The 116,540-nt window shown below is 32.7% G+C and overlaps 8 protein-coding genes and 13 long non-coding RNA genes across 27 annotated transcripts in view; 13 read left to right on the forward strand and 8 right to left on the reverse strand.

The window, feature by feature from the left end:
• LOC123888874 overlaps window positions 1-29 on the forward strand; it is a 704-nt gene extending 675 nt beyond the window's left edge. Inside the window, exon 2 of the long non-coding RNA XR_006802335.1 lies at window positions 1-29. This exon is cut by the window's left edge and continues 303 nt beyond it. This is a non-coding gene — a long non-coding RNA (uncharacterized LOC123888874).
• Window positions 30-9,621: 9,592 nt separating this feature from the next.
• On the reverse strand, window positions 9,622-11,926 carry LOC123888875. The gene is made up of 2 exons (XR_006802336.1): window positions 10,006-11,926; window positions 9,622-9,908 (listed from the first exon to the last, which is right to left on the reverse strand). It is a non-coding gene; the product is annotated as an uncharacterized LOC123888875 (long non-coding RNA).
• Window positions 11,927-12,301: 375 nt separating this feature from the next.
• LOC123888876 lies at window positions 12,302-13,001 on the forward strand. Its single transcript, XR_006802337.1, has 2 exons — window positions 12,302-12,571; window positions 12,679-13,001. It is a non-coding gene; the product is annotated as an uncharacterized LOC123888876 (long non-coding RNA).
• A 5,209-nt stretch (window positions 13,002-18,210) lies between these two features.
• LOC123888877 lies at window positions 18,211-18,845 on the forward strand. Its single transcript, XR_006802338.1, has 2 exons — window positions 18,211-18,417; window positions 18,520-18,845. It is a non-coding gene; the product is annotated as an uncharacterized LOC123888877 (long non-coding RNA).
• Window positions 18,846-19,460: 615 nt separating this feature from the next.
• On the reverse strand, window positions 19,461-24,973 carry LOC123888878. Its single transcript, XM_045938044.1, has 9 exons — window positions 24,885-24,973; window positions 23,397-23,729; window positions 22,514-22,547; window positions 22,104-22,334; window positions 21,818-21,907; window positions 20,840-20,905; window positions 20,660-20,751; window positions 20,527-20,574; window positions 19,461-19,972 (listed from the first exon to the last, which is right to left on the reverse strand). Exons 2-9 carry the CDS (start codon window positions 23,723-23,725, stop codon window positions 19,861-19,863), a joined length of 1,002 nt encoding a protein of 333 aa, XP_045794000.1. The 5' UTR covers window positions 23,726-23,729; window positions 24,885-24,973; the 3' UTR covers window positions 19,461-19,860.
• Window positions 24,974-27,060: 2,087 nt separating this feature from the next.
• On the reverse strand, window positions 27,061-29,280 carry LOC123888880 (glutaredoxin-C2-like). Its single transcript, XM_045938045.1, has 4 exons — window positions 29,084-29,280; window positions 28,915-29,003; window positions 27,421-27,519; window positions 27,061-27,306 (listed from the first exon to the last, which is right to left on the reverse strand). Exons 1-4 carry the CDS (start codon window positions 29,137-29,139, stop codon window positions 27,227-27,229), a joined length of 324 nt encoding a protein of 107 aa, XP_045794001.1. The 5' UTR covers window positions 29,140-29,280; the 3' UTR covers window positions 27,061-27,226.
• Window positions 29,281-33,205: 3,925 nt separating this feature from the next.
• LOC123888884 lies at window positions 33,206-33,708 on the forward strand. The gene is made up of 2 exons (XR_006802342.1): window positions 33,206-33,337; window positions 33,427-33,708. It is a non-coding gene; the product is annotated as an uncharacterized LOC123888884 (long non-coding RNA).
• Window positions 33,709-33,998: 290 nt separating this feature from the next.
• On the reverse strand, window positions 33,999-34,462 carry LOC123888883. Its single transcript, XR_006802341.1, has 2 exons — window positions 34,414-34,462; window positions 33,999-34,287 (listed from the first exon to the last, which is right to left on the reverse strand). It is a non-coding gene; the product is annotated as an uncharacterized LOC123888883 (long non-coding RNA).
• Window positions 34,463-34,516: 54 nt separating this feature from the next.
• Window positions 34,517-34,963, forward strand: LOC123888885. Its single transcript, XR_006802343.1, has 2 exons — window positions 34,517-34,609; window positions 34,748-34,963. It is a non-coding gene; the product is annotated as an uncharacterized LOC123888885 (long non-coding RNA).
• Window positions 34,964-40,582: 5,619 nt separating this feature from the next.
• On the forward strand, window positions 40,583-41,093 carry LOC123888882. Its single transcript, XR_006802340.1, has 2 exons — window positions 40,583-40,722; window positions 40,812-41,093. It is a non-coding gene; the product is annotated as an uncharacterized LOC123888882 (long non-coding RNA).
• A 289-nt stretch (window positions 41,094-41,382) lies between these two features.
• LOC123888881 (peptide deformylase 1B, chloroplastic) lies at window positions 41,383-49,130 on the reverse strand. Of its 2 annotated transcripts, XR_006802339.1 has the most exons (8): window positions 48,883-49,130; window positions 48,674-48,812; window positions 46,654-46,846; window positions 45,060-45,170; window positions 43,170-43,232; window positions 42,014-42,123; window positions 41,798-41,925; window positions 41,383-41,671 (listed from the first exon to the last, which is right to left on the reverse strand). XR_006802339.1 is itself a non-coding variant. In XM_045938046.1 (7 exons), the coding sequence occupies exons 1-6, from the start codon at window positions 49,058-49,060 to the stop codon at window positions 42,022-42,024; spliced, it is 786 nt and encodes a 261-aa protein (XP_045794002.1). In that variant the 5' UTR covers window positions 49,061-49,130; the 3' UTR covers window positions 41,383-41,925; window positions 42,014-42,021. The 2 variants fall into 2 exon arrangements, 1 of the variants encoding a protein (XP_045794002.1); XM_045938046.1 differs by having other exon boundaries at window positions 41,383-41,925.
• Window positions 49,131-50,246: 1,116 nt separating this feature from the next.
• LOC123888886 lies at window positions 50,247-51,346 on the forward strand. Its single transcript, XR_006802344.1, has 2 exons — window positions 50,247-50,886; window positions 50,999-51,346. It is a non-coding gene; the product is annotated as an uncharacterized LOC123888886 (long non-coding RNA).
• Window positions 51,347-54,866: 3,520 nt separating this feature from the next.
• On the forward strand, window positions 54,867-56,600 carry LOC123892061 (protein FAR1-RELATED SEQUENCE 5-like). Its single transcript, XM_045941909.1, has 3 exons — window positions 54,867-55,176; window positions 55,460-56,520; window positions 56,583-56,600. The coding sequence occupies exons 2-3, from the start codon at window positions 55,462-55,464 to the stop codon at window positions 56,598-56,600; spliced, it is 1,077 nt and encodes a 358-aa protein (XP_045797865.1). The 5' UTR covers window positions 54,867-55,176; window positions 55,460-55,461.
• Window positions 56,588-58,356, forward strand: LOC123888888. The gene is made up of 2 exons (XM_045938049.1): window positions 56,588-57,309; window positions 57,390-58,356. The coding sequence occupies exons 1-2, from the start codon at window positions 56,650-56,652 to the stop codon at window positions 58,347-58,349; spliced, it is 1,620 nt and encodes a 539-aa protein (XP_045794005.1). The 5' UTR covers window positions 56,588-56,649; the 3' UTR covers window positions 58,350-58,356.
• A 186-nt stretch (window positions 58,357-58,542) lies between these two features.
• Window positions 58,543-61,559, reverse strand: LOC123888887 (protein MAIN-LIKE 1-like). Its single transcript, XM_045938048.1, has 4 exons — window positions 61,239-61,559; window positions 60,330-60,808; window positions 59,529-60,245; window positions 58,543-59,449 (listed from the first exon to the last, which is right to left on the reverse strand). The coding sequence occupies exons 2-4, from the start codon at window positions 60,804-60,806 to the stop codon at window positions 58,670-58,672; spliced, it is 1,974 nt and encodes a 657-aa protein (XP_045794004.1). The 5' UTR covers window positions 60,807-60,808; window positions 61,239-61,559; the 3' UTR covers window positions 58,543-58,669.
• Window positions 61,560-62,068: 509 nt separating this feature from the next.
• On the forward strand, window positions 62,069-62,878 carry LOC123888889. Its single transcript, XR_006802345.1, has 2 exons — window positions 62,069-62,453; window positions 62,558-62,878. It is a non-coding gene; the product is annotated as an uncharacterized LOC123888889 (long non-coding RNA).
• A 6,693-nt stretch (window positions 62,879-69,571) lies between these two features.
• On the forward strand, window positions 69,572-72,336 carry LOC123888890 (E3 ubiquitin-protein ligase rnf168-like). 2 transcript variants are annotated; one of them, XM_045938051.1, is made up of 6 exons: window positions 69,572-70,306; window positions 70,774-70,838; window positions 70,913-71,064; window positions 71,225-71,274; window positions 71,394-71,468; window positions 71,693-72,336. In XM_045938051.1, exons 1-6 carry the CDS (start codon window positions 70,062-70,064, stop codon window positions 72,228-72,230), a joined length of 1,125 nt encoding a protein of 374 aa, XP_045794007.1. In that variant the 5' UTR covers window positions 69,572-70,061; the 3' UTR covers window positions 72,231-72,336. The 2 variants fall into 2 exon arrangements, with proteins under 2 accessions (XP_045794007.1, XP_045794006.1); XM_045938050.1 differs by having other exon boundaries at window positions 69,577-70,306; window positions 70,765-70,838.
• An 8,335-nt stretch (window positions 72,337-80,671) lies between these two features.
• On the forward strand, window positions 80,672-81,343 carry LOC123888892. The gene is made up of 2 exons (XR_006802346.1): window positions 80,672-80,942; window positions 81,035-81,343. It is a non-coding gene; the product is annotated as an uncharacterized LOC123888892 (long non-coding RNA).
• A 3,029-nt stretch (window positions 81,344-84,372) lies between these two features.
• Window positions 84,373-85,629, forward strand: LOC123888893. Its single transcript, XR_006802347.1, has 2 exons — window positions 84,373-85,296; window positions 85,393-85,629. It is a non-coding gene; the product is annotated as an uncharacterized LOC123888893 (long non-coding RNA).
• Window positions 85,630-85,974: 345 nt separating this feature from the next.
• Window positions 85,975-86,788, reverse strand: LOC123888894. The gene is made up of 2 exons (XR_006802348.1): window positions 86,648-86,788; window positions 85,975-86,545 (listed from the first exon to the last, which is right to left on the reverse strand). It is a non-coding gene; the product is annotated as an uncharacterized LOC123888894 (long non-coding RNA).
• A 7,866-nt stretch (window positions 86,789-94,654) lies between these two features.
• Window positions 94,655-110,858, reverse strand: LOC123888895 (GPI inositol-deacylase). Of its 5 annotated transcripts, none has more exons than XM_045938056.1 (19): window positions 110,636-110,858; window positions 109,868-110,386; window positions 108,123-108,356; window positions 107,286-107,479; window positions 107,021-107,192; window positions 106,435-106,572; window positions 106,207-106,351; window positions 105,692-105,837; window positions 100,363-100,539; window positions 100,091-100,201; window positions 99,463-99,582; window positions 98,895-99,051; window positions 97,992-98,155; window positions 97,816-97,902; window positions 96,918-97,246; window positions 96,598-96,679; window positions 96,351-96,490; window positions 95,864-96,134; window positions 94,655-95,305 (listed from the first exon to the last, which is right to left on the reverse strand). In XM_045938056.1, exons 2-19 carry the CDS (start codon window positions 110,156-110,158, stop codon window positions 94,973-94,975), a joined length of 3,291 nt encoding a protein of 1,096 aa, XP_045794012.1. In that variant the 5' UTR covers window positions 110,159-110,386; window positions 110,636-110,858; the 3' UTR covers window positions 94,655-94,972. The 5 variants fall into 5 exon arrangements, with proteins under 5 accessions (XP_045794012.1, XP_045794011.1, XP_045794008.1 ...); XM_045938055.1 differs by having other exon boundaries at window positions 95,864-96,137; window positions 110,636-110,815; XM_045938052.1 differs by having other exon boundaries at window positions 95,864-96,137; window positions 105,692-105,846; window positions 110,636-110,801.
• Window positions 110,859-116,540: the final 5,682 nt, after the last annotated feature.

The raw sequence follows: 116,540 nt of genomic DNA on the forward strand, positions 1-116,540 counted from the left end.
AAAAATATTATCTACATTTTCTTCTTCTATATCTTAATTTTGATATATCACAATGGTCTTCATATCCAATTTTCTTTCTTTCTTTTTTTTTTTGTTTTTTTTTTCAAGTAACTTAGTGACTAGAAAATCCACTTTAAAAGTGAATAAGTGGAGTGTCCCGGGTTCGAACACGGACTCCTACACATTTAGTGTGATGTCCCTACCACTGAGCTAAGCTAACGGGGACATCCAATTTTCTTTCTTTCTATATATATATATATATATATATATATATATATATATATATATATATATATATATATATATATATATATGAAAATATGGATTTATTGTGTTTATGTATTATTTTTTTTAGTTTTCACCGTAGTTTAAACTGGTTCGGGGATCAGTTCTGATATCAAGTGGTTCTAGCCCCCTCCCAATCACAGTTGCGGTGAATCGAACCGTGGTCATCGATCCCTACCAAATTCACCACCGAAGCAATTACTAACGATGGGTTGTTTTATGTTTATATGTTGAGTTTGTTCATTTTAAAATTCATTTTAATAATAAGATTTCACTTCAAATAAATGCATAAGAATTATTTTCTATATCTCTTTAAGTTTGTATTCATTGATAATTTATGAGATTTGAGATTTCTTTTGTAAATAATTAATTAAGATCAAGGTGGTTTAGGGGTAAAAAATTTGGAACTTTTTAATGTGGCTTTGCTTAGCAAATGGAAATGGAGGGGTATTAATGAAAAAGATGCACTATGGTATGATTTGTTGCAGCATAGATATGTGTACCGGGCCATGGACCAGGGTGTGATTTGTTAAGGCCCAATACGAAAAAGTCCAATGGGAGCATCTAAAGGAGAAGTGTGAAAACAACCATGAAAAACACATGATAAGCGTGATCCACCATGACTTGGAAAGGAAGGAAGAAACTTGGAGAAGAAGGAAGAAGCTTGGAGAAGAAGGAAGAAGCTTGGAGAAGAAGGAAAGTAACCGCCCACTACCCATGAATTCCTCTCCAAGCAAGGCGGTTATCAAGCAACAAGAGGGAGATGTTTTGCCTATAAATAGGATCTTCTTCAAGAGAACAGGATAAGACTTTTCACTGATTCTACATAGACTCACTCTCATCATGAGAAACCACCATATTTTCATTCTTGTAAAGAGATTCAATTTCTTCTCTGACATACTTGTATCAGTTATCAATCTTGAATAATACAAACCCCTATGTTCTGATCGAATTCTGACTTATAAAACTCCCAGGGTTGTTGGGATTGAACTGAGTGTAATCACACCATTTGATCAATAATACAAACCCCCTTGTTTTATTACCAGAACATTTTGGCGCCCACCGTGGGGCTGCGGTAAAATCATTTGATCCCAGCCTATCACAGCAACTAGACGAAAAATCAAACATCTTCACATGGCTGGAGAGCATGGAAACAACGATAATTCTAGCGTTAACACCTTGCAAGCCGCCGTCGTAGAAATTCGGCGTTTGCAGACTCACATTGCGGCCATCAAGGCTTAAAGGGCAGATGAGAAAGAAGCAGAAGTTACAACTTGACATCTCTTTTGGATATATCTCTATGTTATTATTATTATTATTATTATTATTATTATTATTATTATTATTATTATTATTATTATTATTATTATTATTATTATTATTATAGTTTTGATCCGGAGGATTTTGTTTGGCTCCACTCATCAATAAAGAAAGAAGCGTGTATACGGAGAATCGCATCGCGTCCTCGTCTTTGCATCGCCATGCATCTGTTATCACACCATCCAAGAACCGCCACGCCGCCACTAACACATTGTTTTCTTTACGGCAACTCTGCTCTCAATCCAGGCGGAAACAATGAAGTCGCCATCACCGCCGTTATATTCGTTAAGAAATCGCCTCCGACGTCAGTTGTGGAGAAATTGTCATCGCCGCGGTCGGTTATGGAGGAATCGCCATCTCACCGTCGGTCGTTCTGTTCATCTCGATCAGGTGTTAACGTTCTTTTCTTGCAACTTACCATTTAATCATATAGTTCTCACTCCTTCTGTTTTGATAATATGTTATTTGTACTTATAATTAACACAAAATGCTTCTTAGTTATTCAAGGAAATTGTTAGAGCACCACAAAAATAAACTGCATAGCAACATGAGATCATGTTGCATTCTATTAGTAGGGTACTGGATAAGTTGAAACAATGAAACTATTAAGCGTTGAACTCATATCATCCCTTCCTGCATTGTCCCATTTATTTGCCATGCAACTTGATCAATGTGATGAACAAATTGATGTAATTAGTGATAGTAATGTACCAATAGAAAATGAAACTAAGGACAATATTTGGAGTGGGACATTATACTGTATTGATATAGCGATTATATGCTTCTGATGCTAGAACCTCAAACTACCAAAAGTTCTATGATGTTTGGTGTTTAATCTTTTAATTTCTCGATAGTATAGCTGTTGATTATTATAGAGAACATCTGATGCATGATACTGTGATAGTTTTATTTCCTTTGTACCTAACAAAGTTATCAAGTTGATCATAGCACAGGGTAACGAACAAATGTGGAAAATTGAGATGAAAATTCAGTAATTATCACTCGGCGAGATAGAAGCCGCCAACTAATATTTCAGGTTGAAGCATATTCCGCGATGACTACCGCAATGGAACTCAGTCTCACCACGCCAAAACATAATTGTTTTTCTTGCTAGGCGAGGAGCGCCGCAACAAACCACCCATGGCGGTATCATTTTCGTTTGTTTTATTTTTCATATATTATTATTGTTGAACCTAATGTATCAAAGCTTATTTGCAGCGATCATGATTAAGTTGCGGGCTCTGAACCAAGAATAAATGAAGCCAGCCGGCTCTAGACCAATAAAGGTTAACCGGTGATGGAATAAAGGTCAACCTGATTAAGTTACGGGCTCTGAACCAAAAAAAAAAAAATAATAAAATAAAAAAAAAAAAAAAAAAAAAAATGGTTATCTCAAACTTGAGCTCTGAATCTTTATTAAAGATCAACTCAGATGTGAGCGCTGAACCAAATGTAAGGTTGAAAGGCCTTGGCGTTACCTGTAAATCTTACGAGTTGGGGGCGTCAGAAAAAGAAAATAAAACAAGGTTGAAAGGCCTTGGCGTTACCTGTAAGTCTTACGAGTTGGGTACGTCAGAAAAAGCAAAATTAAACAAGGTTGAAAGGCCTTGGTGTTACCTGTAAGTCTTACGAGTTGGGTACGTCAGAAAAAGAAAATAAAACAAGGTTGAAAGGCCTTGGCGTTACCTGTAAGTCTTACGAGTTGGGTACGTCAGAAAAAGCAAAATTAAACAAGGTTGAAAGGCCTTGGCGTTACCTGTAAGTCTTACGAGTTGGGTACGTCAGAAAAAGCAAAATTAAACAAGGTTGCAAGGCCTTGGCGTTACCTGTAAGTCTTACGAGTTGGGTACGTCAGAAAAAGCAAAATTAAACAAGGTTGAAAGGCCTTGGCGTTACCTGTAAGTCTTACGAGTTGGGTACGTCAGAAAAAGAAAATAAAACAAGGTTGAAAGGCCTTGGCGTTACCTGTAAGTCTTACGAGTTGGGTACGTCAGAAAAAGCAAGGTTGAAAGGCCTTGGCGTTACCTGTAAGTCTTACGAGTTGGGGGCGTCAGAAAAAGCAAAATAAAACAAGGTTGAAAGGCCTTGGCGTCACCTGTAAGTCTTACGAGTTGGGGGCGTCAGAAAAAGCAAAATAAAACAAGGTTGAAAGGCCTTGGCGTCACCTGTAAGTCTTACGAGTTGGGGGCGTCAGAAAAAGCAAAATAAAACAAGGTTGAAAGGCCTTGGCGTCACCTGTAAGTCTTACGAGTTGGGGGCGTCAGAAAAAGCAAAATAAAACAAGGTTGAAAGGTCTTGGCGTCACCCGTAAGTCTTACGAGTTGGGGGCGTCAGAAAAAGCAAAATAAAACAAGGTTGAAAGGCCTTGGCGTCACCTGTAAGTCTTACGAGTTGGGGGCGTCAGAAAAAGAAAAGAAAACAAGGTTGAAAGGCCTTGGCGTTACCTGTAAATCTTACGAGTAGGGGGCGTCAGAAAAAGACAAGTTGAAATGCTTTGGCGCTACCTGTAAATCTTACGAGTAGGGGGTGTCAGGAAAAGATACAGCGAAGAAAGGCGAGATTATTGACGCCGCCAGAAAAAGCTTATACATAACCAAAGCAAGGCGATTCATCACAACGCCAAATCATTTGCAACCGCCAAAAGGCAACAGGTATAAAGTCATTCATAAATGATATATAATTATATTTAAAGTGCTAAAGACATTGCAGGTGCAAAGTTAAAAATTTCAAAGGCGAGATTATTTTCAACACCAAACACAAAGTATAGTGGAAGGGCGACTCCGAACAGCGCCAATTCTGTTTAAATCGCCAAGAAGTTACAAAATAAGGCGTGCAGGCCTGACAGTACAAAAATCAACTACAACAAAGAAGTGGCGAGACAGAAGTACAGACCAACAAAGTTACTAGCCTCAAAGTTTCAATTTGCTTTCAAGAAGACAAGGAGGGACGAATCGCGAAAGATGAAGAGGCGAGATTGGTGACAACGCTAGCTTTAAAATGCAAATACAATGAAAAAAGAGGAAGGGCGACTTTCCAACTTGCTCAAAGTCGCCAAGAAACAATGACAACAATATTCAAAGCCACAAATGGCATACATCAAGATATTCAAAAGTCATAGAAGGGCGTACAAATTATCTAAGAAATATCAACAACAAAAGGAAGGACAAGGCGACAAGCAAACAAATAGTATGAGTCAGCAACAAATGGGCGACATAGAACCACGCCGAGACATAATAATCGCCAAGTTACTTCATTCAAAAGCACTTCGCCTTCTTGAAGCCTCGTGCTTGGGGGGCTGTGTACCGGGCCATGGACCAGGGTGTGATTTGTTAAGGCCCAATACGAAAAAGCCCAATGGGAGCATCTAAAGGAGAAGTGTGAAAACAACCATGAAAAACACATGATAAGCGTGATCCACCATGACTTGGAAAGGAAGGAAGAAACTTGGAGAAGAAGGAAGAAGCATGGAGAAGAAGGAAGAAGCTTGGAGAAGAAGGAAAGTAACCGCCCACTACCCATGAATTCCTCTCCAAGCAAGGCGGTTATCAAGCAACAAGAGGGAGATGTTTTGCCTATAAATAGGATCTTCTTCAAGAGAACAGGATAAGACTTTTCACTGATTCTACATAGACTCACTCTCATCATGAGAAACCACCATATTTTCATTCTTGTAAAGAGATTCAATTTCTTCTCTGACATACTTGTATCAGTTATCAATCTTGAATAATACAAACCCCTATGTTCTGATCGAATTCTGACTTATAAAACTCCCAGGGTTGTTGGGATTGAACTGAGTGTAATCACACCATTTGATCAATAATACAAACCCCCTTGTTTTATTACCAGAACAATATGGTTTTTTGCCTTCTATTTTATTGAACAGGGAAGCAACAACTTATGGATCAAAGGATTCTTTATGGTGGAGGGATGTGATAAGTGTGGGTGACTCCATCATGCCCGGATGGTTCCGTTCGAATACTAGTTGTGTGGTGGGTAACGGTACTGAAATTAGTTTCTGGAATGCCAAGTGGTGCGGAAATATGTCGCTTGGAGAATTATTTCCTAACCTCTTTGCAAAAGAGTTGCGGCAACATTCTTTGATTGCAGATAGGATGATCAACGGCAGTGAGGGACTGTTTTGGCAATGGGATTGGCGTGATGAGTTAACGCAATCTGAAGAACATGATCTTTTTAAGCTAAAAGAATTGTTGTCGGATGTTAGTTTGAATCCAAACAGCGTTGACAGATGGCGCTGGATTATTGGCTCTGCAGGTATGTTCTCGGTTAATTCTTGTTATACCTTTCTGATACAACATGGTGCAGTTGAGACATTTAACCCAAAAATGATGGAGGCTCTCAAAAATCTGTGGAAGAATGATGTGCCATCGAAAGTGAGTGTTTTTGGGTGGAGATTACTATTAGAGAAATTACCAACGCGGGGCGCTTTGGCTTCAAAAGGTATCATTACAAATCCTCATGAATTTACCTGTGTGTTCTGTTTTAGGCATATAGAGAACTGTTCTCATCTTTTCTACGGTTGCAAATTTACCCAAATGGTGTGGAATGCTATTTTCAAATGGATGGGATGTAATTTAACTATTGGTGAGGAAGGGCTGAATCACTTTATTATGTGTGGTGAAATTGTCAAGTCAAAAAAGGGTAGGCACATTCGACATTTGATTTGGTTAACTACTACTTGGTGCATATGGAGATTGAGGAATAATATCATTTTCCGAGGGGAGATGGCGGATATTTCTTTGTTGGTTGACAATATTACGGCGATCTCGTGGATTTGGTTTAGCGGAAGAGCAGGGCGCAAGTCCACCTATTCTTTTTCGGATTGGTGCACTAATCCTATTGTATGTTTACAAAGCATATAATTATTTGTTTTGAATTGTAAGGGTTTGAGTACCCCTTGTACTCCTTTATAATTCAATTTTGCTTATCAAAAAAAAAAAAAAAAAAAATTAAGATCCATATATTAATAGTTTCTATATATAGTGATATTTTATATTAGTATATATATTTGTGGTCAAATCTATCTTTTGAGTAAGATTTAAGAGTAGAAAATCTCCTTACACGTATTGCTTTTGACCAACTAAGATAAGTTTCTATAATTTTGTGAATAAACCATAACAAGAATCATTCCCTAAAATTTTATGCTTGAAAGAGTTAAGAACAGAATAACTATAACAAGAATCATTCCTTAACTAATAACCTATTTGTTTTCGCAACCAACATCAAATTAAACGCACGTCCGCATGAAGCTAGTATTACTCGCTTCATGAAATATCACAGCTAATATAGGTTTGGGACGAAAACGCATAACCAAACATACACTAAGACATGTAAAATACTTTTCTCCGTGCAATTAAAATTTGTTTAATATTGTACTCATATTAAATAAATCCAAGATTACAATTTACAATACTATAGCTAATCTATTAGAATTTCGCATGTTGGTTGCAATAAAGCGGAAATAGATTATCTGCAACTGTTGATTACGATGGAACATTTTGTGAACACAAATGGCATTCAGATACAATGCTTTGTAAACTATCAAAAGTAACTTTTACCATCATAACATCTTGTTGAAACTATATTAGTTGCGACTGCAATTGAGCATATTATATTAATTATCTCATTGAACACAAGTGTGAGAAGGTACAGTGAAGTATGGTTTGTTATTTCCTACTGGATTGAAGAATGATTGTGCAGAGTTGAGAAGCTATTCTGACTCAGATTGTGGAGGAGACACAACAGATAGAAGGAGTACCTCTGGCTATGTGATGTTATTCAATGGTGTTTCAATTGCTTGGTGCACAAAGAAACAACCAGTGACTGCTCTGTCAACATGTGAGGCTGAATATATTGCTGGAACATTTGCTACTTGTCAAATGGTTTGGTTAGATTCAGTGTTAAAAGAATTGAAGTGTGTATTACTTGTATCATATCTCTTACTTGGCCCTCTAGTATTCATTCCTCCATTATTACTTAATTCATTCCCCTCTTTAAGCACAGTTGCAAGAAACAGGTTTCATGCTCAAAGGCTTTCCTTGAGCCTCTGCAACACTGTAATCTCTGTGTGTGTGTGTGTGATGCTTCTTGCTGCGCCAACAAAATCAACTCCTCGTTCATGTTGCGGGACTATCCTTCCTTCAGTCCTTCCTTTTTCTCCAAGTCCTCCCCTCCCTCCCAAACATAGCCTAAGATCGCTTAAAAATTCTAAATGATTTTGAATTCAATTATAATGATTAAATCAAAACGGATAATTTGGTCACTAGTACATCGTTAAATCATCGAGTAAGATAGATGACAACTAAATGAGAATACTCACCGAGTGTAATAGTAAAATGTTCGGCCACCACTGACATGGATTTTAGCAATTAGCGATGCCAAAAGAGAAGAGAATGAAATAACTCGAAAAGCAAGCAAACAAACAGGGTGAATGTCTTTAAGGCATGGTTTCCATGCTTCATCGCCACACAAATTCCTGTCTTGATGGTTTTCTCCTTTGTCAAATGTTAGCTTCCTTGAACTTTCACGCTTCCATATTGTTAGACACGCAAGAACCATAGGCAGCAAAACAGAAACTACGCACACATAGACCCTCCAATTTAACCAATAACTGAGGGTCGTTGTATCTATTGTATCATATCATCCAGTTGCATCCTCCTGAAAGAAAAACAATGTTACTGATCTAACCCGAAGATCAGAAAGGTTGATGGCCGGTCCGTTGAGCAAATCGTCCACACCGAAGGGGGGGTTTGTACCTGCAGGTACTCTGATGCCTAAGTCAGCAAAGAGTAAAAGAGATACAAAGAGAAGATAGAGAAAGAAAGTGAGTAATGATTCAGAATACCTGGCTCTCCTGTCTAGGAGAGCTTATATAGTTGCCCCCAGCGCTGGGCCAAAGGTTGGTCTATTGGGCCGGGATAACCGGCCCAATAGACTCAACTGCCAAGATAGTCCCTGTATCGTAGGGGAGGCCGTTATTCGCCTCTATCTTGGTTGGAGCTGTTCCGCTATTCGCGGGTAAGAATAAGCTCCGTGACTCAAGTGTGGTTGGATGGATGAGCACGTGCTAAACGTGCTGCTTAGCTGTTAAGCTATGGAGGAATGGATCAACATGTGTGGATAGATGAGCACGTGTTTAACGTGCTGCTTATCCGTTATGTCGAGCAGGACACGCCATTGGCTGACGTGTCGGGGAACAAAATAATAAAGTGCAGAATAATAAAAATTCACAGTAGGTTTGTTGGTGTGTCGAATCGTTGCGTGCGCGGGAAACAAAAAAGAGTTTTTACTTAAGTGTAATTTAAATATTTTTGAAGTTCATGACATGTAATATTTTTGGATTCAATAAATTTCTATATTTTCGGTTCAACAATTGATATAGCGAAATTTTAAAAAAATAGTTATGATTTGTTTTGTGATAAATTATAAATAATAATAAAAGAAAAGTTTATTTTCTAGAAATAATATAATTAAACGTAATGTCTTGGATCAAAATTCGGGGCGTTACACTATGGTATCAGAGCAATGATCCTCGGATCCTAGGATCAATTTTTAACGAGATTCCTCTTTTAATTTTGTAAGCATTTTTTTTTTAATTTACTTTTCTGAAGCAAGTCAGCCCAAATTGCATTATCGTGATTCAAAAAACGCCACTTCCACTTGCTAAGCAAAGCCAAAATAAAGAGTTCGAGATTTTTTACTCCTAAACCACCTTTATCCTTGGGTAAATAAATTTGATCTCATTTAACCCAGCATACCTTTCTTTCCTCTGCACCACCACCCCACAAAAAGTTCCTCTGAATTTTCTCAATACTTTTTAGCACACAGCAAGGAGCCCTAAAAAAAGAGAAAAACTAAAGAGGTATACTAGCCAAGACAGAATTGATCAGAGTGATGCGACCACCGAAGGACAAATGACGGCTATGCCAAGAATTCAAATGTTTAGTCATAGCTTCCACAATGATATCTCAAAATTAAGATATAGAACAAGAAAAGATATAGAAGAAGAAAATTTAGATAATATTTTTCATGCTTTATTTCATTTCGCTTACATCATCTTAAAGTACAAAACTAATAAGGTATTTGAAATTAGAAAAGCTAAAAGAAAATTTATTTAATGGGTGATCACATCACCTAAAGAAGAATTCATGGAATATTTTAGTAATACGTTTATAATTAGCCTTCTATACAAAAACCATTACGACACCTCATTCTTACAGGATATTGATGGGAAGCACGGTAGGAACGGACTCGACAATCACCATCAGTTTTACATGGCTTGGCAGCTATAATGTAAAAAGAGAAAAACAATGTTACTAAATGTAATAAAATATAATGTAAGAAATAAAGATGGAAATTTGAAAAGGAGATAAACTGGTTTACCATAAACCTGACTTTGTATTGAAACAAGTAATAGGGAAAGAATGATTATCACAACATTAACAAACTTGAAAATTTTATCCATATTTTCTCCACCTTTTGGATGTATTACATAGAATTGTACTTTATCACGTCTTGATTTATAAAGCTATTGTTCTCCTTACATCAATTAATAAATAGTTTTTATAGTACTTTCAGAGTTGTGAAAAACTTCCATTTTTTGTTTATAATTATTAGCTGTCTCTTAATTAAGTACACCAATGTGTTGCCCCTTTAACAACTTTTGTAAAGAGGTCATGTAAAATATACAAATTTAAATAATTCATATTTTTTAACAAATTTTCTTTAATTAGTTTATAAGCTTTCATGATAGAAAACGAAAAATCACAAATTAAAAATAATATTGTTTGATAAGCAAAACCTTACTTCAAGTAGTAGAGTATCATGCAATATGATCAATTTAGGGATTTTGATTTTTGAAGATGATGAATATGTTTAAGGTTTACCGAAAATAATTTTGATTTGTTTGAGTTAATTAATTTTGACAACAGTGTTTTTTAAATTTTTGGGATTTTGATGAAATTGGTGAAAATGATGAACACATGGTGATGAAGATTATGAATACACAGAAGAAGATGATGAACACATTAAATTTTTATTTTTTTTAGACAATAATTAATTCGAAAACACAAAAGAAAAATATGAATTAGCATATTGTTATAAAAACAATTGATATAGAAATTGAATCATCACAATATTATTAGATCTATGTTATTCCTAGAGTTACGATTTCAAAACTGTGAAATATTTTGGTTGCTGCATGTACTGCAGGCATGTCAAATTGTGAAGAACAAATTAATGTCTTAGTTAGATAACCATAAGAAGTACGATAAGGGCACCATTCACTTCATCAAATGGAAAACCAAAAGCAACTCAAACTAAAAAAATATCATGGAATCGGGAAAACCGAAGGCCACATTGCCACCGGTCACACAAGGACTATATGTGTCACATTCGTTCCAATTCTTCAAATCTCTCTAGAATTATAGAAAATGATGCATCTACTATATGTCAATCATCCCAACATTTGGACTTTATGGCGCTCTCGGAATGATAGGATTTTTTTGGGGAGAATTGTAGAGCTACAAGAGATGGTGGATAGAATTAAGCTTGTTTCTTAAAAATGGCTTTTGGCAAAAAAGATTGGTACACCTTGCTTGTTTTATGAGTGGTGTACGAATCCTTTTGATTGTATAGCTGATAGTTTTGGGTATGGTTTCTTCGGATTGGGTGGAGTACTATTTGTACTTTTTCTTTAGAAATGAATTGAGTACCACTTGTACTTTTTTCCAATTCGTTTTTTAAATATAAATATCATTTGGCCGTTCAAAAAAAATACAGAAGCATTATAGTTATTCTTCAATAAAAAAATGCTCTACTAATATGATAATTATGAATATGATATTTAGGAGGGAGCAACAACAATCTCTCCATCATTGAAGATCGTCTCTTTGAATATGAGAGAGTGGGGTGAAAGTGCTAAACAGCGGCAGTTGAGTTTGTTTCTTCAAAAAGGTGTTTTCGATGTTTGTTTACTTCAAGAAACAAAGAAAGCGATAATTTTCTCATTCACAACCTATGGGGGCACAAAGATGTTAACTGGGTGCTTTCGAAATAATATTGTATTTAGAGGAGATTGAGTTAATTAATGTATCTTCTTTAGTGAACAAAATTATTTACATTTCTTGGTTTTGGCTTTTAGGGCGATTAGGGAATAATGTTAATTTAGCATTTTCTGACTGGTGTAACAATCCTTTAGTCTGTCTAGGGTGATTTTATTTGAATTGTAAGGGATGAGTACCCCTTGTACTCCTTATAATTCAATTTTTTGCTTATAAAAAAAAAAAGGCAGCAAATTAGAAGAAGATAAATTTGGCATCCACAATTAAGAAACACCATAAATTAATTTAGTATTATTAATACCTAAAATATTTGGGTGTTGTATATCCACTGTGTAGAACCACCAATTAATTTTTATGATTATTATATATGGGGTTTAGAGTGTTACATAAAATATTATTCTTATTTTATGATTTTCTCTTTTCAATCATGAAAGGTTATAAGATATTGAAATATTGTTAAAAAAAATTATGAATTATCTTGTACTAAAGGTACTAAAGAGGCAAATTAATGCATTGTCGTACTTTAGAGACATATAATAATTATAAAAGAAAATTGGAACTCTTTTTACTATAAGTACTTAAAATTATTTTTTTTAGGTAAATTAAGAGCATTAAGAGACATCATAAATACTAGTAGACATCAGAAAAACATCTAATAACACTAATTCTATAACTCTTTGCTCATATACAATATATAAAAAAAAGGGAAAAACTATTTAAGTGGTGTAAGAAGAACATAAGCCTTATAAATTGTAAAGTGATAAAATAAAATTCCATCTGATATATTCAAAGAGTGGAAAATATGGATAAAATTTTCAAGTTTGTTTATGTTATGATAATTCTTCTTTCCCTAGTTTTTGTTTCAACGCAAATTCCAAAACTTCCAAGTACTTAGTAAATCAATTTTATCTTCTTTTCAAATTTCCTTCTTTATTACTTCGTACAAAATATTTCATTTCATTTTAATAACATCATTTTTTTTATTACAATACAGTTCCCATTTCATGTATAACGGATCGTGATTGTCCATCATTTCCCAAGGGGCGCATTTCAAATCCTAAAAAACTGAGGTGTCGTAATGGTTTTTGTACATGACAATAATTATAGCTTTATGGATTATATATATGATTGTCACACCCAAAAGAATTAAAACAAAATCACACTACTACTAGAATATTCCACAATTTCTTATTTAGGATTGTGATCACCTATTAAATGAGTTTTCTTTTACCTTTTCTAATTTCACTTACCTTGTTAGTTTTGTACTTTAAGATAATGCAAGATAAATGACATAGACTATGAAAAATATTATCTACAGTTTCTTCTTCTATATCTTAATTTTGATATATCACAATGGTCTTCATATCCAATTTTCTTTCTTTTTTTTTTGTTTTTTTTTTCAAGTAACTTAGTGACTAGAAAATCCACTTTAAAAGTGAATAAGTGGAGTGTCCCTAGTTCGAACACGGACTCCTGCACATATAGTGTGATGTCCCTACCACTGAGCTAAGCTCACGGGGACATCCAATTTTCTTTCTATATATATATATATATATATATCAAAATATGGATTTATTGTGTTTATGTATTATTTTTTTTAGTTTTCACCGTAGTTTAAACTGGTTCGTGGATCAGTTCTGATATCAAGTGGTTCTAGCCCCTCCCAATCACAGTTGCGGTGAATCGAACCGTGGTCATCCCTACCAAATTCACCACCGAAGCAATTACTAACGATGGGTTGTTTTATGTTTATATGTTGAGTTTGTTCATTTTAAAATTCATTTTAATAATAAGATTTCACTTCAAATAAATGCATAAGAATTATTTTCTATAGGTGACTACTTCTCTACCCTCACATAAATTGAGGGTAGTTGCCCTATGCTGATGTGGCACCAATGAAATTCATCCACGTGTATTTAAGTCAAACATAATTAATTTTTTACCATAAATTATTTTGACTACTTTTATTTTCAATTAATTATATTTTAGACTATGTGTAAATATAATTAGAATTAATTTGATCATTGAATGCTTGTTTCTAAACGTTATATATTGATTCTAAAATATCAATGTTATTAGTAAAAAAAAAATCAATGTTATAGGCTCGAAAAAATAAATATATATCAATGTTAGTTTAAATAAAAATAATAAGAGAACAAAAACAACAAAGAAAAAAAACTAATATCTCTAATTTAAATATACAATTCCACTTGTACATTTATTAAATGAAATCAAATAATGCTTCAAAAAAAAATCAAATAATTCATGCTATTTCGGTGTAAATATTCCGTCCGTTTCAAATTACTTGTCGTTTTAGAAAAAAAAATTGTTAGCTATCTAAGTCACTCATGTAAATTCCAAATATTTAGGAGTAGTTGAAACCGTAAAAGATTTATATATTTGGAAAATTAAAGTTTGTTTTTTTAAGTTTTCAAAAAAAAAAAGTTTGTTTTTCAAAAAAATTGGTACATAACATATTAAATTTATTGGAAAGATAAATTGCATGGAAAAAAACAAAATAAGCTTATTGGTGAATTAAAATAAGGGTATAATAGGAAATTAAGTGTAAAAATACACTTTCTTAAAAAAAAAAAATCTAAAACGACAAGTAATTTGAAACAGATAGAGTATATAGTATTTATTTTTTTAATCTCTTTAAATCATTGCATAGATTAACGTTGGTTGACATGATGTCGATCTTAGAAAAAAGAGGGGAAAAAAATTAGGTTAAGTAATTAGGTTTAGGTTTGTGACAATGGTCCGACCTTTCTTTTACTTCAGATGAACTATTTATATTTTTACTTGTGATCAATAGTTAAACCCTAAACCCCAAACAAGTTCAAGAGTTAGTTCGTCTTCTTAAAATAGTCGAACCTTTTCATTTTGATCGGATAAATTTCAGGTAGACCGCACATGTGATCGGGCGAGCTCCCGTGTGTATGTTTTCCGACAATGGTCCGACCTTTCTTTTAGTTCAGATGAACTATTTATATTTTTACTTCTAAACAAGTTCAAGAATTAGTTCGTCTTCCTAAAATAGTTGAACCTTTTCATTTTGATCGGATAAATTTCAGGTAGACCGCACTTGTGATCGATCAAGCTTCTGTGTGATTGTTTTGCGACAATGGTCCACCTTTCTTTTAGTTCAGATGAACTATTTAAATTTTTACTTATGATCAATAGTTAAACCCTAAACCCTAAACAAATTCAAGAGTTAGTTCGTCTTCCTAAAATAGTCGAACCTTGCACTACCAGTCAGAGTCCACCCCAAAAGGCAATTTGATTGATTTTTTAAAATTTCAGGGGGTATTTGCCTATTTCCAAATTTCATGGGGTATTTGACGAATTTTAAAATTTTATGGGGGTATTTGACGGTTTACTCATTGTAACCCATTACTTGGTGCAATTAATTCAATTCATTTGAGTTTTGAATTTTCAATAATATGGTAATAAATATTGAATCATATTCCTTATTAGTCAACAATCATAAATCAAATTCTTCTTAACTCTGTGGCCAATCAAGTGGATCAATTTTCTTGATCACATTCTCCTGATTTCATTTTGTCTTCTCTAAACTATTTTGTTTTCAATTTTTTCCCAATATGGACAACCAAAGAAAACAAAAACAAAATGACGATGAATAGGAATCACATTCTATGACATAACAGGAAAAAATAAGGAAAAAAAAAAAAGAAAAAAATACGCTAAAAAACATAACATCTAAGAAATTGAAAATCACAAGTTTTAGAATCTTGAAGAAATCCGATAGATCGGTGGCGAAGGCTGCAGTAAAGATTGACATCGGATAACACAAAAGCGGAGGAGCCGTAGAATGCTAACATGACGGTGGTGGAGGCTGCGGCAGAGATTGAAAGCATTAAGAAGAAGAAGAAAGTTTTTTGACGATAAGAAGAAAGTTTTTTTTTTTTACGCGAAGAAGAAAGTTGTTTGAGACGTAATACAATTTGAAGAAGAAACAAACAAATCAGAAGTAATTAGGTCCAAAATATAAATTCATAGAATATAATACATAAAATATAATTAAATGAAAATAAAAGTAGTTTAAATAACTTTATAGTAAGAAATTAATTATGTTTGACTTAAATAAATGTGGATAAATTTCATTGGTGCCACATCATCATAGGGCACCTACCCTCAATTTATGTGAGCTTTAATTAGAAAAAACCTTTTCTATATCTCTTTAAGTTTGTATTCATTGATAATTTATGAGATTTGAGATTTCTTTTGTAAATAATTAATTAAGATCCATATATTAATAGTTTCTATATATAGTGATATTTTATATTAGTATATATATTTGTGGTCAAATTAATCTATCTTTTGAGTAAGATTTAAGAGTAGAAAATCTCCTTACACGTATTGCTTTTGACCAACTAAGATAAGTTTTTATAATTTTATGAATAAACCATAACAAGAATCATTCCCTAAAATTTTATGCTTGAAAGAGTTAACAACAGAATAGCTATAACAAGAATCATTCCTTGACTAATAAACTATTTGTTTTGGCAACCAACATCAAATTAAACGCACGTCCGCATGAAACTAGTATTACTTGCTTCATGAAATATCACAGCTAATATAGGTTTGGGACGAAAACGCATAACCAAACATAGACTAAGACATGTAAAATACTTTTCTCCGTGCAATTACAATTTGTTTAATATTGTACTCATATTAAATAAATCCAAGATTACAATACTATAGCTAATCTATTAGAATTTCGCCTGTTGGTTGCAATAAAGCGGAAATAGATTATCTGCAACTGTTGATTACGATGGAACATTTTGTGAACACAAATGGCATTCAGATACAATGCTTTGTAAACTATCATAAGTAACTTTTACCATCATAACATCTTGTTGAAACTATATTAGTTGCGACTGCAATTGAGCATATTATATTAATTATCTCATTGAACACAAGTGTGAGAAGGTACAGTGAAGTATGGTTTGTTGTTTCCTACTGGATTGAAGAATGATTGTGCAGAGTTGAGAAGCTATTCTGACTCAGATTGTGGAGGAGACACAACAGATAGAAGGAGTACCTCTGGCTATGTGATGTTATTCAATGGTGTTTCAATTGCTTGGTGCACAAAGAAACAACCAGTGACTGCTCTGTCAACATGTGAGGCTGAATATATTGCTGGAACATTTGCTACTTGTCAAATGGTTTGGATAGATTCAGTTTTAAAAGAATTGTACTGTGATTTGCAGAAACCTTTGAAGCTTATGATTGCAATAAATCTGCAATTAGTCTTGCTAAAAACTCAATCTCACATGGAAGGAGTAAACATATAGAGACTAGGTTCCATTTCATAAGAGAACAGGTTATGAATGGAAATATTGAAATTGTGTATTGTCCAACAGAAATTCAACTTGTTGATGGTTTTACAAAAGCTGTAAAATTGGACAGGTTTGAGTTTTTGAGGAAGAAACTTGGTCTTGTCGGTGCTTAGCAACTTTGAATTAAGAGGGAGTGATGGATTGTGATAATTCAAAGTTAGTTAAGTAGTTTGTTTGTGTTTTCTAAGGTAGTTAGTTAGTTAGTTAGTTACTAATCTACCAAGTTAGTTAGAAGATAGTTTCATAGGCCATATGTTAGTTACTTGTAGCTTAAGTAACTTCTATAAATACACTTTTGTGTATTACTTGTATCATATCTCTTACTTGGCCCTCTAGTATTCATTCCTCCATTATTACTTAATTCATTCCCTTCTTTAAGCACAATTGCAGGAAACATAGGTTTCATGCTCATAGGCTTGCCTTGAGTCTCTGCAATATGTGTGTGTGTGTGATGCTTCTTGTTGCGCCAACAAAATCAACTCCTCGTTCAAGTTGCGGGACTATCATTCCTTCGGTCCTTCCTTTTTCTCCAAGTCCTCCCCTCCCTCCCAACAATAGCCTAAGATCGTTTAAAAATTCTAAATGATTTTGAATTCAATTATAATGATTAAATCATAACGGAGAATTTGGTCGTTGTATCGTTTGTATCATCCAGTTGCATCCTCCTGAAAGAAAAACAATGTTACTAAATAAAAAACATCATGATAGACCGATCTAAACCGCAAGTAATTTTATATTTAGATCGGTTAAAATTTTGCCTCAAAAACCAATCTAAATTAAGTAATTTTTTTTTGTTACATATGGGTTAAGTAAATTTATTGTTCTTAAAAGTGTGGCAAATTTTTATTTTAGTCCCTAAAAATAAAAATAGATATTTTCATCTTGCTTAATGAAATGCTTTGAGTGTTTGTTTGTCAAACAAAAGTACCTACAGAGTTGTAAAGAGATTTTCTAAATTTTTTATGATTATTATATATGGGGTTTAGAGTGTTACATAAAATATTGTTCTTATTTTATGATTTTCTCTTTCCTAATATGAAAGGTTATAATTAAGATATTGAAATATTGTTAAGAAAAATAATGAATCTTGTACTAAAGGTTCTGAAGAGGCAAATTAATACATTGTGGTACTTTAAAGACATATAATAATTATAAGAAAAAAATTGAACTCTTTTTACAACTCTATAAGTACTTAAAACTATTTAATTAATGTGAGAAGAACATGAGCTTTATAAATTGAAAAGTGATAAAATAAAATTCTATCTAATACATGCAAAGAGTGAAAAATATGAACAAAATTTTCAAGTTTGTTTATGTTATGCTAATCCTTCATTCCCTATTTCTTGTTTCAACACAACAACCATTTATAGGTAATAAACCAATTTTATCGTCTTTTCAAATTTCCTTCTTTACTTTGTACAAAATATTTTATCCCATTTTAATAACATTGTTTTTTTCTCTTATTATTACAGTTCTCATTCCATGTAAAACTGATCGTGATTGTCCAACATCTCCCAAGAAATTGAACATGTCACGTCCTAAAAAACTGAGGTGTCGTGATGGTTTATGTGTATGACGATAATTATAAAGCTCTATCGATTATATGATTGGCAGACCCAAAAGAATTTAAAAAAAAAAAAATCACACTACTAGAATATTCCACAATTTCTTATTTAGTTATTGTGATCACCTATTAAATGAATTTTCTTTTACCTGTTTTAATTTCATATACTTTGTTAGTTTTGTACTTAAGATGATGCAAGTGAAATGACATAAACCATGAAAAATATTATCTATATTTTCTTCTTCTATATGTTATAATTTTGATAAGTGGTATTCATTCATGCATATCCAATTTTCTTTCTAGTTAAGTTGAAAATTAGTTTTCATATTAGTTTTGAGCCTATAATTATATATTTATGTCGTAATATTGATACACGATTTTTGTTCAAAAAAAAAAATATCGATGCACTATTTGTTTTTCTCACTTTCAATTGATATTACTCGTTTGTTTTATGTTTTTCAACATCCTCAGATTCTTTGTTTCCTAATAAATGATATGGAAAATTAAAAGTCACTACAAAATTATAATAAGTTATGTATGAAAATTTAATTAAGATAAGTTTTTATAATTGTGTGAAGAAACCATAACGAGAATCATTTCCTACAATCTAAAGATTTTAATTTAACAGTTGAATTAGTAAAATTTTATGCTTGAAATAGTTAACAACAAATTAAACGCATGTTTGTATGAAGCTAACTTGCTTCATGAAATCACGACCAATAATATAGCTTTGGAACACGAGAATGAAAAAAGAAAACGCATAACCAAACATAGACTAAGACGTGTAAAATACTTTTCTCTGTGCAATTAAGATTTGTTACTATAGCTAATCTATTAGAATTTCGCCCGTTGGTTGCAATAAAGCGGAAATTGATTCTCTGCATCTGTTGATTACAATGGAACATTTTTTCTCAGTGATCACAAGACATTGAGATACAATGCATCAACTTGTAAACTATTTTCTAAATGCCTATTTTCTTTCGTTTCATTTTTCATTGTACATAAGTAACTTTTACCATCATAACTCTTGTTTAAACTATATTAGTTCGACTGTAATTGAGCATATTATCTCAATGGACACAAGCACACACTTATGAGTTATGACTCATAAGCAGATGAGCATTTTGATTATCCGACACCAGACCAGATTTCAACAATTTATAGTTGAGAGAGTGAATTCAGTTTTGGCGCAGGCTAAACCGCATTTGAGTTTGAAGGGATCGAATTTGACTTCAATACTACTTAATCTTTAGCTCTGATAAGAGGATGGGAACCATTTTGACAAGAAATAGTGTTTCGTTTCTAGAATCACCAAAAAGAAGCCATAACATGGAATATGCATTAATGCCATCAACAAGTACCTACAGTTCAAAAGAAAATCGATTAAGCATATTATTCACAGAAATATTGAAAAGTGAGAGGAAAATGAGGGTTTTAGGAAACAGCCATGGTCCTTAAATATGTTGAGCAGTTCGGTACTCAAATGTGTCTTCTGTTAGTTATTTTTTTCCTCGAATATGTTTTCTGTTTGTCAGTTTGGTCCATAAAATTACAAACTAAAAACAAACTCAAGGACAAAATGATTGTTTCAAAAAAAAAAAAAAAACAAACGAACAAAATGATTGCTTACTCTATAATGACGCCGTCTCACACATTTATGGACAAAAATGATTTTTTAGTCTATAATCCAAGATTCCTCGACGCAGAAGCGTGGTTTCGATAGCTAAAGTAATGCCCTCAAAATTGATTCTAAACAAAGTTCTCATTCTGTTTCGTGATTTTTCACTTTAATATTGTACAAAAAATCATCACTAGAATAAAACCTTACATCAAGTGTCGAGTATCATGCAATATGAATTCCGCTTCATCGTTTAATTTGAAAAATTATTTAGTACTGAAGAATAAAATAGCATACCACAAAGGTGCATAAGGCGCTGACAAATCAAGAAATGGGTAAGGCCACCTGTAAGAATGTGAATAGTCAGTCACCATTGTCAGTTAAACTATGTCCGCAAAATTTGACATGAAAATATATGGCATTTGATTACCAAATTGACACGCAAGCATGAATTATCCACTGAAAAATGACGTAAACACCTGTCCATATCACAAAGAAAGACATCCCAGACCAAGGTATTCGCTGAAACGTGTAGGTTAAACATAATTTAACATCGGATTTTTGCAATCATTCCAAATAAGAATTCTGAGAAGTTCATGAAAATATTTACCATGCAATTTAAAGCTGCATCGCTAAGGAGCAAAACTAAATTTACAGTATGCATGTTCACTGTCATCTACACAAGGAGGAGAAAATGATAAGACTAAATCATAGGACAAGTAATAGAAGAAATAAGCGGAGAAATAAAGAAGAGACTGTCATGGAAATAAATTATATTAAGACCAAAATAAAAAATCTACTTTTTATGTTGAAAAATCTTAAATTTACATTGATTATCCCAAAGGCAATATATTCAATGTTACAAGTATGCAGGTCCTGACATTGATTATTGTTAAAATTCGGGCACATTTCATAACTTGTCCCCAAAAAATGGTTAAAGGTGAGGACTGCTTAAGCCCTGTAAGCACTTCAAAGACCCTATTTATAGGCGATAGGAACGAAACCCACCCCCTCAACCGGCATACTAAAGATGGTGTACCACTGCAATTAAGGCAAATGAACTATATCTCAATAACAGAGTGCAGGGTGGCCACGATGAAGGCCAATATTTCAACACTCTCCCTCAAACTTAGACTCAATGGTCCTATAGGGTGGACTATGAGAAAATCCCAACAATGAAATTATATATGGGCCTAACTCATCCTCACAAAATTGGCTTGTAAGGTGAGGGTTGCCCAAGCTATATAAACGCTACACAGGCCATATCTCTAAGCAATGTGGGACTAAATCCACCCTTTCACACCCAACACAAAGGTGTTGGAGGCTGCAATGAAGGCAACCCAAATGCCACAATTAGGCGGAATTTCCAACATATATATTGATCCAAAGACGTAATTTTGATGCCAAAAGAAAACATATTAATTTGAGATTCACAGCAGATGTGCCTTTACGTAGCGTGCAAGAATACATGTATGTCAAATAAAATGCTTAACGTTAATAAACATAAAATGCTAGTATCATAAATAGTAGCACGGAACAAGAGAGTATAACTGTATAAGTATGATTTCCAGTTAAAATTGCTACTCACAAAGTTTAAATCATAATCTCTCAGGGTAAGAAATGGAAAAATCATGATCCAATATACGCAATCCGTAAGCATGACTGCTCCTGCACTAATCTGTTTACAAACACAATGAAACATATTAAAATCAAGGAAAAGTTAGGCAATATTGTAATCATTGCGAACAGATGTTAAATTCTCTAAATTATCAAAAAGGATGTGAAGTTCAGGTATTGAGTTGAACTTGATTAACATGCAAAAGTATCTGAATTTTCATCCAATTTGTGTCTTTCTATTCAATTCTTGTTGATACCTGGAATAAAATTCGAAAAATGTAACTCCAAACGGGTGCAATTTGATTGTTTTGTATGTTACTGTGAGGATCGGCAACGCATTCCGTTCTAGATACATTTGCGGCATCCTGGTGTGGGAGAGGCATATACGGACCTTGCTCTGCATCTATTCTAGCAATATTATCATTAAAGGCGGTGTCTGTTGATTTTTTATACATATAACATCCATACACTGATAACATAGATGCACACTACAAAAAGAAAGTTCAAATTGTGAGACATATGTCAAGATTTCAGAAATTAAAATTCATGTTAACCTTTTCCTGATTACTATATTTTCAAATGTAAAAATCAACACAAAGTCGCAAAATGAGATGTATGAATAGGATTAGTTCAATCAAATGATTCCATGGAAAATCAAGAGACATACCCCAAAATAAATTGTAACCAGAGTGAAGGTCCACCTGAAAGAAATCCAAAGTAACCATAACCAAAAATTCGAAACAAATGGCAAAGAAATGGAAGACATTGAAACGAGTAAGAGAAAAACTAAGAGCATCTTCAATGCTAGAACCAAAATTGAGTTCTTAACATTATTTCATTGGGACCAAAGATGCCACATGAGATTTAAGAACACTTACTTATTATTAGTCTAATGCAGGAACCATATAAGCGTTCTTAAGATACTTTATAGGGTCTCACAGTTGACCCACTTTTTGGCCTACGAACCGTCCCACTATGGGAACTCTTTGTACGTACTTTTGTGATGTCACTCAACTCCAATGCTGGGGAGAAAAAAAGGAGTGTTCTTAATTGTTCTTAAAATTTTAGAACACTTCATCGGAGTTGGTCTAAGGCTCTATTCGGTAGTTAGGCGGGGAGGGGCTACCTTATTTGAGAGTATTATAAAACACATTGAAAGGGTTTGAAGAATTTATTTAAGCCCTCAAAATCCTCCTCCAATGCATATTTTGAGTTCTACCATATTAGGAAACTTTTGTATTATGAAGAAAAATAAACTCCTCGTTCAAGTTCCGGGACTATCCTTCGTTCCTTCCTATTTCACCAAGTCCTCCCCTCCCTCCCAAACTCTCAAACATAACCTAAGACCGCTTAAAAATTCTAAATGGTTTTGAATTCAATTATGATGATTAAATCAAAACAGAGAATTTGGTTACTAGTACATCGTTAAATCATCGAGTAAGAAAACTAGGTACCAAGTCGCCAAATCTATGTAACCATAGTAAGCATGACAAGACCTGCAAGTAAATCAAGTACATAAAGATAGATGACAACAAATAGGAAATACTCACTGAGTGTAATAGTAAAATGTTCGGCCACCACTGACATGAATTTTAGCAATTAGCGATGCCAAAAGAGAAGAGAATGAAATAACTCGAAAAGCTAGCAAACAAGCAGGGTGAATGTCCTTAAGGCATGGTTTCCATGCTTCATCGCCACACAAATTCCTGTCTTGATGGTTTTCTCCTTTGTCAAATGTTAGGTTCCTTGAACTTTCACGCTTCCATATTGTTAGACACGCAAGAACCATAGGCAGCAAAACAGAAACTACACATACATAGACCCTCCAATTTAACCAATAACTGAGGGTCGTCGTATCGGTTGTATCGTCCAGTTGCATCCTCCTGAAAGAAAAACAATGTTACTAAATGAATAAAATCATGATAGAAAACCAATGCCACTAAATTACATAAGTTCTTCCAAAATACATCTTTTGCTGCAACTGAGAAAGTGGCCACCATATAAGTGTTTACAGTACATATTCATAAATCTCCACAAATGTTAACTCAATAATCATGATTTCTATCATGTATGGTTTTTTTTTAATTTTAAGTAAACCACCAAATTAGTCTTTGACTCTGTAAAACATCTTCAAATAGATCGCTGATGTTACAAATATTTCAAAAAGGTTCCTGATTTTGTTAAACTGTCAAATTAGTCCCTATGTTTCCACTTACTATCAATTTAGTCCTTATATTTTTCAACTTACTATCAATTTGGTCCTTAACTTTCAACAAAAAAAATTGATCCTTAAGTTTATCCACTTATTCTCAATTTAGTCCCTAACATATTTTTTAAAGGACCAATATGAGTAAAATTTAAGAGAGTCAGAGACCTTTTTGAAATACTCATAAAGTCACAGACCTATTTGGGAGTGTCTTTTATAGAGTCATGGACCGATTTGCTGGTTTACTCATAGTTTTTTCGGTTGATACTAGTAGGGTTTTAATTTGTAATCCACAACTGTAACTATAGTCTATGAAGCACGCATACAGACATGGATGCCAGACAATGACACGTCCACACCAAGACATAATAATTTAAGAAAATGACATAATTCAGTGTAATTATAAGTGTTGGTGTTGTGTCAGTGTCCGATACCGACGCATATCCTACACCAAAATGCACCTAATCCGAAAAAGTGTCCGTGGTTCATATACTACAACCACAATGTTGTGGTTTCTGCTAAGTTCTAGACACAAAACAGGGCAAAGCTAGCTACAGTACCACGACCAAGTGAAATAAAAAGTGATATTTGCAGAATTTTTTAAAAACCAACAATATAACTCTTATTTCCACTAACAATATACAGAATTTAAAATAAAAAACAACACATTGAAGCATGAGTACAAAAGGAAATAATAAAGCAAATTTGAACATAGCAAAATGTTTAAAAAATAAGTTAAAGTGTATAAAATTAAATTTATTGGCATTTTGATGGAGCAAAATAAGTATTATGAAAATAAAAATGAAGAGATGATTAAAGATTGGTAACATACGCGCGCAGAGGAGAAGAGAAATGTGAGCGATGAAGAAACTGGAAACAACGTGTTGCTTGGAGAAAGAATATTTCTTTTTTGGTTTTTCTGTTTTTAATTACTTCATCTCCTTACTACAATATATGTTGCTTCGACACTTTTACACGTATTAAGAAAAGTAATTAGTGTTGTATGGAAAAAAGAGATTATGAGTTGATTAATAAAATTGTCCTACATTTATGATATGAAAAAAATAAATTGAAAAATAGAAATAAGATAGAGTAATAAATAGTTAAAGGTATAATAGGAAAAATAACATTAAATATTTCATTGGTAATATAAAACGACATATATTGTGGTACAAATTTTTCCCCAAAGTAACATATATTGTGCTACGGAGGGAGTATATTTTATTGGATCGGATATGATTTTTTATATGAGGAATGAAAATAATGATTTAGATGGTTCGATACCCGTAATTGTATTTGGGAGGGGACGAACCACTTGATTCCAGAACTTGTCCCGAACCGCAATAATGATTTATGAAAAATGAAAATGATGATTGATGTCAATTAGCGTTTCCAGGTAGCCTCATTAATTTACACGTAATGTCTTGGATGGAATAAGTGGCACGTGGAATGTAGAAATTTATCTACATGCAATGTCATCTCTTCATACTTCAAACTTCACATGCGGGTCAAGTCGAAAAAAATAAATAGGAATATATGATAGGATTGAGTATGATTTTGGTCATCCTATTTTCACTATAGATTTTAGTTTTGACAAAATATAGATTGATTAGTGTTATTTAATCAGCTGATTGAAATTAGCATGAGTACAAAATATATACGGAAGGTCGGATTAACACACAAAAATTGTGATGTGATATGTTTTGCCAAACACGTTTTATGTTATCAAGTAAACTTATAATAAATTAATCCAATACTAAGTTATAAAATAGTTTATATGTACTAAAATAAAAGACAAGAAAAAAATTTCAATTTTGAACTATTACACTTACAAAAAAAATTGACAAATATTCCTTTAATCTTTTTTATTGCTCCCGAAGGTTCAAATTCTTTGTTTAATACTTTTGTTAATTAGTGTTGGGTGTGTACTTTTTGTAAGAGCCATCAAGATTATTTTGTTTTTGTTTGAGATGATGATTAGCTTGAAAGTAAACTTTCACAAAAAATTGTTGATGAGGTGGAAAGTTATGAATTTTTTTCTTTTGTTTGTGGTTGTTGATTTTGTTTTCATGCTTTGGTGATTACAAGGTGAATATTTTTGTAATTCTTTGTTTCTCATTTTAGTGCACATTTTTTTTCACCATCGTCCACTGGACTGCCTAATCTAGTTTGAGGGTCATCAAATAGTTCTAGCCCCTTCTAATCGCAATTGCGAGAATAAGTGCTCCTCACAATTTTGTTCCAAATTGTCCAAATACACCACACGTCCTAAAAATGTGTTTCTCATAGTCGTTTCTTGTAAAGCTTTATCATAGTTAATCAGTTACAATGAGAAGAACAATTTACAGAAAAGTTGTGGGGATTATAGTTTATCAATAACATAATCCACCCAACTCACCGAACAAATTCAATGTACAGATTTTAAATGCACATAATCAAACATTGGCTGATCAGCTGAATTTTTTTTATGAATTTGTCATCTTTCACACGCACCCTTAATTAGTGTAACCAATCTATTTCGAACTGTTTGATAGATCAGAGAAGCAACCTCTGAACTGTGAAACTATTTTAGAACTAAAAACTAGTATTGAACCAGGATCACATTTCAAACTGTTCTAAACAGGTCGGAACCAAGAACCAGTTTTAAAATTGGATTTAAAACAAGTCAGTCAAGTAACAGAAGCTATTAGGTTTTGGATGAAAAACCAGTTCAGAAATTAAAACCGGTGTACATAGGCATAGAACCGACACAGTTTGAAAGAACTGTTTTCCAGGTAGGTGTTTTTCCGAAACAAACCATGCCCAAACCTTTGGCAAAGTCTGTAAGGATAAATCAGAACTGAAAACTTCAGAAATTGTACTCTAGACTTGATACTTCTTGTTAGCAGCTTACAACCGGTGCTCGAGTATTAAAATCTCTTAATCATTACTGATCAAGTAACATTCTTACTAGCACTAGTTGTCAAAATTCATTTTGGGGTGAATTTAGAGGGAAAGTATATCTGTGATCAATACACAACTTCTCAAACTAAATTATTTAATGAGTTGTAGTTTAAACTTCAAAAGAGAATCATACAATAACAAACGCAAGTTTCAATACTTTGAGTACATCTGCTCTTACTCTAGGGTTTTTATTATACTACTAAACTTTGTAACCACAAATCGAGTTCATCTTTATGCAGATTTCCCGGAAACAGCTCCAGCAGATGTCAGCAGGGGTACCAGCTTACCCTGGCCTTGCAAGTTCATGGTTGCTGCATAGAAGAAGGATCAAGAAAACAATTCAATAAACTATATGAAATGAAACCCAGTGAGGCAATGATTAAGAAACTTGTGTAGATGTAGAAAAAAAAATATCAAAATCTTACAGTCACAGCCACCAATGTGGTTTCCGCCAATAAAAACATTTGGCACAGTCCTCTGACCAGTCCACTCGGCTAATGCTCCTTGGATCTCACTTCCATCAGCTGCATAATGTCAAACCGTTCACGTTATTCACTTAATTTTCACATAGAAATCATGGAAAGAATTACAAAAGCAATAAAATATAGCAGGGTGGAACCATATTAACATAGGGAAATCAAATTACTAGTGAATCCGACACATTTTATGCATAGATTCTAATATTACTAAGTGGAAGTTATAAATTATTTGATTGTTTAGAAAAACAACTTGAGCTATAATATTTTACGAAAAATCAACCTGTGATCCAGCACAGGTAGGTAACTAATGGTCATATTTGCCAAGTTCATTCCACAGACCAATAGTGTCTAAAAATGAACACCATACAAAGCCTTTAAGTAGTAGTTACAAGAAAGAAGAATGACAATGATATCAAATAACTTCAACATCCCTAAACCATATATGATATTTCTAGCAGAATACAATACCAATTTGATAACATCTTGCAGGGAGAAAACAGTAACTTAGTAAAACCTAAAATCCTAATGTTCACAAAATATTCAATTGGGGCTAACTTAGTAAAACCTAAAACCTAAAACCCCACATGATAGATACAGGTGAAATTAAAACAGAACAAAAATATTGTTTGACCATTTCACATTCACAAACTCTAACTAAAGGTGGGGACAAATGTTTGATATTTCATTACAAAAAAGGGTATAAGAAAAATGGATCAGTCAAAGCCACAAGTGTGTCTAGGTGAAAATTGATTTTATAAAAATGATTTTTATGATTTTGATTGATTTAGATTAAAAGTTAATTGAATATAAAAAGATTTATGCTTGAATATATCCACATAAAAGCAAGTTAAACAATAAATTTGAAACTAAAAACAATAGTACTAAAGACTGATCAAACATATCAAAATCAATTATACTTCAAGTCAAAAACAATTCAATCTGATGATAACAGACAAACATATTAAATTAGGTACATCTAGAATACATTTCTATGATGCACAAACACTCATCATACTAGGCATGTCCTGGTGTCGTACTAGGCGAGTTCAAGTGACGAACTAGGTGGATCCCAGTGTCAGACACGCGTAGGCATGCGACACTGACACAACAGAGACTCATTGTTACATTGAATTATGTCATTTTTTTAAAATTACTATCTGTGTCAACACGTAGTATCATAGATCCGATTTATCTCTTACAAAAACATGAAACCAAATAGAACAATACAAGCAGCAACAAATTGACATTCAAAATCATACAGCAGCGAATCAGGTTGCAACAATTCCATAAAACTTATTATTAATCATATAATAAAAAATTCAACAACCCTAAAACTCTAAAAAAAATATATATATATATTAAAAAAAATTCTCAAAAGGGACAAATAAACAAACAAAATTCAATTAAATAAATAAAATTGATGTGAAATTAAATACTCACATTCATTATCAAGTTCAATAGCCTTAAAAGTAGCACCAAGACTAGTGAAGAGATTCTTCACTTGGACACAAAAAGGACAATAGCTTTTGCTGAAAATATAATGAAATAAAACCGATCAATCAGCGTTTTTACAATAAACAAAAGAAAAAATGAATGAAAGTGAATTAACCTGAAAACGACGACGGGATTGGAAGATACGAGTTCCTTTGCCTTAGGTAGTGCCATTTTCTGTTATGCTTTTTTTTTTCTTTAACAATTGAGAAACCCTTCAATCAGATACTACTGCTTTCAAGAGACGTGGCTGGTGAGGCCGTTATTTATAGGGAAAAATATGCGAATTTTTGGGTACGCGTCTCTTTTAAGCCTTTGCTGAGATGGACAATTATGAAATACAGTAGTATTTATCCTGTTGCCTACTAAACATTTTACTTTAATTGATAATAAAATTAAGATTTTATTACACTTTTAATCATAAAATTTTTTCCGTTAAGATTTTTAGTCCATACTTTTCATTTACAAAAAACATATTTAACCATAAAATTAATTCATACTTTAATTGATAATAAAATTAAGATTTTATTACACTTTTAATCATGAAATTTTTTCCGTTAAGATTTTTAGTCCATACTTTTCATTTACAAAAAAACATATTTAACCACAAAATTAATTCATTTATTATCAACACAAAATTAATTCATTTAATATTTGGTAATGTCTTTTTTTTTTGGTAAGATATTTGGTAATGTCTTTGACAAAATATATTAGCCATTTTCCGTGACCAAAAAAAATGGGTTAAATATTTTTTTTGTCCTTATAATTTTCCAGAATTTTCATTTTAATCCTCGAAGATTTTTTTCAAATTTTTTAGTCTTGAAATTTTTTTCAATCAATGATTTTAGTCCCTACTTTTCTATCACATTTTCTATCAAAAACATATTTAATGCCGTTTTCTATCACATTTTTTTCTATTTGGACAACTTTGAGTATAAATGAAGATGAAAAGTATAATCCAACCATATAAATAAATATTAGTATACTACGATTAATCTCATAAAAATAGACTCACGTTTCCGTTTGGTCCGTGCTATTGTTTTTACCACCAATATCTGGCCTACTTAACTATCTAATTTAGTTCGAGCATTAGTTCTGATATCTATTGGTTCCAACCCTCCTAATTATAGTTTTGGGAAATCAAACTGTGTCTTTTATACCAAGTTCAGCGCTAATTAATAAATTTTTTGTGGCTCTAGGCAAAGGTCTAGCTTTCCTCCCCCATGGACAAGGCTTGGATTTCTTGTTTCACCAAATAAGAGGCGAAACAAAAGATTGGTGGGAAGGCGCCAAGGCTAGTTCGGAAGCACAACATCTACGTACCACTTAATTGGGAGACTTTCAAGAAGGCAAATCTTCAGCAAATATTTTTTTTAATGGCTACAAGATTCAGAAGGAAAATAAAATTGGAGTTTAAGCAAGAGGAAATGAATAGTGAAGACCTAGATGAATAAATGGAGACAAATCAGAGTGATCTAATGAAAGCTTGACGACAATTGGTATGTCATTTTAATTTTGAGGACGAAACTTCTTCAAGAGAGTAGAGTGTAACATCCTAACTTTAATTAATAAAACTAATATTATTAGAGGTTTTAATTTGAATTAATTAGATGAAGTTAGCAAGAATTAGCAAGTTAAATTACAAGGAAAGACTTGACAAAAAAAAAAAAAACTAAAGATATAATTGGAATTGAGGATAAGTTAAAGGAATAGTATAGTAATTAAACAGAGATAACAATACTTTGAAAGTCATTTTTTTTCAGCAAAACAACTCTCTCTTCTCCCACCAAACTCAGATTTTCCATCTAATCTTCATCACAAGCCTGGCATGCAACATTTCCATAACCCTAAACCTTAAACTGTTGTTAGAAGGAGAAATTGAAGCATATATAGAAAGAAAAATATGTAGTTGGACACCACACTCTTACCCAAAATCTAAAGGTGTTAGGTTCATGAGTCCTCTCACTTATAACCTCCACTTTTCTAAGCAATGTGAGACTTAACCACTCACACTTGCCACAACAATCTCCCCCTCAAGTGTGAGTCCATCCACTCTAGGATATGCTCCCCATCAAGCGGAAGATTTCTTCATCCTACAGTTGTACCGCCGTTAGCCACACTACTCAACGGGACCCGCCGCCTGACCACCTTTGTCGGGAAGACTTTCGATACAAGGAGTCAGTCGAACTCTTCGTCGAACCATCGACTCTGATACCACTGTTGGGTCATCACCAGGAGACAGCCGGGGGATCATTCACATTGAGTTCAAGAACAACTTCATAAGTGAGTTGGACACCACACTCTTACCAAAAACCTTAAGGTGTTAGGTTTATGGGTCATCTCATTTATAAAGTGTTCAACCTCCACTTTTCTAAACAATGTGGAACTTAACCAGTCACACTTGCCACAATAGGGACTTAGATTAGAAGCCTTGAAGAAAAGAAAAGGAAAGCTTGGAATTCTCACCATCTTTAATTTGTTCATCATTTTAGGTGAGTTTCTATAGGCCCTGATTTTTGTTAGGATATATAGGCTATGAACATGTAGGAGCTGTAGTAATTCCCTTGATATTATTCATGAAAGAGTGTCTTTGGGTTGTATAATGTTTTGAGGTAACGGAATGTTTTGAGGAAATTTAAATTTTTTTGTTAAAATTGTCTTGTTTGACGAGTAATTTGAAATGATAAAATTTATGAAGTATTTTGTCGAAGTACTTAAATTTCTCTTCCAAAAAACAGAAAGAAATTCCAAATGACACCAAAAAGTTAGAATTTTTTTTTTTGAACAAGCTAAATTAGCTCACCTAAATTGACATCAGAGATAGAGAGAATTGAACATGAGACCTTAAGGAGGAGCACGTTCCAAAGTCACAAGCCAATACCATCAGACCAACCCAAGTGGGTCCAAAAAGTTAGAAATTATGAATTCCTTCTTCCCATATATGTATTTCAAAATTTTCAAATTAACCCATGTAATATTTTTTAAAATTGCAAATTGACCTCTAAAGTTTTTCAAAAATTGGTCCTTAAATTTTTGAAAATTGCAAATTATTTCCTATTTTTTAAATTTTGTATTACTCAAAACTTTTCAAGTTTATAAAAGTGACCCAAAATATATTCACAATAAATTTTTTAGTACTCTATCTGAACACACTTTAAAAATGAAAGTAATATAAATATACAATCATTTGAATCGCATAGATTTCCCCTTGATTGTCAGAAATTATCAACAATGAATTTGAGGTCTTGCTTACAACTTAAATTTAATTAGAATGGAAGCTTAATAGTTAATATGTTAAAAATTACCTCAAAAAAAAGTTAATATGTTAAAAATGGACTAGTAATAAGGTGGGAACCGTAGTCGTAGAATTTCCTTTTCAAAAGTTACAAAACAAATAATAGTTTGATGTAATATATCGTACTAATAAAAAAAATTAAAATATATGTATTAAGGTATCAATTGATAAGACATCACGTGCAAACTCGTAATTCCCCACTTATTCACCTAAAGTGTGACAAACTTCAAGCTCTCTGCTGTTATAGTTAGAGTGCTTTATACATTGCCTCCAATCTCGTGTTTCAAGACGGAACAAAACACTTTGACATTAACTACCACAAAGTCAGAGAGAAGCTATAAGGGGGACTCATGAAACTGCTACCTATTTCTCGAGATGATTAGACAATATATATTTTGACAAAGGATCTATATCCTGCATATTTCCATCAATTCATTTCCAAGCTAGGACTCCTGAACATTTTGTGCCTTAGCTTGAGGGGGTGTGAAAAAATATAGGTTATAGTAGTTTAGTTAGTTAGCTACAAGATTATTCTTGTTTTTTTTATTATCCCTTTTTTTATCATGAAATGTTATTATAAAATAATAATGAACATTTGGTAAAAAAAATAAGAATGAATTCTTGTTACTTACCCCCTCCCGTCCTATATATAAGAAAAAATTAATTTTTTAAATTCATTGTAAAATTGATGTATCTAGACAATAATATAGTCTAAATATATCAATTCTACAATGAATATAATAAGTAAAATGTTTCTTATATATAAGACCGGTGGGAGTATAAAATTTATTTGACTGCCTTAATAAAAAAATGCTAAAGGGTCATATTAATGCATTGTTGTACTTAAAAGACATCAAATAATTATTAAAATTTTAGGAAGTCCTTTTACAACTTTTTAAGTGCTAAAACTATTTATTTAATTGATGTAAAGAGAACATGGATTTTATAAATTAAAAGTGATAAAATCATATTCTATTTGATACATGCAAAGGTTGGAAAACATGGCAAAAATTGTCAAATTTGTTTATGTTATGATTATCCTTCTTTCTCTATTTCTTGTTGCGACAAATTCTAAACGTAAGCATTTTATCTCATTTGAAAATTTTCTTTTTTACTTGGCATACAATATTTTATCCCATTAATTTATTTTTCTCCTTTTACATTAGGGAATATTCCATGTGTTTATGATGGTGATTGTCCAATAAAATTGTGCCGATATCCTTTAAAAGCGAAGTGTCTTGGTGGTATTTGTCACTGTCGTTAATTATGAAGCTCCATAGATTATGAGTGGCAGATCCAGAAGAATACATAAACACACTGCTAGCATATTTCATTAGTTGTTATGTAGTTATTGTGATAGCACCCAATAATTTAATTTTCTTTGTTAGTTTTGTACTTTAGGATGATAAAATTGAAATGAAATAAAGCATCAAAGAATATTATCTTAATTTGTGTTCGTCATACTTAATTTTGAGATGTTTTCGATTTTGAAAATCGGTTTAATTAGAAAATTATGCCACCAAATAAATTACTTAAGTGTTATATATGCAATACACTTTGTTTTTGCTGGATTCTATAAGATGTTTTTCTTTTAGACGAAGTGAAACTCACAACTGTGATGTCCCGAGTTCGAACTCAAATAAAGGTTTTCAACCTAACAAATATCGATATTCTCACTTGAACTATAACTTATGAACAAGTTAGATTTAATAGGTGTCTAAGTAAAACTCTGATCTCATTTGTGTCTGCACATAATCAATTTTCATTTGCTTTTGTAAACCATATAATATAATGAAAAGTTTGTTTTCACTTCATGATCTTTAAATAAAACAATGTAAATCACTAGCACTGATTGTAAATAAAATCATCTCCAAATCAACTCACTGGGGCAAAATGTTTAGAAACCAACACAATAAAAATGGAAATGGTCATTGAAGATGAATTCTTCCCTTCAGAGCAATGTGATTAAGTAACGATGGCTGTGATCATAAGAGATGTTCCTGATGACTATGCACTACAGGTGACACCTATAGAAGCAATTAATCCGTCAACCCAGAGAAAACTTGTGTAGCATAAAATAATGATTTAACGATAATCCAATGTCAACAGAAATGAAATAATAAATAAAACCACGGTTAAGAGATGAATGAGACCTTTCGCTTTTCTATCTATAGCTATATATGATACATATCCAACCATATGCAGCATCTGTAGTTTTGTTATATATACTAATGTTTAGTTTTTGTTATCCTACAATATTCATATGTACTAATGTTTAGTTTTTGTTCTTCATTTGTAGCTTGGAAGAAATAATTTTTCACTGCAGATAGAATGCTAATGGATGAAAAGGTCGGTATTCTCAATTACTCTTATCAAATTATTGTCATTTAAATATTTAATTTTTTTTTTATCATAACAATGGTTGTAAGTAAACAATCTTATTTTTCTCATTTATTTACTGATATTGGTTGTTCTTTTGTTATCAAGAACATAGAACCAATGATAATTTTTAAGAGGCTTCATTCCATGTAAGATGACAAAATATATTCCTTTCTCAAATTGTATCTAATAAAGAGTCAACTAATATTATGGAGCAAGAAAGTTGTGGAAGATTTAGAGGATTGAGATATATGATGTTTGAAGAATTTTCCAATAGTTAGATAATAAATTTATAGCATCAATATGTTTGGTGCAAGTGATTCATTTTTTTTTTATAATTTTCATCTATGTTTTGAAGGAATTCACTTTCAATTCTAAATTTTAGTTCATTTAAAAAAAGAAAAGAATGTTATAACCACTATTATAACATGGGTCCATAGTCTTTATAACTAAATGTGAGTATATGTTTATACTCACGTTTTTCCTCTACATTCATAGACGGTTAGATAAATTATGCAAGCATTGTGGTGAAGTTCAAATCTTCTAATTTCAGGGATACTTTAAACTTATATATTCAGACTAAATTATGTAAGCATTGTGTGAATTGTGATAATGATAATGACTTTGACATGATATTTAGCTTGCATTACTTATGACAATGTGACACTTCTAAAAAAAAAATCCTAATACTCATTTGTAACTTCTCCCCTTTCTTATTCTATTTAATTAATGATGATTAAAAGTAATGAATATTGAAAGGTTTAGTTTTTATTCATGGGACCTTTCATTTTCATATTGAGTTTTAATTGCATGTCATATACAATCAGTTTACGTATTTAATTGTAAATTACAATTCTATCATGCATGCATTTACTTGAAAAAAAATTATACCTACAACAAAATAATAATAATTTAGAATTTTAAAATTTTGCATATAATAAAAATATTATAATTTCACACCACTAATAATAATATTAACTTAGGACAACTTTCAAGTTACAAAAACTATCATCTATTTTTAATTTTGTTAAAACATAATTATTTAACAATTGCTTATAATTATTTAAGAGTATTTACGGCCCAAAATAAATATAGAGAGATATTTATAAGAATAATATAACATTTTTAAGCAAATAATAAGATGAGATGTTAAATTCTTCTAAAATAAACTTTCTTTTTCGGGTGTCGGGTCTCGAACCAAGTTCCTCTAGGTTGAAGATTAACTCCTCAACCAAGTGACCTCTCGGGAGACATGCAAAATAAACTTTCTTTACCTGAGCCAAATAACTGAACCTAAATTCAAATATATGAAATCATCATCCAAACTAATATATTGGCAACAAAAAGTATTTAAGGTTTATATATAGGCTAAATTGCAGTTTTGGCCCCCCACGTTTCATAATTGTGCGATTTTGGCCCCCCAAGTTTCAAATGAGCGATTTTGGCCCCCCACGTTTGCCCCCTTTTGCATTTCTTGGTCCCCCTTGACTATTTTGACCAAAAACCTGCTGACATGGAATATTTTTGACACGTGTCTTAATTGTATTGGCCAACCAAAATTATAAGAAAATTTAAGGAAAGGTCACGTGACTCTTTTTATGTTGAGATTAATTTATTTTTTTTTTTACAAATTGTAAAAAACAACAATTAAAAGTCTTAATTTAACAATCAGATGTTAGTGCCTCTGTTGGTAGTCTTAAATCGCAATTTTGGTTAGAAAACTCTAACATCTGATTGCTAAAATTAAGGCTTTTTATTGTTGATTTTTACAAATTTTTTAAAAAAAATAAATAATTAACCCCAACAAAAAAAGAGTCACGTGACCATTCCTTAAATTTTATTTTTTTTAAAAAAAATAATAAATTTTGGTTGGCCAATACAATTAAGACACGTGTCAAAAGTATTCGATGTCAGCAGGTTTTTGGTCAAAATAGTCAGGGGGACCAAGAAATGCAAAAGGGGGCAAACGTGGGGGGCCAAAATCGCTCATTTGAAACTTGGGGGGCCAAAATCGCACAATTATAAAACGTGGGGGGCCAAAACTGCAATTTAACCTTATATATATTATAACAAAAATACACTAAATATTCAAGCAAATATTATTAAATAAGAGACACAAAAACTAAAAATAAATTTGTAGGGTCACAAACTTTACCATAAAAAAGAAAAAACAAACCAAAACAAAAAAAGACTAAGAAAAAAAATGTAAACTAAACAATATTCTAAAAAAATTGGGACTAATAAAGTCGGGATAAAATTTCACCAAATGAATATGTGAGGAGAAACTTCAAAAGACCGAAAGAGAAGTAAGTAGAAAAGCTATTTGGTGCCTTAAATTGCATATAAGGGAGTAAACGGCCGGTTACGTTATTTGATACGTAATTTTCAAAAAAACGAGATCACGTGATAAAAAAAGTATGTATGTACGCATGCCTCCAACTGTTATTGAAAATACAATAACGGAGACATAAAAAAATAAAAAGCAAAGTGACATATGACTGTAAAGTTGTCATTCATATAAAGAAAACCTAAGATTTTATAGGAGCACACAATTAAAATAAAATATGATGTATCCCTTCAAATTTATAAAATATTATAAAAGATCTATTACATTAAAATATAAACAAAACTATGATATAAATAAATAAAATTTAATATTTCTAAACAACTTTTTTTTTTATATACATATACTAATATTAAACATGATCATATTTTAAATTAATTATGTTTTAATTATGTGTGATTAAACTTATCACAATTATTATTTTTCATTTATAAAATTATTTTAGTTATATATTTTAATCGAACCCGTGCAACGCACGGGTTTACCCCTAGTTTGTATAAAAACATCAATGCTACAATGTTAGTACCAAGTCTAATGAATAAGTTTTTTGTGGCTCTAGGCAAAGGTCTAGCTTTCCTCCCCCATGGACCAGGCTTGGATTTCTTGTTTCACCAAATAAGAGGCGCAACAAAAGATTGGTGGGAAGTCGCCAAGGCTAGTTCGGAAGCACAACATCTACGTACCACTTTAATTGGGAGAATTTCAAGAAGGGAATCTTCAGCAAATATTTTTTTTAATGGCTACAAGATTCAGAAGGAAAAAAAATTGGAGTTTAAGCAAGAGGAAATGAATAGTGAAGACGTAGGTGAATAAATGGAGACAAATCAGAGTGATCTAACGAAAGCTTGACGACAATTGGTATGTCATTTTAATTTTGAGGACGAAACTTCTTCAAGAGAGTAGAGTGTAATATCCTAACTTTAATTAATAAAACTAATATTATTAGAGGTTTTAATTTGAATTAATTAGAGGAAGTTAGCAAGAACTAGCAAGTTAAATTACAAGGAAAGACTTGACAAAAAAAGATTAACTAAAGATATAATTGGAATTGAGGACAAGTTAAAGGAATAGTATAGTAATTAAACAGAGATAACAAGACTTTGAAAGTCATTTTTTTTCAGCAAAACAACTCTCTCTTCTCCCACCAAACTCAGATTTTCCATCTAATCTTCATCACAAGCCTGGCATGCAACATTTCCATAACCCTAAACCTTAAACTGTTGTTAGAAGGTGAAATTGAAGCATATATAGAAAGAAGAATATGTAACCACACTCTTACCCAAAATCTTAAGGTGTTAGGTTTATGGGTCCTCTCACTTATAACTTCCACTTTTCTAAGCATTGTGGGACTTAACCACTCACACTTGTCACAACAATCTCCCCCTCAAGTGTGAGTTCATCCACTCTAGGATATGCTCCCCATCAAGTGGAAGCTTTCTTCATCCTACACTTGTACCGCCGTTAGTCACACTACTCAACGGGACCCGTTGCCTGACCACCTTTGTCAGGAAGACTTTCGATATAAGAAGTCAGTCGAACCCTTCATCGAACCATCGGCTCTGATACCACTGTTGGGTCATCACGATGAGGCAGCCGGGGGATCATCCACATTAGGTTCAAGAACAACTTCATAAGTGAGTTGGACACCACACTCTTACCCAAAACCTTAAGGTGTTAGGTTTATGGCTCCTCTCACTTATAAAATGTTCAACCTCCACTTTTTTAAGCAATGTGGAACTTAACCACTCACACTTGCCACAAGAGGGACATAGATTAGAAGCCTTGAAGAAAAGAGAAAAATTGAAGGAAAGCTTGGAATTCTCACCATCTTTAATTTGTTCATCATTTTAGGTGAGTTTCTATACGCCCTGATTTTTGTTAGGATATATAGGCTATGAACATGCACGAGCTGTAGTAATTCCCTTGATATTATTCATGAAAGAGTGTCTTTGGGTGGTATAATATTTTGAGGTAATATAATGTTTTGAGGAAATTTAAATTCTTTTGTTAAAGTTGTCTTGTTTGACGAGTAATTTGAAATTTTTTTAAAATGATAAAATTTTATGAAGTATTTTGTCGAAGTACTTAATTTTCTCTCCCAAAAAAAAAAAGAAAGAAATTCCAAATGACACCAAAAAGTTAGAAATTATTTTTTTGAAGAAACTAAATTAGTCCACCTAAATTGACATCAAAGAGAATTGAACATGAGACCTTAAGGAGGAACACACTCTCAAGTCTCAAGTCAATACCATCACACCAACCCAAGTGGGTCCAAAAAGTTAGAAATTATGAATTCCTTCTTCCCATATATATATTTCAAAATTTTCAAATTAACCCATGTAATATTTTTTTTAAAATTGCAAATTGACCTCTAAAAAATTGCAAATTATTCCCTATTTTTAAAATTTTGTATTACTCAAAACTTTTCAAGTTTATAAAAGTGACCCAAAATATATTCACAATAAATTTTTTAGTACTCTATCTAAACACACTTTAAAAATGAAAGTAATATAAATATACAATCATTTGAATTGCATAGATTTCCCCTTGATTGTCAGAAATTTTCAACAATGAATTTGAGGTCTTGCTTACAACTTAAATTTAATTAGAATGGAAGCTTAATAGTTAATATGTTAAAAATTACCTCAAAAAAAGTTAATATGTTAAAAATGGACTAGTAATAAGGTGGGAACCGTAGTCGTAGAATTTCCTTTTCAAAAGTTACAAAACAAATAATAGTTTGATGTAATATATCATACTAATAAAAAAAATTAAAATATATGTATTAAGATATCTATATTTGGGTCTCATCAGCATAACTCAATTGGTAAGGACATCACGTGCAAACTCGTAATTCCCCACTTATTCACCTAAAGTGTGACAAACTTCAAGCTCTCTGCTGTTATAGTTAGAGTGCTTTATACATTGCCTCCAATCTTGTGTTTCAAGACGGAACAAAACACTTTGACATTAACTACCACAATGTCAGAGAGAAGCTATAAGGGGGACTCATGAAACTGCTACCTATTTCTCGAGATGATTAGACAATATATATTTTGACAAAGGATCTATATCCTGCATATTTCCATCAATTCATTTCCAAGCTAGGACTCCTGAACATTTTGTGCCTTAGCTTGAGGGGGTGTGAAAAAATATAGGTTATAGTAGTTTAGTTAGTTAGCTACAAGATTATTCTTGTTTTTTTTATTATCCCTTTTTTTATCATGAAATGTTATTATAAAATAATAATGAACATTTGGTAAAAAAAAATAAGAATGAATTCTTGTTACTTACCCCCTCCGGTCCTATATATAAGAAAAAATTAATTTTTTAAATTCATTGTAAAATTGATGTATCTAGACAATAATATAGTCTAAATATATCAATTCTACAATGAATATAATAAGTAAAATGTTTCTTATATATAAGACCGGTGGGAGTATAAAATTTATTTGACTGCCTTAATAAAAAAATGCTAAAGGGTCATATTAATGCATTGTTGTACTTAAAAGACATCAAATAATTATTAAAATTTTAGGAAGTCCTTTTACAACTTTTTAAGTGCTAAAACTATTTATTTAATTGATGTAAAGAGAACATGGATTTTATAAATTAAAAGTGATAAAATCATATTCTATTTGATACATGCAAAGGTTGGAAAACATGGCAAAAATTGTCAAATTTGTTTATGTTATGATTATCCTTCTTTCTCTATTTCTTGTTGCGACAAATTCTAAACGTAAGCATTTTATCTCATTTGAAAATTTTCTTTTTTACTTGGCATACAATATTTTATCCCATTAATTTATTTTTCTCCTTTTACATTAGGGAATATTCCATGTGTTTATGATGGTGATTGTCCAATAAAATTGTGCCGATATCCTTTAAAAGCGAAGTGTCTTGGTGGTATTTGTCACTGTCGTTAATTATGAAGCTCCATAGATTATGAGTGGCAGATCCAGAAGAATACATAAACACACTGCTAGCATATTTCATTAGTTGTTATGTAGTTATTGTGATAGCACCCAATAATTTAATTTTCTTTGTTAGTTTTGTACTTTAGGATGATAAAATTGAAATGAAATAAAGCATCAAAGAATATTATCTTAATTTGTGTTCGTCATACTTAATTTTGAGATGTTTTCGATTTTGAAAATCGGTTTAATTAGAAAATTATGCCACCAAATAAATTACTTAAGTGTTATATATGCAATACACTTTGTTTTTGCTGGATTTTATAAGATGTTTTTCTTTTAGATGAAGTGAAACTCACAACTATGATGTCCCGAGTTCAAACTCAAATAAAGGTTTTCAACCTAACAATATCGATATTCTCACTTGAACTATAACTTATGAACAAGTTAGATTTAATAGGTGTCTAAGTAAAACTCTGATCTCATTTGTGTCTGCACATAATCAATTTTCATTTGCTTTTGTAAACCATATAATATAATGAAAAGTTTGTTTTCACTTCATGATCTTTAAATAAAACAATGTAAATCACTAGCACTGATTGTAAATAAAATCATCTCCAAATCAACTCACTGGGGCAAAATGTTTAGAAACCAACACAATAAAAATGGAAATGGTCATTGAAGATGAATTCTTCCCTTCAGAGCAATGTGATTAAGTAACGATGGCTGTGATCATAAGAGATGTTCCTGATGACTATGCACTACAGGTGACACCTATAGAAGCAATTAATCCGTCAACCCAGAGAAAACTTGTGTAGCATAAAATAATGATTTAACGATAATCCAATGTCAACAGAAATGAAATAATAAATAAAACCACGGTTAAGAGATGAATGAGACCTTTCGCTTTTCTATCTATAGCTATATATGATACATATCCAACCATATGCAGCATCTGTTGTGACAATCTATGGTTTTACTAAATGACCTCAAACCAGAATTCTGGTAGTCATGAGCCTTATATTGACCTGTAAAATAAGAAATAAACAGTTCGGAAATCAACATATGTAGTAAGTATCAATCCAAAAGGGAAAAGGGAAATTATCATTACTTTACCTGGAATATTATAATTTCCGAAAAGCAGAAGCAACATTTTTTCTACTGCGACTTTCTATCTTTTCAGGGCTTGGGAGTCCAGTTATTTCCTCATACTTCATTTCAAGGGCCTGTAATAATTTGACCAAAAATTATCAAAAATTGGAGTCTGGTGTCGTCCGTGTAAACAAGATAGATCTTAATTTGTCAGAATAAACCGGTTTGTGTGTGTGTGTGTGTGTGTGTGTGTGTGTGTGTGTGTGTGTGTGTGTTGGGTTTCAGAAACAGAAGGAGGAGATTAAGAGTAGACAAAGAATAGAAGTAGTGTAGCAGAAAATTAGAAGCACGAGAAGTGGATCTTATGTCACTTTAATTATATTTTTCCCTTTTGATATATGGTTTATGTTTTCTCGATATTATTGAATTAATCTGTGTTTGCATCTCTATAAGGCACAGCTAACCTTTAACTAGTTGATTCCTCCATAGATACCAGCGATGAAGAGATAACAAAAGTCAAATAGAAGAGGAAAAACAAACCACTTCTGTTTACAGAAAGTGTACAGAGACATTGACAGAAAGTGAACAGACGGTGGCCGGAAAGTGTACAGACAGTTTCCAGAAAGTGTAGGCTCGGTGGTTAACATGAAGTACTTGATAGCATCAAGTGCTCAATCAAGATTTGAGGATACTGACAGTAGAAAGTAACAGGACATGTTTTCTAAAGGGTTATTTATGGAAGTAGATTTCCCTAGATAGGAGCTCGTGAGTCGTGATACCATGAGAAAAATAGGAAGAAGAATCATTTGCCCCAACAGCATGCTTAATTTATATACATGGAAATTACAATCATAATAGTCAAAAATGCAATTTATGAGGGAGCAATTAAGCTAGCACTACTTAAGATACATTGAACTTGATATACTTGTTATACAATGAATCTAAGGTACTTGGAAAGTGGAGCATAAATATATTTTAATTTCCAGCAAAGATTTTAATATATGCACAAATATCCAAGAAAAGTGATGCTGTTAGAAGAAATGAGAAAATGAAATAAGTGGCATCACTAAGCCTAGCTTTATTTGCTGAAATAAGTGTTTTCCTAAGTCGTCACGATGTATTTCTCATGTCAAGGGGAAATAATCAAGGGAAAGAATGACAAAAGAGTACTTTTTCTAACCTGTAACTGTCCACGAATACTATCAAGAACTTCACCAGTCATTCTCTCAAAGAAAAGGATTCCCTGTAGATACAACCATTAATCCATTATATGGTATATTATATAAGCACATATATAACTGATGAGTATGTTCATAAAAGAAAATTAATGTTCAAAAAATATATAACTAACGTAACCAAAAAATTAATGTTAATATTTTTTTGCCGCAAAAATTAATGTTTATATTATTCACTAGTCAATGTAACCAAAAAGTTAGACATCCACAATGGAGCTCCCTTCATTTGGGGTAAGCACTCAATCTTTCCAAATGTAGTCAAACTCGAGATTCTGCCTAGGATCAGGAGCGGGATAAAAAATTGCAAGGATCCTACGAAGGGAAACATTGTACTTCTATATATTCACAGGCATACATGCAAGGATAAAAAAACGAGTAAATAACCTCTAAATCACAACATTAAACTAAGGCCCCGTTTTTTTTTGGTACAAACTAAGGCCCCGTTTGACCCTACTTATTTTCTACTTTTCTACTTCTCCTTAAAAGAAATAGAGAAGTAGAAAATTGTATTTGGCCCTATTTCTCCTTAAAAGAATTAGAGAAATAAAGTAAAGAAGTAGAAAATAAGGAGAAGTTGGGTCAAACCTATGTTGCACAGGTACTCCGTTTTAGACAGAGTACCGGTACCGGGTACGTACCGGGTACCGGTACGCGTATGGTACTCCCATGGTACGTACCCTCAAAGTACCGAGTTTTTTTGTTTGTTTTTTCTTGTGGGTACACGCGTGGTACTTCCGGGGTACGCGCGTGGTACTCTCAGGGTACACACGTGGTACATATTTCATCAAAAACTATTTTTTTTTTTTGCAACACTTTCCAATCTCATTCTTCTTTTATTTGTTTATTTTTTTAATAAAGATTCATTTTAGTTTAAAATTAGAATCAATTCAGTCTCCTTCCCTTTTTATTTATTTTTAAAAGTAGAGCCGCATAGTCTTACTACTACTCTTAATTTCCTAAACGTGTAAACCACAATACTTTTAAAGTTTGCTATTTTTTATGTTTAATTATTTTTTTAAGAATATAATTTTATTATTTTAAGTATATAACTATATTAAAAAAAATTATACAAGCGTACCCGTACCTTAATTTTTCTAAAAATACCGTACCACGTACCGGTACCGGTACCGGATACCGGTACCGTACCCGCACCTGTGCAACATAGGGTCAAACACAATTTTTTACTTATTTACTACTTTTAAGGAGAAGAAAAAAAGTGGAAAATAGGTAGGGCCAAACGGGGCCTAAGTTAATAATGCGATCCCGGTTCAAACTCACGAGTTTGACCATACCATGCACCTCCAGCAATCCTGGCTGTACCGCAGCATGAAACCATGGTTGTGGATTGTAGAATTGTACAATCCTACACATTGGCTCACGGTCTTGACTACAGTAAGCACGTCAATAATAATTTATTAAATCATTTATTATCTTGGTGTCAAAGGAGAGAGTGCTTATACAAGCCTTTTCTCTCAATAGGACTCTTATTGGTTATCCCACAATGAGAGATATCTGATAAGTTTGAGTTCTTATTGAGTAAAAGAATCCTCATTGGGGGGATGCTGTTACAATGCAAGGTTTGTTTGAGAGCACTTTTTCTCTACTAACAAGTTTACTGAATATCAAAACTAACCGACTGACTCCTAGCTCCTTTACATTTATAGGTTTCAATTACATCCTCATTAATTCCCTCTTCACCATTGGGTGCCTATCATAACACTTGTTATATATAGACAACATACCAAAGGTTCATAAAAAACTCATTTTCTACAAGAATAAATGCTTTATTTTGAGTAAAAAAAAAAAGCTTTACTTTTGCATGTTCAAAAACATACCTGTAGATGGTCAAATTCATGTTGGAATATTCGTGCTGGAAGGCCAGACAAACTGACCGAAAACCATGTTCCCTTCAGATCACGTGCATCAATCTTCACAGATTCTGGTCGCTACACCACACAATAATGAGACTTGTTTGAGTAGGAATGAGATAAAATCATTAAAATACCATCTCCGAATCCGATAGAGTCATGAAATTTTAGAACAAGCAATGTTTCTTTTGTTGGGTACAGTTTAAAATACCAGCAAAAGAAAAAAACTTTAACTACATATATATACAAGTAAAAACTTTGTTATAGATAGCAAACAGAACAAAGTGAAATGACAAATTTGAGCACACACGAGTGTGATTAACAAAATAAATCAAGAAGGAAAATGAAACAGACATATTGCCATCGAACTCATCATGATAACCACTCAACAATAACCAATGCAACAATTCGTTCAGAAAGGAACTCAAATAAATTACATGACATATTTATTGAACCTAAAAGGATGGTTATGCTAAATATTTAGTTCTTGTTGGATGCTACGCTCCATATTTCTGGTTTCGTTTTTGGTAGTTTCTAATTGCCAGAAAGAAGAAACTCTCGCACTTTCCAAAATCCAATTGGTCGGAAGAAACACGATGAGTATTGTTAGATCCAACAGAAAATATCAAACTGAAATAAGACTGATTCGTAATGAAGATGAACTCAGATGATTAATCCTCTAATGCAATATGAATTGGAACAGTAAATGACAATGGATCGAGATGAATCTCCTGGCAAAATGAAGAAAAGTAAATGATACTCCCACAATGAGAGCACCCCCTCTGAGACAGGAAACCATCCCAATACTCAGCCCCCTCACTTCCTTTATAACCGCATTACCTTCTTTCTTAACCTCCAATTACAAGGTGCCACCAGTCCACTTTGTTATAATTTCCCCTCTCCCTTCTAACCGCTTCCCTGTATACTCTCTGCACTTCATCGCGTGCCTATCAAAGTATCAATTATCATGTAACCTTAAAATCTAAGTAGTCAATGGCAGATAGTGGCCGACCCCCTAACCGCTATAGTGATGCAGCGGGTATGTCGAAGTCTAAAGAAATAATAAAATAGTTGCATAAACAAAGAAACAGGGAGGAGAGCATGGTCAGAGAAGAAAGACCGCCGCAACGCAATTTCGACTGCAATGGCTGAGATTTACTTAAGAACTTAGATGTAAGGATTTTCTATAATGGCTAGCAAATACTTCAAGCTTATAGTTGCACCTTACTTTATATATTAAGCAAAACCTAATCACCAATAACTAAGCTTGATATGCATTATTGGGGAACTAAAATTTGAATTTACATGCACCAAATGATCATTAAAGTTTTGTTTGGCAAGACAGAAAGCGTGAGTAGAGGATAGCAAAAGAAGAGACCAAGATTTTTGAAGTTCAGACGAAGATAGGTTGGAAGATTACTATGAAATATGTAAACATAATAGATGGGAAACAGTTCATACTCATACAAAGTTCAAAAGTAGCTATCTCCATATAAACTAGCCTAAAAGGAAAGCTAGATTCAAAATAGTACAGTAAAAGAAAAGAGTTTCATTTTCATACCTTTACATCAGCATTAATGCCGGGAAAAGATAGACAACCCTCATTAAAGAGTGTCCGGTTCTTTGAGTATTTACTAACTCTTGGGTTTACAAGAACAATTTCTTCTCCTTCACCACGTTCACCTACTGGATTGAAAACCATAAGTTGAACATTAATTCCTACTTGGGGTGCTGAGAGACCAATGCCATCAGTTCTGTAGAAAAAGGAAGTCAACCGATAATGTAACATATTAACATTCAGTAAATTGCAAGGACTAGTTAGAAAGTACCCAAGGTATGGATTATTGTTAGTTTCATTCTAAATGTTGTAATACAATACAAGGTATTGATTTCTCTGAAATATCTCTCAAATGTTATTTGAATTACACTATTGATAATATTGATATATAAATCAACCTGGCGTACATAATTGAAAATATATTTCAAGTGTTGTTCCAAATCAACTATTTTTCTGCTTTATTAGTAAAACAGATTTACTGTTTATGCAAGACCACAACACAAGGTGAAAAGACAAACTTTGGGCGTGGGACTATTCTGCAATTGAGTGTGTGTAGGTTTTATATGTTCACCCAAACTATGCTTTGTATTCCCCAAGCAATTTCTACCACCTAAATAAGGTAGCCAATGGCTAATATCCAATATTCAACAACTATAACAAACAAGAACCAACACAATGTATTATCATCGATTCATTATCAGTTCATGCTATCGTGGCATTGACATGAGACAAAAGTACAAAATTTTTAAATATGGTTGATTTTAGTTATAAACAATTCTTGAAAATAATTACTTTTGATATTAGAATAAGGGTGTGTTCAGGAAAAGCAACTTAATCAAGTGTTCATTGAAATGTTGAATATTACCTCTGTCCCTGAATATAAGACCCTCTTGAGAATTTTTTTGGTACCTTTTTATAAGACTGTCTTTCAATTTCCAACCATAATTATTATTTCTTTAATTACATACCTCTAATTATTTTACCTCTTTTTCTAAACTTTACAATAAATACTATGATAAAACATAAACAAATTCTCTCTCTTAAAAGGATCAAAATGTAAAAACAACCTCCACTACCAATAAACTTATTACTACCAACTTTCTTAATTCCCGTGATTTAGTCAACGAGGTCCTATACTTAAGGACGGAGGTAGTAAGGGCTTATGTATCCTATTTGCATATAAACAAATTAATTAAGCACATATGATATACTACCTCTGTCCCTAAATATAGAACCCCGTTGATTAACTCACGAGAATTAAGAAAGTTGATAGCAGTAATACATTCATTGGTAGTGAATGTTATTTTTACAAGTTTTATTGGTAGTATTTATTGTAAGGTGTAAAAAAAGGGGTAAAGGGCCCATTTAGATTTGACTTATTTTTGAGCTTATGAAAATAGCTTATGCAAATAAATATACTTTTATGTTAATTCATAAGTTTTCACTAACAAAAATTGTATCTTTATAAGTTATTTTCTCATAAACTATCTTGAAAAACTTATGATAATACATAAAAGCTTATTTATCTGCATAATTTGTTTTGCATAAGCTCAAAAATAAGTCAATCCAAAAGGACCCAAAATAATTAATGGTATGTAGGTAAAGAAATAATAACTGTGGTTGAAAATTGAAATAGGGTCTTATAAAAAAGGACAATTTTTTTCCAAAAGGATCTTATATTTAGGGAGGGAAGTAGTAAGTGTTTATGTAAAAGGTATTCCTACAACAAAAAAAGTTAAACTGTTTTCATAAGCTATTTTGGCTGAAAACAACATACGAACATATCATAAGTTGTTTCTATAAATTGTCTCAACCAGTCTCAGAAGTGTTTATGCTAGTAAATAAGAGCAAATAAGTCAATTAAGTCCATTCAAGCAGGCCCATGAGCTATACACTATTTGAATAAACTTATCTCAAAGACTCAAACTCAAACACTCTAAAAAATGTTTATGCAATAATATAAACCGAAATAAATTATTAACAAAGCAATCCAAACGAGGCCTAAAAATGAAAAAAATCTTACTTGTACATTACGTCGAACATTTCATGGACAAGTTTCTTCAAATCATCATCAAAGGTTACTATGCGTTTATTCTTTATCCTCAATTTCGGGTCTGGATATTTCAATACTTTAAGAGGCGCCTCAAATTCAAAATCAGCAGCTTCAAAAAAGAAAGAGAGATTAAGGGTTTGATATTTTAGCAAAAGCGAAAGATAGAGTGAAGAACCTACGAGAAGCGATATTGTTTTGTGCTGCTGCTGCTGAAAAATCGGCCTTGGTACGGTTGGTGGAGGAGAGAGTCAGGTGGGAGGCGGAGGAGTGACGGAAACAGCGGGTTGGAATGGCAGCAAGCGCAGAACCGCCGTGATGATGATGAAGAAGAGGGTGACTTGGGAGAAGTGAAGCCATGACCACAGATTAATTGGCAATGAGTAACAAATTTCATTTCAATAAGCTTTTTAGTTTTTATGTTAATGATGATAAGTTTTTTGAGTAAGCTTCTATTTGAAATTGAATTAACTTATTTTTTACCTTATACAAACAACTTACATAATTTTTATGTATTATTATAAGTTTTTCGAGGTACTTTATGATAAAGTAGCTTATAAAAATATAATTTTTACTAGTGTGGATTTATGAAATAGCATAAAACTTAATTTAAATTGACGGATGAAAAATATATTAGGGACCTTTTAGTTGTTTTTAATAGTTTAGTGACTAAGTTGGTGAGAGATTGATAGTTTAGGGACTAAATTGAAGGATGGAAAATATATTAGGGACCTTTTGGTTATTTTTAATAGTTTAGGGACTAAGTTGGTGAGAGAGTGATAGTTTAGGGACTAAATTGACTGATTACTCTTTTATTATTATTGTGAAAAAAAGGTAACTATTTGTAGTACAATTTTTTTATTTATTTCGGGTCTTAATATCTTGAAGTGAAGTTTACTCAGGACTATTTTTCATGTAAATTGAAGGCTTCTATTTTTCACTTTTGTTGCATCATTATTATTCGGGAAGTCTATAAAAAACAGTTGCTCATGTAAATATATGTGTATCTTTAAAACTAATATTTTCTAACTTTATTTATTTTTTAATTCCTTTAATCTTATTGTGATATATGATTTCTTTTTTTATGTGACTTAGGAGAAGAGAATAAAGACTTCTATTTTTCACTTTTGTTGTATCCTTGCTTATTTCAACTCAACTTTTAAAAATACTATGATTGGAGTTTGAATCTCGGATCCTCTATTTTTATTATTATTATTATTATTATTATTATTATTATTATTTGTTATTTTGATAATATTTAGTGTTTTAATTTTTCCACGTTATAATATAAAACAACACATCACACCCGTGCATCGCACGAGTAAGGGTCTAGTAATAAAGTATCAAAAAATATTATATATATTGTCTCCGTCTCTTAATATCAATTCAGACATTTTTTTTTATGGAATATCAATTCAGACATGTTACATTGTCTTTTCTACCTTAATGTCTATTGAAATATCTTTAATAGTTAAGATGAAAACTAGTATTTATGTTTGTTCTAAGCCTATAATTTCTTTTTTTTTGTCATGTATAATTTCATTTTTATGTCATAATATTGATACACTTTTCACAACGGACATGACGTCTACAAACTTGATAATCGGAGTATATGCAAGTACCACCCACTCTTTAACAACGAAGTACCATCATAAACAAACACCAACAATTCATACTCACCACTAACCTATCATCCAGATCTCAGATTCAGAGAGTAACATATGGTTTATAAACTAGCGTGGCTCTTACACAATTATAACTATGTGGTTTAGTGTGTTGCAAATAATATTATTCATGTTTTTTTTTTATTTTTCATTTTCTATCATGAAAGGTTATAAAATAATGAAATTTGGGTAAAAAAAAATAAATAAATATAAACGAATTATTATGATTTAAAGTTTTATGTTACCTCCTTACTAAACGTGCTAAAGGGGTATACTAATGCATTTTTATACTTAAGAGACATTTAGTAATTATTAAAATTTTAGAAAGTCCTTTTACAACTCTATAAGCATAAAAACATTTGATTGATGCAAGGATAACACATGAGCTTTATAAATTGAAAACTGATAAAGTCAAATTCTATTTGATCATTTAAAGGTTGGAAAATATGGCTAAAATTGTCAAGTTTACTGTTTTTATGATTATTCTTCTTTCCCTATTTCTTGTTGCAACAAACCTTGATGGTAAGTATTATCTCCTCTGCAAAAAAAATTCCTTCATATACATAATATATAATATCCCATATTCCCATTTTAGAACATTAATTCCTTTTTAAATTTTCTTTTTACATTACAGTGGGTGGTATATGTGTTCGTGATAAGGATTGTCCAAACCGTCTTTGCCCATATCCTCATCATATGAGGTGTCGTAAAAGTATTTGTATATGTCGTTAATTATCAAGCTTTTATGTAGTTATTGTGATGAACTTAATAAAATTTTCTTTTAGTTTTTAAAATTTCACGAATCTTGTTAGTTTTGTACTTTAAGACGATGCAATTGAAATGAAAGTATCAAAGAATATTATCTACATTTTATCTTGATATTAATTATCCAAGTGCTAATTATGGGAAGAAGTAGTAAGGATATTATTTTATACTAATTAATAAACAATCACTACACATAAAATATTATAATTTATATTAATTTATATGGTCACCTACCTTCTCTATTGCTGAGTAGTCTTGATATTACGCCTAGTGCACACTCCTCTTTGTGGTGACGTGATATTATTAGTCCCGGGCGCGAGATGAGTGATAATTGGTTTAAATTCAATATTAGTTGTTGCATTGGTAACGGTAATAACATTGAGTTTTTGCAATTTAAATGGTACGGAAACCAGACTTTTTGGGATCTTTTTCCTGATTTGTATGCTAAAGAAGCGATCAAGAATGTTAAGGTTTCTGATCGTCTGCGAGGAAATGGTTTAGTGACATTATGGAGGTGGAATTGGTCTGAATCGTTGAGTGTGAACGAAGCTCAGCAGCTTACTAAATTATAAGGTCTGTTCGATGGTTTTTCTCTTTCACAACAATAATCACGATCAGTGGCGCTGAATTCCAGATTTGAATGGATTGTTCACTGTTAAATCCTGTTACACGTATTTATTAGACCTGCGGCAGGTAGAGCTTCAAGATGCTCATGTGCTCGAGGTCATTCAGCGCCTGGAAGTTTGATGTTCCTTCGAAAGTAAATGTTTTCGGTTGGAGGTTATTATTAAATAGATTACCAACTAGAGCAGCTCTTCATCACTGTGGTATTTTGACTAATCATCATGAATTATCATGCGTCTTTTGTTTTCAACAAGCTGAGGACGAAAAACATCTTTTCTTTTCATGTCCTTTTAGTAAGGGAGTATGGAACAAAGTTTTATCTTGGTTAGGGACATCATTACAAACCGGAGTCGGAGGTAGATATCATTTTCTTTTATTTGGTGATTTGTTCAAAATGAAAGACAAATGTCGTGTTCGGTACTTGGTATGGTTGACAACCACTTGGAATATTTGGAATCTTCGCAATAAAGTAATTTTTAAGGGCAATATTCCGGATGTTTCGTCGTTATTGGAGACAATCAAACTTCATTCTTAGTTGTGGTTCATTAGTCGGTATGGGCGTAAGACTTGTACTCATCTTCCTTTTTGGTGTTTAAATTCTATTCTTGTATTCTGAGCACTTAGTTTAGTGCTCTTTGTCGTAAGGGTTTGAGTACCCCTTTGTACTCCTTATAATAAAATTTTGATTATAAAAAAAAAAACACATAAAATATGATATTATATTGCTCCTCTTCTGTTAGATTACATTTTAAATATAAACAGCTTTCTTAAATACACTGTTGATGCATATGAATAAATCATAAAATAAAAAGAATTTAATTTTCAAGAAGTGCAATCAAGGACTCAAGGTAATGGACTAGTCATTGAATTGGCGTATTACCGATATTCAAAGTTTTAACATATCAGATTGTGATTGTCAAAAAAAAAAAAAACATATCAGATTGTGGTTCAACTAGATTCACTATTTTATATTTTTAAATATTCATATATATATGAATAAATAAGTATAATTTATTTTTTCTTCATACAAGTATAATTTATTTAACTTTTTTTTTATAGAGATAATTTATTTAACTTTTTATTGACCCTTTAAAAATTATTATATAAAATAGCATAAAGCACTAAACTTGATTTTGTAACCAAAAAAAAAAAACACTAAACTTAATTTAGCAGACAACACACAGTAAAAATAAAAATAAATTAACATAATTTTTTCCAACAAAAGTAAAAGTACACCCTCTTAAATGTTTGGTTGTTCAATTTTCTACTTTTCAATTAGCGGATTTCTGCAAAAAGTCTCTTAATTCCATCAAATTTATTCTTTAGGCTTAGCACAAGCAAAATCGTGCAATCACTTCTCAAATGTTTTAAAAGATACTCCTCCTTCTTTCTACTTCAACTTTCTTCAATCTCTCATGCTTTCTCGTACTTTTCCAGATCTAAACGATTTTTTTTTTCTTTCTCCTGAAGCATTAAAATAAGTGTTCCACTCTACGGAACCGGATAAATTGCCGATTTCCCCTATTTTTTCGGTTTTCATCCGATTTTCAAGTCTATATTCCGATTCTACTACATGGAAGCTTTTGGGATGAATTGCATCAGGCACATGTCCGGTTCCAAGTTAAACTGATCAAACGGGTTGGTTTGGTCCGGTTTTGAATACCTTAATGCTAATACATTGTCAACACGAGATAGGGTATGTAACTCAACTAGTTTGAATTAAGAGTTAAAAATGTTGAGGAGTTAAAGTCCAGAGTTAATAAGTTTCGGTGAAGGTGAAAAAAATACTAACATTAATGTAGGATTAACTTTGACCATTTCAAAAAAATACATTGTCAACTCAACGTACACATCATAATCAATTATGTATTTGACTTTAAAAGTGGTTATAATAAAAAAGTTAAATAAGTTTTGGTCTTTTAGAAAATTTTTTAGTTTTGTTTTTAGTTCTTTAAATTTTTTTAGGGATTGACGTCGAACTTGGTAGGGAGGACCACGGTTCGATCCCCCGCACATACGATCAGGAAGGGGCTGGAACCACTTGATGCTAGAACTGCCACGAACCAGATTCAACTAGTGGTGAAAAACCAAAAAAAAAAAAAGAATTAATAATGAAGAGGAAATAAACCAAGTGCAAAATAGTGACCGTACAATTTTAGCTTTATTTTAGGATTCAATTTGCCCTCTTACGTTTAAAAAGTTTTAAGTTGGTCCCTTAATTTATTGCGGTCAACATAAGTTCGTCATTTTCGTTAAATTAAATTTTGATTTAATTTCGTCAAACTTTCCGTTAAATTTTAAGTTCATTTCATCTAAAACTTTCATATAGTGCCCTCCTAAATTGTCTGTGTATGCAAATCTGTTAGCCACGTGGACGATTTAAATTGAAATTTGACTAAAAGGACTAAAACTTTTTAAACATAAAGGAACAAATTGAAATATAAAATAAACGTAAAGGATCAAAATCAAGGTGAACTCTTTAAGATAGAACCCACCATCAACGTTTATGTCTGAATTTTTTATTTCGAATTTTCATTTAAGTTAAAGTTTGATCAGATTTTCATTAATTCCTTCATAATTTGAGAATATAATTTTGTAGTATATGTATGGAACTTCTGCTTAGAGTCCGTAGTCTAGTGCTAGTGAAACTAAGTCCAAAACCTATCTTGTTCAAAGTCGTTCTTCGCCTAGTCTAGAGTCCAGAATCTTGACGTTCAGAGTCCTTGAAATTCAGAGTTCAGAATCACTTCTTTGTTATCTCAGAATAACATAATCAACTTTTATTTACTTATTTTCTGCGCACTCAATAAAATGGTTAGTGCACAAAACTGTTATCTTATACTTTGTTACCATCAAAACTCTAAGGATATAATTGCAGCATCAAACTTGTTCTAACAGAGCGAAGCTCTTTCATGGATTGAAAAGCTATAGGATTAGCATCTTGGTTATTGAGCTCAATGCGGAAACAATAGTGAAAGCGGTGAAGACCAGAAATTTTCCCATATCTCAATGGGGTTGTATCGCTCGCAGGTGTGTGATCGATTTCTAGATGCAAACACCAAGTCTTCCATTATCTTATGGGTCAATATAGAAGGGACCAAAGTGGGAAAATTTCTCTTCGCACCCACCCATTTTCTCGCGCACCCCCCAAACTTCCAAAATTGCCCCTGCAATGTTGACTTCGGGGACTACGACTCGAATTTTTTTTGGTTCGGAAAACGTTTTCCGCTCGCTCTTTTTTCGGAAAACGTTTTCCGAACGACTGGGTTTTATACCAGAACGTTACAGCTTTCTCTCATTCACCTAATCACTCCATCTAAAACTCTCACCCAACAAAAATTTTGTTTCCTTCGAATTTTGGCTCAAAATCAAGATTGCAACCTTGCCTAGACGTTTCAATACTCGTGGAGGCTCCAAATCCAGGTAAATTTTAGTTTGAACCGTTGTTTTTTTTGATATCCATGCTATATGTAGACTGTCATTCGTAACCCTTTTCTGACAAAATCGCTCGGAAAACGTTTTCCGAACAAACCTCAAAAACGGTCGGAACGTGTTTTCCGAATGTCTGGGAGTTTGAATTTTCAAATTTGCAGCTACTGTACTATTTTATATGATCATTTTTTATTTCCACATTAATCTAACAATTCATAATGGAATGCCTATTTGTGTTATTCATAATAACAAGATATAAATGTGTTATGTGTAGATATGGATGATGATCACGAGCTTCCAAAAAAGTCGAGGGAGGTTGTACTTGGCTTACGTAAACAAGATCCGGTAGAAGATGCCGAACCCATCAACTGTGCAATTCCAGTCAAATATGAAGCTACTGAGTGTGAAGCACCAGCTATTCACATTGATACAAGTGAGCATTTTGTGCCGGAAGAAACATATAAGGATCGAGATGAGTTGATTAAGTGGGTTAAGGGTCAAGCTGAAAAGTTACATTTTACAGTTGTAACTGTAAGATCGGACCAAGGATTGGTAAGTGGGAAGCCAAGTTTTGTGTTGGGTTGTGAAAGGGGAGGTGCGTACAGACCATCGAACTACAAGGCAAAGAAAAAGGTATCAATCGAAGAGAGGGGATCGAGGAAAATTGGTTGTCCGTTTAGACTCCGTGGTTATTTGCCGAAATCAAAGGAGTGGAATCTTACAATTGTGTCCGGCATTCACAACCATGTGTTGGATAAAGCTTTAGAAGGTCACCTAGTTGCGGGGCGTTTGAAACCCGAAGAGAAGGAGATGGTTGTCGAAATGACCGGAAATCAAATCCCACCTAGAAACATCATGTCTACATTGAAAAAGAGAAATCCAGATAGTGCGACAAGCATCAAGCAATTGTACAATGCCAAGCATAGATTGAAACTTGCAGCTCGGGGGCCAAGGAGTGAAATGCAACAACTTTTGAAATGTTTGGAGGAAAACAACTATTATTTCGAAGTTCGAACAGTTGGTGAGTCTGATACTATTCAAGACCTTTTTTTTGCACATCGTAAATCTATCGAACTGTTCAATACTTTTAGCGATGTTTTGCTTATGGATTCCACATATAAAACCAACCGGTACAAAATGCCATTGTTTGAGATTGTTGGCTGCACATCGACTAATAAGACATTTGGACTTGGTTTTGCTTTTCTAAGTAATGAAAAACATGACAATTTTGTTTGGGCTCTACAACAAGTGCAGCAACTTTTAGTGGACGAAAACAGTGCACCGAAGGTTATTGTGACTGACCGGGATGCCGCATTGATGAGTGCTATTCCCGATGTATTTCCAAATGCAACACCGCTAGTTTGTCGCTTTCATGTTAAGAAAAATGTCTCAGCTAGGTGCAGCGTGCTTTGTAAGATCAAACATGGTGAGGAGGAGAAGCAAGGGGACGTTGTTAAAAACATAATGTCTCAGTTTTACGAAGTGTTGAATTCTCCAACCGAGGAAGCATATTCTGAAGCGGTCATAAAGTTTAGAACCGTATGCGAAAGGTGGCCTAGATTTTATAACTATGTCAAAAAAACGGTTCTAGACACTGATGAAAAGAAAGTTGTGAGCGCGTGGACAAACCGTGTAATGCATTTTGGTAATACTACAACAAACCGAGCTGAGTCATCACATGCTGTGCTAAAAAAATACTTGTTAGATACAAATGGTGATTTTGTCAAGGTTTGGGGAGCAATACATGATATGTTGGTTAACCAACACACTGAGATTCAAGCAACTTTTGGGATCAGTCTGTCGTTACAAGAGCACAGATATGATGATAATCCGATGTACAATTTAGTGGTTTATAAGGTTTCAAGAACTGCATTGGGTTACATTCATGAAGAAGCCAAGAGGGCTGAGGAAGTTGGCATGGATAGCAAAAAGTGTGGTTGTGTGTTACAACGCACCCATGGATTGCCGTGTGCTTGTGTTCTTGCTAAAAAAATTCGCCACAACCGACCTATTAGGCTGGATGAGATTAACAACCATTGGAAGAAGTTGGTTTTCAATGACCGGGAGGATGTTGAACAACAAGTTGATGACTATTCTTGCTTGGCGGAGTGGAACGCTATTCAGGTTCGTCTACAACTAATAAAATTATCAATAAGTATTTATATAATGTGTTAGAATGATAATTACTTATATATTTTTTGTAGGAGCGTTTGAGAACAGTCGATGTCCCCATGAAAATACAAATTAGAGAACAGCTGCGACAGATTGCATTCCCACAGTCTACGTCATTGAAACCTCCGGTTGTGGTTGGAAAGAATAAAGGGGTAAAAAGAAAGGGTGCTTGCGGGGAAAGTTCGATGACTCGGTCTCCTTCCTATTGGGAGCATGTGGAGGTGCAATTTCCGCCTAGCCAATCATCACAAGCAACACCATCGTCTTCCAAACAAAAGGGTGCACGTACCGGTAAAGTTAATCCAATCGAAGATCGACATATTCCATTTCTTGATGCAATGCCATTGTTCATGCATTCGCATATTGAGGATATAGTTGATGTCGATGGTGATGGTTTCTGCGGATTTCGTGTTATTGCTTTGGATACTCGCAACAATCAAGCTGATTATGAGCTAATTAGACTAAACTTGCAAAAGGAGCTAAGTAAGCACAAAGACGAATATTTGACGATATTTGGTTCTATGGAGCGTTATCAATATCTATATGACGCTTTCTTTCCACCGACGAGAAGGTCTAGTCGGCGCATGGCACCTAGAGAAAAGTGGCTAACGTTTCCAGACATGGGGCACATCATTGCCTCATACTTCAACAAGGTAGTAGTGTTGCTGACTAAGAGTGAAAGGTCTGGAGCTAGTGAAACTTTTTTTCCATTGCGAGGCACTCCTCCACAAGACCCGGATTCTAAGATTTTATGTATCGGAGGGGTTCCAGATCATTTTGTATATGTTAAGTTGAAGCAACATTGTCCATTACCTCCGACCTGTAAGACGTGGACTAAGTATTGTACGCAGGAAGCTTCTTCGTGGCAGAGTAGTTTCGTGGATAGACAAGCGGATTTCGTGGCATTGATGGATAATGAAAAAGGCGCTGTTGTTCCGAGACGTAAACTTCAAAAGGGAGACTCTAAAGAATGTCCAATCGATTGCTTGTAGTTTATGTTATTTAGCTTAATTAATGTTTTTTGATTTAGCGCGATTGCGGCGTAGAATGTCACTTTAGGATGTCACTCTAGACTCATTTTGTAAGTGAACACATTTTGAACAAATTTTGTAAAGTAGGTGAACATTGGACATTTTGAACACATTATGTAATATTCGATGTTCGATTTGATTGTCGAAACACATTATGCAAACGAAATTATATATATCAAAGTTAGATGTCCCAAACATATTACAATCCAATCAAAGTGACTTAACACATTACAAAATTTAAAAGTAAACAAATTAAAATTCAAATACACACAAACTAGTTATCACTGAGTATTAAAGCGTCTTGCAGCATCATGTGGGTCAAATCTTCCTCTACCCGGTAGTCTGCGCCTTGATCGGTACAAAAATGCTGGTTCGACAAACCCAAGCACCCTGTTCACAGTTTCATAAATCGGAGTTCCTGGCAATGCCTCATTTGCTTCAAGTGCGCGTCGTAGCTCAGTTCTGACATTGCGGCATATATCGAAAGTATCGGGAACTGACTGCGATTCTTGTTCCTCTATCAGTACCTCTAAGTTTGCTGGTCTAGGTGGTGCTTCCGGGGCAGCGATCGGACGCATAATCGGATGGGAGACTTTGTAGAACCATGATATATAGCCAGGTACATGATCCCATGCTCTCACAACAGTCGGTCCTCTCATTTCTTCGTCAATCATTCTCATCTCAACTTCTTCCATAAACACTCGATCAATCTGCAACAAACTCATCCCAGCTGGAGCACCCGCAGCAGGGTCTCTTGGAATGCCTTGAACATGACCAAATTGTCGCAGCACACGTTCAGGTAAATGTTTTGCCTTCAATGACCCGCACCTCAACCAACCAGAAAACCAGCAAACATCAATCAAGGGTCTCACATGACGGTGACCATCGTATGGACAAAATTCAAAATCAGAAACCTGCATGTTATCCAAAAATTGCCTATACAGGACAGGATCCCTATGTCCTTGTCCAGTGCTGAAGGTGGCATTACGTGGCATCTCCTCTCTGTAGTTCGGATCTCTACGCCACACAGTCATTTTTGGAAAGTGCATCATTATCCATCCCTACAAACAAAAACAATAAAATTAAATTATTTCGAAAAGTATAATTATGAAAATAGATGACAACCAAAATACTAATTACCTGATAAAAGGACAAGTATCCGGCTACTTGCATACCACCGGCCTTGCACGAATCATCCAAATAGTGCTGCAGATATGTTAAAGCAGCCACACCCCAATTCCACTGATTCACATCCGACAAATCCTGAAAGTAGCTCAAATAAACTACGTCGACGTAGAATTGGCTTTTGTTGCTGAAAATGGTAGTGCACACCAAAAACAGCAAAAAAGCCCTAATACACTGCTGCCTCAACACCGTAATTTCATGCATCGGTCGGTTTTCACTCACAGCTTTGTCAATTTCCTCCCATCTTGTAGTGTACACAAATGCTAGATCTCCATAAGTTATATGCGGACCGTGTGTATCAATAAAAAATTCCCAACATTTGGATTCAGGCACTCCAAGATATGTATTCACAAGTTCAACTCCTTCAGCTCTTGATATCTTTCTGTGGTTCAACAGCTTTCCCTCGATCGGTAGATGTAACAGACATTGGACGTCATCCAATGTGATGCCAACCTCACCTATTGGTATGTGAAAGGTGCTAGTCTCCGAATGCCATCTTTCGGCAAATGCAGTGAGAACCCCGTGGTCTATTATGCTGTAATTGGTCCTCGTTAGCGGCTCTAAGCCGGTTGCTTCTATGGCTCTCCAAAACCAGTCCACATTCCGATCCATTTTTGGAAGGTTGATAACCCTCTTCCCGTTGGTAATGGCCCGCATACTTTTCTTCAAAATCTGAAAATTAATACATAAATTTATATCAAGATATAAAAACAAATAATTATTTAATAAATCATATGCAATTAATAATTTATATACCTTTTCATCACCAGGCTCTGCATTCCATATCGGAATTGCCCTATGCTTGTGGTATTCCGTTAATAAGGAAAAATTACTAGGTCCTCCCGGATAGCCATCCTCTGGTTGCAAATTGGGTGCATGTGGTGGTTGATGTGGTGCTTCATGTGGTGGTTGTTGTTGCATTTGTTGTTCCCGTGGTTCTTCATCTTCATCTTCATCGAGCCAGTCTGCATCATCGGCCAAATATTGACCAACATTTACATTCCCATCCTCAGCTGCATCTACGTCAACATCATCAACTTGTTGTCGCCTTGAACGTGATCGTGTCGCACCTGACCCCCCCGCTTCATTATCATGTGTTCCTTGAGACGGAGGTTGTCCTTGTCTACGACGACCTCTTTTAGCAGGAGGATTGCCGGCAGCAGCCTCTCGTCGAGCAGAAGAATGTGCCTGACTCGGTCTACCAAGCCTGCTTCTTCCAATATTGTGTTCCATATCTAAACAAAAATAAAAACAAAACAAAACACCATGATAAATAATTCAACAATATTTGGTTATTTCCAAACTCAAACATATACATTATGCATTCCATTCTAATTCAGTAGTTTTCACGAATTATATATTGCACACAATTTCAAGCATATGCATTACCAATCTTCATTCACACATTTATACAAACACATAGAGTACGAAATCCAAATCTACAACATATATGCTTGAGTTTATGCTACAAGTCAGCCAAACACTTGTCTTAAAAAACGAATGATCAACAATTTAATCACTTAATAACGAATGAATTTTCATATGAACAATGGATAACAACAAAATTTCGATGCAAATGAAACTTGATGAAAATTGGATGAAATTTGTTGAGGAAAATTGGAATTGGATGACAATTAATAAGAATTCGAGATAACAGTAACTTACTAATTGATCAGAGGTTGATGATATTTGTTGATGTAGATGCAATCTATGCGTTCCTTTTCTCCCTTTGCAACCCTAACCTTTCGCAGAAAATGGAAGAAAATAGAAACTGACAAGAGGTCTTAACGTTCTGGTATAAAACCCAGTTGTTCGGAAAACGTTTTCCGAAAAACGATCGAGCGGAAAACGTTTTCCGAAAAAAGAGCGAGCGGAAAACGTTTTCCGAACCAAAAAAAATTCGAGTCGTAGTCCCCGAAGTCAACATTGCAGGGGCAATTTTGGAAGTTTGGGGGGTGCGCGAGAAAATGGGTGGGTGCGAAGAGAAATTTTCCCAAAGTGGCGCATGAGTTAGCAATTGGGCTGGGTTTGAGCCCAACAAAGATTGCTTTTCTAATTTCCCTTTTTGTATTTATAGCCATATCCAAAAAAGATATGGGAGGTGTAACCTAGAGAAATATTATTATTGGAGGTGTAACCTGATTTTGTTTCTAATAATATTTCTCCATGTCAGTTTAAAATAATAAAAATTATAGTGTATAATTGACCTCTCTACAGGTTCACTGTACTCCTACGCCGCGCTGCCTATAGCTGATAAATGAACCCTATCATGAGATATTCATTTTTCATTCCACTCACACAGTGAGACCTCTCTAGACTGTTATTCATGTCATCACCTATATATACATGCATATGCATTTATCCTCGTGGTACACACATTTCACCTATCTCATACACACTCATCTTTAGTTGTTAATAACTTGAGCGTTAAAGTGTTAGCATTCTTCCAGGTACCCTTCCCCATTGCACTTGAGCTTACGACGAGATTCACCAGAGAAACCATCTTATTTTGCCCGTTCAGAGCAAATTGAGACCAAACAAATTCCGAAAAAAATAAAATAAAACCAAACATACATTACTTAAAGGTTATAAAGGGGCATATTAACTCATTGTTGTACTTAAGGGACATTTAATAATTATTAAAATTTTAGAAAGGTTTTTTTACAACTCTATAAGTGATAAAAAAAATTAATTGAAGTAAGGAGAACATGAGCTTTATAAATTAATTAAAAAGTGATAGAATCTACCCAAAAAAAAAAGTGATAGAATCATATTCTATTTGATACATGCAAAAGATGGAAAATATGGTTAAAATTGTCAAGTTTATTTTTTTTATGATCATCATTCTTTCCCCATTTGTTGTTGCAACAAACCTTGATGGTATTTATTTTTATCTCCTTTGCAAATTTTGTTTTTTTACTTCATACACAATATATTATCCCAATTTAGCAAACATTAATTCCTTTTTCTATTTTTCCGCATAGTAATACTTCCATGTGTTGAAGACGATGATTGTCCATACGATGCCCAACTGTGCCCACCTCCTGGTCAAATTATGTGTATTAAAAGTATTTGTTCGTGTCGTAATTCGATCCATTGATTATAAGTGGCAGATCCAAGAGAATACACAAACGAACTGTGAGAATTTTTCATAAGTTGTTATATGGTTATTGTGGTGGCACCCGAATTTAATTTTCTTTAGCTTTTAAAATTTCATGGAACTTGTTGGTTTTGTACTTTAAGATGATACAATTAAAATGAAATAAAGCATCAAATAATATGATCTTTATTTGTCTTGATAATAATCATGCAAGTGCTAATTATCAGAAGAAAGCATTCTACTATATATATATATATATATATATATATATATATATATATATAGAAGACGCGGGTTCGATTCCCGTTATCCACCGTTGCTTATATATTGAATACTATATTATAGTATATTTTTTTATATTTTAAAATTGAATAAAATAGAATCTAATTTTATAATATAGAATAGTGAATTCCAATTTTTCTCCAAAATGTTGCAGAGACGGGATTTGAACCCGTGACTTCAAGGTTATGAGTCTTACGAGCTACCAAGTTGCTCTACCCTGCTATAGAAGAATTGATAATTAATGGAAAACGGAGATTGAATGTGCCCCCACCATATCTGTACAAATAGAATAAACCATTTATACAGAATGGTAAAGGGATCGTCCTCTGATCGCCGATCATCAAAATGAATAAAAAATGGAAGAGAATTTTTTATTCTTACCAACTCGATCTTGTTGCACCGGGCAACAAACCTTCGTGAACCATTTTATATAGGGTCAGATCAAATGACATCAACTAGTTTGACACTAAATGTTACACCTCTCAATAACGTTTCAACCGATATAAATTTTATAAAATTCATCGTTGGATTGAAAGTTTATATCATATAGATCATTTGTGTAAAATTTCAGACAAATCCAAAATCATTTGATATGTTATTACGACACATAAAGATTAACGACATATAAAAAAAGACTCAAACCGTTAATTTTGATGTATCTCAATAACATAAAACATTTTTTTGGACATAAGTTAGACACAAGCAGGCGCGGAACGCGCCTGTCTGGCCCACTACTCTCAATAACATATCAAATGATTTTGGATTTGTCTGAAGTTTTACATAAATGTTCTATTTGATATAAAATTTCAATCCAATGATCTATTTGATATAAAATTTCAATCCAACGGTGGATTTTATAAAATTTATATCAGTTAAAACGTTATTGAGAGGTGTAACATTTGGTGTCAAATTAGATGGTGTCATTTGATCCTGACCCATATATATATATATAGGAGGGATCAAATTACACCGGTGTAACATTTGAGGAATGTTAGTTGAGACTCAATATCGTTTGATATGTTATTGAGACTCGTCAAGATTAACGGTTTATGCGTTTTTATTAAATACCGTTAATCTTGATCATTAATTCTTAATAACATGTGAAATGATTTTAGATTTTTGTAAAATTTAACATAAATGATCTACACGATATAAGCTTTCAATCTAACGGTGGATTTTGTAAAATGTGTATTCGTTAAAGCGTTATTGAGCGGTGTAACATTACTCAAATGTTACACCGGTGTAATTTGATCCCTCCCTATATATATATATATAACAAACAATCACTACACTATCGCCCCTTTAACAACATTTATTCTCAAAAGACTTAAATGCACTTTTGGTCCCCTTAGTTTGATTTTTGTGAACTTTTGATCCCCTATTTTAAAACTTAGCTTTTTGGTCCCCTAGTTTAAAAGTCAACATTTTTTTTAAATAGTAGTACCATAATTGCTATTCAAATAAACTGTTTTGGTGCTAAAGTTGCACATTTCTTAGAAAATACATATGGCTTAGAAAATAGCATCAAAAGGGCCAATTCATATGGCTTACACAATAACATCAAAAAAGGCCAGTTCATATGGTATACACAATAAAAGTAGTTAATAGCATAACTAAAATCTAGTCTTAGGTTGCAGGTGGTGCTTGTGATCCTTGACCAATTTCTGTAGGTCCATTATCCTTCTTTCCATTCTTCCCCTTAGACTTTGGTGCCTTGGGTTCTTTAGTTGAAGTTCCTTCCCCATTTGTCGTCTTTTTAACCTTCTTTTCCTACAAAAATTAAGGTTTAATCTTCTTATAACAATATTTATAAGAAGGGATATACCAGTTAAATCCCATTTCCTACATGCACAAGTTTTCTTTAATAGACTAACACAGTATGTTTCAGTGCCATTTGTTACTCCAAAAATAGCATAATCATCATCAGAATGCCAAGTAGAGGTCCATTTTCCAGCTTCCTTCTTAGTCTCCTCAACCACTTCTTGGATCATCTACATAATACCTGACACAATACTTCGCTTTCGCTTTGCCCTGTTTCTTCTCCATTTCTCAGTGACCAAGACGAACAGGGTAGATGGTGATGAACACAACTAACGAACGAAAATGAAGGTTAAACGATGGTGAAACGATGACGGTTTAGGATTTATGGAGACTAAAAGTTCACAAAAATCAAATTAGGAGACCAAAAGTGCATTTAAACCTTCTCAAAAACGCCGTAGAAAAAAACACTGAGCTCTTAAACAGCGCTCGTGAATAAAAGTGTTGTCTAAGGTACTAACATTACAATATATAAAAAAAATTAAGGGACTAACATTACACAACTTTTTTTTTCCCCCGCAAAAACGCTGTCATATGTTTAATATCAAATAAATTTAAATCTAAAAAATATACATTAGACGTCAGACAACACTTGAAATATAAAACGCTTTCTTAGATACACGGTTGATGCATATAATTCAAACATAAATAAAAAAATTCATTTTCGAGCACTTGTTAATTAAGGTAATTAGAATCGGACCGGTCATTGCACCAGGAAGTTATCGGTTCAAAGCTCAATCAATCATACTAGAGTTCAACCAGATAAGACATTTTATATTTTTTTTTGAAGAAGCTAAATTAGCCCACTCAAATTGGCACCAGAGAGAATCGAACCAAAGACCTCAAGAGGAGCACACTATCAGGTCCCAAGCCAATACCAATGCACCAACCCAAGTGGGTTGACATTTTATATTTTTTAAATAATCATTTATGAATTAATAAGTATAATATAATTTTGCTTTAAAAAATATGTAATTTTTTAAAATATTGTATAGGAACTAAAAATGAAATTAATTATGATATTTTATAGAGGATAAAAACTTATTTAACCTTACTAACAAAAAAAAAACTTTTTTTTAAACTTTTTTTTTTGTGGAAAAGAGATTAATGAACTTGCAACAACCCACCTAATTAAATTACTAGAAATGTTACTGTTATGATAATGGAAAATTGGAGCAAGTTAAAAGGTAAAAATAGTAAGAAAATTGCTTTTTTGACCCCCTATTCTTCTATGTTGACCGTTTTGCCCTTGGGAAAAACCGTTCGGTACATGAAACCCGAACCTATGTGATTTCGTCTCCTATAACCCGAAAACGTATGGGTCAGAGGCTATGAAACATGCGTTCGGTAGTTACGAACCGAACATTGTTTTTTTTAACGTTTCGGTACTTACGAACCGAAAATGCTTCGGTTCGGTCCGCAGTTACCGAAGGGACCCTATATAGCCTAGGTGACAGAAAACTGTACTTTCATAACCACTTTGACATTCAATCGGGATTGTTGCGATCTAGGGCGTTTTTGGGAGGTTTTGAAGGCATCAAGGCAACGATTCATTTGTTACAAAGTGTTTTGACGCAAATGATGAAGGTTTTGGGTTTCTGCTGGTATGTTAGACCATTTCGGTTCGTGCGAACCGAACGTTAGCATGTTCGGTACAATCCTACCGAACGCTAGCGTTTTCGGTACCAACCTACCGAAATTGAGTTTCTCCTGGTTTTGCGCCCTAAGGTAGCAATAAAACACGCTTTCGGTAGTTACGAACCGAAATTTTATCCTTCGATTTGTATGTATCGAACGATACTCAGACCAAAATCGGGGATATTTTGAGATTTTTGGGCTGTTTGGGAGGCACATGGGGGTTTAAAAAGAAATTTTCAAATAGTAATAAGGTATTCATGGGAATATAAGACCCCAATGCACATTACCATCTCATTTATTCTTTTCTTCCATTTACATATTGTGAGCAAACTTTTTCCGTGTGTGTATACGTATATATTTGATTCAGGATCCGTTGATACCAATTAGTTTGACTTTGACACCAAATGTTACACCTCTCAATAACATTTTAATCGATAAAAAAGGAGAACATGAGCTTTATAAATTAAAGTGATAAAATCATATTGAAATATGTAAAGGTTGGAAAATATGGCTAAATCATCAAGTTTGTTTTGTTTATGATTATCCTTCTTTCCCTATTTCTTGTTGCAACAAGTAAGTATTTTTCTTTGCAAATTTTGTTCTTCACTTCATACACAATAGTTTATCCCATTTTAGTAACATTAATTCATTTTTTCTCTTTTTACATTATTTGTGTTCGTGATAAGCATTGTCCAAACCTTTTTTGCCCATATCCTCAACGAATGAGGTGCCGTAAAAGTATATGTGTATGTCGTTAATTATTAAGCTCCATGGATTATGAGTGACAGACTCAAGAGAATACACAAAGTCAGTGCTAGAATATATATTCCAAGAGTTTTAATGTATTGTGATGGCACCCTATAATTTTATTTTCTTATATATATAGCTTTTAAAATTTTGTTGAGTTTTTGGTTTTTACTTTAAAATGATACAATTGAAATGAAATAAAGCATCAAAGAATATTATCTATATTTGCCTTGATAATAATTATACAAGTGATAATTATCTAGAGATGGAAAAAACATATTGTATTATGAACTGGCAGAACTAGATAATTCCTCTGGTGGATCTATTGTAGCTGGTAATGATGATAGATGTAACCTAGAATAAAAAGATGGTTAACCATACAAAATGAATCAGCCGAATATTTAAACTTTTTGAGACTACTATTCACCTCACAAATGTCTTGGCAAAACGAACAAGATAATAACTAATAACTGTGTGTTACACTAGTGATTTTAATTATTTTATAATATGATATGGTATAAGTTGTTGGTTGCTAAGTATGGGGAAAAGGAGGGACCAGTGAGGATGGGAGGGGTCGTGGATTAGTGTGGTGGAAGGATTTGTGGAATATTAGAGAGTGAGGTGAAAGTGTAGATGGTGGTTGGTTTGATAATAACATTCGTAGAGAGGTGGGTAATGAGAAAGTTTCACCTTTTCGGAAAGATAAATGGTTGGAAAGAGTGGCGTTAAATAGTAGATTTTAGAGGTTATATGACCTTGTTTTAGGCAAATGGTGGGAGTGACGATGACTGCTTTTCAACAACAGACTTCTAACAAAACATAATCTACTCAGCCACTCAGGCATGGTATGGGATTATAATTCTTCCACCACACTATTTAGATAGTGTATGTTTTGGTAATTTCATGGGTGTTCCGCCTATATACGACACATTTGTTTAAAAAATTGACGGTGGCATAGGCTAGGGTTGGGACTTGGAATGTTTCCATCCTGTCGTACTTCTCACTATTCTCACTCTCTCTTCTCTCTACTTTCTATTTTTAAATTGTAATATTTATTTTCAAAAAAATAAAACATAAATGTTTTTTATTTTTCAAAAAATAAATAAAAAATTAATAAGCATTAAACCGCTTGATTTTAAGAAACTGTCGTTTCGCCAGTTCTTTCCGATTTGAGCCGATTTTGCCCCTGATTTCAAGGATTTGGATCAACTTCTATGCAACATGGAGTGCAATTTTTATTTTGTGAGTGTGAAGAGAGGAGAGAGAAATAAAAAATAAAATATGATGATGAGAGAGAAAGACGCATAAAAGAAACTGGAGAGAGGACAAAAGTAAAAACAGAACAGATGATCTGAATTCAGTTTTTAATGTCTTTAACATGACCGATTAGATTAGACTGGTGACCCCACTGGTTCTCGGTTTGACCATAACAATTAATTAAATTATAGGCTTAAATGCAGTTTTAACCCCTCGAGGTTTACAATTGCTTGATTTTGGCACCCCGCATTTCAATTGCTTGATTTTAACCATAACGTTTCACAATTGCTCGATTTTAGCCCCAAAATTTCAATTGCTCGATTTTGGCCCCCGAAGTTTACCCCATTTTGCATTTGCTAGCCCCCGTTGACTTTTTTGATTAAAAATTGGTAATGTGAGATTTTAAAATTAAATAAATATTTAAAAACAAATAAAAATGTTTTAAATTTTAAAAAAATGACATTGTTTTTTTTTTAAAAATAAACTATATTTTTTTTATTATATGTAGTTTATAAAATAATTTTGGTATATAAAAAAGTAAAAAATAATTATGAACTATTTTTTAAGAACTTTTTCTTTAAAAAAATAATTATGAAACCTTTTATTAAAAAAACAATTTTTAATACATTTTTATAAAAATAAATATTATTTTAAAACATATTTTTAATTTAAAAACATATTTTATTTATTTTTATTTTTCAAATGTCACATAAGCAATTTTTAGTCAAAAAAGTCAACGGAGGATAGCAAATGCAAAATTGAATAAACTTGGGGGGCCAAAATCGAGCAATTGAAACATGAGGGCTAAAATCGAGCAATTGTGAAACGTAGGGGGTTAAAATCAAGCAATTGAAACGTGGGGGTCAAAACTGCATTTAAGCCTAAATTCTAAATATAAATAATACTACATTCGTTTCAAAATATAAGATCTCTTTGACAAAAACACAAAAATTAAGAAAAAATAGTTTTTGCATTAAATTTGTCAATAATCTACATTCTTTTTACAAAATTATCCTTCAATTATTAAGAGAGAAAATTGATGATATTTTATTTCTCTTCATTTAATTAAGGATATTGTTGTAAAAATTTAGTGAATGCACGTTGAACTTTAAAAACAATCTTATAAAATGGGACAATAAAATTTTATATAAAATTTTCTTATATATTGAAACAGTAGTAAAAAACCAAGTAACCTAATACATCCTTTTTGTCCTGTTTTTCACTTAAAATTTGACACATCGACAAATTTTTCCTTGTCAACTTTTAGCAAATTAACACTAAAAATGGAAATATATAATGTATGGTAAAATTATTTTTTTGACTAATGTATTGTAAAAAATTGTTGATGTGTGTCAAATGGTAAATGTCTCCTACTCCAAGAATAGGAAACCAAAGTGATAATATTACATTTGTATCCTCGAACTATAGCCGTTAAGACAACCATCAAAATAAACGTTATTCAAACTAATTCGACCGTTGGAAAATAAATATATTTCCATTTTTCATTTTTCCTTCTCACTCTTTTTTTCTTCTCCCGTTAACCCTAATTCTCATCTCACACCGCAAAACCAAAACTGAAACAACAACAACAACAACACAAGATCTTAATAGGGTTGTTCGTCGGTGAGAGAAGAACATCAACAAAAATGGTGGAAAGTGAAGAACAAAATCGAAGTCCAGTGATCCGAAAGAAAACGTCGATGGGATCGAATAGCCAAAATGTGATCTCACTTATCAGTCCAAGATTCAAATCTGCTGCTGCTATGGCTGGTTGGGATGAAGAAGCACTTTTACTTGCAACTCTCATTGTTGAAGATACACCTGATAGAGATTCAAAACAGAAGAGGCGTTTTGTTTTGAATTCTAAATCTCCACTCTCCAATTCATCAAGGTAAATAATTGGGATTTTTTTTTTTGTCTTTCATTCTTTCATTTTAATATAACCCATTTGAATTTGAATTTTTTTTTAGGTTAAAGATTGCTTCTTTTTTGAGAATATTCGTTAATTTCATTAGATTTGTTACTGGGTTGATTTTGATCTGAATGCGATTTTTTATTTTTTTTAGATTTATTGTTCCTCATTCAAAAAACCCATTTGAATTTGATATTTATTTTTGTTAAAAATTGGTTCTTTTATGAGAATATTGGTTAATTTCATTAGTTTTGTTATGGAGTTGATTTGAATCTGTTTTTTATTTAAGAATATTTGTTATTTTTTCAAATTATTATCGGTGTTGACGTCTGTGCTGCGTGTCCGGTATGCTGTGTACGTGCTTCATAGTTTGTTACTTAGGTTAGTTACATTAGTTTTGCTATTGGGTTGATTGGAATTTTTTATTTTGTGTTTAGGAAACGCAGAGCTCAGAGGAATCCTCCACAACCAATTATTCTTGATCTCGATGATGAAGAAACTCCCCAAAAGGGTAATTATTATCTTGATTTAGAACTTTCAAAGTGTGTTGTTTTTTAATGATGTGATGCTGTTTTTGATGAACAGATGTTGGTAAAAAGAAGAAAGAAAAGAAAATCTGTGTTACTGAAGAAAGTAAAGTTAAAGAAAAGGAATTGACTCAAAAGGGTATTGATGTCAATTCAACTAGTTCTTCTCTTCCTTGTATGGATAAGCTGAGAGAAGAGCTTTCATGTGCTGTAAGATTCTTGTCATGTTTTAAACTATTTTGCTTCAGTTTCATACTTTTGTTGAGACACCCGACTATGAAGCACCCGACAGTTTGTAAATTAGGTGTGTCCCGTGTCTGTGTTCGTGCTATAGGACACTGATGATTAATTGTTCAATGATCTTATGCAGATTTGTTTAGAGATATGCTTTGAGCCAAGTACCACTCCTTGTGGTCACAGGTATTAAATTCAAACAAAAAATACCTTATTGAAGTTATATATAGTTCTTAATTGAATTTTGTATGTAATTGATTGATAACCATTCATGGTTTTCTTATTGAGATTATTCAATGTTACAGCTTTTGTAGAAAATGTCTGAGATCTGCTGCAGATAAGTGTGGCAAAAAGTGTCCTAAGTGTAGGCAATTGATAAGGTTTGTCTATAGTTTTTATTTTTAACTTTACAATTAGTTATAAAATGTAATGTAAGCAATGTTTTAAATTGGACTTTGTGCTAATTTGCAATCTTATATATGACGAATAATTGTGCACAAGTATGCCCGATGCAGCTGCAATTGCGGTGTCCGTAATTGTGGTTTTGGACTGAAAATTCAAAACATGATTATGCTTATAAGGTGGTTTGTCACATATATTGCAGCAATGGACGATCGTGCACCGTGAACACGGTTCTTTGGAACACAATTCAACTGCTATTTCCTCAAGAAATTGAAGCAAGGAAAGCAGCTGCTGTCACTGAGAATAATAGACAAGCACCAGCGCAGAATCCAATTCCCGAAACAACATTTTACAATAACCAAAGGAATAGAGGTATACAACCATATCCATCAAGTAGGGCTATGAGTTCGAGGAGATATGAAACACCGACAGAGACTGATGAGGATGCTGCATTGGCTAGATTGTTACAAAGAGAAATTGATGGACTGAGCAATCAAAGGGCAATGGCAACAACAAGGGTTTCAAGTGTAAGAGGAAGGACAAGAAGAGGGGTTTCGGCACAAGATGAAGATGCTGCTTTTGCTCTAAGGTTGCAAAGAGAGGAGTTTATGCATGCTTTTAGGGGGAGTAGCAACAACCAGGAGCAATCATCTTCTTCGTCCTCATCATTAGCTAGATCAAATTTGAGGGCAATGGCAACTAGAGCGATGAATATTCGTATTAGAGATCAAAGGATGTAATAATCAAGACATGGGAAATGTAACATTAAATTGTACTAGATGCTGTCATTCTATTTGATTTTTGTGATGATGAATACAGGAATTTTAATAAACATTCTTTTTAATATATCTTGTAAGAGACCGTTCAACGCAATAACTTAATCACAGTACGATAAGTGTGTAGATTGCTGATGTATAATATCAGAGCTAGATTGCCGATATTTATCGGGGAACTAAATTACCAGAGCTAGGTGCTGTTTTTTGCGGTTATTTTTATGGTAAAAATGATAATGCATTTCATTCAAAAACAAAATAACGAATACAAAGGCTAACATCAATGAAAAGATTCAAAGGGATGTTCCTGTCTTGCTAACACGTGAGCGACCTTATTATTTGCCTCCTAAATAACTGAGATTGGTGAAAACGTTCCGGCTTAGCTTACAAAGCTCCCTTGGTAATCTCTAATGCATACACCAATGCCAACCTTATTTAGACTTGTGGAGAAGTATACATCTATGTTACATTTGTATCTTCCAATTTGTGGCTTGGACCATCTAATTGTTGCAGCGGCCGTTTTGGGCCTGACCTGATGTGGTTACACTTCCTACGCATTTTTCCACCCTGTCAACAGATTGATTCCTCGATCACACACAACACTGACAAATTCTTCTTCATTCCTTCATAACTTATTGTTCCTTTGATGCCAAATATTCCATATATATAGCGACACCGAGAATAAAGAAAACTGGTTTACTGTAGCGTTTGAGATGAAGAAAAAGTGCATCTGCAGGAAAAGTGCATCTGCTATAAAGTTTTCGCCAGCAAAAATAGGTTGAATTTGATGCATCAGCCCTCATATTTGCGACACTTGAGTACTGTTGTTCCTACAAAAGAAAAGTGTGCACTATCCTCATGCTCTTCATTACAAATCACATATAGATTGGAACAATTAACACCGTTTTAATTAAGTCGAAATCTTGTTGGAATGCAATTTCTACACAGTCGCCATAAGACATGCATTTTAATTTTAGGTGGAATTCTGGCCTCCAAATAAGGTTCCATTTGTCAGGAACATGGAAATGAGTCATGTCGATATCATTCTCAATTCACTTACGGTACGCGCTCTTGACGGAATACATGTCATTCTTCTCATATCTCCAAAGGTCACCAGAGGTGCTGTTATTTCACTATTATCCTGCAAGATGGCTGCAAATCGTTATGCGAATTTGGTGTACTAAGAACTTCTAGTTATAATTATATGTGAATCTTTTTATGCTTGATTCATTTTGAATGATTTTGGTTGAATTCAAAGTGATTTTCTTTGTCTCCTTTCATTGAGATTGACATGAAATTTGTTAAAATGAATAACTGATCTTATGTTATATGCTGGTTAGGACTCCTCCTTAATACTGGAATTTTATGATATCCAAATAATGAAAAGATTGGTAGCTGCCATTTTGCATGATCTTGTGTTTCTGAGTAAAGTTTTCTCCAACTTATGAAGAATGTTAAGTCAAAGAAACAGAATCAAATTATACATACCAATTTGCATGATCTTGTGTTTCTGAGTAAAGTTTTGGTTGATTTTGTAGGCACAATTTTTATACTACTTATTAATTAGGGCCCAAAACGTAGGTTAGAATCACCCCAATTTGCATGATCTTGTGTTACAACGAGGTGTTGTTTTGTTCGTCATCTTGGTGTGATGTTGTTTGACTCTTACCAGCGTTAGGAGGAAAGAGTTGTGAAAGAAGAAAGTTGTACATGAAGGTACAGTATCCTAAGGTAAGGTTAGTGTTAGAAGTTGTTTTATTATGGTGTTCATGTGATTCAGATGATACCCATCAAAGACATCTCCGTTAATCAGTTTGGTCCCTAAAAAGAGGTCTAAATAGGACCAAACTGATTAGCGGAGATGTCTTTAAGGGATCTATTCGGACTTTTTTTTCTTTAAGGGACCTATTTGGACATTTTTTTCTTTAAGGGACCAATCTGAAACCAAAAATATCTTTAAGGGACCATTTTACTAATTAAGTCCATCATTTTAATTTTGTCACATTATTTATACGTATTTTGTCATTTTATGTTTTTAACTTTAATGTTTTCATAAATTTCTCTTTTTCGTTTTTAACTATGTTGAAATTTGTCACAGTTTTTGACTAAAAATAACAATATTCATTCATTCAAATTATAAAGTATTTCAATCAAAGTAATTACATATTAAAGTTTGCTAAACACTAAAAAGGATGAATCTGCGAATAAAGTCACAACAAGCAAGATAATAACATAATACAGCCTAATGACAAAGCCTACAATTGATATGACAAAATTCAAATACCCAGAATTGTATAATGACAAAGCCTATAATTGACATGGCAAAATTTAAATACCCGAAATAGTCATGTTCTGGACTGGCCAAAGGCCGAATACATTGAAGTCCCAAAAATGCTCCTTCAGGTCCAAGACAACTAACAATAGGACAAGAATAGTTCTTGTATGGTACTATTCCATATCCCACTCCTCACGTGGTGAAATTGTCACTCTTCATGAATATCCATGCGTGAAGCTGCCTATAAATACATATATGCATCAAAACTCAACTTTGCACTCAATTCATACACACTCATCTTGAGTAAACATTGACTTAAGTGTTGGAGTGCTAACGTTTTTGCAGGTATCTTTCCCCCCGGTGCATGAAGCTCTCTACCACCACAAGTAACACCTTAGCCTCACTAAAGGAACTGTTATGTTCTTCCCGTTTAGAGCAAGTCACGTGTCCGGATCTGCAACATTGATGACACCAAAGTCATTGAATTTACATTGACTTTGGTCAAAGAAACAAATTAAATATTCATAATAATTAGTGTAAAAAAAATTCAGAATAATATTATTTTTTTATAATACAAAAATATTGAAAATTTATTAAAATAAGTCATGATAAGTTTAAATTATACTTCAGTGTATTATAAAAAGAAGGCTTAAATGCAGTTTTGCCCCCCTATTTTGATTAAATTGAAATTTTACCCCCCCTGTTTTAAAACACGGACTTTTACCTCCCTCTGTTTTACAATTTTTTGGATTTTGCCCCCCCTAAAATTCTGCTTTCGAGTCACAACTTCAAAGCTTTGCACACAACTCAATTTGGATCAATAATTCACCAAACGGATATCGAAATGACCGTAATCGAGTTATCCTTCCACAGAATTAAACCCCACTAAATTTGAACTTACAAAGAGAGATTAATTACCATTTTAGTGAAGGTATGTCCCCCAAAGCTCTGCACAAAATCTGCTTTCAAGTCACAACTTCAAAGCTTCGCACACAACTCAATTTATATCAATAATTCACCAAACGGATAGCGATATGACCATAATCGAGTTAGATTTCCACAGGATCAAACCCCACTCAATTTGGAGTTACAAAGAGAGATTAATTACAGTTTTAGTGAAAGTCTGTCAAATTACTAATTTTACAGAAATCTACTTATGACCTTCAAATTCAACATCGTCTACCAAACACATCGTAACTCCAAATTTGACGAAATTTAAATGACAACAAGGGTAATTTCGTTAGCTTTCCAGAAATGTAAATAATATTGAAAAATGAGCTGCAGGGTGAGAGACATGACAAAAATACCAGTAGTAGTTCCATACATTAGTTGATTTGGACTGACCTTCACTAAAATGATAATTAATCTCTCTCTGTAACTCCAAATTTAGTGGAGTTTGATTCTGTGAAAAACTAACTCGATTTCGGTCATTTCGGTACCAGTTTGGTGAATTGTGGATCCAAATGGAATTCTGTGCAAAGTTTTGAAGTTGTGACTCGAAAGCAGATTTTGTGCAGAATATATGGGGGACATACCTTCACTAAAACGGTAATTAATCTCTCTTTGTAACTCCAAATTTAGTGGGGTTTGATTTTGTGGAAATATAACTCGATTACGGTTACTTCGATATCCATTTGGTGAATTATTGATTCAAATTGAGTTGTGTGCGATGCTTTGAAGTTGTGACTCGAAAGCAGAATTTTAGAGGGGGCAAAATCCAAAAAATTATAAAACTGTGGGGGTAAAAGTCCGCGTTTTAAAACAGGGGGGTAAAATTCCGATTTAATCAAAACAAGGGGGGCAAAACTGGATTTAAGCCTAAAAAGAATTATACTCTTAAGTATACCTCAAAATAATTACGTATAAATTAGTCCTAAAATGAAATAAAATATTGTTGTGAATTCGTCTTAAAATCACACCAATGAATAACTTGATGTGTGGAGCAATAGAACGGCAACCAAATAATTAAGCGGAATAAGCAATAATAATAATAACCGATAAACAAGATAAAGGAGAAGAAAGAACACAATATTTGTTTACCCAGTTCGGTCCAATAATGACCTAGTCTGGGGGAGAGAGCAGCCCCTCCGTTCCACTATATCAAAGAGTAACGCTACAAAGAAATTCCCAATTGGGTTACAAGAATTAATCCTAATTCTACCCAAATCCCGAATCTCTTCCCGTGGCCAAGAGACTCAATTTGATAAGTGTTTCCCAAGGTGTAATCAATCCCCTTTGCCCAACCCTAGAGTTATACCAAGAGACAACCCCTCTTGTTTCTCTCTAAAACCCTAGCCTTGTGTCGGCGGCAAATCCTAATTGAAAACCCTACATTGTTGCTCCCTTTCTCTCTCACTTTTTCTATGAATAAAGCACTCCCTATTTATAGAAAAATATATGCCAAAAAATTAGTAACAAATCTGTTTTAAAATAAAACAAATCCAAGTCAGAATATCTTCCAAGAAAATATATTTTTTTTTCCCAAAAAATCTTCAAAACATCAAAGATGCAAAAAAGATTCAACAAAGATTTTTCTGACTTCTTGTAACTGAGATTTCAAGGCATATCCAACAATTCTCCACCTTGCCTTTAAATCGATGGTGATCCCATCAACCACCGTGCTGCTCTCTCCATCTTGAATCTTCTATTCAAGATCACCGGATTGTACCTCCCTCTTCATCCTCGGAATGCCTTCCGCTCTCATGAAGATCTTGCATCCCACTACCATAGGATTTTAGGTAGCCCCACAAGATTCACCGCACCCTCTTCAGACTCCGAACTGGTCAAGTCCGTACCACCCTGAAGAAACGCTTGTTCCCCACTATCATCGGCATTTTAGATAGCTTAACAAGCTCCACCATCCCTCTTCAGCCCCCGGATTGTGCCTTTTCCGTCCTCCTGAAGAATCGCTTGCCTCCGACTATCCATGGGATTTTGCGATAGCCCTACAAGCCTTCACCACTCTTCGACCCCGGAATGCCTTCCGTACTTTCGAAGTTTTGCTTGGCTCCAAACCAACCTTGGAATTTTAGGTGGTTCCACAAGCTGCAACATCAAACTCTCCTTGTATCCAACTACCTCCAGCAGTCTCACAAGTTACCAAGTCTGATCACCTGTTGCTTTCAATTGCCTCCCTGAAGATCCTCTCAAGGTCTTGCACTTCTTCAGCCACAATTGAAACATAACCCACAAGGTCTCCATGGTCATCCTCTTTGGTTCAACAATACCACTCTCCTCCCTATCTCCGATTAGATAGCCAAGAGCTAATGTTGACTGTCTACCACTATTGGAAGACTCCACCTCAAACTGAGTTTCCACCAAAGTATACCCACCATGATTTCCACCTTGTAACACGCAAGACCTCTTCAATTCCTCTGAAACATACTTCAAGCTATTGTTAGTCTCCAACAATTCCAGTTCAGTTCAACACCTAGTAAACCTTGTTCACTAGTCCAACTAAACTCATGTCACTAACAGGTCCACCCGAAGTCCCACAACTCAACCACATTATGAGAATCACCACTAGTTATAGATGCATGACCAATAGTAGAACAGACTATCTTTGCATCTAAGTTCAGAAACATACCTCACATTGTGTAAAGAAACTCACGATTGTCAAACTTCGTAAGACAAACTGAACCCATACCTTGAACCTTCAAGCTTTTCGTTTTCAAGGTGAACGAATCCACCTTCAACTAGCTCTAGAGTCTCAAAGTATTCATTCTTTGACCACATGTGATAGGAGCATCAAAAGTCCATGACCCAAATACTCCACCGGTTCCCAACTTCCACTAGCACTTCTACATAATAATAAAGTTGTTGTTTCAGAAGTAACTCGAGTATTATTACCACCGCCTCTCCAGGCCGACCGTCTTCACCATCTCCATTAACTTTTTATCTTCGAGGCACCGGATAACAACACTCCATGTTTTATCCATCATCCCGAACATTAAAATTGCTTCCATCTTCACTTTCCATAATTCCAAATTGCTTTCGGAAAGTCCCTCGATATCCGACTTAGAATCCATGGTGCTCACTTCAAATTGTTCCGATTGCCCCACGGTGGGCGCCAATGTTGTGAATTCGTCTTAAAATCACACCAATGAATAACTTGATGTGTGGAGCAATAGAACGGCAACCAAATAATTAAGCGGAATAAGCAATAATAATAATAACCGATAAACAAGATAAAGGAGAAGAAAGAACACAATATTTGTTTACCCAGTTCGGTCCAATAATGACCTAGTCTGGGGGAGAGAGCAGCCCCTCCGTTCCACTATATCAAAGAGTAACGCTACAAAGAAATTCCCAATTGGGTTACAAGAATTAATCCTAATTCTACCCAAATCCCGAATCTCTTCCCGTGGCCAAGAGACTCAATTTGATAAGTGTTTCCCAAGGTGTAATCAATCCCCTTTGCCCAACCCTAGAGTTATACCAAGAGACAACCCCTCTTGTTTCTCTCTAAAACCCTAGCCTTGTGTCGGCGGCAAATCCTAATTGAAAACCCTACATTGTTGCTCCCTTTCTCTCTCACTTTTTCTATGAATAAAGCACTCCCTATTTATAGAAAAATATATGCCAAAAAATTAGTAACAAATCTGTTTTAAAATAAAACAAATCCAAGTCAGAATATCTTCCAAGAAAATATATTTTTTTTTCCCAAAAAATCTTCAAAACATCAAAGATGCAAAAAAGATTCAACAAAGATTTTTCTGACTTCTTGTAACTGAGATTTCAAGGCATATCCAACAAATATTCAGTGGAAAATGTCAGAATAATATATGTATAGTTTGTTGAGAGAGATATTGTAAAAAATAAATAAAAATTATCGAGAAATATATGTTAAATAGAAAGAAGAGTATATTAGATTTCGATCATCGGCTCCATTGTGGCAACAAAAAAAAAAAGTGGAGTCAAATTGATTTCGTGTACATCTTTTTTTTTTAACAATACGTGTACATCTTTTTTATAATGTTTTTCTTTTTATTTCTTCAAACATGTTTTTCTTTTTATTTTATTCATTTTTTGTATAATTTATTTCGTGTATATCCTTGTACTATCAACAACAAATGTTTAATACTTATTCCGGAAATTGTGGACATACGAGGATTCGGGGATAGTTGTTGTGTATATAAAACTTGGAATTTTCAACCAAAGATTATAAAATGCGTATGGTTGGTAAATGTTATTTTGTTTGTTTCCTCTTTCTTGATTTTTAAGATGAATTTGCTTCCTCCATCTTTTTTTTTTTTTTTTCCAAAAAAACTTCTAATAGTTCTAATCTTCCTTGTAATGATCAACTAAGGGAAGAGCTTTTATGTGCAGTAAGTTAATTTCTTGTCACACTTTCTATTGTTCTAATTTTTCTATTGTTCTAATTTAGGGTCAGTTTGGTTGAGCGGAAAGAAATAGGAAGGAAAGAAAATTACGGATTTCAATGGATGAACTTGGATTAAAGTTAGTTCAAATTCATCAATGTTGGTAAAGAAATAATTAATACTCTTGAAAATATGAAAGGAATCTTATAAAAATGGATAAAAAAAATGTAAAGAAGATTTTATATTTAGGGACGGAGGTACATAGTACAACTTAATTAAATCCTAGTTTTTAATTGATTTTGTGTATATTGATTGGTTCCTGGTTTTTTTTATTGGGAATCTTAAATTTTGCAGCTTAATTTTATAGAAAATGTCTGAAATCTGCTATAATTTCCTGTATATTTGAAACCCCATGTTTGGAATATATAGGACATTGTCTTCAATGTTCACAAGATAAAGAAAAAGAAGTAGTAAGGGTTATATACGTTTCAATATAATCTTTTGTACAAAACTCAATTGATTGTCGATCTTTCTTCATTGTAATGATGTTGAAGCTTAGGTTTTGTGTTTTTTTGTTTTGAGGTCTTATGTAAATGAGTGTTAGTCTATATATATATATATATATATATATATATATATATATATATATATATATATATATATATATATAGGGTTTAGTGTGTCACAAACAATATTATTTTTGTATTGTGATTTTTCCTTTTCTAGCATGAAAGGTTATAAAGTAATAAAAATTTGGTAAAAAATTAGGATGAATTCTTATAATTTATAAATTTTATATGTGACCTCTTACTAAAAGTGTTAAAGGGGCATATTAACGCATTGAGAGACTTTAAATAATTATTTTAAATTTACGATGCCTTTTTAGAACTCTATAAGTTAAGTGTTAAAAACTCTTTAATTGATGTAAGGAGAACATGGGTTTTATAAATAAAAAAGCAATAAAATCATATTCTATTTACAATTTTACATGCTAAAGGTTGGAAAATATGACTAAAATAGTAAAATTTGTTTATATTATGATTATTCTTCTTTCCTTATTTATTGTTTCAACAAGCTTTACTTGTAAGCATTTTTATCTCCATTACAAATTTATTTATTTACTTATAATATTTTATCTCTATTTTAGTAACATTAATTCTTGTTTCTCTTTTTAGATATTCAATGTGCTCATAAAGGTGATTGTCCAAACCTATTTTGCCCATACCCTAAAAGAATTAAGTGTATTAAAGGTTTATGTCTTTGTCAATAATTATAAAGCTCCATAGGTTAAAAGTGGCAGACCCAAGAGACTACACATGCACACTGCTAAAATAATTAATCCATGAGTTGTTATGTAGTTATTGTGATGATAACCAATAATTTAATTTATTTTTTTTAGCTTTTAAATTTTACGAACCTTGTTGTTTTGTACTTTAATATGATGTAATTTAAATGAAATAAAACATCAAAGAATATTATCTAGACCCCAGGGCCTGTATGTCCATTTTTTTTTATTATGATAACTTTTGTGTATATTGTAACATTGAATTGAATTTGATTTTAATGCACAAATTTTAAAGTATAATTTTTATTTTTGATTCCTTAACATGAGTCATAAGTGCACATGTTAACATTCTCCATAAAATTATTACCACATTCAAGTTACCATATTTGATCTCGCAATTAAATATAACTAAATTGAATAGTTGTTATAATAATAAAATAGATTATTTCGTTTTTTCTTCAAAAATACATTATACTCTTTAAAAAGAGTATCAATCCACAAAGACTAATAACAAAAACATGTTTGTGTGTTAGAAAAAGTTGTAAGATGGAGATGGATTTGTTTTGGACATTACTTGATATATATATATATATATATATATGAGGAGTGGTCAAATTACACCGGTGTCACATTTGAGTAATGTTACACCGCTCAATAACGCTTTAACGAATACAAATTTTACAAAATTCACCATTGAATTGAAAGTTTATATCGTATAGATCATCTATGTTAAATTTTATAAAAATTTAAAATCTTTTGATATGTTTTTGTGATAGATCAAAATTGACAGTATTCAATAAAAACACATAAATCGTTAATCTTGATCGGTTTCAATAACATATTAAACAATTTTAGATTTTTGCAAAATTTAACATAGATGATCTATACAATATAAGTTTTCAATCCAACAGTGAATTTTGTAAAATTTGTAATCGTTAAAACGTTATTTAGCGGTGTAACATTACTCAAATGTTACACCGGTGTAAGTTATATGTGTTGGCGTGAATATAATCTGCACACTTATAATAAATGGTTATTAGATAATTTTTTTTTTCTATCATCAAAACACCAATAGTAAGTATTGAGTCTGAGAGCATCATCATTAATTTCAGTAATCTTGAAATTACTTGCTATTTTTAGAAATTATGCCTTAAGTGCAAGTGTGGATCATCAATAGCAGCATCGGAAAATTACCAACAGTTTGTAGAATTTGGAACGTCATTTTTTTAAATTCAAACTGTGCAGCAATAATCTCTGGTCTGATGATACCAATATTGTTCATAACGTTAGGATTAAAAACAGTATAATCTCTAATATATTATGTGCTCTGCAATTTGCAATGCCAATTATGTCTGGCTTTGCAACGGCTCCTTCTCCTTCTTGGGTCATTTCCTCTTCTTGAGAATATCATCTTCTTCAAGTAAAGCTTCAATAGTATGCACACCAATTACAATACGCTCTATATTCAGCAGTGAGTAACTTGTGCATGCAGAACAAATTAAGTATGAAATAAACTACAAATATAAATTGAATGTAAAAATGAAATTGAACCGTACAATCCCAACAACGGCGCCAAAAAATGGTTGCATTCAAAACATGTGCAAGTATACACAATCAAATCTATAAGAAATGATAAGAAAGCGTATTGTACCCACATAGATTGTTTAAGGAAATATTATTCCAATTAACATACAAAATAGTTCTTAGCTTAATTAAGAGCAAAAAGGTAACCAAATAACATTTGGGGTTTCAAAAGTTAAAAGGAAAATAATTATAAAGGTTTGTGAAATTGAAGTTGGAAGTGTGTTGGAATAATGATTCATTCAACTACAATTCTAATGTTATTGACCGATAAATGGTGTCATGATCATCAGTGAGCAAAGTTAAACCTTGTTATGTATGTCTACAACGTAAGAATATGAAATGACGGATAAGTTGTTCATATGTCTAGGTTGGTGATGACAGTCAATTATATGATGTTTTTAGTAGTAATTTAGGTAGTTTTAATAGCAGTTGAAGCCCAAAAGCAAGCAAATACCTGGAAAAGTGAAGTTACTTGGCCCGGAAGCAAGAAAACTGGAAAAAAGCAGCAAAAAAGGGCAAAAACGTAATAAACAGCGCGCACCATCGTACCCACGATGAGATCCGGCTTGGCGCGATGAGAAAGCGGTTTAAATTGAAGAAAATCTACAACAAATCTTTCCCATCGTACCACGATATGATCCATCGTGGCCACGATGAGGCAAAATTACACACCATCATGGCCACGATGGGTGCAATGGACGCGCAGAAAAGCCCAAAACCCAGTTGAAAAACTATAAATAGAGCATTCCTCCTCCACTATTATTCATTTAGAAATATTCAAAGACATTGAATATTCACTCTAGAGTTAGGAGAACTATAAGGAGGAGGCAAAGAGGCCAAAGAACTTCAAGGCCAATAAGGTTATTTTCTTTCTGTCTTTGTAATTTATTTTTTCTAGGTTAGGTGGAGTCAAGGAACTCCCTTACGAATGCTTGGTTTTGTATAATTTGGGTATAAATTCAATTGTTTCAAATTTCAAACTCTTTTATCGTCTGGTTTTATATTTATTTTAATACCGATCACATTAGATTAAAATCTAAGGAGCTAGTGGATATCGCATAGGAAACGAAGCTAGTAAACCCGAACGAAAGACGATGTGCTATGGCCAAGATGAGACCATTAAATTCAGTATCTGAATCTTAGTATAGGATTAGAATGAACGATAATTTCTACCTGAGGCAGAGTTAGGACTAGTTAGAGGCACGCGTGACAGCTTGTGACACATGGAGCCTTAAAGGTAATGATACCAACGTTTTTAACAAAAAATGTGGAACCGGCGACAAGGTTATTTAAGCAAAGTAAAGGTAACCCTAACTAGGCTCTAAACAATTTGTAATAGAAATATGGAACGAGTGCTTATGAACCTATTTTTAATTGTCTAATTCCTGATATAGGGAAACAAGGGAATAACCACCAAGCAGGTGTAAGGGAGGGATTCGACCACACTTAACCATCCCACGTGCACACACACGCACCATTTACTTTTACAATCATTTAATTTCCTGCAATTTACTTTTCTGCACTTTAATTATTGCAATTTATTTTATAATCAGCACAACTATATCCAAACACCAAAGCGAATGCAAAAACATTCCTAAGCGAAACTAGTAATTTTGGCACAATCCCTGTGTAGAACGATAAACTTATCACTTTATTATTTGGTACCGATTTTGTGCACTTGCAGAACCACCGTCAATTGGCTTAATTCAGTTCACTTCAATTTAAATCTGCTTTGTTTCTGACTATGACTTTAACGCTGATGTCTAAATCATTAAGTAAGAAGTATGTGTTCATCCTCTACTTAACTATATTTCTTAATTTACATTTATTACTAGATCTCATAATAATAAACTTGTGTTCAGATCTAAGTTGATCAAACGTATTATAAGAAATAAAGATGCACAAAACAACATAATCATTTCACATGAATAACACATTGGACTTGCATTGAACTTCACATAATTCCAATAACAAGAGTTTTAGCCCATGATAAACTTAACAATACATACAACCAAAATCATAGATTTACGCATCATAAAAAAGTTTAGAAGTGTAACATAAGAAGAACAACAACCAAAGATAAATCTATGATATTTTTGTTGTGATTTTCCCTTTTTTAGCATGAGTTATCAATGTGTCAAAATCATAATATGAGTTATCGGTGTGTCACAATATTATTTTTGTTTTGTGATTTTGCCTTTCCTAGTATGAAGGGTTATAAAATAATTAAAATTTGGTAAAAAAAATATAAGTATGAATCATACGATTTGTAAATTTTATGTAACCTCCTTACTAAAGCTGTTAAAGGGGTATATTAATGCATTGGTTATACTTAAGAGACATTTAATAATTATTTTAATTTTAGGAAGTCTAATCATTTTAGAACTCTATAAATGTTAAAAATTATTTATTTGATGCAAGGAGAATTTGAGCTTTATATATCAAAAAGCGATAAAATCATATTCTATTTATACATGCAACAGTTGTAAAATATGAATAAAATTGAAAAGTTTGTTTATAATATAATTATCCTTCTTTCCCTATTTCTTGTTTCAACAAGCTCTCAAGGTAAATAATTTTATCTCCTTTGCAAATTTCCTTCCATTCTTCCTACACAATATTTTAGCTCATTTTAATAATATTAATTTTTGTTTCTCTTTTTAGATATTCGATGTGTCTTACCAAAACGAAAAAATATTCATTGTCTTCGTAAAGGTGATTGTCCATACAATTTTTGCCCATATCCTACAAACACAAAGTGTATTAATGGTTTTTGTCATTGTAGTAATTAATTAAATATAAAGCTCTATAGGTACCTATGAGTTGTAATGTAGTTATTGTGGTAACTAATAATTTAATTTTCTTTTAACTTTTAAAATTTCATGAACCTTTTTTGTACTATAATATGATGCAACTGAAATGAAATAACGCATCAAAGAATATTATTTATACTCTCGTCTCCATTTGTCCCTTTTTTTAATGAAAGATAGTTGTTGACTAGCAAGTGCACTAGTTTATCGCTCAAGTAGTAATAAAGATCGAACCTCGAGGATTGTGTTAACTAATACAATGGCAAATCGAATCATTCTTAGTTATAAGTACAAAGATTGGGGGTGTTGCATATCACAATCTTTCAACCACAAATCAATTAAAAGCAAATGAAAGTTGAAGATTTTGTGATGTGCGAGGAGAGTGTCTCTGTTGAAGATTTTGAAGGATGAATGCTATTGTAGAAAAATTCAGATCTTGATAATTTAAGTCTATAAATCTTGAAATTTAAAATGATTGGTGATTTTGTTTTTCTTTCACCATAGTGAAGAAGAAGGAGAAAAAAAATAATTGAGTGTGATTTTTCAAAAAATAAACAATGAGAGTTGATATAGTGTTGAGGGTCCATGATAAGATCTTGCGAGATAATTTGACCTAAAAATTAAAATATGTGGTGCACCATACAAGACATGAGAATATCTTTTATGTTAGAATAAACATTTTAATATAAGTGGGAGAATAGGAAAGAAAATGTGATATTTTTTAATTGATATTAAAGGAGAATCCAATAATACACATAATATTCTTTGATACTTTATTTCATTTCAGTAGCATCATATTATTTTATTATAGCACATAATAATAAGGTCCGTGAAATTTGAAAGCTAAAAGAAAATTAAATTAATGGGTGTCACATAACAATAGCTACATAACAACTCATAGAATAATTAATAACGACATACACACTTATTTTTAAGACACCTCGGTTTAGAAGGATATGGGCATCGTAGCTCGATACAATCTTTAGCATAAACACATTCATGTCCCACTATAATGTAAAAAAGTGAGAAAATAAAATTTTATTAAAATGGAATAAAATAGTTTGTACGAAGGAAATAAGGAAATTTGTAAGGGAGATAAAAATGCTTACATTTAATACTTGTTGCAACAAGAAATAGGGAAAGAAGAATAATCATAACACAAATAAACTTGATAATTTTAAACATATTTTCCAACCTTTGCATGTATCAAATAGAATATGATTTTATCACTTTATAATTTATGAAACTTATGTTCTCCTTACATTAATTAAATAGTTTTTAGCACTTATAAAGTTATAAAAAGAATTTATAAAATTTTAATAATTACTAAATGTCTCTTAAATTCCACAATGTGACAATATACCCCTTTAGCACATTTAACATCTCACTTTAATTATTAGTAATGAAAATAATTCGAGTTTCGTATAGAACAATGACTTAATTAGAAGAAATTTGTTGAATACAAATACACATGATTTATTTATGAATGGGACCCGCACATACAATCACTCACTCACTTTCATTAACCTTAAACAATTAATCATATCATCATCTAAGTCCAATTATAAAACTATCGGTCATGTTAACTTGTGCCCTAAGGGCACATGTTAAGCTACCTAAAAATAGAAATATAGCATTTAATGATACAAAGAATTTAATGTTTAGATAATTGAATACACCACAAGTTCAATAAATTTTTTCCATATTTATCTTCTTAACATGTGCCCTTAAGGGCACAAGTTAACATTCTCCTAAAACTATATATATCGGGCATCGCATTCAATCTCTTCAATACCAAGTTTGTAGGACATTTTTGTCATGCAAATTCTTTCGTTGTGTAAAACTTTTTAGAAAACTCTAAAAAAAACATTGTCTTATGGTATCTTTAGACAACACTTTTACTTGATTATGAAGCGTTGTCTAAACTTTTAACAGCACCAAAATAAACAGCACTTTATAAACGCCATCTAAAATCTTTTTTGGCATAGTGAGAAAAGTTTACAAACATTAACCATGATTTTAGCTTTACTTATTTTCAATATTTAAGTTAGCCAAAAGGGAAATTCAAGTAAATGTTAAGTATGGACTTTATAGATCATGTAAGTTTTCACCGGGACGGGTTATGTTAGATAATCAATGACTTAAGTTATTAATTTAATTAGGTCATCATATATTACAACGATGGTTAAGGTTACGTCATCGGAGTTATTAGCTTTTGCTAACTAATAGGATTCCAGTCTATTAATAATCTAGTTATTTATGTTAGTCAGGCGAAGACTAACCTACATTATTATCAGGCTTACGTAGTAGGCCTCCAAGATCAGCTCAACCTAAAGTGTCCTTGAGTTTAAAATGAACAAGATAATTAATATATGATATACCTATGTTTTATGTAAATTATGTTAATCAATTAGTATGTGATGATCAACTAATTAGTTATGATCCCGGGTGACTATTAACCATTAGTTAGGGTAGTAAGAACTCACTGAGGCTTTAGAGTCTCAATCAACTCATTTCATTTTTTAGGTACGTAGGTTTTTCGTGGTAAGAAAACTAAGGAGTAGGCAAGCGGGAGTTTCCTGGAGATTTATTTAGTTGTTTAGTACTTCGTCTAACATTATTTTTTGTTCTATTTTGCAAGACTGTTGTAATGAATTGATTTCGCGACAAATGATTCATGGCGGATCGTACCATGCTCTAGATACCATGTTAACAATATAGATATACAAATAGGAAAAGAGAAAGACGGCTAGGGTTTCAATAGAATACCCATAGCTTGACATTACAAAAAGGTTACTATAGAATATATAATAAAACCTAATGGACTCTAAACTAATATCCCCAATAACATAGACTAATTATTTTATTATCTAACAAAAATAACTAAAACCAGACAACAAAAGAGTTTGAATAGAAATAACTAATATTTATAAATATTATAAATAATACAACCAAGCATTCGTAAGGGAGTTTCTCGACTCCACCTAATTTAGGAAAAATAAATTACAAAGACAGAAAGAAAAGAACCTTGTTAGCCTTGGAGTTCCTTGGCCTCCTTGCCTCCTCCTTATAGTTCTCCTAACTTTATTGTGAATATTGAACAAGTCTCAATATCTCTGAATATATCATTGTGAAGGAGGAAGACTCTATTAATAGTTTTACAATTGGGTTTGGGCTTTTTCTGCGCATCCATCGCACCTATTGTGGCCACGATGGCGTGTAATTTTGCCTCATTGTGGCCACGATGGATCCTATCGTGGTGCGATGGAAGATTTCTTCAGGATTTTCTGCGTATTTTACAAGTCATCATCGTGTCACGATGACAAGCCATCGTGCCACGATGGTAAAGATTTTCAACATATTTTCTTCAATTTTATCCGTTTCTCATCGCGCCACGCCCAGACTCATCATGGGTACAATGGTGAGCTTCTTAATTCCATTTTTTGCCAATTTTTTCCGGTTTTTTCCACTTTTCTTGTTTCTGGTCCTTGTGTCTTCATTTTTTCCGATATTTACTTGATTTTGGTCTTTATTTACTATAAAAACTACTCTAACCTAGTTTTAATAACTCAAAATCGCACTCTCCTTCATCTCTCAAAATCACGTTCGCTCCAAAATCGCTCATCTCCAAAATCGCTTTTCTCCAGAATCGGCTTCGATCTCTCCATAATTGCTTCTCGATTCAGAATCGCAAAATTTCAGAATCGCTTCTCGATCCATAATCGCAACTCGATCTCACACCAGAATCACTTCGTCGGAATCGCTTCGTCACTTCGTCAAAATTAATTGCTTCTCGATTCAAAATATATTTTATTTAATTTTTGTTTCTAATTTTATTTAAAGAAAGAAAAAAAAATACAGTTTTTTTTTTATTACTACTACTACTACAAGGGTCATTGTATTAATTCCGGAAGTCAAAGTGATGAACACAATACCAAGTTTTCAAAAAAAAAAAGTGATGAACGCAAAAGGACCCAACACGTGCATGACATCAAGAAAATTTTTTTTGTACCCCAACATTTATCACTTTACCCCTACAAACCAACCAATATTCTCATTTTACCCCTTCAAAAAAACTTAAAAAATGAGTTTTGAATATTTGCAATGGTTTAACCGTGGCTAAATGAAAATTTTCCGGAACACTTTCCACTAAGTTTGCCGGCAACCAAATGCAAACCGAAACAGTTAAAAAAGTGTTCCAAAAAGAATTAGCCACGGTATAACCGTAGGAATCTGGAAAATTTTGCGTAGCAAAAAATAGCTCATATATATCTCTTCAAGAATTGAGTTATGGCAACATTTGAGAGCGAGTGGAATTGGAACCACTTGTACTTGGTATGAAACAAAGTAAAGTGAATTGTTATTATTGTTGTTGGAATTTGGAGATAGAGCAATGTTATTGATTCCATAGTTAAGTTAGGTTGTTGAAAAGGGACATATGAACCTCCTAATCCAACCATATCAGAAGAAGGTATGAGGCGATTGTTGATTTTTCAAGTGGATGATAATTGCAGTTATCTATAGGAATAGAATTTGGATTTTGTGTGTCATCAAAAATTTCATGTTCTGGTTTTTTATGTCATGAATGAAAGACGACATAAGGGACAAATTTTCCATATTTTAATATTTGCCACGGTTTAACCGTGGCTAACTCTTTTCGGAATACTTTTTCCAATTGTTCCGGTTTATACTTGTTATCGGAAAACGTACGGGAAAGTGTTCCGAAAATTTTCCATTTAGCCACGGTTAAACCGTGGCAAATGTTCAAAACTCATTTTTTAAGTTTTCTAACATGGGTAAAATGGGAATATTGGTTTGTTTGTAGGGATAAATGGATAAATATAGGGGTAGAAAAAAAAATTCATGACATCAACGAAAAGTGGGAAGTTTTTAACAACTTTAAAAAACCACACTCTTTTCAATGTAAGAAACATGGGATCCGCACTAATTTATTCTCCCTTGGTATAGGCTCTGTTCGACAAAAATAGCAGTTGGTTGATAAGCTAATTTATAGCTGATAGTTGATAGCTTCTAGCTGATGACTGATGACTTATGGCTGATAAGCTAATTGAAGTGTTGGGTAAAATAAGCGGTTCAACTGACTGATAAAAGTAAAATGACATAAAAGGTCATTCTTAATATATAATAAAATCTCTTGTAATTTTTTTATAAAATCTATATCTAATTAATATTTAAGATACTTCAAATTTATTAATTTAATATATCTTTTATATATTATTAAATTAAATATTATTCTTTGAAATTTTGTTTTAAATTTATTTTCATTTCAATGATTATACTTTATAAAAAAGATTAAAAATAACATTTTTTAGGTTTTATAACAAACAAATTGCGTAAAAAAATATTTTTTAGGTTTTATAATAAACAAATTTATTTAACAACTTTTAGGTTTTTATAACAAATATAGGTTGCGTAAAAAAAAAACAAATATAGTTACGTACATGTAATAACAATCAATTTCCTTATACTGAGTAACATATATATAAAAGGATAAATCAAAAGTAATGATACAGTAATATTAGTATAAAAATAAAACGGTGATAATATAGGGATACTTACAACAACGTTTAAGGGATAAAAATAGGGACAAGCGTAAAAAAATAATACGGTATATAACATACTTATTTTGATTTCAATTGTAATCAATTTTAAAGGATAAATCTATTTAAGATATAATTATAAGGGTAAAATTGGAAGAAAAAATGATAAGTTAGAAGCTATAAGCTCATAAACTACTTGAAATAACTTCTGGAAAATAAGATATAAGTTAGTTAAATAAACTATAAGCTTTTTCTGAAAAGACTGTTACCAAACAAGTCTTTTAGCTTATAAGTGATAAGACATAAGCTATAAGATAGCTTTTTTGGCTTACCAAACATATATTTTTTAAAAAAAATTCTTCGGAATAAAGTTCACATTATTATGTTCCTGGTATAACTAATCTTCGGATAAATTTTTGCATCCATAAAATAAACACATACTAAAATAATACTTTAGAAATCCAAAAAAAAAATAAAAAATACTTTAGATTAAATGGGTACAGAACAAGCTATCTTTTTTGGGGATGAGAGAAGAGATTTGCTTATGAAAAAATGGATAATGAAATTTTCGATTTTGAACAAAAAATCAAATATATTTTTGTTGCTTCTCAATTTATTTGTTCATTAATGGAAAAATCAAATATATTTTTGTTTCTTATAAATATATTTTGTACTAATTACTCTTGGCCTTCATTGATTTCGTATGCAATAGCTAGCAGTAAAAGGACATAAATTTTCTTTTGAGAATTATATTTAGGCATGATTACTTAAATATAATTTTTCCCTTCAAATTCAATTAATAAACAAATTCAAAATAAATGGCTATTTGATGCGGAAGGAAAGAGTGAGGAGATTTGTTGAAGATTTTGAACGATGGATGCCATTGTAGAGAAATTCAGATCTTGATAATTTAAGTCTATAAATTTTAAAACAATTACTAATTTTGTTTTTCTTTCACCATAGTGAAGAAGAAGAAGAAGAAAGAAAAAATTGAGTGTTTGTTTGTCAAAAAAATAAATAATGAGTTTGATATGTTGTGGGTCCATTTGATTTTTTATCAACGGCAAATAAATAAATTATACTCTCTCCGGTTTTATATATAAGAAATATTTTACGTTTTAGATTCATTGTAAAATTGATGTATCTAGATAATAATATAGTCTAAATACATCAATTCTACAATGAATCTAAAAAGTCAACTTTTTCTTATATATAGGACGGGAGAGAGTATTATATAAATATAAAAACGAAAAAAAGTACAAGAGAAAGTTTAGGAAAATAAAAAGTACTCCCTCCGGTCCTTTTTAAAAGGAACACTTAGGGCAAAAAATTTGGTCCTTTTTATAAGAAACTTTGACCAATTTTCAAATGTTTTAAATGTTCAATTTCACTTATGCCCTTATTTATTATGAGAGAGAATTTAAAAATAAGTAAGTTAGTTGAATAAAGAGTAATTAAATAAGGGTATACATTAATAAATTTAAATTTATAAGAGTATTAAATGAAAATAACTATGTTAAATGTGCTTCATTGGTCTGTGTGATTTTTTCAAAGTGTTCCTAATAAAAAGGACCGGAGGGGGTATCAGAAGTAATCTCTCCAAGAATCCAACTATCTCTAAGATAAAATTGAAGGAAAACAAGGAGGCACACCACCAACAAACTAGTACCCCTCAATTGTACCACTACGGGAAGAAGAAAACTCCTCAAAAAAAGAGAGAAACAAGAATCAACCACAGATAGGATAAAGCAACAAAATTACCTTGAATCTCATGAAGTGTTGAGTGTCATGGTAATATCTTGTGGGATAGTTTGATTTAACAATTAAATAAGTGGTGCACATACAAGACACGAGAATGTCTTTCATGTTAGGATAAGCATTTTAGTATAAGTGGGAGAGTAGGAAAGAAAATGCGATATTCTTGAATTGATATTAAGGGAGAATCATACAAATATTCTTTGAAACTTTATTTTATTTGATTATTTCTATAGAATCATATTATATTACAGTATATAGTATATAACCACACGTCCTTTGTTAAAAAAAAAAAAAAAAAAAAAACGGTCCGTGAAATATTTAAAGGTAAAAAAATTATTATTGAGTGGCATCACAATAACTCATTGAATATTATAGTAGTGTGTTTGTTTATTCTCACAAACTTACCACTCATAATATATATATGGGTCATGCTAAACAGTGCTCCTGGGGCACTAGTTAAGCATACTAAAAAAGGAAACAAATGATAAAGTTAATGATGAGAGAGAATAACTTTTCACATCATTAAAACATTGAATGCACAATTTACGAGATAAAACTTCTATATATGTATCCTTAACTAGTGCCCCGGGGGCACTGTTTAGCATTTTCCTATATATATATATGGAGCTTGATAATTAACGACATACACATAAATTTCTACGACACCTCGCTTTAGTAGGATATATGCAATTAATTACTGGTTTACAATCACCATCATAAACACATTCAGGTCCCACTATAATGTAAAAAGAGAGAGAAAAGGATTAATTTTACTACATGAGATAAAATACTGTATACAAGTAAAGACTGAAATTTGCAAAGGAAATGAAAATGCTTACATGATTTAATACTTGTTGCAACAAGAAATAGGGGAAGAAGAATAATCATAACAAAAGTAAATTTGACAATTTTAGTCATATTTTCCAACGTTTACATGTATTAAATAGAATATATAATTTTATCACTTTTAATTTATAAGACTTATGTTCTCATTACATTAGTTAGTTTTTAGCACTTATATATAGAGTTATAAAAAGAATTTTTAAAATTTTAATAATTATTAAATGTCCCTTAAGTACAACAATGTGTTAATATGCCCCTTTAAACATTTACAAATCAAAAGAATTTATACTTTTTTTTTCAAAAGTTTCATTATTTTATAACCTTTCATGATAGAAAAGGGAAAATCACAAAACAAGAATAATATTGTTTATGAGATTAGGTTCAAATGACACCAAGATGTTAAACTTAAAAATATGACACCACAAATTATTCTTTACCGGATAATCATCTTGCAAAATTGACCGTTGGATTGAAATATACAATAACATGGATCATGTCAATAAAATATGACATTACTCAATTGTGAATAGATTTCAACCACAAATGCGAAGAAATCAGTGGATTTTAAGTTGATGTTGAGTTTTGGGATTTTGGAGAATTTTTTTAAAAAATTGATGGAATGAGGAGGAATGTGATGGGACATTTTATATATGTTGGTGTTGTTTGGAATTTAAGTAGCGAGCATTTTCATACTCTTCGGTTCTTAAAAAGTGGATGATTAAAAAAAAAATCTCTAAGGGACGTGAAGGATTCAAACATTAGCTTTGTTTGGTAAAATTTAGCTTATAGCTAAAAAGCTAGATGTAGCTTATAGTTGAAAAACTAGTAGAATAAAATTAAAGTATTAGCGAATTTAGCTATTGTACGTACAAAATGACATAATAGTATAGAGTGAGGGTCAGGGAATCATTCCTTAGGTGTATGATCAAACTCATTCAAACTCATTCTCATGTATGATCACTTCAAAGGTCAGAAAAACCTTTCATCAAATTCAGACAAAATTGCAAACAAAACAATATCCTCGATTTACATGTGAAAAGGCTTTGGCTAAAAAATAACATGCTAAGCCTAACCATCTAAATGTTACAACAGTTCCCAGAGAAATGCTGCTGGGATAACACATTACACCGTGAAATAATATTCGTATTACAAGAAATATCAAACATTTGACAGCAACAACCTAGGTGCACCATCATCATCAAAAAACAAATACACATACTTACAATGTGGTATCCTATTATCTGATTCTACAAAAAGTGGTTTTTGAAAGTGTCAGTGCCGGTGAGAATGTTTCCGGCTGCCGTAGGTGACCTCTTTCGTTTCCCCGATCCTTCTATGAATCATCCTTAAAATAAATGAAATGCCCCCTACAGAAGCCATAGCATAAAATGCTCTGTCCGGAGCCAAAGCAAGACCAGAAAAATAAGCCCAATATCCAGCTATGAGATATACAACGTATAGTCGAACATGGCGGAATGGGACCCCAGGGATAGACAACAAGAACGAATTGAACTCAGGCTTTGAATTGCAGATGCCATGAAGTATGACTCCAATGACAAGTACTGAATCCAAGAGCCATGGGAGGCTCTCACCCATCGCCAGTCTCTACAAAATTGATAATTAAAAGTTATATAAACAAAAGACAAAATGTCCTCCATGAAGAGTAATCTAGATATTGCATTCAAAAAGAAACTCCATTTTCTTTGTTATATAGCAGTGTAGTAAACTCACAACACTTCTTCCATGCAATTTTTATTTTTGAAAACTCCTTCCATGCAATATTAGAATTTTTCATCTTTTTTGCAAAGGGCAATATAAAAAATCATAAAAAAGATATAATTTTCACTAACTGCTGTTCAACATCAAATGCACTGTACTATTCACACCCAGAATGATGAAAAATATCATTCAAATCGGTTCAAAGGAAAACAGACAGTTCATATTTTTTACAGGGAAAAGGCATACGAGATATGAAAAGGAAAGGAGAACCAGGTCATTTATATACAACTAGAATAAAAACCAATTAAATCATGTTTCTTCAAGAGTGTTGGTAACTAAGAGAGAAACGATCACACACTGAAGAAAAAAGGAATATCATTCATAAAATTGGGGGTCCAATCAAGTTTTAGAATGTTATATGAAAAGAATTGATATATCGTATACCTGGAACCAAGCTACAACAGATGGCGCAAACATCATTGTTGCAAGAAGATGCAATATCAACAAACCATGGCGATGGTGAAACACATCCAATTGTGCTTCACCAAAACTCTTTGACAAGTCTGGATTGTTGGAGTTGTCTTCTGAAGGAAAAGTCCGGTTAAAACTACCATCAAAATTGTATGTCTGTCTTTCAGACACCTTGTAGTGATCACCATTACAATCGACGGTTTCATTATTTTGTTCATGGCCGCGACATGATGCTGTCAGGAAACTGCTAGAAAAACAAAATTAACACTAATTTTAAGAAATGAAAATAGAAAAACATTTTCACAAAGTAAATGGGGCCGAAGATATTTTCTAAACCACCACCAATACAAAGAAAAAAAGTACAAATATATATATCCATGTACATTTAAGAATTATCAAAAGTTATTACATCTACACACTATACAACAACTATAAACAAATGTGATGAATGTGGATATACCTGCATAATGCATTGTGACAGCAGAAAAAATGAGCTAAGAGAAGTATAAGCAGACCAAATGCTGGGTGAACCAAGCATGCAAAGACCATCGCAATAAAGAATGTAACAAGTACTGGATTTGCTCTTAGAGCCCGAACCACCTGTTTAATGTGCAATGGTTAATATGATGAATTTGAAGCACACTTCACTAAATCTACTACTAGCATAAGTACCCTTCCCTCTTCTACTCAATGAGTTGGTACTTTACCTTAAGAGAAAAGAAACTCGATGAACGATTAAAGAACCTTTGAAGAAATATCAATTGAGCATTGTATTCCCACATTTGCCACCTGCAAAATAAACATCCATGAAATTTATCATTACAAATGCAGCAGCATGATCCGACATTTCTATGATTAATTAGCAAATTTATAAAACTCTACTGAGAGTTAAGAGAGTAAATCCAGATATTCACAGAAAATGTGATTCATTAAACCAGATTGCTATTAAGATCCAGACTACTCTGCTTGACTTAAGAAAACATGTACCACTAGCATAATTTAGGGTGGTAACCATCAGTCTACTAACCTTGCCTTGATGAAAATATGTGTAACAGCAGCCACAAAGAACACCAAGTGAGATATCAAAATTAGAATGGCTACCAACCCGTTTGCAAAGATATAACAAATTAGAGAGATGCTGGTGAAGCTAGCAAATGGAGGAAATGGTTGAGACATAAAGAAGGAAAAGATGAAGGCGAAGAAAATAGGTAGAACGGCTAGGGGAAAGAAATGTGACATTAGTGTCAAATTAGATTCGACAGCTGTCAGCATTGACGGTATGTGTAGATTACGATCCCAAGAATATGCTTGCTGCATTAGAGCAAAGAAAACAACAGCAATGGAGAAACCAACAATCTGCATGAACAATATTAAATTAACAAAATTCGTCAGCGTTAATTGACACATGTAAAAACATAGATCTGGAGATATGAAGAAACTAGCAAGTATAACTATAAAGTACGACTGGATCATATGCATGAAAAAACAATTTCGTAAGTTACTCAAAAACACATTATACAAAAATATAAAATAATAAAAAACAGATCAAAAATAAATAAATAATAATAGTAATAATTATAAAAAATTGTCAGAATATCAGAAGTAAAAATCATTAAATATAATTGGATCAGAAGTAAAAATAAATAATAATAGTGAAAATATAACAGTATAAATATTCTAGAAAGGCATCAGAAGTAAAAATCATTAAATAAAATGCAAAATTGGATCCTCTCCTTCAAATACTTCTCTCCAACAATCTCCTTCACCAATTTATCTCTATCTCTCTCTTATTATTTTTGTATTTATTTTCTCTCTCCTCTTCACTTGTTTTGCATGAAGGAGACCGAAGGATGGAAGAAGAGGATCCTGATCCATAAAATGCAAGATAAGCATTTGTCACAATAAAGGTTACAGAAATCCATTACCTTCGAACTATACATTAGCAGAAGCCTACTTGCAGCAGCACTGACAGAAATTGAAATGCTACTTTTATAAGAGCAATGTGGGTCAACCTGTAGAATAGTGTCATGCCGCTTAGCTTTATTTGTTCAACAAATGAAGGGGGAAAACAGTTCAGTTAAGTTTTTTGGGTGATTCATACCAGCAGAAGAACAATGGTTTTATCAGATTGCTGAGTGGAACTCCACTGTGCTGGTGAGGAATCAACAAAAATAGTTTCACTGTTCAAATTTGGGTATATATGAAGTCCAGATATGTTATCCCAAGCAAGTGCAACAGGTGGAAAACAACGCAATTTACAGAGCCCTGAAATACCAAACTATAGTTATTAACAAATACATTGCAGAAAAATAATAATCACAAATAAATAATACATTCTACTATAAGCAAATAGTGATTTGAGTTCCCCCAAACTAGGGGGATTTTGTCTAATGAAGAAAAATAAACCCAACAAAGTTCTTCATTCCTTCCACTTTATCCTTCTTTTTTTTCATAGCAAGTAAGTGATCCACTTCAGTCGTGCAACTTTAATAGGTTCCGTGGATTAATTGATTTATTAATTACATTTTGATTATTTTTCCATCTTTTGTAGGTTGGAGCCTATAGAATACACCAAAGCTCCAATTTAAGCTAATAACTAAGTCTAGTACTAGTGTGGTGTGCAATTGACTGGTGACCTAATAAATCTAATACCCTCATCCGAACAGTATAGAAGCATTGCTGTTTAATGAGCACTCAGACATGTTAGTTTGAAGACAATAATAAGATCACTTTGTTGTACTGGTTTATAAATACATCTATTTTGTTTCAAAATGCTTTATACTAACCACAAATGGATTGAAAAAAAAAAATCGCTTCACACAACATACATCTCCATGACCTACAAAATGGTTGTATGCTGGTTTCGTAATGCATACTGGAGTGTTGTCCATATAGTGAATAAATGAATATGTCAACTCTTGAAAACATGCATGCCATAAGTAACATCATCACAAAAATTCAAATCTAATAAATTGGCCAACTGGAAGTAGATTAGAATTCTTACTACTACTTTCAAGGTCTCCAGCCTCTTCTTCTGGAAGTCCAGAGTTTTTAATTCCACAACCAACAGTATTCATAGACAAAGTAACAGGAAGAAGGCCCGAGCTAATGGAAAATGATAATTTAACAGCTAGAGGATGAGCTTCCTCCAACAGCAACTCCTGCACAACGTGCGAAAATTAAGCTTTAGACAGTGTAAAAACATAACTAATTGTTACATCCATTCACAAGCAATACACTTGAGATTTGGGAACAAATGTTAACATCATAACAGTATATTTCACTACATTTTTAAATAAATTTTTCATATTTATATCTTTAATTTGACAGCATGTAATTTAATAAGACAAAAGGCGGAATATTTGGTTTGCAGTTTGCCCAAATAACAGTACATTGTTAGTACAAAAGCAAAAGACTTGCACTAAATAATGTCTATATCTTATTAATTTCTTAGAAATTAGAACATTGAGCATTGATCTTGCAAATAAAAATACTCGATAAATAAATAAATAAATAGAAGAGAATAAAACTGCAACGAGGTAGGTCAGTCGATACTACATGAAAATAACAACCTTTTGAGAATAGGTAGATTGGAGCATAAACCATGGAGATAAATCTTTATTTCCTTCCTCTGGGTTGAAGAACTGTCCAACTGCCATGGATGCCGCTGGTGGCGGTCTTCCTGAAACAGTCTGACCACTAAGTTGTCACTGTAGATGTACTACAAATAACGATCCTACACACTAATATACACCACTGGACATGAATCCTAATTAGTGGTAGAAAGAGAAAATAAAATCTGTCCTACTGACTAGAATATCATCTCAGTTATATGCACAAAAGAAGAATAGTATGTGGAATATTCTATCACAAAATAGCACTATTTACACTAATTTACAAAAAATTCAATGATGAATATGTAGTCCAACCAGACTGCTGAAAAATATCTTTCTTTCTTACTTTATACATAAGGCAGTTGCATAACCAAAAGTGAAGTAAAAATAATCTTCCACGCAATATTTTTATAGGAATTTAGAATTGAAGTCTCAAAAACTTGTTATCAAGTAGACGAAAATGGTCTTAGGGAATAAATAATGATAAACAAACCTAATTAATTAATTCTGAAAACCTCTCGGATGGTAAGTAAGCAGTAATGCATTTATTGATATTTAAAGGAAAAAATTAATTTTTATATTGTACCGGACGAGGTGCAACTGAGATTGTTAAAAATCTGAACCCATGCATATCTTCAGGTCCTAGCCAAAATACAGCAGATGGAGGAGGTTGCTCGGTTTGACTGCCAGGTTCAGGCTGTAACAGTGGCATATTAAAAGTTGTGAGTAAGCCTATCAAATTAAATAAAATTCTTGCACAGATTATCTGAAACCAAGATTATGATCTCAATAATTATAACTGTAGTGTACTAAAATACTAATTCGAACAAGAAATAAATCAAAATAGGCATAAGATACCTGCCGTGGTGCTGGACCTGAGGGAATACGCATCATCTTAGATGTTACTTCCATAACCCTGTCATTGAGAGGCAAACTTGAAGCCAAATTCCCCTTTTCAGGCCACAAATGAAGTCTGATGCCAGAACATGGCTCAAGATTGGTCACTAACACAAAATGACTTTTTCCATTTGAACCCTGCATGCACGCATATCCAGATTAAGAGACTGAAAAACTGCCTCATAGCATATTTTGTTTTATTTTTTGAACCCGAAACACCCCACGTAGGGGACCAAATTGAAACCTAAAATAAACTAAGGGACCAAACATGCAATTTAGCCTTTAAATTAAGGGTAAAATCAAAAGAAAAATGTTGGAATATAGAATAAAAGAATAAAATAGGTTTTAACATTAGAATTGATCAATTTGAGTACAATCATTCAAGAGTTTAAATAGAGTATGCTATACCTAATGGGCCTAATTAACAGGCTAAGTAAAACTGAATAAAATCTATAATAATAATAATATACTATTTACAACACTCCCCCTCAAGCTGATGAATGGTTATCAAGCATTCCAAGCTTGCAAGTACGTTGGTTGAATTGTTGTGCTGGTAAACCCGCCTTTATTAATTTATGCTTCTCTTTGACAGAATGTTTATTATCATAACATAACTTCATAGGATCTTCACATTGTGGTGAGAGTTGTTTAGAAGAGACAAAATTAGACGTAGGACGTCTATATATGGAGGGACATGATCTCTTTTCTCTTCTCAAAGCAAGAGGTACATCATTCGGGTCAGTATCACAAGTATCAGAAATATGAGAATTATCTATAGGATGGACATTTTCAGTGCTTACCACCGGATCATACGATTGAGTTTGCTGTTGGAGCGGGACAAGTTTACTTCTTCTCTGATACACCCGAGTTGGTACTGAAGGTATTGATTCCTCCAAAACAGAAGACATTGGAGGACAAGGAACACTTATAGACTCAGGTTCAAGAGTGGGTGCATGGACGTGTGTTCTAGGGAGACTAGGACCCATAACCAGAAGCTCAGCAAAATCAGGCACACATCGCAAAGGGAGAAACGGACTTGTCCTCTTTCAGTCAGGATGACGTTGAACGTTTACAGTCTATTCTTGCTTCTATTAGTAAGCCTTCTGCATCTGGGTCTCTAGCAATTACTGGTAAGAATGTGTACTCCCGATCCTTTACTGTTTGTGGTGTTATCCCCAAAAAAGCTTGGATTCTTGACTCTGGTGCTACTAATCATATGACATTTGATTCCACCTTACTATCCTCCTATACTTCATCTTTGAGCACACCTTATATCACTATTGCTGATGGCTCTAATGCTCGTGTTGTTGGCATTGGAAATATTGACTTACAACATTCATTTAAGCTGCAATCCGTGCTTCATGTTCCTACACTTTCCCACAATTTAATTTCCATCCATCAGCTTACCCGTGATCTAAATTGTAAAGTAACTTTCTTTGCTTCTCATTGTGTTTTTCAGGACTTGACCTCGGGACAGACGATTGGAATTGCTAAAGAAAAGGATGGGTTATACTACTTCTCTGAAGAGCCAACTGGTCCAAAGGTGTTGTCTTCCTCTCTCCCGTCTGAATCTTCCTCTTCTGCCGCACAAATTTGGCTTCAACACAAGCGTCTTGGTCATCCCCCATTTTCTATAATTAAGTCTATGTATCCATTATTGTTTTTACAACATTCTGTTGAGTCGTTTAAGTGTGATGTTTGCGAGTTAGCAAAACACCATCGTGTTTCTTTTTCTCCTAGTTTTAATAAAAGTGATGAACCTTTTAATATTATTCACTCTGATGTTTGGGGACCTGCCCCTACCTCCAATGTTTCTGGTGCAAAATGGTTTGTTTCTTTTATTGATGATTGTACCCGATTAACTTGGGTTTTTTTGATGAATGCTAAATCAGAAGTACCACAATTATTTATTCAATTTTATAATATGGTCAAAACACAATTTGGGAAAGGTATCAAAAGAATTCGTTCAGACAACGGTAGAGAATATGTCAATCATACTTTTTCTAACTTCACTAGTAAACATGGCATAATCCATGAATTCACATGTGTCGACACCCCTCAACAAAATGGTGTCGCAGAAAGAAAAAACCGTCATTTACTTGAAGTTGCTCGATGTCTTATGTTTCAAATGTCTGTTCCCACTTCATATTGGGGAGAGGCAGTTCTTACTGCTGTCTATCTGATTAATCGAGTCATATCTCGTGCTTTAGGTAATACCAGTCCCGTTAAATTTATGCTCTCACATTTTCCTTCTGCTCCTATATTACAGAATCTTAAGACTCGTGTGTTTGGTTGTGTTGCTTTTGTTCATGTTCATAAACAATATCGCAACAAGTTGGATCCTCGTGCTGTCAGGTGTATCTTTCTGGGTTACACACCTAACAAAAAGGGGTACAAATGTTATCATCCTCCCAGTCGTAAAATTTTTGTCTCCAAAGATGTCACTTTTCATGAAAATGTGTCGTACTTTTCTCGCCCTCAGTCTCAGGGGGAGAATGTAAATGACTTAGAGTCTGAGTCTGAGCTTCTGGTTATGGGTCCTAGTCTCCCTAGAACACACGTCCATGCACCCACTCTTGAACCTGAGTCTATAAGTGTTCCTTGTCCTCCAATGTCTTCTGTTTTGGAGGAATCAATACCTTCAGTACCAACTCGGGTGTATCAGAGAAGAAGTAAACTTGTCCCGCTCCAACAGCAAACTCAATCGTATGATCCGGTGGTAAGCACTGAAAATGTCCATCCTATAGATAATTCTCATATTTCTGATACTTGTGATACTGACCCGAATGATGTACCTCTTGTTGCATATTCCGAGAGCCTCCTCTTCGCCTCAGAACCTCCTCTTTTCCATGTAGTTTGAAACAATTTTTCTTGTTATGATAAGGCTCTTTGCAATAATCACAATAGAATATGGGTGAAGATGGTTGTGGTCCTTTGCCGGCGACGAGTGCTGACACATCAGGAGGATGCTCGCTAAGCATAGCATGACGACGAGTTTCTTCGCTACGAACCGTGTAAAAAACTTCAGTAAGAGTGGGGAGTTTTTCCTTTCCCAAAATCTGTACCCGAATGGGGTCAAACTCAACATTTAGACCTGCCAAGAAATCAAATATCCTATCCCTCTCAACTACAGCATTAAGAATGACGGTGTCTTGACTGCACTCCATCTTCAAATTTTGATATTGATCAAGTTCAATCCAAAGAGAATTGAGAACCCCAAAATATTCAGTGACCGGAAGATTTCCTTGTCTGGTGTTGAAGATTTTTCTCTTAATGTCATAACAAGCAGACATATCTTGTTTCATGGAATAACTGCAACTGAGGTAATCCCAAATTGCTCGTGCGGTAGAGAGGTACATACAATTTCTACTAATTTCGGGAGATATGGAGTTCCAAAGCCAAGTAATAATAACAGAATCATCTTTATCCCATGAAGGGAAATTAGGAGCAGTGACCAAAGGAGGATCACCTTCAAGATGGTCAATCATATCACAACCTTTCAGTGTCTGACGAATTAATTGAGACCATTGAAAATAATTTTTTTCGCCATTAAGCCAATAACCTTTCTGAATGACGAAATCCTTAGCATTAAAAGGAGTTGGAACAGCCGGAGGCGGGGGTGGAGGTGGAGGTGGAGGAGGGTCATTAACTTCTTCCATTGAAGAAAAAGGAGCAACTAAAAAAAGATCGACAGTCCAACGAGAGATAACAAAAAATACCCAAAAAATTGAGTATCTCAGAAAACTTATTTGAACACACCAACAGAAAGCTCAGGTCAAGACGAGAAAACTGACATAAAAATCGTCAAAAACGGAGGCCAACAGGGCGGCGCGTGTACAACACGCGCTAGTGACGGCGACGCGACTGGTTGTCACGCGCCGGTGAAGAAGCCGCGCGTGAGGGCGCGTGAGGGCGTGGAGACGGCTGATTTTTACGGCGTTGGACTCGGAATTGGAAGGCGGTTATGATGATGTTAATGAAGGTTTGATAGGTTCAATGTAAGTATGAAAAACGAGACAGACAGGTTGATGAATGTTAACCAACGAAGGTAAAAAAGAAAAGGATGAAGGTTAAAAAAAAAAAATTGCACTTATGGCGGCTAGGGTTTATGCGGAAGCGCTTCCCAAAAATCGGGAGCTCATGATACCATGTTGGAATATAGAATAAAAGAATAAAATAGGTTTTAACATTAGAATTGATCAATTTGAGTACAATCATTCAAGAGTTTAAATAGAGTATGCTATACCTAATGGGCCTAATTAACAGGCTAAGTAAAACTGAATAAAATCTATAATAATAATAATATACTATTTACAACAAAAAAAGTTATACCAAAATTTGGAAGAGAAAATAGGAAATGCACCGACAGTGTAAGACAAGTTTACATTGTCAACCAATAGCAATCATGTATTCCACCAAATCACCCCATATGCTCCACTTGAATTATATGACATGGAGAAATGCTTGATTTCTATTGGATATCAGTGTAAAATTAATACGGACAGAGCATATCCACTAAACTCAATGTAGAATCCCTCTATATATGGGTATTGATTAAAAAATCACTCATTTGATTGAAAAAAAATGTAAATTATATAGTTTAAATGAATGGTAAAATCGGAAGAAAAAAAGTTACACAAAAACTTTGTATCGGCTCCTCACTGCATTTATATCTTTAATCTCAGCATGCCTATCTTAGTCTTACAACAATACCACACGTAGATGTCAAATTCACCAAACTTAATGTACTTGGTGAAGTCTTGGTATGTGACTTTGACAATTATTGTAAATGTGCAGCTAGCTATATGTTAGAATAGAATACTTCATCCTTTCCTTTTTACCACCCCCCTCTCCCCTAGTTGGTACCACTAACACATGACTTTTCATTCTACAACCCTTCACTCTTCTTTACAATTGAAGAATGTGGTTGATGTCCCTAAATACAAATAACTTGATCTATGCAGCTGCGATTGGAATCTGTACCCACACCTCAAACTTAAAATCCCTTACACCATACTTATATCCATACCTAGTGTCAATACTGTACCCATGTCTATACAATGTATATTATTAGGAGTCTAGTATTCGTATAAACATCGGATAGTATATTGTATTTTGTAACACATCATTTAACACACCTCATTTATATATAATATCCGATTATTGAAAGTTTGTTCGCTCTTTTTCTCCTCTGCCTAAACTCCTATCATTTTGATAGTAGTTTTCCTCTTAATATGTTGAATACTTTAGGTATTGTAGTATAAACAATCAAAATAGACTAAACAAATACCAATTGTTTTATGTCCAACCACCGCCTTCGACCATCCATTGCTAATACAGTCACCTCATTTATCGGAATGTATAGGTCTCTGTCAAGGCCCTCATCATTCCAATGAATATTCTGAGGACATGTAACTAACCTGTGCATTTGAGATCCTGCAGCAATTATATATAAATTGTTCAGAAAGTGGTAGGTTGTTATCTAAATTACTGAGATATTTCAATGATTAAAATCTATAAAATTTAAAGAAACATACAATAGAAAGCACCAAGTAACAAAAGTATGCATTCTCATATGGAATAAAATATTTCAAAATACTAGTTCAATGCATCTTTAGTTATGACAATCACAAACCATAAACATTCATTGCATCTTTAGTTATGACCAAATCACAAAAGATAAACATTCAAAAAAGACTAAAAGTTATACCAATATAAACCAAGTTAGATACAAAAATCCAACACTAGATTAGAAGTAATCATATGATACATGATAACAAAATTAGAAACAGTAGCATATAATACCAGAAGAGGGTAATTGCATCATCCGATTGAAATTATGTGATATTCCACTCCGCAGCATTCTTGCAAAAACTTCAAGCCTCTTACGAGAATCAGGAAGAGGTTGTCCATTTCTGACATCTATCAAACTAAGAAGTGTGTGTGATACCTAGATAAGAATGTACACGATAAAGAGCATATGAGGGAGGAGAACCAAACATTAGTCTTTGACAAATGAAAACACCCACTTACTTGAACAACCAGTTGATTACACCACATTATAGCCTGATGTTCCATTGACAACCACACATTTCTCATGGCTGTACTGCTAATCATGAAGCCATGTGTTGGTGGCACAATATTATCAAGTGATGCTAACTTCGATCGTACCTAAAGAAAAGAAAGAACTAAAAATAAATCACCATGCCAAGGAACATTTTTAGCAGTCATGTAATATTTAAAATTTTGTTAAAATGTGAAGACATTAGGACAGAAAAATGGAAATATGATTTTGTGAAACTGAATCCGAACATAGAGTAATGCCAGAGTATTTTAAAATACACATCCATAAAATAGTATTTCAATAATTCAAAATTAAATTAATAACTGATTCTATCTTATTCCCTAAATTGGAGAGGAAGAAAAATGGTAAAATAACTCTTGAGATATTTTTTGTGTATAATTTTGGTAAATAAAACTTGAAATTTTTATTTTAGAAATTTTGTTTTATTATTTATTAATGGTTATTTAATTACTTATTTATTAATAGTAATTTATGCTGAATGTACTACAGATTCCATCATATATATAGTTGAAGATAGTAAAAAATTAATAATACCTGGTAATCATTATATGCACCAGAAATAGATACAACAACAACGTCAGAGAGTGCGGGACTAGACACAAACCGTCCTGTGTTAGTGGTTTGAGCCTTGTATGCTTCTCTCCATTCTGAATTTACACGTGCAAAGTAATGACCCAAGGAAGGCTGCAATGCCACAGGAGGTGATCTGAATAACATACATGTATCTCGTCAAACATTTAAGCAGACCATAAAAATACAATTAAGAATTATGGAAACCAAAAGAGGGGGAACACTATACTGATGTGGGGTTGAAAGTGTAAGAACAGTTTGAACTGCTGATTTCCTAAGATGGGGATGAACAACAGCGGCTCTAGCAACAAAACCGCCCATAGAGTGGCCAACCAATATCACATTTTTGGGCAAACTTCCGGAACTTGCAGCAGCACCTTCTCTTGTTCGAGCATCATAAGAAACTTTATATTGGTCCAAAATCTGCAAAAAGATGTTGCATCAAAAGTATAGAACAAAGTGAGAAATCCAGGAATGACTGCCTCAAGCAATGTAAAGCAAGATAATCAGATAAGTACAAACTTCAGAGATAGCACCAAAAAAGGAAAGAAAGTAGTGCATGGTACAAGCCTAATAAGGGCTAAACAACTTGAAGGCAGAGAAGAATGTTGTTCAAAGTGACAACATAGCAATCCAGTTAATTCCTACCACAAGATTATCAAAAACTGAAATCAATGAATAAAGTTTGCTTGCACAAGACATAGATTCGTGGAAAATTTCCAAAGTTTTTTTTTTGACAAAAAAATAATTAATTGGATTTCTAGAGTTGACCATAACCAAAATCAGTCTGACATGGCACATAATTAGATTTTAGTCCACTGGTACACGACAACAGGAAATGCAGTTTCAGTTATTGGAGTTTGTGCATTCCAGTAACAGGAACAGGAACAGGATGATTGCACATTGGTGACAACTGACAACCACAATTAAAACAAATCATTCATCTACAAACTACAAATAAAAATTTTAATTCTCAATATTACAAGCAGGTCTTATTTATCCAATATTCATTTGCTTCCTTGGGATATAGCCTATATACAGTCTATAAAGGATAAAAGTGGGATACCTTGTGTATAGCATATACAACATATTCAGCGTGTTCTGCAAGAATTGCACCATCCATGGCAGAATGTTCACCTTCAAGATCAACGGCAAACCAGTCAAGCCTGCTAGTATACTGGTTAGGTAATTGGAAACCAGCATTTCCTTCTTCGGGTATTAGGGAAGCTTCTTGGTAAAATGAATGCTCAAGGGGACCATTTTGATATGCCCTATCAGATTCTGCTGCCAAAGACCGCACCTATTATGTGGATAAAAGCAAAAGAGAATGTTCATAGAAATATAAAAATTTGGGTAAAAGTAGTACCAAGAGTGTTGTATTGATAAAATAAAATAAAATCAATTATACAATTGAAGCCAAAATCATTATAAATGTAAGCTACATAACTTTGTTGGGATCTATATCATATTTCTCCACTTTTAGCCCAAGTTTTTCTTCTTTTCATGGTTTTTCAATTTTGCTGATAAAAAAGGAGGATAATTCTACTGCCATAAGGAAATTTTAAAAAATCCAGATAAAAAACCACTCAATAATGAATATAACCCTAGAGTCAATCAAATACCTTTGCCAGCAAACAAGCAAACCCAAGGTTTTGAAAATAGCTAGCTACAGATGCATATTTTTGTCTACATGTTATCATACTACCTAACAAATTAACCACACTAAAATCAATATCTTACAACTAAACCAAATTCTTCCCTCGGAATTAGAATAATGAAGAAATACAAAAACTTTTTAAGTAATTTTTAGATCATTCATTAAAATGAATGGTTTTAATATTGTAGTCTGCAACCGCAATTGTAGCCAACACCAATGCTTCTGGTAGACCGCAAAGATTGTGTTGCTATCACACCAGCCAAATTTGTCATAATTTTCAGCAATTTAAAGAATCTCAACATAACCGAACCACAATTCAAAACCTTATCAAAATGACACATGCAATAATAAGTTCCTAGTTTTCAGGCTTATCAAAACAAAAACAAACAAAAAGTTCCCAGTGGCTTATCAAAACAAAAACAAACAAAAAAGTTCCCAGTTTTCAGTTTTTGTAACTACCATGAATACCAAAATAATGCAATAATTCCTAAACAGGTTGAAATAGTTTCACCCAGTGTTGTTGTCAAATAGCAGAGCTATAGCACTATAGCATAACGGAATTGAACAAATCATTATTGCTCTGCGATAAGCTGTTTAGTGCAACTTTTTGTCCTATAGCAGTGTTTTATGGGTCTGTTTGGTAAAAATAAGCTAGCTGATAGCTGATAAGCTAGCTGATAGCTGAAAAGCTAGCTTATAGCTGATAGCTGAAAAGCTAGCTTATTGAAATTAAAGTGTTTGGTAAAATTAGCTTTTAAAGTGGTTATTAAATATAAAATTACATAATTGATAGTGGGTAGTTTATTTTTTAGAGTGGGTAGTTATTAAATTAAAGGGTAAAAATGGAATAAAGTGTAAAAAGCTATAAGCTCAAATGCTACTTGAAATAGCATCTGAAAAAAAGCTATAAGCTAGTACAAAAAACTTGTTACCAAACACCTCTAATTTTTTGAAACAAGCTTATAAGCTCATATAATAAGCTATAAGCTAGCTTATTTGTGTTACCAAACACACCCTATATAGCATAGCACTGCGGCATAGTGAATTTGAACAACTGTTATTCTCCGCGATTGACAACACTAGGTTCACCGAGAATCGTAAAACCAAGCCAACTAACTACAACTAAATTCATGAAAGAAGAAAGAGGACCTTGCCTGTTTGTAGCTACCACCATTGCCAGGGATGAAAAGAACAGGCACACCACTAAGCTTTTTAAGATGCTCCCTATAATCAATCTTTTTCCAACCTTCATGATACAAATACAATCCATACTTCACCGGCGTAACACTTTCCAAAGACGTAATCGGAATGTATGTCGGATACATATAAGTCATGACACATCCATTCGAAATCGGTTTCAAAAAACCATACAAAGCAGCCAGACAAACCCCTACCACCACAACAATCAAAACTCCAACCCTAACTTTTCCTCTAAAAGTTGGCATTGTCAAAAAACTTCACTCCGAAATCTCGAAATCACTCCAAACTTTGATTTCACCTCAAACTAACTATTCACCAAATCAAAAACTAAAACCGCCACTAATCAAAACAGAACTTCACATTCAAATAACACAAAAAACTACACAGTTTGACTAAGCAACAAACTCTTCCAACGCCACAACTAGATCATGAACTTCAAGATTCATACAATCATGGATCAAATCAAACAGAATCTGCCGGAAAAAAACAAAAAACTCATCAATATTCCAGTTAAACACGAGATCTAAAATTTTCGCGCAAAAACTAAAATAGAAAATTCAAAAAACACAAACGAAAGCAAGAATAATCAACAAAATATTTAAAATGGAAACTAATCAAGCAACAAATCAAAGTTCAATACTGCAAAAGAAGATGAAGAAGCTTCAATGATAATGGATAGATCCGAAAAACGGTGGAGAGAGAGAGAGAGAGAGAGATATTACCCAACGAAAGAAATGGCGGTTGAGTAACGGTGACGGAGGGTGCAACTGTATTGGTATTTATTTATATAAATGGAAGTTGGAAGAATAAGAGAAGATGCAATGAGCAGAGCAATGGTGAGAGTGACAGAGTCAATAATATAAGAGTTGAGTTAGTTATTAATATTTGAGTTTGTTTAATGTAACTCTATATTGTAACTCACATTCATAAGGTAGGTATTTTATTAAACTTCATTACCATCAAATTTTGTTTTAACATTGCCTAATTTTCTTTACTTTCTATTTATATAAAATTATCTTATTTTATATGTTACATTTATAGAATGTTGATTTAAATTATGTACACTTTCAGATAAATATTTGTTATATTTGTGTTACATTTATAGAAAGTATTGATTTGAAACTATGTTAATTTCTAAAATAATATCTACTATAATTGTAAATAAAAATAAAAAATAAAATCAACATCTTATGTATTACATTTATAGAATGTTGATTTAAAATTATGTACACCACTTTTAAATCCACATAGCGACGAAGTTAATAATATATAAATTTTTGTACAAATATAAAAGGTTGATCGTTAAATTTAGTTAAGAATGTTTTTCGTCGTGAGAGATAAAAGAGTACTTATAAAAGACAAAAAATGTATGATATTTAGGGGTGCTCGCGATTCGGTTTTGATCGGTTATGAGATAAAAAAAAAAATTCGACCCAAAGAAGATATAACATGCGGTTTGGTTCGGTTTTTGGATGACTAAAAAAATATATTTGATTGATTTAATCCAATTTTATGCTGTTTATTTCGGTTCGATTGGTTCAGTTTTATTCAGTTTTTAAATAAACAATATATAAATAGTTGTAATATATAAAATATATATTATCTGAAAAAATAATTAAGAAAGTAACTACAGTTCAAAAAGCCATATTTTTACGATTGCAAGAGAAAATCGAAAATCAAAGAGCATTATGCAAAAGGAAAAGAATCAAAGAAATTTCACATAAACCAAAGAAGGATTATGTACCATGAATCCCAAAAGAAGCAAATCATAATGGAAAGTATGAGGTTTTCTTAATAAGTTGAACTTTTTCCGCTTAGATGCTATAATGATCAAAATAAGTATTAAAACATCTAAAAAAATTAAAAATGATGCTATACTATGGGAGCATTTGGAGTAACTACAAAATATCTATAAAAAAATTATAAACCCAAATAGAATTAGGTTAATGTAATATATCATATTAATAAAAAAATAAGTATTAAAATATATGTATGCGCGGTTTGGTTCGGTTTGAATAGGTTTTGAAAAATCAATCCAAAATCTTATCCAATCTAGAGGTTTTTACAAAATAACATCCAAATAAATCTAAAATTATTCAATTTTTTGCGATTTTCGGTTTAATTGGATCGATTTGTAATTTTTAATTGGATTGGTTTGAATTTAAGCACCTATGATACATACATTGCACAAACTTTGAGAACCGTTTCAACAACCATTTATAGCTTATATGTAATTTTCCTTTTTTTTATTATTCAAACTTTTGTTAGCAATGAAGAGAACTCCTCATAAATGCATTATATTTTGAGAACCATTTTAACAACCGTTTAAGAATACGGTCATGTTAACGTGTGCTTTAAAGATACATGTTAATCTACCTAAAAATAAAATTATAATATTTAAAAATTTAGTGTTTAGATAATTGAATACACCATAAATATCTTCTTAACATGAAGGACACATGTTAAGATTCTCCTTAACAATATTCTCATCTTCTTCACTTACATTATCATATAACTTTGTACAAGTGGTGAAGACATGTTTGAGGCTTGGAGATATGTGTTGCTAAATTCAAGTTGATCATGTAACTTCAACCATCTATAAATAGAAACATCAACCTTAAACTTGAAAAACAAGAGTCTTACGTTAAAGCATTCACTTAAGTTTAAGGCAGGATAAATAAGACATACACTTAATACTAAAATGAAAATAAGAATTCTATTTAAGGATAATAGTGTTCTCATCACAAAGAAAGTTCACTAATAGTTTTGTTTTTCCATACATGTTTAAACTTCATTTTCTCGCGACAAACATATTCACTTCAATTATAAGAGTTAGATGTCGCGTCAATAAACGGCACTACTTTAAATTAAATTTTAAAAAAAAAAAGTAGTTGGGAGATTGCTAAATCACAAAGAAAAAAAAACTTCTTTTTTGACGAAAAAATGAAAGGTGAAAATTGTATAATCATAATATTTAAAAGGTGAAAAGTTTGATTAATTAAGCCTCGACAAATATTTAATCAGATGTTTATTAAAAGGTGATTGCCTTATTAAAATGTCTAAGATGACGTGGAAGTATAACTCAATAAATTTGATTGTTTGAATGCTAAAACAACAAAACAAAAATTTTGAATTTCATATCTTTTGACTTTTATTATTTATGTTTTACTTGAGAAATAAAACAACAAAACAAAAATGACAAATACAAAGTTTTGAACCGCAGTCCCCTATTACATAAATTAATAAATAAAAAAACACCGCAACCACCAAACAAATTAAGACATATTGTTATAAGTCAAAAAAAATTAAGACATATTGTTGATTAAAAATGCTATAATTATATAATCCATTCAACTTTTCAATTTTTTCTTTCATGTGGTAGTATTTTTTTTTTTTTTGTACATCATGTGGTAGTAATTTTAACCATTGATTTACTTTCCTTCTCTCTCTTCTTAATTTTTTTTGTTTTTTTACTTTTTATGATTTACGAGTCATTGGATGAAGAAAATGAGAGATAACATGAGAGGCCTTAAGTCCAGTTGATAAAAACAACAAACAAAAACCTGCGATAAAAACTGAAACAAACGGGCCATAAGTCTAGGTGATAAAAACAATAAACAAAAACATAAACAACATATAGATTGATAGATTTTTTTTTACGAGAAGATAGATTGATAGATTATTACTGATCAATGAGGGTTTTGAAGTGGTATGAGAGAATTTGCGAAGGGAACGAGAGAGACAAGGCAGATTGAGAGCCTCCATATCCTTTTAGCACTTTGTTCATTTTTTTTTTGGTAGAGTTCTTCAATTTTTATTTGTCGTGCTTCTTTATATGGCGATGTCATCATTTTCTCTACACTGAGAAAAACAATTAAGATAAAAAAAACCTATAAAAACAATTAAAATAACATTAATAAAAATGTCATGTGTTGGTACTTAACCACATCATGATTATTTCATTAAAATCTGTCATTAATTTAAAATATGTGGTTAACCCACTTGGGGTTGGTCGAGTGGTGTTGGCTTGGGCCCTTGGAGTATGCTCCTCTCAAGGTCTCAGGTTCGATTCCCACTGGTGCCAATTTCGGTGGGCTAAGTCCATACAGAGCAAAAAACTCTGGCTTTAAATGGGGCCCCCGCAAGTGGGCGGTGGGATTGGTCCCCTTGGATTAGTCGGTCCTAAGGCCGGATACCAAGTTTTCAAAAAAAATTTAAAATATGTGGTTTACCTAAAATTAATTATTTACTTGTAGCCCTTCAAAATCATCATTTAGAATTTTTTAACAAAATATAAATTAAATATGAATTTTTAAGCGTAAAAAATATAAAAATTTATATTTAATTTGTTTCCTTTGAGAAATTTTTTTTTTGAAAAGGATATTTCTATAATGTACTAAACATGATCATCGAAAAAATCCTTATTTTAAGTGCCAAAAATATAAAAATTCAATTAAAAAAAAAAAAGGTAACCAAGTCATGTACACAGACAGAGGGAATGAATCCAAGCAGCTGGGGATTTGAACAAACAAAGAAATTGATTTGAATCAAGATTCCACTTCCAGCTATGAAAAGCACGTTGTATTTTACTTCCCACAAATAAAATATGATTTTTTTTATATACACGGATGGTATAAAACTCATATATATAAAAATTAAATTACTTTATGATTATTAAAAAGATATATATATGGCGAGTGTGCTAAGAATAATGTCTAAATTGTTATGAACTATTCCTATAGAATAACAAGAATAAAGAATAAGAGATGAAGGAGAGAAAGAGAAGAGAGAATAAACTCTTGTATTGTTCTATTCAAGGTGTGCATCACATTGTAGCAAAGGGGTCCTATTTATAGGACACATTTAGGGACAAGAAAACCTACACAATAATGGACATTCATTACATATTATTATTCATAACACTCCCCCTTGAATGTCCATCAAAGATATGCCTCGTTAAAACCTTACTAGAGAAAAAACCATTAGGAAAAAAAATCCTAGTGAAGGAAAAAGAGTACATATCATCCTTTATATGTGAACTGCCTCGTTAAAAACCTTACCAGGAAAACCCAGTGGGACAAAACCACGGTGAAGGGAAAAAGAGTGCAGACATCTTTATATCTCCCCCTCATAAAGACAATTATTATACATGAGATGAAAAATCAAATAATCTTCTGTACTAGCTGCTCCAAAGTTTTACTAAAAGTTGACTCTATAGAAAAATCTGTCATATCTTCTTTATTATACTCTTCTCTAAATTAGCATTGCGTCTGATATTATCTTCATGTTGAGTTGTTGCAGGAACCATCATTTTGTAATAAAACAACGAATTTCTTGTATGTGTTGAATTACAATCCTCAACAAAAACATCTTCTCAACTTGCTTGATGTAGTGCTAAAATCTTCACATGATTGGATGATATTGTTGTTTCTTTAAAGTATAAATAATTGTATGTTTTGCTTTACTTCAATATTTGGGTTGAATGAATAGGCAAAAATAAAATACTACGAAATTATAGCAAATATATTAGTGAGCTTAATTGAATTAAGTTATGGTACTTCAGGACCAATTCAAATTGTTCATCATTTTCTTGAGGCATGACACATCAAATGACATTGCAACCATTTTTAGTATACAACAAATTAGATTTGTCATTGTCAAACTGTTTTAATACTTTTGCTATATAATCTTATTTAAATTATAAATTTAAATGAGAATATCTCATAAGCTCTTCGGGAGTCTAGATGATATTTTATCATTAATATAAGCCTCAGATATAAATAATTCATTGTCAAATATAACTAAATCCTTCAGGGATCAAATATAACTAAATTCGTGCTGATAACGTGTTATGAACTATTCCTATAGAATAACAAGAATAAAGAAGAAGAGATGAAGGAGAGAAAGAGAAGAGAGAATAGACTCTTGTATTGTTCTATTCAAGGTGTGCATCACATTGTAACAAAGGGGTCCTATTTATAGGACACATTTAGGGAACAAGAAAACCTACACAATAATGGACATTCATTACATATTATTATTCATAACATAAATATTATTTTTTGCAGATTTTTAATTTAAATTAAGCCATTATTTCAATCGTCACCGGCTGTAAGGATGTTGGGATTTTTCTTGATGAGAATAGGAAATTGAGTGATTTTGCTTTTGGTGTTAAGTTTAAAAGAGTTTGTTGTGAATAAGAAAATCAAAAGAAAAATGGTTAGAGAGAGGCTATTTCTGTTTCTCGTGTTGGGTTACTGTTTTATGACTTTTATCATATGTAGAACCTCTATGGAGTTATGTGTTGTGTGAATGTTTTATTGGTGTGAAAATTCTTCATTTTAATATAGTTTCTATTTTTTAAGCCAAATAAATTCTTATTCAGTTGATGATCATTGATGTGATCTGCAATTTACGAATCAGCGTGGTAGATTGAAACACTAAGACATTTGAATTATGGTTTAATTGATTCAATTCAACTCGTTCAATGACGGTTGAATTGAGTATCTACTTTTCTTTTTGTTTACAAATGTTGCCAATGAGGAAGGAAGGAATGAATCTAAGACACATGCATATTACTCGAACTCCTCACCACTAGATAAATTTAGTGGCTTAATTGAGTGACTA

The sequence above is a fragment of the Trifolium pratense genome, linkage group LG6 (assembly GCF_020283565.1).
Source record: "Trifolium pratense cultivar HEN17-A07 linkage group LG6, ARS_RC_1.1, whole genome shotgun sequence".
NCBI lineage: Eukaryota > Viridiplantae > Streptophyta > Magnoliopsida > Fabales > Fabaceae > Trifolium > Trifolium pratense.

Coding starts and splice junctions, on each gene's coding strand:
- LOC123888878 (XM_045938044.1), bottom strand. CDS start 23,725: ATGCAACTGGACGATACAACCGATACGACGACCCTCAGTTATTGGTTA. Junction 22,548..23,396: donor ACATTTTACTATTACACTCA/GTGAGTATTTCC, acceptor GATTTCTTTCAG/GTGGACCTTCACTCTGGTTA. Junction 20,752..20,839: donor ATGCAGCTTTAAATTGCATG/GTAAATATTTTC, acceptor TACACGTTTCAG/CGAATACCTTGGTCTGGGAT.
- LOC123888880 (XM_045938045.1), bottom strand. CDS start 29,139: ATGGCACTACCTAAGGCAAAGGAACTCGTATCTTCCAATCCCGTCGTC. Junction 27,520..28,914: donor TATTGAACTTGATAATGAAT/GTGAGTATTTAA, acceptor GACATTATGCAG/CTGATGGAAGTGAGATCCAA. Junction 27,307..27,420: donor CCACATTGGTGGCTGTGACT/GTAAGATTTTGA, acceptor TCTTCTATGCAG/CAACCATGAACTTGCAAGGC.
- LOC123888881 (XM_045938046.1), bottom strand. CDS start 49,060: ATGGCTTCACTTCTCCCAAGTCACCCTCTTCTTCATCATCATCACGGC. Junction 46,847..48,673: donor ATGTTCGACGTAATGTACAA/GTAAGATTTTTT, acceptor CTTTTTCTACAG/AACTGATGGCATTGGTCTCT. Junction 42,124..43,169: donor GTATTCGTGGACAGTTACAG/GTTAGAAAAAGT, acceptor AAATTATTACAG/GCCCTTGAAATGAAGTATGA.
- LOC123892061 (XM_045941909.1), top strand. CDS start 55,462: ATGGATGATGATCACGAGCTTCCAAAAAAGTCGAGGGAGGTTGTACTT.
- LOC123888888 (XM_045938049.1), top strand. CDS start 56,650: ATGTCTCAGTTTTACGAAGTGTTGAATTCTCCAACCGAGGAAGCATAT. Junction 57,310..57,389: donor CGGAGTGGAACGCTATTCAG/GTTCGTCTACAA, acceptor TATTTTTTGTAG/GAGCGTTTGAGAACAGTCGA.
- LOC123888887 (XM_045938048.1), bottom strand. CDS start 60,806: ATGGAACACAATATTGGAAGAAGCAGGCTTGGTAGACCGAGTCAGGCA. Junction 60,246..60,329: donor CAGAGCCTGGTGATGAAAAG/GTATATAAATTA, acceptor ATTAATTTTCAG/ATTTTGAAGAAAAGTATGCG. Junction 59,450..59,528: donor GATACTTGTCCTTTTATCAG/GTAATTAGTATT, acceptor TTTTGTTTGTAG/GGATGGATAATGATGCACTT.
- LOC123888890 (XM_045938050.1), top strand. CDS start 70,062: ATGGTGGAAAGTGAAGAACAAAATCGAAGTCCAGTGATCCGAAAGAAA. Junction 70,307..70,764: donor CCACTCTCCAATTCATCAAG/GTAAATAATTGG, acceptor TTTTGTGTTTAG/GAAACGCAGAGCTCAGAGGA. Junction 70,839..70,912: donor TGAAGAAACTCCCCAAAAGG/GTAATTATTATC, acceptor TTTGATGAACAG/ATGTTGGTAAAAAGAAGAAA.
- LOC123888895 (XM_045938052.1), bottom strand. CDS start 110,158: ATGCCAACTTTTAGAGGAAAAGTTAGGGTTGGAGTTTTGATTGTTGTG. Junction 107,480..108,122: donor TTGTATATGCTATACACAAG/GTATCCCACTTT, acceptor ATCTTTTTGCAG/ATTTTGGACCAATATAAAGT. Junction 107,193..107,285: donor ACACTTTCAACCCCACATCA/GTATAGTGTTCC, acceptor TATGTTATTCAG/ATCACCTCCTGTGGCATTGC.